Source organism: Acomys minous (genome assembly GCF_964271855.1).
Source record: "Acomys minous genome assembly, chromosome: 16".
Lineage (NCBI taxonomy): Eukaryota > Metazoa > Chordata > Mammalia > Rodentia > Muridae > Acomys > Acomys minous.
Window position 1 is genome coordinate 65,803,807 of NC_140498.1, and position 126,849 is coordinate 65,930,655.

At 51.0% G+C, this 126,849-nt stretch overlaps 5 protein-coding genes and 1 long non-coding RNA gene across 13 annotated transcripts; 5 read left to right on the forward strand and 1 right to left on the reverse strand.

Annotated features, from left to right (window-relative positions):
• Nucleotides 1-6,399: 6,399 nt before the first annotated feature.
• On the forward strand, nucleotides 6,400-14,709 carry ZNF853 (zinc finger protein 853). 5 transcript variants are annotated; one of them, XM_084761373.1, is made up of 4 exons: nucleotides 6,400-6,921; nucleotides 7,445-7,672; nucleotides 8,186-8,308; nucleotides 11,022-14,709. In XM_084761373.1, exons 2-4 carry the CDS (start codon nucleotides 7,597-7,599, stop codon nucleotides 13,085-13,087), a joined length of 2,265 nt encoding a protein of 754 aa, XP_084617499.1. In that variant the 5' UTR covers nucleotides 6,400-6,921; nucleotides 7,445-7,596; the 3' UTR covers nucleotides 13,088-14,709. The 5 variants fall into 5 exon arrangements, 3 of the variants coding, with proteins under 3 accessions (XP_084617499.1, XP_084617498.1, XP_084617500.1); XR_014775360.1 differs by lacking the exon at nucleotides 6,400-6,921 and adding an exon at nucleotides 9,157-9,278 and having other exon boundaries at nucleotides 7,657-7,672; nucleotides 8,191-8,308; nucleotides 11,022-11,160; XR_014775361.1 differs by lacking the exon at nucleotides 6,400-6,921 and adding an exon at nucleotides 9,157-9,278 and having other exon boundaries at nucleotides 7,661-7,672; nucleotides 11,022-11,160.
• A 12,010-nt stretch (nucleotides 14,710-26,719) lies between these two features.
• ZNF316 (zinc finger protein 316) lies at nucleotides 26,720-45,430 on the forward strand. 2 transcript variants are annotated; one of them, XM_084763196.1, is made up of 6 exons: nucleotides 26,720-26,880; nucleotides 32,650-33,032; nucleotides 33,147-33,238; nucleotides 33,885-34,011; nucleotides 34,427-34,540; nucleotides 41,649-45,430. In XM_084763196.1, the coding sequence occupies exons 2-6, from the start codon at nucleotides 32,678-32,680 to the stop codon at nucleotides 43,991-43,993; spliced, it is 3,033 nt and encodes a 1,010-aa protein (XP_084619322.1). In that variant the 5' UTR covers nucleotides 26,720-26,880; nucleotides 32,650-32,677; the 3' UTR covers nucleotides 43,994-45,430. The 2 variants fall into 2 exon arrangements, with proteins under 2 accessions (XP_084619322.1, XP_084619323.1); XM_084763197.1 differs by having other exon boundaries at nucleotides 26,725-26,906.
• Nucleotides 45,431-50,710: 5,280 nt separating this feature from the next.
• On the reverse strand, nucleotides 50,711-64,167 carry ZNF12 (zinc finger protein 12). Of its 2 annotated transcripts, none has more exons than XM_084763198.1 (5): nucleotides 63,854-64,167; nucleotides 62,918-62,991; nucleotides 59,436-59,562; nucleotides 58,362-58,457; nucleotides 50,711-54,418 (listed from the first exon to the last, which is right to left on the reverse strand). In XM_084763198.1, the coding sequence occupies exons 2-5, from the start codon at nucleotides 62,930-62,932 to the stop codon at nucleotides 52,560-52,562; spliced, it is 2,097 nt and encodes a 698-aa protein (XP_084619324.1). In that variant the 5' UTR covers nucleotides 62,933-62,991; nucleotides 63,854-64,167; the 3' UTR covers nucleotides 50,711-52,559. The 2 variants fall into 2 exon arrangements, with proteins under 2 accessions (XP_084619324.1, XP_084619325.1); XM_084763199.1 differs by lacking the exon at nucleotides 63,854-64,167 and adding an exon at nucleotides 63,372-63,645.
• A 5,605-nt stretch (nucleotides 64,168-69,772) lies between these two features.
• On the forward strand, nucleotides 69,773-80,528 carry LOC311586691 (speedy protein E4A-like). The gene is made up of 7 exons (XM_084762821.1): nucleotides 69,773-70,047; nucleotides 71,429-71,647; nucleotides 74,531-74,589; nucleotides 75,111-75,196; nucleotides 77,935-78,103; nucleotides 78,294-78,396; nucleotides 79,701-80,528. The coding sequence occupies exons 1-6, from the start codon at nucleotides 69,945-69,947 to the stop codon at nucleotides 78,351-78,353; spliced, it is 696 nt and encodes a 231-aa protein (XP_084618947.1). The 5' UTR covers nucleotides 69,773-69,944; the 3' UTR covers nucleotides 78,354-78,396; nucleotides 79,701-80,528.
• A 14,399-nt stretch (nucleotides 80,529-94,927) lies between these two features.
• Nucleotides 94,928-110,670, forward strand: RBAK (RB associated KRAB zinc finger). Of its 2 annotated transcripts, XM_084763912.1 has the most exons (6): nucleotides 94,928-95,116; nucleotides 96,436-96,494; nucleotides 97,860-98,136; nucleotides 105,222-105,348; nucleotides 107,429-107,524; nucleotides 107,968-110,670. In XM_084763912.1, exons 4-6 carry the CDS (start codon nucleotides 105,315-105,317, stop codon nucleotides 109,851-109,853), a joined length of 2,016 nt encoding a protein of 671 aa, XP_084620038.1. In that variant the 5' UTR covers nucleotides 94,928-95,116; nucleotides 96,436-96,494; nucleotides 97,860-98,136; nucleotides 105,222-105,314; the 3' UTR covers nucleotides 109,854-110,670. The 2 variants fall into 2 exon arrangements, with proteins under 2 accessions (XP_084620038.1, XP_084620037.1); XM_084763911.1 differs by lacking the exon at nucleotides 97,860-98,136.
• A 6,652-nt stretch (nucleotides 110,671-117,322) lies between these two features.
• Nucleotides 117,323-118,216, forward strand: LOC311587294. Its single transcript, XR_014775811.1, has 3 exons — nucleotides 117,323-117,507; nucleotides 117,629-117,748; nucleotides 118,197-118,216. It is a non-coding gene; the product is annotated as an uncharacterized lncRNA (long non-coding RNA).
• The last annotated feature ends 8,633 nt before the right edge of the window (nucleotides 118,217-126,849 follow it).

The window sequence follows — 126,849 nt, forward strand, 5'->3', positions numbered from 1 at the left end:
TGCTGAGAAAAGAGTATAATTTAAATTTTTTTGGTTTTTTTTTCTTCTTCCAGACAGGTTTTCTCTGTGTAGCCTTGGCTGTCCTGGACTCACTTTGTAGACCAGGCTGGCCTCGAACTCAGTGATCCGCCTGCTTCTGCCTCCCAAGTGCTGGGATTACAGGCATGTGCCACCATATTGTATATGTCTCTGTGGATTTGTGAGTGTGAGTGCAGTGTCTGCAGAGGCCGGAAGAAGATATCAGATTCCCTGGAGCACACACACACACACACACACACACACACACACACACACACACACACACACCCAATTTGGGTACTGAGACCCAAATTATCTATCCTTTGTAAGAGCAGCATATACTCTTAACCACTGAGTCATCTCTCCAGCCCGACTAATTTCTTTTGATGACCGAATCCATTGTGTATAAAATGTGAAATACGAAAACAAAACAAAACAAACAAACAAAACCAACCCTGCCTTTGTGTGTGTTTATTTATGTGTGGCTTCAAGCACATGTGTGTGACAGCAGGCATCTGGAGGTCAGAGGACAAACTTGGCAGTCCTCTGGGGTTTCAAACTCAGGTATTCAGGATCACACAGAAAGCGCCTTCCCCGAAAAGCCATCTTTCTGGCCCATCTACCTTAAAATTTGGAGACAGGACCTCTCACTCAGGCTGGCCAGTGAGTTCTAGAACTGCTCCTCTCTCCTGCTGGGGTTCCAGACACACGCCACTGTGCCTGGCTTTGACGCGGATGCTGGGGATCCAAACGCTGGTCCTCACACCTGTGCGGAAGGCACTTCACTGGCTCCTTCATCTTTTCAGCCCTAACTTGATTGTTTTGAGGCTCATGGATGAGTCCCCATGAGAAACGGAAGCAGGCATCCTGCGGGTGTTCCTTGACGTGTCAGCGGATCCCCCCACCTAACAGGTTTTAAAAAGTTTAAAATTATGTGTATCTATATGCATGTGAGTGCAGTGACCCAGGAGACCAGAAGGGGGCGTCTGATTCCCCTGTAGCTAGAGTGAGGGTGGTTTTAAGTCTCCTGACTTGGGTGCTGGGATCCAAACTTGGGTCTTCTGCAAGAGCAGCTAGGTGTCCTGAGCATGGAATCATTACCCCACATTCCATCTGTGGGTCTGATGAATCTCGTCACCATGGATATTTGTATATAAATTCTTGTGTGCATATATGTCAATTCTCTTGGAATTCACTGCACACGCGCGCACACACACATACACACGCACACGTGTGCGCGCGCGCACACACACACACACAGAGGCTAGGTGCAGAATTATTTTGCTAAGGAAAAAAAATAGCGTGGATAGCTACCCATAGGAGACAGGTGTCTTTGTTTCTTTCCTGTGGCTGTGATAAAAATACCCCGACAAAGGCAACTTAAGGGACAAAGGGCTTCCTTAGCTCATGGCTCCAGGCCACAGCCCATCAGTATGGAGGAGACAGGGCATCAGGAGCTTGAAGGAGCTGGTCACATCACACGTGCAGTCAAGAGCTGAGAATGAATAAATGCCTCTGGTGCTCGGCTCATGAAATGGTGCTGCCTGCATTCAGGGTGGGCCTCTCCACCACAACCCAGTCAAGACCCCAGACAAGTGTCCCCACAGGCTGACCTAGACAGTTCCTGGCCCACCCTCTCTTCTTAGGTGAGCCTAGATCAGAGGTTCTCAACCTGTAGGTTGTGACCCCTGAGCATTGTGTGACCCTGTTACAGGGGTCTCATATGAGATGCCCTGCATATGAGGCATCTCATATGAGGCATACGAGGCATATATTACGATTGATAACTGCAGCAAAATAAAGTAGCAATGGAAATAATTTTACGGTTGGGGGGGGGGTCACTACAACATGAGGGCGCGGCATTAGGGAGGTTAAGAACCACTGATCTAAAAACAGCTCTCACACAGGCCGTCTGTAAACACGTTAAGTCGGTAGAGACTGGCCCAATGTGTCCCCGTGGGCCAGGATCAGACTCCAGGAAGAACCGAAGGTTGTGCTACGCTGGAGAACACAGAGCCGATCGCTGATAAATGTGGCTGTCGGCCGGGTGAGAGTTGCCAAGTGTCACAATCTAAATGTGAAGTGTCCCACAAGCTTGTGTGTCTGAACACTTGGTCTCGGGATGGTGGTGCTGCTTTAGGACCTCGTACAACCTTTGGGAAGTGGGGTCCAGAAGGAGGAAGGCGGGCCTTGAGGCTTGTAGCCACACCCTATTCCCCCCATGTAGCCTCTGTTTCCTGACCCTCCCAGGAAGGCGGGCCTTGAGGCTTGTAGCCACACCCCCATTCCCGTGTAGCCTCTGTTTCCTGACCCTCCCAGATGTTGAGAAAGCATCCCCATCCTGCTGCCACAGTCACGATGTCTTCCGCCATGACACCATGCCTTCTCCTCTGGGAGTGTGAGCCAGGACTCCCCATTCCTCCCTCAAATTGCTTCTTGTGCCGCTCTCTCCATCCCTGTCAGCTTTTTTTTTTTTTACATGTGTGAGGAGGATCTGAACACAGGCCCTCCTGGCACGTACTTTACCTACTTTCCAGTACATCTCCCCAGACTTACCATTTATCTTTATTTTTGTTGCTGTCATTATTATCTTTGGACAAGACCTCATAGCCCAGGCTAGCCTTGAACTTAAACTTAGTGTGTAGCTTAGGATGACCCCCGACCCTCCACTGTGCTGAGATTGCAGGCACGCACCCCAACACCCAGTGCTATATTTTTGATCTTCATGCTCCTCACCTGGCTTCTGAGCTTCCGGTTCTAACTGTTCAAGACATCTCACCAGCATCCCTTTCCACTTGCTTTCTGTGCTTTCCTTGAGCCTGAGAGGCAGAAAACTACAAAGAGAGCCTTGCGTACCAGGCGAGGGGTCATTCTGTCTTCACAGGTTCAGAAAACTAAGACTGGGTTCCTTGGTTCTTTTTCTTTGGGGGGGTGGGGGTTAATTTGGTTTTTTGAGACAGGGTTTCTCTGTGTAGCCCTGGCTGTCCTAGACTCGCTTTGTAGACCAGGCTGGCCTCGAACTCACAGCGATCCGCCTGCCTCTCCCTCCCAAGTGCTGGGATTAAAGGTGTGTGCCACCACCGCCTGGCCCGGTTCCTTGGTTCTTACTTCATCGCCACGCTTCCAGGAGTGGCTGTAACTGCCCCAGTTATACAGAAATTGGCTGCATGACCAGTGGCCCTCTGTCTCTTCATGACAAAATACAGTCCAGAAACTTGGGGTCCTGGGTTTGAGCCCCTAGCACCGCATCAACTAGGCATTGTGGTCCATGCCCTCCATTTGGGATGTAGAAGCAGGAGGCTAGGCAGTTCAAGGTTACCCTGCCTCCACAGGTGAATCTCTGAGTTTGAGGCTGGTCTGACCTACTGAGCGAGTTCCAGGATGGCTAGGGCTACACAGAGAGACCCTGTCTCGAAAAACCAAAAGATAAGAAAGAGAAAGAGAAGTCACCAATAATGCTGTGAGTTGCTCAGCGGATAAAGGTGCTTGCCGCCAAGCCTGAGGACCTGAGTTCAACTCCTTGGATCCACATGGGAGAAGGAGGTAACTTATGTGCTGTCTCACGCAGGAGCGCGCGCGCGCTCGCACACACACACACACACACACACACACACACACACGCCAAGGAATTAAATGTGATTTAAAAATCAAAAAGAGAAAATAGATTTCTAGTCAGGTTAACTGGGTGTGAAGCTGAGACGAGAGTTGTTTGCTAGAGGTCCACCCCCAAGATCAAGATGTGGGAAGAGTTGCCAAGAGAAATCAAGGATGAATCAATACAAATAAAAAGAAAAGAAAACACTGGGGAGGTTAATATTAGAATGGTTAGAACGGACAGAAACTCATGAGAAGCTCCCTGGGCTCAGCCCCAAAGACAGTTCTGTAAGTGTAACTATGGAAACAGTAAACACTGCCTGCATCCAAAAGATGCAATAAAATGGTAACCAACAGAAAGCGCACCGACTACACAGGTTAGGGGCACAGTCCTGATGAACCAGTTCCAGAATCCCCAGCCCACCCAGACGTCTGGCCAACTGGCTACAAAGTCAGGATTTCCCAAGGCCTACTCAGGTTTGCTGTTGACTAGATCATCCCCCCCCAGTGAAGCACTGTTTGGGTCGGGGCCGGGGATCGAACCTGGGCCATTTGCATTGCTTGGCAAGCATGCTCTAAGCTACATCCTGTTTTGTTTTCACACGTATCAAAGCCAGAAGCAGTGGTTGGGAGGCAGAGATGGCTAGTCCCTGGGTTAGTGACCAGCCAGTCCAGATAATCAGTGAGAGATGTATGTCAAAAAAAAATAAATAAATAAGAGCGAGGGGCTGGACAGATGGCTCAGGGATTCAGAGCACTTGCTACTCTTACATAGGACCAGCAGGATCCCAGCATCCCTGTTGACTAAAGCTCCAGGATATCTGATGCCCTCTTGTGGCCGCCACAGGCACCTGCACTCAAATGTCCAAAGACACACATAAGCACAAATACACAGACCTTTTTTTTTTTTTTAAAGGTGAAAAGTGATTTAGGAAGAAAACCCAGTATTGACATATGGCTTCTCCACATATACATGAGTGTGTGTGTGTGTGTGTGTGTGTGTGTGTGTGTGTGTGTGTGTGTGTTTTAAAGGGGGAAAACAGAATAAGGGCTCTGGACATATCTATAGGGAAACATTAGTTTCCCAGGATATCTTTCTTGTACATGGCGATGGTGCAAAAGTAAACTTGGCCCCCAGAAATCCCCAGAAATCCCCAAAGCCTGCAAAAGGGTCAGCATGGGGCAGACCGAGGGTCAGCCAGCAGAGGTGTCCAGCTGGGTGAAGTGATGGAGCTCAGGCCAGGTGGGAGAAGGAAGGACGGATGGGGGAGGGGTGTAACTGCCCATTTTGAGGATGGGAAGGGCCTGTGAGTGTGTAAACACTTCCAGAAAGAGCAAGGGAGGGAGTGGTGAAGGATCTGGGCACGGGAGTAGGAGTTAGTTAGCTTAGTGGGTGAGAAAGGTTGGGGGGCAAGCGTGAGCACTTGAGTTTGGATGTCCAGCACCCACATAAAAAGCCAGACATGGATACTGGTGCGCCTGTAAGCCCAGTGTTGTGCAGGGGCGGGGATAAGAGGACGGCTGGCGGGGGTGGGGGTGGGGAGGTGGAACTAGAGAGATGGCTCAGAGGTTAAGAGCACTGGCTGCTCCTCCAGCGGTCCTGAGTTCAATTCCCAGCAACCACATGGTGGCTCACAACCATCTGCAATGAGATCTGGTGCCCTCTTCTGGCCTGCAGGTGTATATGCAGACATATATCATAAATAAAGCTTAAAAAAAAAAAAGAGGATGGCTGAGGCTTGCTGGCTGCAAGGCTCAGTGAAAGACCCTGTTTCAAGGGAATACATCGGAGAACGCTAAGTAGAGGGCACCCAACAACCTCCTCTGGCCTCTCTAAATAAGCATACGGACACACACACACACACACACACACACACACACACACACGATTCAGGGGAGGGGGTACTGAGGTCTCTGGATGAGGCTCCCATCCACTTATGGGGGTGGGAAGGGCACACCATCCTTTACCTGCATGCTCACTGCTCAGTTGCCTGACAGCCCCTCTCCATTTCCACAGATGGAAGGCTAGATGGTGCTTCAAGCTCTCTGCCCTCGTGATTCCAAATCGCCTTGCCTCCAAAACTGGCTCCCCTACTGTTGTACCTAGAGCTCGGTGCATCGGCGGTGGGCCTTCTGCGCCCATTCCTCTTGTAGGTGGGCCACTGACCTTCACAAGTCCAGCTTCTGGAGGACAGGCTTTTCAAGGCAGGGTGCAAGGGAAATCCTGCCGCGACAGGAAGAGTGGCAGTTGGAGACTACGCTGTACGCAGCACAGAAGAGTGGGCAGTGACCCCAGGAAGGGCACGTCCAGGGGACATCTCCATTTCACTCCAGAGGAGGCTCTGTTTTACAGAAGCGTGGTTGTTGTTTTCTGAACGTTTCCCATGTAGTCCAGGCTAGCCTCAGACTTGCTATGTAGCCAAGGATGATCCTCCTGCTGACTCCTGGGATGACAGGCATGTGGCACCATGTCAGGTTCGCGCCGCTGGGGCCAGCACTCGGCTGAGACACCCCACGCCCCCACCCCCACCCCCCACCCCCCGCAGCCCATTTTTAAGCGAACAGGAGCCATGCTTCTTACGTGAATTCTCCAGATGGGAGAAGCCCGCGGTCTGGCAGCAAAACTGAGGGGATATGCAGATGGTCAGTTTAAGCCTCTTGGGAAGAAAACACCGCCCCCTCCACACCCATACACCCCACCCCCGCCCTTCACCTCTATTCCTACTCCCACCCCCTGGCAAGAAGCAACTTGTTATATCAACAAGCAAACGGGGGAAGCCACTAGGGCTGCTGTGACTCAGAACCTGGAAGAGGGGCCCTGAGGAGGATGGACGCTGAAGGAGCGAGGAGGGCCTCTGCCTACTGGAGAGAGCAAGAGCCCAAAGAGATACCAGAGGCTCCCTCGGTTCCTGAGGGTGGCCGTTGATGGAGCTGGCACAGTCTCTACCTGTCAATCCTCGCCTACCCAAGAGTATGGGTTGGTTATTCTGGACCTGGGGTCAGGAGGGGGCTTCCCCGTTTACTGATTAATTAAGTGCTTATTAGCGCCAATTTGTACCCCTGTCAGAGGAAGGGCGCCCGAAAGCCACGCCTGTGCTTCCGAGGATAGTGGGGGTGTTGGCTGGGAACCCCCTTCCTCTTCCATCCATGCACTCAGTGACAGTCGCCAACCGTGGCGCACGGACACGCGCACCGCACCAGGCGATGCGTTGCAGCGTGCGCTGCGCCCAGCACCGGCGGGCCCAGGGACGCAAGCAGGGCCGAGCATCTAGTCCCCATCCCCACCCACACCTTCCCGGGGGGGCCCTGGTGAGTGGCCGGGCCGGGAAGGGTTAAGCCCACAGAGCTAGTGGCGCGGCCTAGAGAGGCGGCGGCGGCGACGGTGGCGAAGGCGAAGGCAGCGGCCGCGGTAGTGGCGGCGGGGGCCAGGGCGCGGGGGCGCGGCGGGCGGCAGGGGCGGGGGACAGGATGCGGATGCCGGGGGGACTTCCTGTGCCGGCCCCCCCAGAGCCCCCGCCCCGGTCCGGCCGCTTCCCGCACGGACGCACAGCACGGGAGGGCGGGCGAGCGATCCGGGACCTGGCCCGGCCGCGGCGCCCGCCCCCCGCCCCTCGGGCACCTGTGGCCGGTGATCACCCAGGACCCTTGTCACCCGGTTCCCACCGAGCCGACCTAGGGCCCCAGCTTGGGCCCTGCTGCGCGCCATGGGCCACCCGGACCAACCCTGATCCCTGCTCCAGATTTGGAGCCCTGCCTCCCCTCCCTGTCCCTACGTGAGACTCTACACCAACTTCTGCGTGGGAACTCCACTCTGCACCTTGTCTTGGCCCAGGGCGACCTCGGCAGCTCTGACAGTGAAGACCCTGTGGAGTGCCCGTAAAGGGTTCTCCCGGGGGTGGTCAGAGCCTCCGTGGCGCATTCTAGATGGAGACACCTCCGGAAGGAGCTGGCTGAAGGGCCGTGGCCTTCACCTTGTAGCCCCTGATGACCACACCTCCCCTAGCGCAGAGGCTGCTACCGGCAGCGGCGGCGGCGGTGGCGGCGGGAAATGCTGTTCCAGGTGAGGCCTGGCGGGAGAATCTAGCAGGCGCACAGGGACGCTTCTCGAAGGAGGGTTCCTAAAGCCAGAGCGAGATGTATAGTCAACTGGCATGGGGAAGTGGGGGCGCCAGAATGTGGAGACCACTTCTTCAGAGCGGTCTTGGGATAGGGACACAGGCCTGCAGAAGGCTCCTGCTAACAGGCTACAGTGCTCTGGACACCTACTTCCCCAGGGACTTGGGGTGACACCTGAACTATATGGCCTTTAAATCCTGGGGGGCAGGGAATGGTCATGATTTGGAAGGGGACAAGGGGCTGTGCCATGGATACCCTCAGGCGTGCCTCAAACTTCCCAGCCTTGGGAGAGGCTGGTTCCCACGGTTATGTTTCAGTGTAAGCAGCCTCCTGCCACTGGTCAGCTGAGGTGGAACCCTGTGTGTATCCATCAAACAACAGCTCTGGCTGTTCTGCGCAGGAAAGGGGTTCAGCCGCCACCACCTTCCTTTTGAACAGTTTCCTTTATTTCTCTTAGCACAGCCTGCTCCCGGAGACCCTGGTGTGACCACCAGGATGGAGCTGGGCCCAGCAACAGAGACCTTTGTGTTGGAGCTGCGGTGTCTTGAGGATGGGGGTCCAGGGCCTGACACCCTCTCAGGTGAGGGTTGGGGTGTGCTGACTGGGGGCCCCAGCAAGGACTCTTTAGTTGAGTTGCAAGCGGGGAACAGTCCAGACCACAACAGGAGGACCCTCATGCCTGCTAATCTCAGCTACCTTGAAACTTGATTTAGTGAGTTAGGACCTGTCCAGGTGGCAGTCAGGTCAAGGTCTTGCTGCAGAGAAACACCTGGACAGATTCAGTGGCCTCAGCCCTAACCACCCCCCCTCCCCCACATACCTGGGCTGGCTCTAACCTGCTTTTCCCAGGTGGCCTACCATCTCCCACCTGGGACTGGAGAGTTGGCCTCTTTTTCTAATGCCTCGGACACTGGCTGCCTGGCTTCTTTTCTCTAGGTCCCTGGTTCTTGTTTCCTCAGCATCTTTCCCTCCGCCTGCCACACAGAGGCTCCCATGGCGTGGGACTTCCCACTCCTCTTCCCGGGACGCTTGCAGGGGTAGCCTTCAAGGGTGGACCGGACTCAGTTTTCACATCCTGTGGGGGCAGGCTTGACCAGAGCTGAGAGGCAGGAAGAGCTGGGCATTGGGGACACATGCCTGGAACCCCAGAATATGAGAGGCTAGGGTGAAGGGTTGCAGTTTGACAGTATGACCTGTGTAGTGAGTTCCAGGCTAGGACTATATACAATGAGACACGGTTGCAGAGAGAGAAAGAGAGAGAGGGAGAGAGAGAGGGAGAGAGAGAGAGAGAGAGAGAGAGAGAGAGAGAGAGAGAGAGAGAGAGAGAATATATATAAAAATCAGAAAAACTGGAAGAATAAAGTGATAGAAAAAATGGGGAACGTATGAATTGAACAAAGACTCTTTCCATTGTAAATTTAACTCTAGCAGGCACACACTTCAGGTGACATCTAACTACATGCTCAATAAAATGCTTCTGTGGAAACTGCTGTCCCAGGAAGTCAGAGTGACCACGTGACCAAGCTAGAAATGAGGAGATTCACACAGAGGTGAGGTCTGTCCCTGCAGAGGAACCAGAAGAAAGGAGTGTGTGAGAGGTGTTGAGGTTGCTGTAGGGAAATGTCCTCAGAGCTGTCTTCATCTACCCAGGTGGTCTATAGAAATGTCTCTGAAAAATGTGTTCTAGAGGCTCGGGAGGGAGGTGGCTTGGCGGGGAAAGTGCTCACCCTACAAGCTTGAGGATAAGATTCGAGTCCCTCCCTCCCCCCCCAAAAAAGAGTTCCGAGTCCCTAGAAGTCACTTGGAAGCATGCTAATTCGTGTCTGTAATCCCAGCACTTCTATGGTGAGATGGGAGGCAGAGGCATGAGCATCCTCCGAAGTTCTGGGGCCAGCTAGCCTGGCTGGCCTGTGCAGTGGCGGACAAGAGACCCTGCCTCCAAGGGGAAGGTCAAGTCCAACAGCCAAGGTTGTCCTCTGACCTCTCTAGGTGTGCTGTGGCACACATATGTCCCCACATGCACACCCATGGACACACATGCACACCCATGGACACACATGCACATATACACAAGGCACACAGATTTTTTAAAAATGCATTCAATGAAGGTGATTAGAAAGTTTTTTTTTCCTAAAATATAATTACACGCAACTTTTTTTTTTTGGTATGTGTGATGTGCATGTGTGTATTCAGGTTTCTTGTCTGTGTTTGGGTGCTCATGTGTGTGGGTGTGCATGGACGTGCGTGTACCTGAAGCACCAGGTGGATGTCATGAACCATCCTTGATCGTTCTTCCACCTTATTCACTGGGGCAGGGTCTCTGAATCAAACCCAAAGCTTGCCTATATGCTGTTCTTTCCAGCAGCTTCCTCCAGGGATCCCCTCTCTCCACCCATGAGGCTGGAGTTGCAGGTATGCTGCTGTGCCCAGCTTTTCAGTTAACTTCTGAACTGCAGACTCCCACCTGCCCTCCCCAGCTCCCCTCCCCCGCTTCCTTGATACTTCAGGATTTTCTAGAAACAACTTGTATCCTTACAGAAATGGCTCATTATTCACAAACACGGCAAATTTCACTTAAAGTATGACCATTGCCAGGCTGTGGTGGCGCACACCTTTAATCCCAGCACTCGGGAGGCAGAGGCAGGCAGATCTCTGTGAGTTCAAGGCCAGCCTGGTCTACAGAGCTAGTTCCAAGACAGCTAGGACTACACAGAGAAAAACTGCTCCAAAAACTCAAATAGGTCAGGTGTGGTGGCCCACGCCTTTAAAACCAGCACTCTCGAGGCAGAGACAGGCAGATCTCTGTGAGTTTGAGGCCAGCCTGGTCTACAAAGTGAGTCCAGGATAGTCAGGGCTACACAGAGAAACCCTGTCTCAAAAAACCAAACCAAACCAAACAAAAACAATAAACTAAATAGATGATAGATAGACATATGAATGTGGCCATAAATGAGGTCAGAGTCCAGCCATTGGAATAGCTGGTTGCCCCTGAATGAGGAGAAAGTGCTAGCAACCTATCGGGGAATGGGATCAGGAGCCCCAAGCTCCTGTGTTGGTATCAAAACCAAGAGCTACCTGGTGGGCTTGTGTGAAGGAGGCTCAGAGGGAGTCAGAACAAAGTAATCAGGGGGCTCTGGGGGTGTCTGTGCTGTCACCATTGCCACTTGATCCCACATTTTTGCATCCTTGCTCAGAGCCCCTTAGTGTATCCTAAGTGCATTCTTTTTGGGAGTCTGGTCCAGATAGCTGCCTATCAATTCTTCTCTCCTGGCTTCCTGCCATTTCCACTACAGGTGGCAGTGGTGGGAGTGAGAGCCAGGAGGAAGAAGAGGTTCAGGAGAGGAGCAGCAGCAGTCCACAGCCACCAGCATTTGCAGCCCCAGTTGAGGCCAGTAACGGTACTGAGGCAGAGCAGCTGGGACCACAGGACTTGCGAGTGCGACGGTTCAAGCAGCAGCCAGAGCTGGACCAACAGCTGCAACACACACAGTTGCAAGAGCAGCAAGCTCAGCATCAGCTGTTGGGATCTCAGCCAGAATTGCAGCAGCAGCAGCAGCAGCAGCAGCAAGATGGGCAGCAGCAGCTGTCTCCGCTGCAGCAAGAACGTCAGGAAAACCTCCAGTCCGTGCCGCATCAGACACCAATACCACAGCTGCAGGTGGGGCAGCAGCCGGGACTTGTACCACAACAAGGCCAAGAGCAACAATTGTTGCTGCAGCAGCAACAGTTGAGGATGCAGCCCCAAGGGCAAGAGCAACAGCTGTTGCGACAGCAGCAGGAACAGCTGCAACAGCAGCAAGTGCAGCAGCAACAGCTATTGCAGCAACAAGTGAAAGAACAGGCTTTGCTGCTGCTGCAGCCGTCACAGCAGTCAATGCAAGAGCAACAGCAGTCCCAGCAGCAGCTTCTCCAACAGCAGCAACTATTGCAGCCACAGGGACAACAGCTGCAACAGCCGTTGCAGCAGCATGTGCAAGATCAAGCACTGCAGCAGCAGTTACAGCAAGTGCAAGAACATCAGCTGTTGCAACAACAGGAGCAGTTACAGCAGCAGCAACTGCTGCTCCAACAACAGCAACTATTACAGCAGCAGGGACAATTGCAACAGCAACAATTGCAGCATCAGGTGTTGTTGCTGCAGCCACAGGGACAGTTACAAGAGCAGCTGTTGCTTCAGCAGCAACAGGCACAGTTGCAGCAGCAGCTGTTGCAGCAGCAGCAGGCACAGTTACAGCAGCATCTATTGCTACAGCATCAAGAACAATTGCAGCAGCAACAGTTGTTGCTACAGCAGCAGGAACAGCTGCAGCACCAGCAGCAGCTGCAGCCTCGTCCACTGGAGCCAGAGGAGGAGGAAGAGGTGGAACTGGAGCTCATGCCAGTGGACGTGGGGTCTGAGCAGGAGCTGGAGAGGCAACAGGAGCTGGAGAGGCTGCAGGAACAGCGGCAGCTGCAGCTAAAACTGCAGGAACAGCTGCATCAGCTGGAGCAGCACCTGGAGCAGCAGCAGCGGCTGGAGCAGCTACAGCAGCAGCAGCTGGAGCAACAGGAGGTGCAGCTGGAGCTGACCCCCGTGGAGCTGGGGGCCCAGCACCCGGAGCTGCAGCTGGACCTGACCTCTGTGCAGCCAGAGCTTCAGCTAGAGCTGGTACCCGCTCCAGGAGGTGGCGCAGCACCAGCTCCAGCCACCGTCGTGGTGGCTCCTCCAGGTTACGTGGTGCTGCAAGAGCTCATGGTGCTGCCGGCTGTGGCCACATCCACTGTGGTGGCCATCCCAGGTCCCGCGGGGAGTGCTGCTCTGACCCCTGCCAGACAGAGGAGGAAGCGGCGAGTCCGGGACAGGCCAACCATCTGCGGGGAGTGTGGCAAGGGTTTCAGCCGCAGCACGGACCTGGTGCGACACCAAGCTACGCACACTGGGGAAAGACCGCATCTCTGCAGCGAGTGCGGGAAGGGCTTCTCGCAGCACTCCAACCTGGTGACCCACCAGCGCATCCACACAGGCGAGAAGCCCTACGCCTGCACCTACTGCTCCAAGCGCTTCAGCGAGAGCTCGGCGCTGGTGCAGCATCAGCGCACCCACACCGGAGAGCGGCCCTACGCCTGCGGCGACTGCGGCAAGCGCTTCAGCGTCTCCTCCAACCTGCTGCGCCACCGCCGCACCCACTCCGGTGAGCGGCCCTACGTGTGCGAGGACTGTGGCGAGCGCTTCAGGCACAAGGTGCAAATCCGCAGGCATGAACGCCAGCTGCACGGGGCAGGACGTTCCCGAGGCCTGGGCCTCCTGAGGTCCTCCAGGCCTGCACCCTCGGGAGGCTCCACAAGGGCCCAGCAAGCCTCTGCATCCGGGAGGTCTTGAGTGGTGTGAGAGATAGCCACACACACCTGGACCCAAAGTCACGGTCTTAACCCCAGTCTGGGGTCTTTCTGAGTATATTGAATTATCCTTAGAAAAGGAAGACTTCCGTCTTTTCCCAGCCTCCCCTCCCCCTGGCACCAAGTTCGCAGATTCACTCTCCCCCCCCCCCAAAAACCGTGCACAAAAGAACATCTCCGTGTGGGTGAGAGAGACTGCCCAATTTTGTTCCTTCCTTGGAAAATTTGGACTGAGACTCGCCTGGTGGCAAACAACTCGTGAGGTTTGATACAACCAAACAGTAACCAGCAAATGGAATGTGCAGTGTGTGTGTGTGTGTGTGTGTGTGTGTGTGTGTGTGTGTGTGTGTGTGTGTTTTGCAGGGAGCTTAGAAATGAATGGGTGGGTCTGAATACTTAAGGAGGGACTGGGCTGGAGAGATGGCTCAGAGGTTAAGAGCACCACCTGCTCTTCCAAAGGTCCTGAGTTCAATTCCCAGCAACCACATGGTGGCTCACAACCATCTGTAATGAGATCTGGTGTCCTCTTCTGGTGTACATGCAGGCAAAGCACTATATACATAATAAATAAATAAATCTTTAAAAAAAGAAGGACTGAAAAAACCAGAGCTGAGGATGTAGCTCAGCTGGCAAAGAGCTTGCTTAGCAGAAAGGCCTGGGTTTCATCTCCAGCAGCAAAACAACCTGGTGTGTTGGCACCCATAATCCCATGGAGGCAGGGGGAAATAGCCTGGGTTACATGAGACCCTGCCTCCAAAAAAAGAAAAGAAAAAGAAAGTAAACTAGCCTTCACAATACAGTGCACTTGGGCAAGGCGACGAATGGTTGTAAGTGACATAAACCTTGAAAATATTTGTCAGGTTGAAAGGCAGAAGGGTGGACAGAGTTCTGGTGCAAATGTCCGTGTTCATAGACACCGTCACGGTGGCAATCACGTCAGTGTGCAAATAAGAGGCAGGAAGTTCTGCTCTGGGTAAGTCAAACCTTCCTCTCCAGGGATTCCAGATTGCAGACGTTTGAGGAAGGTTCTGGGCCTCTGTTGCAGTGTTCCCATGCCTTCTGTACCTCCCTACTATCCATGCCCTCATAATAAGAGCTCATGTGAAACAGGGATTTCCAAGAAGAGCCTGCTGAGAACTTCCGGGTAGCCCCCTTCCAACCCAAGGCGTCAGCACCATATAACCAAGGGAACCGTAGTCTCCAGGGCCCTGGGCAGTAGGGAGAAGTGACCAGAGGAGACCCCGACCCTACCTCGAGGCTGGGGATGTGGGAGGAATGTTGGGGACAAGCACTGGAGGGGTATCAGAAAGGCTGCAACATGACGTTTGCCAAATCATGTAGGGCAGAGCCTGGGGGAGCCGAGCGTCTGTGGGAAGGTGTGCAGGTGGAAGGAGACCCTCCCTGGCCCTCAGCCACTTCCTGCCCCACCTGCCCTGACTGCCCAGTGTGGCAGTGGCTGCTTGGTCCCTGCCCTTCCTCTGCCCTCCCTGCTTCTCTCTTGCTAACACAGCCCGCCACGTTTTATACCTGTATTGGCAAGTGAGAAACAGACCATGGAAAATAAAGTGAAGAATACCGTGTGTCCTGTCTGTGGCTCGAACTTTGCATTTAATGTCTTGCCTGGAACTCCTAATCTTGTGGGGTTTTTTTTTCTTCCCTCCTTGGAAACAGGCTTGCATAGCCCTGGCCACTTCTTCTCTCGTTTGTTTGAAACAAGGTCTTGTGTAGCCCGGGGCTGGTCTCAACTTCACTATATTGCAGAGGATGACTTAAAACTAGCCTCTGATTCTTCTGCCTCCACCTTCCGAGTACTGGGCTTACAGATGTGCACCACTGTGTTCAGCGTATGCAGTGCTGGGGATTGAACCCAGGGCGTTGTGCTAGACTGGCTGGCTAGTGAGCTCAAGGGATCCACTTGTCTCTGCACACGCAGCACGCGTGCGCGCGCGCACACACACACACACACACACACACACACGCGCTCTAACATTATGTGCTACTACACCTGTGTTCTGTGTGGGCGCTGGGGATCTGAACTGGGGTCCTTAGGCTTGCACAAGCCCTTTGAGGACTGAGCTGTCTCCCTAGCTCAGAACAAACCTTTCCAAAGATGAAAATAATGTGGGTCTAGGCCAGTGGTTTTCAACCTTCCTAATGCTTTGACCCTTTAATATAGTTCCTCATATTGTGACGACCCCAACCATGAACTTATTTCTGTTGCTTCTTCATCACTGTAATTTTGCTACCGTTATGGATGGTAATGGAACTATCTAATGATACGCAGGATGTCTGTTATGTGACCCTTTTGAAAAGCTCATTCCACCCCTAGAGGGGTCGAGACTCACAGGTTGATAACCTTTGATTTAAGCCAACAGTATGAACACGATGCCTCTGAACATATTTTTCTTTCTTTTCTTTTCTTTTTTTTTTCATTTCCGAGACAGGGTTTCTCTGTGTAGCCCTGCATACATTTTAAGATCTATTTTTATAGCTGGGCTTGGCGGCCCATGCCTGTAATCCCAGCACTCAGGAGGCAGACACAGGTGGATCTCTGAGTTCAAGGCCAGCCTGGTCTACAAAGAGAGTCCAGGTCAGCCAAGGCTACAAAGAGAAACCCGGTCTCAAAACAGCAGCAGCAGCAGCAGCAGCAGCAGCAGCAAGATCCATCTTTATTGTTTCTAATTAGGTTTGTGTGCGCTGCATATGGGTCTGTATACATGGAAGCCATAGAGGCCAGAAGCGTCAGATCCCTTGGAGCTGGGGTTGTAGAGGGTTGTGAGCTGTCTGACCTGAGTGCTTGGGCACCCAACTCAGGTCCTCTGGGAGAGCAACAAGTGTTCTTAACCACGCCCGCTGCCTCTGAAGACATTTAAAAAGTGAGTCCCTCTCAGTGGCACGTCCCAGGGTAGGATTCAGGGCTTATGGGGAGAGGGTAGCTAGACACTGTCGGCTCCTACAGCTCCCTGCATCTACAAGGGCTTGGCCTAAGCCCCCCCCCCACCTGCAATTTTAGTTAGTTAGTTAGTTAGTTAGTTAGTTAGTAGTTAGCTGGTTAGTTAGTGTGAGCCATAGCCTGTTTGTGGTGGTAAGAAGACAGTTTTTAGGAGTAGATTCTCTCCTTCCACCAACCGAGCAGATCCCAGAGAGAGCACTCAAGTCATCAGGCTGTACCCACTGAGCTGTCCTGCCAGCCCCTGCTTCTGGTTTTAGCCGAAAGCTTTAGAATTGAGTGATTCTTCAACTTGAGTGAGCTGAGGCTACCCCCGCCCCCTTCATATACCCTTAACCCATATCACTTGTGTTCAGATCCCATTTTCGCCCTTGATGCTAGGCAGCAGAAGAGACCTGCCCAAGACACACTTGTTAGAGAAAATGAAAGCCAAAGAAAGAGAGCAGAGAAAATACATATTAAATAGAAAAGGTGCCAGGTATGGTGGCACTCACGTGTAACCCCAGCACTTGGAAAGCAGATGCAGGAGGATAGTGGGTTCAAGGTCAGCCTGGGCTACAGGAGAGATGGCTCAGAGGTTAAGAGCACTGATTGCTCTTCCAGAGGTCCTGAGTTCAATTCCCAGCAACCACATGGTGACTCACAACATTCTATAATGTAACCTGATGCCCTCTTCTGACCTGCATGTGTACATGTAGAGACTACTGTATAAATAATAAATAAATCTTGAAAGAAAGAAAGAAAGAAAGAAAGAAAGAAAGAGAAGGAGGAAGCAAGCCACTTGGGACGCTGAAGGAGGAGCCAGAGTGGGAGGCTAGCCTGGGCTACATAGTGACACTTTATATCAAAAAGACGATTGAAATGTTGTAACTAAAGAATGGGTGTCTGAGGGAAGCAGCAGTAAAAATAAATACAATGCTGTTCCAAAGTATTGTTACATCATAGCAAGGTCCGGAGCCTTGCGGAAAGTGGTAGCTGCAGGGCCTCCTTTCTCTCTCTTGAAAAGACATCCAGAGATGAGAAGACGGTCACACTCCATACACACACACACACACACACACACACACACACACACACACACACATTCACACACCTTCTCGGTGCTTTAGTTTGGGAGGGATAGAACTAAAAGCATTGTTGGCACTGGACAAGCATCTATTTCTAAGCCGTTCCACTAGCCCCCACTGAGAGATTCCAGGCAGGTGCTCCACCACTGAGCCACACCGCCATCCCCTTACTGGGGGATTCTAATCAGGAGTTCCACCACTGAGCCACACCCCCATCCCCTTACTGGGGGATTCTAATCAGGAGCTCCACCACTGAGCCACACCCCCATCCCCTTACTGGGGGATTCTAACCAGGAGCTCCACCACTGAGCCACACCCCCAGCCCATTACCGGTAGATTCCTGGCAGGGTGGTGAGTTCTGGGCTGTAAGGACCCTCCCACTGAGCCAGACACCCCACCCTCATCTTACTTATTTTGAATGATGATTTTGCGCAGGTTGGCCTGAAACTTTCTCTGTTGCCCAGGTAAGCCCAGGATTTCTGATCCTCCTGCCTCAGCCTCCTGAGCGCTAGAATTACAGGCATGTACCATTTCGCCCAGTCTCCAGTAGCAATTATTGCCCCTTGTTTCTAAAGCATATGGCTGGTAGACTGCTGAGTGACCTGCTTGGCATTAACAGAGTAGAGCTTAAGTTGTCCATGTGTTTAGAAACCGGAGGGCTAGCTCCTGCACCCCTGCCTCAGGGTGTTTCTGCTCTAAGGACAATGACACCCTTGCCCTGCCTGTATTGTGGCTTAGTTGGGCTGTTCTGTTACTGCTGACCTAATCTTGACAGGTTGTCACAAACTCACTAGAAGGGAATCGTTTTATTATTTTTGTAAACATATGTATATGTGTGTGGTGAGACTGTATGGGTAAGTCGCCACACGTGTGCGGGTGACCACAGAGGCCAGAAGAGGGCATTAGAGTCCCTGGAACTGGAATTCCAGGTGGTTGTGAGCTGCCCGGTGTGCCTGCTGGGAGCCAAACCCCTGTTGGAAGAGCAGCCAGTGCTCTTAACTTCTGAGCCATCTCTCCAGCCCATGGGATGGAATTGTTTTAAAGCAGTTTCACCAAAACGATATAGATGGGGCTGGAGAGATGGCTCAGCGGATAAAGAACTCTGGCTGCTCTTCCAGTGGTCCTGAGTTCAATTCCCAGAAGCCACTTGGTGCCTCACAACCATCTATAATGTGATCTGATGCCCTCTTCTGGCCTGCAGGCATACATGCAGGCAGAGCACCACATTCATAATAAGTAAATAAATAAATAAACAAATCTTTAAAAAAAAAAAAACAATAAGGATGGAATCTAATGGACTTCAAAAAGGAAAATATACATTTTTGGCACTAATACAATTTTCATGTCTCTCATACACACACACACACACACACACACACACACACACACACACACACACACACACAGTATGTCCAAGGCAAATGACACAGAAGTCCCCCAAATACATGCATGTTACAGTTAGCTGGCCTGGCGGCACAGCCCCTCATCCAAAGTCTGTGAAACCCAAGGCAGGAGGACTGCAAGTTCAAGGCCAGCCTGGACGATGATGAAGAGACAAGTCATCATCACTGTCGCCTGCTTAATTCCCGCTCTGCCCTCCACAGTGGCCTCTGTCAGTGACAGGACCATCTGCCAACCCAGCACTTTTCAGAACGCTTGCTCTTTGTGTCAGCTTTCCTGCTACTCAGCAATGGGGAGAGGGGGACACACCCAGCATCGCAAAGCACAGGCCATCCCGGCATATTTGAGAGTCTGTGAGTCGGGAGGGGGTTTGCATATCACAGTTCTGGGCTGTCCCCTCTGCAGTCCCCCAGCTGCAGACATGAACTATCTGTCCTTCAGAACATCCTGGCTGAGTAGCAGGACTTTTGTTGTGTGACAAAAGTGTCCTGGGGAGACACAACACACCCCAAATAGGGACCCCAGCACAGACCAAAGTACAGATACCACCAAAGTCCAACCTCAGGAACTGATGAGTTTTATTGGGGTCACTTACAGGAATACAGGCGAGGGGTTACTTACAGGAGCAGAAATGACTCAGAGACAGCTGTGTCACCAAAGCCCACCCCGGCATGGGTGACAGCTCACGAAAGCTGGGGATCTGGAGCTCACTGCGAAGCCTACAAGCAGCTCAACAGGGTGGACAGCGTCCTTTCCAAGTGACTCTAATCTAAACCTCTTCCAGGCGGCTTGGCTGGTTTCTGCATCGTCCAGGCAGCTGATCTGGTCTCAGAATTGTCTTTCCAGCTCAGCTTTCCTGACTTGTCTTCCTGGGTCTATTCAGCTAGTCACAGAGAGGCCGTTCAGCTTTTATCCCTTATTCTCACAGGAAGGGGGCAGGTCTAATGAATCTACTCAGTTTTAGGGACTTCCTGAAGCTATTTTGAGGCGTTTACCCTCCTGCTTAAGGAGCCTTCTTCAGGATAGAATGTTTTAGTTGGGGAGGAGACTGTTACGCACTTTCCTCGGGCTTCTGAAATGATCTATGAACCTTGGAGGGGGCAGCTGTCGATGCCCAGCTATAACTAAGGAATAGGCCACCACGCCACAGTAATGGTCCCTTGTCCTCAGGAGCTCCACAGCGGCCCAGTGAAGCTGACCACAACGGTGATCTCCAGGCTAAATTCACATGCTTAGAAGCCAGTTTGACAGGTGCATCACACCCATCTAGAAAAAAAACAAACAAACATAGAAATTGCTTTCCCATTGGGACCTAGGATTCCCCACCTTACCAAATACTGTCTTGGTTATGGCACTAGATGTGAACTCCCTCCTGTGGCGTGGGCCTTACATCCAACTGGAAGCCTGCCTTACTCGCCATAGTCCAGCCAATATCGTATGAGCGGGCACATCCTGCCGGGCATGATGGTGTTTTGGCTCGCAGGCTCCGGAGCCAGGCAGGAATGCTGGTGACCCTGCCTGCTTCCCTCTGGTACTTTGAAAGCCAAGCAGCAGGGTGGGAGTTTCCAGTTTGGTCCCAGCTTAATGTCTCCACGTCCTGCAGTCACACTGTGCACAACATGTAGGGTCTTCACCGTCTATATCTGGCATAACAGCAGTAGCAGTAGACTTTATGGTTTGTGGGGCCTTGGTGGAAGGGGGAGGGGAGAAGCTTCCCTGGCCAACAAGTCCCGGGGAAGTAGCCCACCCCTGGCCCTGGGGTTTTCACTCAGTAACCTTATGGCTGGTGGGAGTGTCCTTTTGGCTGTTTAGGGTACCTTTTGCCCCCCACCCCGACCCCCATTTCAAGCCCTGGCAGGGTTGTAAGGTAGGTAGCAGTACTTACTTACTTACTTGCCAGGTCAGAAGCTAAGTACCGTGGAGGATGCTGCCGCCATCTCCCTTTCCTGATGCAGCTCATCCTTTATACAAGCACGCTCCTGCCTGGCCCCTGTCTCAGCGGCAGCTGCATTTCTAACCACACACATCAGCGGCCAGGCAACCCTGATGCACCTGCTGCCAAGCCCGACTCCTGGGCACTCATCTCAAATGTCGCAGCATTTCCTGTAACCCTTTAGCTGTCTTTAGGCATTTCCATATTCATATGGTAGACCCTACTCACATAGCAGCGGGTGCTCGGAACAACCGAGCCATCTCTCCAGCCCCTGTGTGCCAGTCAGGAGAAGAAATCAATGTGCTTGTGGCCAGGATGTAGCTCAGTGGGTAGGGGACTTATCTAGGGTGTGAGAAGCCCTGGGTTTGATTCCCCAGGGCCTCATAAGTGAGGCATAGTGACACATACTTGTGGTCCCAGCACCTGGGATGTGGAGGCAGGAGGATGAGGAACAAGGCTTATGTCAGGTTTAGCTACAGGAGTCGGTCTCTCAGTCTCTTCTTTCTCTGTCTCTATCTCTCTGTGTCTCTGTCTCTTTCTCTCTCACACACACAGAGGGGGGAGGGGAGGGAAGGAGCGAGTGAGAAAGCAAGAGTGAAAGCTAGACACACACACACACACACACACACACACACACACACACGGGGGGGGGGGCGGATTAGGGATGGGGGAATGGTTCAGAGGGTAAGGACACTGGCTACGCAAGCATTAGGACCCGAGTTTGAATGGCGAGAAACCCACATGCGAAGCTGAGTATGGCTGCAACGTACCTGTAACCCCAGCCTAGCTATATAGGGCGTGGAGACAGGAGGCTCGCTGGGGCTTGCAGGGGGCCAGGCTAGCTTCAGGGAAAGCTCCTGTCTCAAGGGATTAAGGCTGAGAGTGATAGAGCGAGACATTCTTGAGGCCTCTGAGCGTGGGCACACAGTATGCACATACCACATGGACAGACAGACAGACACACACACACAGTAAAAATGCTAAAATCACATTCAAGTCGGAGGGCAGAGATCTGAGGCTAGAACCAGCTTAATTGGGAACATAACATGCATGGGCTATGCTGCCCAGGAGCTGGGGGTTGGGCAGGTGTCAGTAGATGGAAAAACACTAAGGAGTGGGGGATTCTGGTTAAACAGACCAAGGATGGTGCTTGTGGAGGCAGGTCAGGCTGACAGGCTATCAGTCACTTAGGGGTGGTGGGAGGGTTTCATCAGATACTGAGGGTGGGGCTTCTGGATCAACTGACTGGACGAGATTTTTTTTTTTTTTTGCTACAGCTGGGGTGTGCAGCGATGTCATGGAAGTTCAGAGGTGGAGACAGAGTTGGGGAGTCTCAGAGGGGTCCCTTGGGCATCCTTCTGTCTTCAGGCAAGATGCCCCACCCCAGTCTGTTCCGTTCTGCCTCTTTGCAGGGCCCTGGAATTGGTCCAACCCTGTCTGCTGGACCCTCCAGTCATCTCCATTTGTACCTAGCAAGGAAAGACCTGTCCTCCCCGTGTCCAGACCCCTGACCACTCCCAGGCCCCATGACTGTGCACGTTCAGCATCTGTCGCTGTTGGTCTCAGCTGGGATGTTACAATGGATCTGGATGTTACAATTGCCTGGGCAGGGCAAACGGGAGGGCTGGAGGGGGGGGGCAGATGTGGACATACTAGAGAGGGCCGGACAGGAAGTGGGGGGCTTCATGCAAAGGGAAGATGGCCCTGTTTCTCATGCTGGTGTCAAAAGACCACACCGCAGACCTGGGACATTCGGGATTCTAAAAGGGGAGTCCTGTTCCTGTTGCACACTTTCCATCTTCACAGCGTGCCACTTTGTCCATCAAGGTCGCCTCAACAGCTCTGTGTGTGTGTGTGTGTGTGTGTGTGTGTGTGTGTGTGCGCGCATGCACGCGCGCATACAGGGCACTCACTGGGCAAATGCCCACATGGAAGAAGGAGGCTGCTGTTAAGTGTTTTCCTTGGTCACTGTCCACCTTAGTTTTTGAGGCCGGGTCACTCACTGAACTCGGAGCTCACTCATTCAGCTGGATTGGCTGCCCACTGAGCTCCAGCCATGCTCCTGTCTTTCTCCGTAGTCCTCCTCCTCCTCCTCTTCCTCCTCCTTCTTCTCTCTCTCTCTCTCATTATTATTATTATTTATTTGTTTATTATCAGACAGGGTCTCCTTTTGAGTCCAGAGTTTGTTGGTTTGTCTGGACTGGCTGCCAGCAAGCCCCAGGCATGCTTTCATCTTCATTTCCCCAGTGCTGGAATTACACGTCCCAGCCACCACGCCTGACTAACCTGTGGGTGCTGGAGATCGGAACACAAATCCTCACGCTTGCTTGCGTGCCAGCCCTTTTGCCCACTTGGCCCCTGCATCGCCTCAACAGCGTTTACACTGTCTTCTTGCTGCTTGCTACCCCCACCAGCCTGGCAGACCATGACTTCTCTACTGTCCACTAGGTTGGGGCTCCCTGAATCACCCCAAGCTCCTGCCTCAGGCTGTCACCCAGGGCCACCTAGCAGGCTGGAGGGAAGTACTAATTACCTGGGCCAGGGAGGCACAGGGAGTCACTTGATTCTGCTTTCTCTCAGATGTTAGCATGGGGTTCTTGGGGGGAGGGGTGTGCCTCATAGTCACAGCTTATGGCTTTCCTTGATTCCTTGAGGGTGTGGGCTGTGCCTTCAGTGCTTTGTGACAAGCGCCACCCAACACCGTGGGTCTGCTGGTGACACTGTGTGCAGGAGGGGCTTAAGCCCAGGAAGGAGGGACAGCTGTTTCCCAATACATACACACATACACACACACATACATATATACATACATACATACATACGTGTGCGTGTGCGTGTGCGTGTGTGTGTGTGTGTGTGTGTGTGTGAACCCTGGGTATCTAACTTCAAAAGCCTTAACTTTATTTAATTTAAATGATTTTAGTAGTTTTAGTTGTGTGTGTGCATGCACATGCATGTGCGTGCGTGTGTATGTGACTGCAGTGCCCACAGAGGCCAGCAGTATGGGTCCCCCAGGAGCAAACCACCTGGTGTGGGTGCTGAGAATGAACTCAGGTCTTCCGGAACAAACAGAGCGTGCCCTTAACCACTGATGCCTCTCTCCAGCCCTCCACTCTATTTTTTGAGTCAGGGTCTCTCACCAGAACCTGAGATTCACCAATCAGACTGGGCTGCCTGGCCAATAAGCCCCAGGGATCCTCCCGGCTCTGCGTCTCTGGCACAAGGGGTACAAGCATGCATCACCATGCCTGGCTTTTTACGTGGGCGTTCAGGAAGAAACTCAGGTCCTCACGCTTGCACGACAAGCCTCTTACACACCCAGCCGATCTCCCCAGCCCCACATCTGGTTTTTTCCACTCTCTCGGGTTGCACAGGCCTGGGCAGGCATCGCCCCCCAGGCAGGCTGCCAATCCCCCCTCCCCTCCTCTAGCTCGGTACGCATCTGGTGGCAGTTGGACCAGTCCGTGATACGGGTGGGCTCAATCTCCTTTCTTCTTTCACAGAAACTGATCATCTGCTTTTGGTTTCCCATCGAGTAAGACTGGCTCTTCTTCCCTTCCCTGGTTTCTAGCCTGTCAGGTATCCTGCAGGGAGGCAGGGGGTTGGCAAGCCTTGGGCACTGGACAGGGAGGTGGAGGCACACTTGGAATCCCAGCATTTGGGAGCAGAAGGATCTCTAGGTCAGGGCCAGCCTGGGCTACGTAGTAACACTATCTGCTCTGGCTACTTTTTTCAGCTGCTGTAATAAATCACTCTAGCTAAAAGCATCTTAGAGAGGAAAGACGTGGAGAGATAACTCAGAGTTTACGAGCACTGGCTGTTCTTCCAAAGGTCCTGAGTTCAATTCCCAGCAACCACAAGGTGGCTCACAACCATCTATAATGAGATCTGATGCCCTCTTCTGGCCTGCAGGTGTCCATGCAGGCAGAGTGCTGTATACATAATAAACAAGTTAATAAATCTTAAAAAAAAAAATTTAAAAAAAATTTTAAGGAAAGGGTTTATTTGGACCGATAGGTTAGTTCATCTTCAAGGGAAGGCGAGGCGGGGACTGAAGTAGAAACTGTGGAGGAGTGGGGCTTACTGGCTTGCCTAGCTACCTTTTCTACACAGTTCAGGCCCCTCTGCCTAGAGGTGCCACCGCCCATGGTGGGCTGGGCCTTCCCACGTCAACTGGCAATCAAGAAAATGCAGAGACACACCCACAGGCCAATCTGACCCAGCGATTCCTCAATGGAGAGATCTTTTCCCAAGTACCTCAACTTGACAGCCGAGATGAGCTATCACACTCTCTCGAACAGAACAGAAAAAGTGGTACCAACACACACACACCCCTGCCTGACAGTGTGTGAACAAAATATACCTATTTTTTTTTTTTACTCCTGTCCCCACCCCTCCCAAAAGAAACCCTCAAATTTCCACTTGCATTCCAGACATCCACTGTAGGGGAATCCTAAGGTCTTATTTGCTTTGTTTTTGCTTTTGAGGGAGCTAGGGATGGAATCCAAGACCTCGAGCAAAGCTGGCCAAGCACTCGGCCACTGGATCACAGGTCTGTAGGCAATTGCTCTACCACTGAGTCACACCCCCAGCGCCTCCTCACTGGTGTGAATTCTGGGTAATCTGTCTGCCACCTAGCCACAACTCCAGCCTTCTCACTGTGGGATTTCTAGTCAGACCCAGTATTGTTAAGCTACCTCCCAGCTTTTAATATTTTTGGAGACAGGGTCTTTAAAGTTGCTCAGGCTGGCTTTGAACTCATGATCCTCCGGAGGAGCTGGGATTTTACGCTTGAACATTGTGTTTGGCTGCATGATTCTTATAACACACGACCCCCCCCCCCATTTGAAGCTGTCTCCCTTCACCATGTGACAAAAGGGCGTGAGAAAACAGGGAGTGAGCAAAGCATTAACTATGGCAAGAATATACATACCCATCACCTGCCTTTGGTTTCCCACAGGCTAAGATTGGCTTCTCTTTCCTTCCCTGGGTTTCTAGCTTGTCAGGATCCTGCAAGTAGGCAGGTGGTTTGCTAGGTAATCAGTTTTGTAAAACTCCGGGAGGCAGAGGTGGAGGCAGAGGCAGGCAGATGTCTGCGAGTTTGAGGCCAGCCTGGTCTACAAAGCAAGCCCCAGGACAGCCAAGGCTACACAGAGAAACCCTGTCTAGAAAAAACAACAACAAATCTCAGGGTGTGTAAGAATGTCAACATGGAGATAGTACGTGCACACATGTGAACACACATACTAATGAAAACGAGAGACAAGTAGCTTCCTTCCGTGTGTGCCAGGAAAGAGGGGTGAAGTTTTTGCCTCCTAAACAACCCACAGGAAGAGGCAGCCAGAGAAAGCCGGGGGTTTGGGCTTGCTGAGAAGGACAAGGTTCATGAATTCTAAGCATCCAGGCTCCATGGTCTCTGAAGAAAAGCACAAGTTTCACAAGGACTTCTCAATGCAGGGAGAGGAAGGTAGAGAGGGCAGAGGCTGGGTGGAACCTGTGTCTCCCCACGGTCATGTCCACGGTTGGTCCCTGTAGGTACCTTGGGCATTGAGCTCCAGACATAGGTGGCCATCAGGCTCAGAGTCCAGGAACTCCAGGCTGGCCCCTTTGTGGGGCTACAGAGTCATTGGACTGTCAAGGTTCAACCTGTCTGACGTCATTGCAAAACTACTTCCCAATATTCATGCCACGCCTGGGAGTGACAAATTAGGGACTTGAAGAACACGAGCCCAGTCTGCCCTCGAACTCCAACCCTCCGTGCATGTGACTGCTGTAGGCCCCAGGATCCCCTCACGCCTTGAACGGGCTAACCCCCTCTGTCTGCTGCTACACCCAGAAGGCAGTGTGATGGAACTGTGGATCCTCAAAAAGTGATCAAACTCCTGGCCACACTCTTGTCCGTGTCAGGGTCAGACAGCGCTGCCTGAATATCCACAGGGGGTCACCACCCTTCTCCTCCATCATGAGATCCAGGAAGGGTCAGGTGCACAGGGGGACGGGCTCCACGCACGTCCTGGCACTCACAACGGTGGACTCGGGCTGTCGTCAGGAGGGAAAGGATGCTCGCTGGGGCTGGACTTCTTGCTAGGGTGGGCAGGGGTCTCTTGAAGCAGCAGGCAGTCCAGGGACGCTCACTGTGGAGCCACGAGCATCCTCCACGCATATTGGGGTGAGGCACGGCACTTCCCCATCTGCATCCAGAGCTCCGTGACGCCCCATGACCGGAAGTGTCCCCCCCGTGGGCGCGGACAAGGCGGGGCCGGCGGGCGGCACTTCCGGTGCCCACGCGCCGCCGCCACCGCCTCCTCCTCCGTAGCGCAGCTCGCGGCCGTCACTTTGTGTAGTGCGGGGGGGGTCCCCGGTGGCTACAGTCCCCCCCCAGTCGGTGTCTCGCTCCGGCTCGGCCGGCCTCGGGCGCGCGCGCGGTGAGTGGGGCGCGCGGACGCGGCAGGTGCGCGCGGGCGGGACGCGCGCTCTGGGGGCGGTGGCGGCAGCAAGGCTGGCTGTCCTGGATGCCCGGGCGCTGGAGGCCTCGGGTGTCTAGGGGGTGATCGCGGGGCTCCGGGGCCGGTCCCTGGTGGGGTCGGAGCTGCAGCTGCGTGGGCTGGATCTTCCAGGCCCCTAGGTTACCCCCCACCCCAATACCGGCCTGGGCCTGCGCGGCGCGTCACGGCTGGCTTAACCCCCTAGAGGGGCATAGACTCCAGCGTGGGAGGGGGCGGGCCGGGAACGACAAGCGCTGCACCTTTGGAAAGTGCCAGCCCCGCCTCCTCCAGCACAGGGGCGGGAACTGTGATGGTGCCGCCCCCGCCCCCCGGTGAGACACCTTTCCAAAGAGGGGTGTCACCACTCCTGCTCGAGCCTGAGGTAGATGCTAGCTACATAACCTCCCTAGGAGGAGGGAGAAGGAGAGAAACACCCAGCGCTAGTGCCCTGCAACCGGCTTTGTGACACTGAGGCGCTGTGGCCCAGCCTACCTCATCTGCAAATAGAGGTTGACTGGGCTGCTCTCTGCTAAGTCTGTTGCCCAGCCCCCCTCCCCCCCCCCCCCCCCCGCGCGCCCGAAGTGGGTAGCAGAACTCATGCCTAGGGTTGGCGCAATCTAAGGTGTGAAATGTGGGCACAAGGAGGGAAGGGGCAGGTGCAGGTACCAGCGAGGTCAGCCCACCTGCTCAGCCTGGGTGGGTGGCATTGGCACTTTCTTTTGGTTCAGTAGCTACCAGCCGATTTGGGGAGGGGGAGCTAGTGGTCTGATTGACAAGTCTGATAAGGGGGATGCGGGTGACCTCCAGGAGCAACCCTGGAGAGTAGGGCCTCCAGAAACTCAGCAGATGGTGAGGATTGTACCTGACAGGGAAAGACATTCGTCGGGAAGTCCTGACGTCAGTGGGGGCTACTGAGCAGGGTTGAAGGGAACTAGGTACAAGTGTGCCTGCCTGTGCACGAACACACACAAACATGCCCCTTCATGTGGCTTCCCCTGGATTTGGGGACTTCCGGAGTTCCTAACTTTTCAAACTTTACCACCGTGTCTTTACACACTCCATTCTTATGGGCAATGCCCCGCCCCATTCTGATGTCTGCAACTCTGTGCCCTGAGGCTCAGGACTTTAGTGGAAACTCAGGTTGAAGTGACCCAGGGGTTTTGGCATGAATTTGCCTCTTGCATTCTAATCTAGGAAGGGAGGTCAAGGAGAAGCAAGCAGAGAGTCGATCCGGGGGCTGATGGGCTGAAGGGAAGGTGGTGGGAATATCCAAGGAGGTGGGGAGCCCCCAGGGCCTGAGTTGCAAGAATTGGAACCGGACCTACCCCTGGTCAGACTGGTTTCCAGAACGTTCGTTCTGAATCCTCCTGGGTCAGGGCACCTGGAGCATCCGGGTTTCCTGGCTTCTGCCCTGTCTTCCCACGGACTGTTGCCTTTAGAGGCTTTCAATAGTTTTTTTGTTTGTTTTCTCCTTGCTCTGCCCTGACAACAAGCAAGTTAAGGGAGGAAGCATGCTTTGGCTCACAGTTTAAAGGTACAGACAACCGTGGCGGGAGAGACACTGAGGCCGTTGCTTGAGGTGGCTGCTCACTTTGTATCCGCAGTCAGGAAGCAAAGAGAAATGAGTGTTGCTGGGTAGCTTGCTCGCTCTTTGGTTTGTTTGTATTTTCTTTTTCTTTTATTTATTTATTTGTTTTTGTTTTCTCAAGACAGGGTTTCTCTGTGTAGCCTTGACTGTCCTGGACTCGCTTTGCACACCAGGCTGGCCTCGAACTCACAGCGATCCACCTGCCTCTGCCTCCCGAGTGCTGGGATTATAGGCGTGTGCCACCACCACCCCACTGCTCCATCTTTTTTATTCAGTCAGTGAGATTGTGTCATTCAGAGTGGCTCCTCCCTTCTCAGTTAACCTAATCTAGGAATTCCCCTCACAGACATCCCAGAGGCATCTCTCTTGTCTGATTCCAGTTCCTATTAAGTGTACAACAGTAACCATCTCGGGGCTGGTACAAAGACTTGGTTTTTCTTGTTGTTGTTGTTGTTTTGTCTTGTTTTGAGACAGGGTTTCTCTGTGTAGCCTTGGCTGTCCCAAACTTGTTTTGTTGTAGACCAGGCTGGCCTCGAACTCACAGAGATCCGCCTGCCACTGACTCTCCAAGTGCTGGGATTATAGGCGTGTGCCACCGTGCCTGGCACAGAGACAGAGACTCCCCTCATTGCTTTTGGGCAGGGTTTTAATTTGAGGTGCCCTCCCCTCAGTCTGTGGTTGGCCTATTGTGGCACGTGACAGTTGAGCCCTGACACTGATGAAAACAAACAAAGAAACACACAAACAAAACCAACGTCCATGTCATTAACTATATATCTTTGGGTCATGTCTCCAGTAAGTACTGGAGTGACTGCTGTGTGCTTGGGTCCCTGTGGAGAGATGTAGCCAAGGCGGGCTGCCTCCTCTTTGTGTCTAGTGTATGCGCACGGTCCTGTGTGTGCATATGTGCATGACACACGCGTCATCGGTCTTCTTAGTCACTCTCCTCCGTGTTATTTAGGCAGTGTCTCTCTGAACCTGGGCCTTACCCGTTCAGATTGCCTGGTCAGCGCTGCCCAGAGCTGGGATTGCAGATAGACAGCACTGTGCCCCTTCCCTGCCCCAACCCCCCCATGCTCCCTCCTTTTTCCCCCATTACCACCCCCCCCCCCCCGTGCTCCCCACAGCTGCCGGAGGATTGAACTCAGGTCTCCATGCTGGTGTGAAAAGGACTTGAATTACCTCCCCAGCCCCAGCTTTCATCTGTCCTCGGATCCTTACAGACAGTCTGGCTCAGGGAAGTCTGAAGTTGCTGCCCGAGGTGGTAGGTAACCAGACAGGAGTTAGTTCTGTGGGTGTCTGGGCTCAGCGTGAGTCTACGGCCTCAGGCCTGAGTAAGCAAAGTCCTTCTCTAGGGCTGAGGTGGGTGGTGATTGGGAAATCTCTCCTGAGTGTTCTCAGTGTCCCCGAGTGCCGGCCAGGACAGCACAAGGCATGTGTGTGTTTACCCTTCAGGCATCTTCCAACACTGAAAAGCCCTTGGAGGGCTCAGGTGGTTCTCTTCGGCCTAGTTTTGTGGCCTCTGTCTTTGAGACTGGTGCTTCTGAAGCTGGGCGTGGTGGTGCACATGCCTTTAATCCCGGCAGAGGCAGAGGCAGAGGCAGGCAGATTGCTGTGAGCTCGAGGCCAGCCTGGTCTACAAAGCAAGTCCACAACAGCCAAGGCTACACAGAAAGACCATGTCTCAACAAACAAACAAACAAACAAACAAAAGAGATAGGTGCTTCTGAATCTAGCTGGAGACAAGACAGTCACGACAGAGGGGACTTTCTAGTATCAGGAGTCCCAGACCGTGGATGTGGAGGGCTTGGTGCTGGAAGGAGAGCTCAGGGAATTCTAGCTGCTGAAGTACAGGATTTGTTTCGTTTTGTTCTGATCGCTCACTTCCCTCTGCTTTCTTAGCGTGTGGAGCGCATCTATGATTGTGTGTGCGTGGATGTGTGTGAACGTGTGTGGGGGCCTGAAGTCAGTGTTAGGGGTCTTCAGTCGCTGCCCACCTTAGGGTTTTTTTTGTTTTTTGTTTTTTGTTTTTTGTTTTTTTTTTTTTTTTGGTTTTTCGAGACAGGGTTTCTCTGTGTTGCCTTGGCTGTCCTGGACTCGCTTTGTAGACCAGGCTGGCCTCGAACTCACAGCGATCCGCCTGCCTCTGCCTCCCGAGTGCTGGGATTAAAGGCATGCGCCACCACGCCTGGCTCACCTTAGGGTTTTTTGAGACAGGATTTTATTACCAAACCTAGAACTCACTGAGTCCCATGGGACCTCCTGGCTCTGGCTCCACAGTACTGGGATTATTAGCCTGCATCTCATGTTCAATTTTTTACATTCTGGACAACGAAGTTGGGTTTTAATGTGCGCGAAGTTAAGCACATCACCGACTGAGCCACATCCCCGGTACCGAAACCTAGATTGTAATTCTAAAGCGTTCTTTGGTGGGTTAGGTGTTTTGCCTCCGTGTATGTTTGTGGACTACTTGCGTTCCCTGATGCCTATAGAGTGCAGAAAAGGGAATGGTACCCCTTGGGACTGGAGTTATAGATGCTTGTGAGCTGGGTGCTGGGAGTTGAACCCAGGTTCTCTGGGAGAGCTGCTCATGCTCCTCACTGCTGAGCCGTCTCTCCAGCCCCCAAAGCTTAGGTTTTAAAGATGTCTTCCCAGCCTGAGCAGGCTGCTCATGTGTTTCTGTGGGAATATCAGTCACAGTGGTCTGGCTTCTCACGGCTCCGGGCGTCTTCACCTGCCACAGTCTGGTTTTTAAGCATCCTGAGGCAATACTGGTGTGGTTGGCACTGCAGGATCTTTTTGGAACTCAGCATTCTAGGGAGTGGCGTGGCTTGCCTTGCTTTGAGAAATAGCTCCATTCAGACCTGAGACCCTTCCAGGGCAGGTCCTGGGTAACAGGCTGGTGAAAAGAGCTATAGGAAATGAATTCGTGAAAATCACATTGGGCTGGTGAGATGGCTCGGCAGTTAACAGCCTCTGCTGCCATGCCTCATGTCCTGCGATCCCTGAGACCCTTGGGGTAGAAGCAGAGAACTGACCCCTGCAAGTTATCTCCCAATCTCCACACATTTGCCATGACACACCCCCACTCCACACAACAACAACAATAACAACAACAACAACAACAACAACAACAACCACATAATAAAAAAGAAGACATAGCTGCCCATCCCCGGCAATTTACCGGGGTTGGTTCTTTGTAGGCACGGGACAGATGAGTGGCTACAGGGCCCCTGATCCTATCTTCATAAGCCCATGGCTCTAGGCTCTCGGCCAGGGGTAGCTGGACTGAGTCTGTGACATCATTGGGGGAGGACGGCCCTGTGAACCTCTGAGGTGTTGACATTTCAGCCGCTCTTATTCTCCGATCCTCAAATTCTGAGTGTCACCTTGCACATCACTTGTGCTGGCCCAGTGGTGAGCCAGACTCCATGTCCACGACTAGCTGAGATTTGCATAGCACCCCTGGAGTCAGGGAAAGATTGACACTGGAGTGATGCCTGCTCAAGGCTCTCCCTGTCTCTCCCTTGACTCACAGGAGGGGACCTGAGAGCTTACTGGGTGCTCTTGGCTACCCCACCCCAACTTTTTCAGCCTGCAGCACGCACCTGCCACTTACCTCCCCACCCCACCCCAGCTGCATAGGCACCAGTGGCGTGACAGTACTTGGGCCTGGCCTGGTTCATGTGCGCTGAGGGCTGGAAACGCAGCTCCTCTTTGCTTTCTGTGTGGGGCAAGCTGCCCCTTGTAGGCTACACTCACCTACCAGTAAGCATGGCTCCTCAGGGCTCTGTTGGCCTCTTCTGTGCTTCTGCTGGTCCTTGAGGATAGACGGGATTGAGAAAATGGGTGACTCAGTCAGGAGCAGGGTGCAGCTTACACTAGACACAGAGCTGCTGGAGAGAGAACAGAAGCCATGCCCTAGAGGCTGGTGAGGAGGAGGCCCTTTCGGCGGTCTTTCTGGGCACACCACGTGCCACAGTCTGAGACGGTAGAACCCTGGAAACACCACGTGCCAGTTGCACAGCCTGAGATAGTAGAACTCAGTGCCTTGCTCCCCCAGCAGCCCCCCCCATCCCCAGCCCTCATGGCCTCCCCCGCAAAGTGCCCCTGTGTTTCAGGCCGCACCGAGGCTTTCTCCCGGGGACAATGGCGGCCCTTCACACTACTCCAGACTCCCCAGCTACCCAGCTGGAGCCAGCAGAAGATGGGGCAGAATGTGGTGCTGACCCTGAGGAGGAGGAGGATGAGGAGGAAGAGGAGGAGAAAGAGGAAGCAGAGGTGGAAGAAGAGCAGGAAGAGGTAGTAGAAGAAGAGGAAATGGCCACACAGGTACAGGAGGAGGTGGCAGAGGTGGAGGTGAAGGCCAACTCAGAGCACAGTGGTGGTGATGATGACGATGACGATGATGATGACGACGGTGTGGAGGAGGTGCTGGCAGAGGAGCAGAGGATGAGCGCAGGGACCCAGGAGCGGCTCGAGCCACCAGCTCTTCAAGGAAAAGGTAAGAACAGGGATCCTGCTGCTGCTGGGGTCACGGAAGAGGGGCTGGACCAGGAGCCCCGTCCACCCAGCTGGCCAGTTGGGTACCACTGTGCCTAAGCTGTCTCCCTCTCAGCTCTGCAGGCTTCCCCGGTGTCTCCCACGGCTCAAGATGAAGATCTGGAGGAAGAGGAGGAAGAGGAGGAGGATGAGCATTTCCTGACCCAGGTGAGCTGCCCTCCGCATGTGCGACTCAGGGCTCACTGCTCGGCCTTTTCCCCAGTGGCCTTACACCCGTGGTCTTGAGCCCTCTGGTGGGTAGTGGCTCTTGAGTGAGGACAAGGCTTCAGGTTCCAGGCCCAGGGTTTTTGTGGTTCTGTTTTTCCCCAGGCCGCTGAGCTCTCTGGCTACCACCCACTCAACTGTACAGGGCATGGCTGCCCGCCTCCCCCGAGCCCCCAAGTCAGGTTGGAATCTTCTAGAATGACTAGCCCCTTCCTGGGATCTGTTCTCCTGCTGTTAGGTCAGGCCACCCACACTCAGTTTAATTGGTACCACCTGTCCATCCTTGACCTGCTGACATAGCCACGGTATTTGCTGGGATCAGTCTGTGTGACATAGGAGGGGCCGTGGTAGTGAGGGTCACCATCCTCTCTGAAGCCTGAGGTTTTCCTCTCTGGATAGGAGATGGGTCCCTGTCACAGGGCGAGAGGGGCCCGAGAGACTGCAGTACCATCTGGGCCCATGGAGACCCATCAGGTGCTGGGCTGTGTGCCCCCACTGTGTTTCCTGACCTTCGTTGGCATGGGTGTTGGGAGTCAGGGCATCCCTTCAGCCTCTCTCTCTCTCTCTCTCGGGGCTCTGTGTCCTTCAGGGGTTGGTGACCTTTGAAGACGTGGCTGTGTACTTCTCGTTGGAGGAGTGGGAGAAGCTGGATGTGGGCCAGCGGGACCTCTACCGGGAAGTGATGCAGGAGAATTATGGAATCCTGGTCTCCCTGGGTAAGGAAGGACCCTGGAGCAGTCCTCTGTGAGGGCCGTGAGGCCTCCGCTGTCGAAGGGCGTGCTGCTTTTGGCCTCTGGGTACAGGGGTTCAACACCAGGGAGAGACATCCTACGAAGCTGTTGCCCCACTTTGGCCTCTCAGCCGCACAGCCCCCAGAAGCTTCTAGGCAGGAGGAGAAAGGGTGGGTATGGTATCCTGCTGGTGAAGGCGTCTGGGGGTGGGGGTGGAAGGAGTCATGGAAGGCAAGGCTTCCAGGGATGGACCGTGGGAGGTGTCAGAGCAGAGGCGGTGGGGAGGCCTGGCTCTGCAAGGGTAGAGAGCAGAGGATTTGAGCGTGGACTATCGCGATAGCTTGGGAGCCATCCGGGGCAGCCACCCCTGCAGCTGCCATCTGTCCCCTCTCCTGGGCAGGATACCCAATCCCTAAGCCGGATCTGATCTTCCACCTTGAACGAGGAGAGGAACCGTGGGTCCCAGACAGCCCTCATCCTGAGGACGGCGACATTGTCACTGGTGTCTACACGGGTGAGCATGAGACGAGTCCTGGGGAGGCCTTCTGCTAGCATGATTGCTCAGAGCCGTGTCCGGCTTCGGCCTTTACCAAGGCAAGCTCCCTGCAGCCCGGACCCCTCTGCCTCCCCCATGATGTTAATGCTGATGTTTTGGGGGTATGGCGTGGCTTTGAGGAGACGGGCTGCTGTGTGCTGGTCCTTGCCAAGTCCTTATGGTTCATCTTCACCGAGGTCTGAGGGCTGGGATATGCTTTAGGAGCCCGTGAGTTTCGTTTTTTTGTTTTTCTGCCTTCATAAACGAAGGGCAATTGATAAGCTGGTACAGGAAGCCTCCCAGACTGTCAGTGTGGCGTGGACTAACCAGTGGTCTGGCTTCCACACCCATTTGGCCATTTCTGCATAAAGTACCCCTCAGACAGAGCTCACTGCTATCCAAAGCTTACCAATTGACTATGCTTATGCTGGCTGGCCTGTGAGCTGCAGGGGAATCTGCCCATCTCTGCCCCTCCAGTGGGCATGCCACCATGCTGGGTTTTTCCCCTCCTCTGGGTGCCTTGCATTGGCCCAGGCTTTGCCTGTTCAACTCCCAGAACCCCACTTCGTTCATATGGAGCTAAACCCACACAGTCCAACCTGAGCATGCTGGGATCTTATGTCACATGGAATATGCTGTGAGGTCTCCAAGTCTCACTAGGACTTTGGAGTGATGGGGGCCCCTTGTCTGGAAGGTGTCCCTCTTGGGGCTGGGGTGTCATCAGCTCAGGGTGGGACAGTGAACTAACCTGGAGTTATCATACATGTATATTAAAATGAGAAGACGGGAAACCTCACTCCGGCCACATGCCTGTGAGTCCATCTTCGCAGCGGCTCGCTGAGGGGCAGAAAGGCATCTAGCCTCCTTTCAGATGAGGCCCAAAAGGAGGTTGTGATTCTTGAAGACCCATGTGGGAGGCGTATTCCACTTGTGGACACATTTCAGGAAAACCACAGAGATAGAGCTGGACACGGGCCAACGCTGACTAGCCTCTTGAGTGTAGGTTCAAGATGTGGCCTTGTCTTCCATTTTCTTGAAGGGTCCAGGGGAAAAGTCTGGTCCTTTGCAGTGCAGGTGACACCAGGTGACAGGTGACAGGGAGTTAGACGCTCCTTAAGAGGACTGGTTAGCTGCGCCAGTGGCTCTGTGCCCTCTGTGGCAAGCCATGATGTTGGAGCTGGTGGCCTGACTCTGTCTGCAGAGAATCTGTTGGAAAAGGATCCCTGAATGTCTTTTAAAACAGTGGCTCTCGACCTTCCTAATGCTGCGACCCTTTAATACAGTTCCTCATATTGCGGTGACCCCAACCATAAAATTATTGCAGTTGCTACTTCATAACTGTAATTCTGCTGCTGTTATGAATCGTAATGTAAATATCTGTGTTTTTTGATGGTCTTAGTTCACACCCCCCACCCCCCGGTGAAAGATCATTTAACCCTCAAAGGGTCATGGGCCTACAGGTTGAGAACCGCTGTTTTAAAACATTTTATCTTAAGCCAAGTGTGGATACATGCCTTGGAGCCCAGCACTCTGGAGGCCAAGGCAGTTTGAGTGTGACGCCAGCCAAACTGGCTGTTCCATAGTGACACCCTGTCTCAGGGTTAGGGGTGGGGTGGGGGACAAGAAAGAAGGAAACCATGTGTGAGGTCAGAGGACAACCTTGAGCATCCGTTCTCAACTTCCGCCTTGTTTGAGGCTGTCTTTACTGTTCACCACTGCACAGGTGCTGCCAGGTGGCCTGTGGGCTCAGTCCCGTGCTTCTGTGCCTGGCTTTCCGTTGATGCCAGGGATTTGAACCGGGTTGTCATACTTGCCTGGCAAACACTTTACTCACTGAGCTATCCGCCCCCCCCCCAGCCCTTCAGGGCATGTCTGATGTACCCCATGACTGCCCTGAGTGGATACAGCTGTGATGGCAGGATCAGGGAGCAGCTCTGGCATCGTGAAGCCCTCAGGTCTTCCTTCTTCCCAGGGAGGATGCTCAGTGTTGAGGGACGCCTCCCTCTTTCTCTGCCCAGCAGTAGTGCCAGCTGGGAACTGAGAGTGGCAGGACAGATACTGTCCCTAGGATGGCCATCTGGACTTCTAAATTAGTCTTGTAGTCTAATTTTCTGTCCTCTGCCCCGTGCGCGTTCGGCTGTACATGATGCGTGGGCTCCCGGCCACGTTTCTTCACTCATGTGTTGCTACCTTCTATGTGATACTCAGAGTCCCACTTGCCCACCGGGCTCTGCTCTAGGTATCCTAGCAACCCTGGGTACCACCTTCAGCTCTTCACTCCTGCTCATCCTCCTAACCTAGCTTCCGCCCCAGGGCCCTTTGTCTGTATGAACACCCTATGTGGTCCTGGGGAGATCCCTGTCCCGTCTTAACCCCGTCTCCTGCCTCCAGCTTGTACTGGGGCAGAGAATGTGGCTGGAGAAGGCGTGCCCTGCCTGGCTGCTGCCCTGGTTCCCTGTGTCTGTATGCGCCTGGCCTTTTGCTCTGAGATACACCCTCCGTGCTTCTTCCCCTAGCACTTGACTTTCCACAGCCTCCAGAGCAGAACCTGGCCCTGTAGGGGTGCCGCATGTGTGCAGGTGTGCGCCGAGGTCAGACGTCAGTATAGGAGCTGTGGGCACTTTGTTGAGGCAGTCTCTCTCACTGGGATCTATGGGGCTGACTGGCCAGCGAGCCCCAGGATTCTGTCCATCTCTGCTTTCCCTATTCTGGGATCACAAGTACGCACTTCCTCATCGGGCTTTTCACACACGGGTGCTGGGAATTGAACTTGTGTGGCAACTGCTAGGACTAAGCCACCTCGCAGCCCCCTTTCTGAAAGTGAGGGATAGAAAGGAAACAACATCCCCGGGACTGGACCTGCTTAAACATTAAGATGTAGCTTAAGAGGCATCGAGAATCCAATAACTAGCAAGTGACCGCTAGGGGGCAGTCTGGAGCCCATCACACCATCCCCATCCCCCCAGACAGGGTCTCTCTGTGTAGCCTTGGCTGTCCTAGACTTGTTTTGTAGACCAGGCTGGCCTCGAACTCACAGTGATCTGCCTGCCTCTGCCTCCCCAGTACTGGGATCAGAGATCTTTCTTAAGCAAGACTGACCTCAAAGCGCATACTGCCAGCCTGGAGAGAGTTGGTCTCCAGCTGGGCTGACCCAGCAACTCTCCTTTACCTAGTGATTCAGCTAAGCAGAAATGGTTATGGGAAAGGGAGACAGGGAGAAGTCTCTCAGCCAAGGGCAGCGCATGAAGACCCCCAGCAAGCCGAGTCTGGTACACAGCTAGAATCACCTAGGGACACCTTAGGGCACCAGTTCTCATTCTGTGGGTTGTGACCCCTTTGAGGGTCGAATATCAGGTATTTACATTAAGATTTCTAACAGTAGCAAAGTTAGTTATGAAATAATTTTATCATTGATGTTGGGGGGGTCATTCCTCTACAACAAGAGGAACTGCAGAAAAGGGTCACGGCATTAGCAAGGTTGAGAACTACTGCCTTAGAGGGTGTACTGGCGGAGTTTCACTTAGCCGTGCCCTTGAGGGAACACAGATGGTAGAGTCCTGTAGTCCTAGCCAGGGCACAAGGGGCTTGAGTCCTGCTGTGTTCCCTAGGTCCCTGGGCTTGGTCCAGGGGGAAGGGAAGTGAGGGAACATCTGGCAGAGAGGCTGGCTTACCATCTGGGGCAAAGGGGCTGATGGGAGAACAGGTGCTGGAGGCTCCGATAGGGCGAGGGAATGCTCACTCCTCCCAAAGCCCCGCACCAGCAGGCAGGCCTTGGCGTAGAATCTGCACATCACCCATGAGGACATCAAGGCCTAAGAGTTGCTGGTCTTTTAGAGGCCTCTCAGCAGCAATAGGCGGCATCCCAGTGCCAGTCCCCAGAGCAGGACCACCTGCTTCCAGACCTATTAGCTTGGCCAGAGCCTAGCTTAGAGCGAAGATGCCAGGAGAGGAGCTGGCTGCCTTCCCAGGCTGTAGTTCAGACACCTCCCTGGCAGGCCTTAGTAAGGCTGCCAGCAGCCATAGACTTGGCACATTACTTTGATATGCCTCCTCCCTTGGGGACTATCCCAATAAGGGAAGGAGCTTTCCCTGAGGCATTGGGGGTAGGGTAGAAAGGCAGGTCCAGATCTTACTTGGGGGCAGCAGGAGAACAGGTTGCTAAAGGAAAGAAAATGGTAACTTTATGGGGGCCTGTGTCCCACAATGCCTTGTCAGGATCCCTGGTTCTCTGCCATTGCTGATGACAGGCTGCCTCCATATAGCCAGTGTCCTACCCTGTAGCTTGGAAGGGACTGGCCCACTCAGGGTCCCTGGAGTAAAGGATGTGGGTAAGGGGCCCAGCTTGGCCCATGCGGGAAATTGGGGCATCTGCCATGGGAGATCTGGGGTGGAACATAGTGGAGTAGGCTAGTTTATGGCTTGTAAATTACCAGGATTGTGCTTCAAAGGGACAAACCTGTAAGACCGATACCACCAGCTACTGTGACAAAGAGGCTGTGGTCAGGTGACATTTGCAGGTAAGGGAAACTGGTGACAGCTGTCAGTCCCGAGGGTCTCAACCTGCTACCTTGGTGGCTGGGGCCCTCTTTGTGTTGCCCCTCCCCCCCTTTTCCTTATGGTGAACAGGAAATCTGTTTGACCAGGGCCTGAGTGTCCCCAGCTCAGGACACGGGTTGTAAAGATGTCCTTGTGGCCATGCTGTGTAATCTAGAGTGTGGGCTCTGAGCCCCTGCTGCTTCCTGGAGGCCTTCCTAGTCACCTTTCACCTGCAGTCAGATGGCTGGAGCGGATGTTAGGTGCAAGACAGCCCCCATCCCTACTTTACTACCCTGTGGGTCTGGCTTTGGCCCTCAGGGTCACCTTGCAGCCCTCCCCACTGCCTTCTCACTGTTAAGGCACCCAGGTTTGAGTGTTAAGGCACCCAGGTTTGAGTGTCAAGTCTCATAGCAGGCCTGACGGATCCCCACCTGAGACTGACAGAGACTTCGGTGCTGCGTGAGGTCCGCCAGTGGGGTGGCTGTTACTTGAAATGGCACATTCACGGCTGTGCCCTCCAAACTCAGAAGCAAACACTCTGGAGCGAGAAATGAGGAACCAAAGCTGGTCTCCCTTAGGGTCCTCCTCTCCCGGAAGCCCAGCAACTTCTGGAGGTCTCACCTTGGGGTGGAGCCAAGCCTGACTTCTCTCTAGGGTAGGGTGTGTGTGTGTGGGGGGGGGGCAGGGTTTCCAGTAGTGGCCTCCATCGCATCACGGAGCCTAACACAGGCCTCAGGCTTGTTGAGCAGTGGTCATGCCAACTCCAGAGGTAGGAAGATTCCCTGAGGCCTCTTTCAGGGTTGTCCACCCCACCGAGCTCTGTGACGTGGGGTAGGGTGCGGGGGTGCACCTTCTAAGCCAGCAGACATTCCTGCTGCTCCCAGACTAGAGAAGTCCCAGCCTGTCTTCTCAGCTCTTGGCAGAACTAGGTCCTGGAGAGTTCCCGACTGGCTCAGAAACCCAGCGGATGTATGGGTTCCTCAGCACCTGTGTCCCCTGCCTTCCTGGGCTCCAGTTAACAACTATGTAAGCCTCTCGCCAGAGCCTAGGCGAGTCTTTCTGCTCCCATCGTCAGCCTAGCTTGCCTGTCCCTTGGCCAGCTTCTCCCTGCCCCAGGGCTGTTCCTGCCTTCCCAGGTTTGGAAAGTTGTGGCTGGACAAGGACATCCAGCCAGTAGCAGGGTCTCTGCCACTCACGGGCACTAGGCTACTTCTCATCACTCTGGTGGCCATGTTGGCAGCTGGAGGTAAACTTAACTTAGCAATTTTTTTTCCCCATGTAAATCTTATAAATGATATATTACTATAGCAGTGAGAAAAAATAGTGTTATAGACTAAAAAAAAAAAAAACAAAAACAAAGAGGCAGAGGCAGGAGGATCTCTGTGACTTTGAGGCCAGCCTGGTCTACAAAGTGAGTTCCAGGATAGCCTGGGCTACACAGGTTAACCCTGTCTTAAAAAACAGAAACAACAACAAAACCCATTTTCTTTCCCTTTCCTAAGAAGAGCATGTCTGTTCACATCTGTGGTTAGGTCCTCACAGTTCTCTCTGGCTTCATGTATGTGGCATTGGGCTGTCTTCCCCTGTGGATGACATCTAGTGTACGGAACAAAGACGGATGGGGTGACGTGGGGGTGGGGGTGGGGTGGGGGTGGGGTGGGGGTGGGAGTGGGGGTGGGGGTGGGGTGGGGGTGGGGGTGGGGGTGGGGTGGGGGTGGGGGTGGGGGTGGGGTGGGGGTGGGGGTGGGGGTGGGGTGGGGGTGGGGGGACGTGGGGGTGGGGGTGGGGTGGGGGTGAGGTGGGGGTGGGGGTGGGGGCGGGGGAGGGGGCGGTACTTGAGGCATGTGAAGCCGGCCCTGGTTGAGACTAATTGGCCCCAAACCCTGGCTTCTGTGGTCCAGGCTTACCCAGGCCAGACCTTTGCCCTCAGAATCAAGTGGGTAGGAGCTGAGCCCTTCAGTTGCTGAGACCTGAGGTGGGCCTGATGAGCGAGGCAGTGGCACACGCAGGGCCTCTGAACAACTCAATGCACCGTGGTCCAAGGTCCAAGACCCCTGTGTCTCCTGGGTGTGTCATGGTGGCGTGGTCAGCGTGCTCAGTCCCTGAACAAGGTGTCTCTACAGACCCGATTCTAGAGCCCACAGTCCCCAGGAAGAGTGAGTTAGGAGGGGTGCGTCTCAGGGGGAGGGGGTCAGTGGCGGAAAGTCCCAGAGGTGCTCACAATATACACGCAGTCTCAGCTGCCCTAGAGTTTCCCACCCAGATGCAGGGTTCAGGAAAATGAAGTGGGGGGGGGTGTCGTGTTTGACTTCTCACAGGGAGGAACTCAAGACACCCCTCCCCCTACAGCTCCTGGGGCCTCTTTAAGGTGAGAGCCCACAGCTTCTTCCCCTGGCTGGCCATCCATCCACAGACTGGCAAGCCCTAGGCTTTCCCAGCTGGCCAGGTGTGCAGGTTGGGCCTGTTTTAAGGATTTCAGGGTCCGGCTGCCATGGCAGCTGATTTCCCTGGCAAGCTCCTGTACCACCATCCTTTTCTCTTCCACCTTCAGGAGCCTGGTTCTGGAACGATGACATAGAGGACCACGAGGAGGAGGATGACGAGGACTTCCTTGCTGAGATGGCAGAGGAGGAGAACGAGCCCCCAGGGCTGTGGTCTGCTGCCTACGGCGTGGGGGATGTGCCTGGGACTTGGGGCCCTGACGACTCAGATTTGGCACAGACTCCAGAGGGCTGGGGACCCAACCCGGGCAGTCTCGGTATCCTGGCAGAAGAGTTTGAAGCAAAACATTTCCTGTCCGGCAGAGAGCCTGGGGAAAACTTTCTGGCGCCCTGGGCTTTCCCTGCAGTGGCCGTCCCCATCGGACGTCCGGAGACCACTTGCGATGTGTGCGGCAAGGTGTTCCCGCACCGTTCGCGCCTGGCCAAGCACCAGCGTTACCACGCGGCAGTCAAGCCCTTCGGCTGTGAGGAGTGTGGCAAGGGCTTTGTATACCGCTCGCACCTGGCCATCCACCAGCGCACTCATACCGGCGAGAAGCCTTTTCCGTGCCCGGACTGCGGCAAGCGCTTCGTCTACAAGTCGCACCTGGTCACGCACCGGCGCATCCACACGGGCGAGCGGCCTTACCGCTGCGCCTTCTGCGGCGCGGGCTTCGGGCGACGCTCCTACCTGGTGACCCACCAGCGCACGCACACGGGCGAGAGGCCCTATCCATGCCTCCACTGCGGCCGTAGCTTCAGCCAGAGCTCAGCGCTTGCCCGCCACCAGGCTGTGCACACCGCTGATCGCCCTCACTGCTGCCCGGACTGCGGCCAGGCCTTCCGCCTGCGCGCCGACTTCCAGCGTCACCGGCGGGGCGGTGGCTGCACGGAGCCCAGCGGCGGCGATGGCGCACGGATGGCTCCCCACGAGGTGGAGATGGCAGTCGCAACTGTAGCCACGGCGGAGCCGGAGGAAGTGGAGGCCCGGCCCGCAGAGAGTGAGGAGCCCGAGAGTGGCGTCCCAGATGGAGACACAGAAGCTGAAGCCAGAGAAGATGAGGAGGTGGTGGCAGCTGTGACAGCAGAGGCGACTGTCCCCAACAGCAAGAAGGACCTTGAGCCAGACAGGCGGTTCCGTGAGATGGGCAACGGCCTGGCTGAGGGCCAAGGGCCTTCCTCGCACCCGCTCGGCTTCCACTTTCCCATGCACCCCAAGTCGTGGCTGCATCCGGACGGTTTCCCCATACTGGGGTTCCCCGAATTCTCCGAACGGCTGCAGGCCGATGGGCACCTTCTCTCCCGGCCCCTGGGCGCCCCGCTGTCCCTACAGGGCGCGGGGTTGGCTTGCGACCCGTTCCGCAGCGCCGGCCCAGGAGGCGGGCCGGATGGTGGCCTGCGAGCCTTCGCGCCCGCCGTCGGGTCACTGCTGTCGGAGCCCGCGCCCGCCGCGCTGGCGGAGGAGGAGAGCCCGTGGATCTGCTCGGACTGCGGCAAAACGTTCGGGCGGCGGGCGGCGCTGGCCAAGCACCAGCGCTACCACGCGGGCGAGCGGCCGCACCGCTGCGCCGACTGCGGCAAGAGCTTCGTGTACGGCTCGCACCTGGCGCGCCACCGGCGCACGCACACGGGCGAGCGGCCCTTCCCGTGCCCGGAGTGCGGCGCTCGCTTTGCCCGGGGCTCGCACCTGGCGGCGCACGTGCGCGGCCACACGGGCGAGAAGCCGTTCGTGTGCGGCGTGTGCGGGGCGGGCTTCAGCCGGCGCGCGCACCTCACGGCGCACGGGCGCGCGCACACGGGCGAGCGGCCCTACGCGTGCGGCGAGTGCGGCCGGCGCTTCGGCCAGAGCGCGGCGCTAACGCGGCACCAGTGGGCGCACGCCGAGGAGAAGCCGCACCGCTGCCCTGACTGCGGCAAGGGCTTCGGCCACAGCTCGGACTTTAAGCGGCACCGCCGCACGCACACCGGCGAGAAGCCGTTCCGCTGCGCCGACTGCGGCCGCGGCTTCGCGCAGCGCTCCAACCTCGCCAAGCACCGGCGGGGCCACACGGGCGAGCGGCCCTTCCCCTGCCCCGAGTGCGGCAAGCGCTTCTCTCAGCGCTCGGTGCTCGTGACGCACCAGCGCACGCACACGGGGGAGCGGCCGTACGCGTGTGCCAACTGCGGCCGGCGCTTCTCGCAGAGCTCGCACCTGCTCACGCACATGAAGACGCACCGTGGGCAGGGGGGCGCGCAGGCACAGAACACCTCCGCCAAGGCCCCTGCGCCTGCCAAGGCAACGCCGCCACCCCCACCGCCACCGGGCTCGGGCTCTGGGTCTGGAACGCTGCTCGAGTTCGCGGGAGGAACCAGCTTCGGCTCTGATCCCGCCTCGTTCGCCGGACCCTCGGGCACCTATGAGGAGAGCGTCCTATGAGACCTGTTGAAGCGCGCAGCGCCCCCAGCTCCTTAGCAGGCTGAGGATTCCCAATCTTGGTTGTCCCGGGTCTCTCTCGCCCCGAGCTTCAGATCTCACTTGGGCGCGTGGGCGCCACCGTGATCAAGAACGCCCCATCTCTGGATCTGTGCTACAGGGATGTTGGGCAAGGCCACTAAGTTCATCATGAATTCCGATTCAGGTGGATGGTAGAGCCTGCTGCTTGGGAGTCTGTCATCCGGCTTTCTGACACATCTGGATTTCTTTGGCCTCTTCCCATTCTCTCTGGGAGATTCGAGAAATGTCTTCCGGTCACTTGAGTGTGCCCAATAAGTTTTCAGGACCTAGTTCTTGGCAGGCAGGAGCGTCAATGGGTCTGGGGGAGGAATGGAGGTGCAAATAGTGAACACTTTTGTTCTGTCGACTGTGGGTATTTATTTCCATCTCTTATACGACCTGGAGAGTGTGGGGAGGAGTTGAAAAAGCAAGATACCAAGTGGGTAGCCAAGTCCCCAGGGAATTGGAAGCCTTAGTCTTTGGAAACCCTCATTGCAGCCCCTAAACACAGGTCTGTCAAGCACTGGCTACAAGGTAGGTTTTGGTATTGGTATCCACTCTAAGGTTGTTGGCTGTCTAGTGGCTGCAAGTGGCACACATGGACATCTTTGGAGTGCCTGGTGTGACCTAGTCCCCAGACTTCAGTTTCCTAGCAGAGCCCTCCTCGCTGGAGCAGGTGCCTGCGGATCCCTGTGCTCTGATAGCCTTTCACAGCACTGGGGCGGGGTCCAGGAATCTTCCTCCTCAGCCTATAATAAGGGCCCTACATCCTCTGCAAACCACCTCATTCTGCTTCTGTCGTGACCCTACGCTAGAAGCAGGTAGTGTTTCTGCCACGGGCTGGTCCGTGGCTCACGGTGGGATTGGTAGCTCGCACAGTGAACCTGAGCTCACAGCGCCTTACTACTATGCAAGGCCCTCGCACACAGGGTGGATAGCTAACTCCCCAATGCTAGGCTGTTGGCATCCCAGGTGTGGCTCAGATGAGCCCCTCCCGCCCTCCATGAATTACAGGTCAACGTAACTGGGAGCTAGAGAAGGGAGACTTCCACCCAACTGCATTCCCTTTTAGATCTAGATCCTTTGTAGTAGTGTAGACACGCCCTTGGGGCCAAAGGGCTAACAGGCAGGCCGCAAGGTGCTGGGTGGGTAGTCCATGGGTGGGAGGAAAGCCTGGCCAGGCGAGGTGCAGTGGAAGAGGGAGACATGGGTCCTGACTGGTCAGCAGTGGCCTCTCTGTCCCCCTTTTCTTCTCTTTGTCTTCTGAGACACGACAGACTGAGGGTGCCATCCCCATCCCTCCTGGTCCCCAGCGGTCTCCACCCTGCCCACTCTGCTCTGGGCAGGGGGACCTAGCTTTAATAAAGATGGAGAAAACAAGCTCTGGGACTGGACTCTTCTGCCCTACCTTGCTGTCCATCAGGGATGCTCACTCTGCAAGGCCCTTCCCCGTTCTGACATGTTTTCCCCCTTCTCAGGAACCAGGGTTGATTCTGGCGTGGCGTGTCATGAGTTTGGCCTGCGCCTACAGCGTCTTGCCGGGCCACCTCACACTGCCCTGACTTTCAGGGTATGACCGTATTGGGGATTATTTTGGCTAATATTCCAGCTTTAAAGAGATCCTTGTCTCCTTTCATGGAGTGCCAGGCCCATGCTTGGCCTTCTCTCAGGGACTCCATGCCATGTGGCTTGCCTACTCCAAATCTACGCAGGCATGACCACAACCCAGAGTTCCCAAAACAACTCCCTTCAAGCTGGCTTGTCTTACTCAGTCTCTGCGATCTCATCTTTTCCCAATGGGTTTGAGAAAATACGCAAATACGATTTGAGGGATCAAGATGAAGGAAATTAGTATCTCCATTAAAACAAGCAGGCCAGCGGGGGATGTAGGTTAGTTGGCACAGTGCCTGCCCAGTATTCCCTCTTTTCCCTAGCCCTAACCCTAGACTCCATAAGCCGGGCATGGTTGGTGCACACTTGTCATCCCAGCATTTGGGAAGTAGAGCCAGAAGGATCAGGAGTTCATGGTCATTTTCAGCTCCATGAGCCTGAGGCCAGCCTGGGCTACATAGAGACCCTCACAAAACAACAACAGAGGTAAGACATCAAGATGGATGAGCACTCAGATCTCCCATCTACTGAGAAAGGCCAAACAACCCCCCTTCATAACGCTCACCATTGACTGTGCAGCTGGAGTTTATGTTGTACTGATCCTGTGATTGTAAAAACAACCCTCTTCATTACTAAAGATGGAGGAGCCCCAGTGACCTGTCAAACGGGGCCAACTAACGGAAGGTGACATTTGGAGAATCACTATACCTGGAGATCCACTTCACTTCCTACTTATGTTTTCACTCTTTTTGGTTTTGGGGGATTGTTTGGTCTTTTTGGCTTTTTGTTGGTTGGTTTTGGTTTGGTTTGGTTTAGGTTTGTTTTTTTTTTTTTTTTTTTTTTTTTTTTTTTTTTTTTGTCCGTCTGTCTGTGTTGAGACAGGGTTTCTCTGTGTGTAGCCTTGGCTGTCCTGGAACTCTTATAGACCAGGCTGGCCTGGAACTCAGAGATCCCCTCTTCCTGCCTTTGCCTCCCAAGTGCTGGGACTAAAGCTGTGTGCCACCACACTTGGCCATGTTTTTATTCTTATGTTCCTGTTTTCTCAGCCTTTCTATTTTTTTTTTTATTTGATCTCCTTAGATACTAGCTTCTCGATCTCTCCTCTGCTTATTTTTAGATTTTAGTTGTATCAAATAAAACGTTGATCTTCCTTGTTCATTATGTCCCCCAATATTATAAGTTAGATATGAATTGTAAAAACTCCCAGCAGTATGAAAGTGTCAAGTTTACCTCCATCTCCCTGACAAGATCTGACATCCCATCCAGGATCTGGGCCTCTGCACACGTCTACGTGGAAACGGCTGAGATGCAGAACGTGGTCTAGGTATCGTTCAGCAACTTGCTTCCCCCCCCCACACCTCAGTGTTCCAGGTAGCATTCATGGTGACACGTGCCTATGCCCTAATACTTAGGACGCAGTGGTAGGAAGATCTCAAGTTCTCAGCTCCAGAGCAGAATGGGCTGTGTGGTGGGCAGCAGTCTCAAAAGCAGGAGGCAGTTAAGAGCCCTGGCCGCTCTTCCCGAGGACCTGAGTCGCATTCCAGCACCCACATGGCAGCTCACAGCTGTCTTCGACTCCATTCCCAGGGGATCTGACATCCGCTTTTGGTCCCTGCAGGCACGGGAATTGTATGTGCTGCACAGACCGACAGATGACAAAACACCAATACACATAAATGAAAACAACAGAACAACTGTGCTAAACTTGCTTCATCCATTCCAGACGTTTTTCATCATTTCACCTGTCACAATTAGAACACGTGTCTCTTGGGTGTGTGTTTGTTGCTGCATAGATGGCTCTGTAGTTAAGAGCACCGAGGAACTAACTAGCTTCAGTCCCCAGCAACCACATGGCTCACAATCACCTACAACTCTGGTTTTAGGGGATCTGACCCCTCTTCTGACCTCTGAGGGATCCTACATATATAGTACACAGACATACATAAAAATTTAAAAACTGTACATACATGAACATGTCTGCATGTGTATTCACAGGCTTGAGGCTAATGTTCAGTGTCTTCCTTAATCACTCTCCACCTTAATTTTTAAAAATATTTCTTTATTATTGAACAGTGCTCTGGCTGTGCATACACCTGCAGGCCAGAAGAAGGCATCAGGTCATGTTATAGATGGTTATGAGCCGTCATGTGGTTGCTGGGAACTGAACTCAGGACCTCTGGAGGAGCAGTCAATGCCCTTAACCTCTGAGCCATCTCTCCAGCCCTCCACCTTAGTTTTTGAGGCAGGGTCTCTCATTAGAGCTCACCAATTTGCTGGCAGGCTAGTGGGCTCCGGGGAGCCTCCCGGACCCTCAGGAGGTACAGGGTAGCAAGGTCAGGTTTCATGTTTGCGTGGCAGGTACTGAGCCATCTCCCCAGCACCTTAAATATGTGTCTCTAAAAGGGCCTGTGTTACCGCTTACTCCTCAAAGTTCATCTGTTCTGTAATCCCTGACTGGTCTCTAGTTCCCCGTGTCCATACAGTTCTTGCTTGTATGCCACCTCCAGGCAGTTGCCTGTGCTGGCCCATCATTTTTACAAGCATCATGAACTTTAAAGTCAATGGAGGGAGCTGAAGATACGGCTTAGCTGTTAATAGGACACTGGTTATTCTTGCAGAGGACCCAGGTCCAATTTCTTGAGACCAGGTGGCGGCTCACAACCACGTGTAATTCCAGTTTCAGCCCAATATTCTGACTTCCACAGGCTTCTAGACCCATGTGGTCCACATACACTCAGGCACACACACACGTACAGATAAATTTATTTTTAAAATTTTAATGGAAACCAGGCGTGGTGGTACATACATGCCTGTAACCGCAGCACTCAAGAGGCAGAAGTAGGGAATCTGGGAGTTTGAGACCAGGCTGGTTTACAAAGGGAGTCCAGGAGAGCCAAGGCTACACGGAGAACCTATCTTGGAAAACCAAACAAAAACCCAATGGATGAATTTTTTTCCATTTTCGTACGTGAGCGCATGTATGTTTGCATGTTTGGGGCCCCACGTTTGGGTTTGTGTGCATATGTAAGCCAGAAATTGATGCCTGGAACCTTCTGCAATCACTCTTCCATATTATTAATAGCAGTGTCTCTCAATTGAACCCATGGCTAAAGCTATTCTGGCTAGCTCGCCTGCTCTGTGGATGTCGTCTCTGCCTCCTGAGGCTAAAAAGGTGGGCCACCCACGTTCCCTGCGTTCTGAGGACGTAAACTCAGTCCTGCTAGCACAGCAAGCGCCTTGGCCACTGAGGTATCTCCTCAGCACAATTATTTTCAGTTGTCATCTGTGTGGCAAAAGAAACTTCCTTGTAGGTTTCACTTTAAGTAGAGGCAGTCTATAAAGCTTGGGGTGTGTGTGTGTGTGTGTGTGTGTGTGTGTGTGTGTGTGTGTGTGTGTGAAGTGACTTCCTGGCTAGAGTTGGATCACAACTGGGTGGAGTAAGAGACAACAGGAATGAAGGGCAAAGCTGGGGCTCACATACAATGTGGTCCTGGTGGTAGTGTCATGTCTTTACTTTTTAAATGTGTATTGTGTGTTGAGGAGATGGTGCAGTCAGTAAATTACCTTTTGTACAAGTAGGAGCGGCCTGAGTTCCAATCCTCAAAACCCATGTAAAAACCTGGGCATGGTGATGCTGGCCTGTAACCCTGAGGCCTGAGTGTGGAGACAGGAGCATCCCTGAAGCTTACTGGCCAGCCAACTTAGGCACTTACCTGTAAGCTTCAGGTTGTCCCAAAAAGTAAGAGTGGGGGAGAGACACCTGGTAGCCACCTTGGACCTCCACAAGCACACAACCCATGCACACTGATGTATATTGTGTCAAGTTATGATACAATTGTAGGAGACTGTTGTGTGTGGTCCAGGCTGGTTGGACCTCCTGTTTCACCTCTGATTTGCAAGGACTGCAGGCATACACCACCATGCCTTGCTGCAGATATCACTCCAATGAATATACTATCAACTGTTTGTTTCCATCTCAAACTAAACCATATGCCAGGGTTTTAATTTTTGCTACGTAGCACACACTATTATACAAGGTCATGGGAGGTAGGGAGTGCTGAGCAACATTTCATGAATAACGTGGTATTTTGTATAATGGATAAATTGTTCAAAAGACATGGACTACCAGGATAACTATCTGAATGTAAAGCAACAACAACAAAACAACTAGATCCTTCCCTCACACCACATATTGCCAAATGATGAAAGCAATAATCCAAGTGCAAGTTAAACTATCCCAAACAAAATTTAATGTGTTAGAAAATGGGAGTAAGTTGGTGTAGTGGCGCACACCTGTAATCCCAGCACTTTGGGAGGCAGAGGCAGGTGGATCTCTATGAGTTCAAGGACAGTCTGGTCTACAAAGCGAGTCCAGAACAGATAGGACTACACAGAGAAACCCTGTCTCAAAACCTGCTACCCCACCCCCCACAAAAGAAAAGAAAATGGAAGCAGACCTGATGTTGCCAGTTTTCCAAAGTTATTTTCATAGGTCAAGCTGGGCACGGTGGCTCACATCTGTACTCTCACACTTGAGAGATTAAGGCAGGAGGATTACCATGAGTTCAAGGCCCATCAGGGCTACAAAGCAACACTTGTATCTCAAACAAAACAAGGGCTCAGTTGGTAAGGTGCCTGCCTCGCCGTCATGAAGACCTGAGTCTGATTCCCAGAACCCATGTGGGAAAAGCCAGGTATGGCGGTGGGTGGCTGCCAGCAAAATGCCTGCTGTGTGTGCACAAGGACTTGTGTTCCATCCCCAGAACCCACGTGCAAGAGCTGGCCTCCCTCGAAGCTGGTGACACACAACCATAGAGACCATGCAGAGCTGCAAGTGGCTCTGGAGATGTGCTGGGGCCAGCCTCGCTTACTTGGTGAACCCCAGGGCAGAAAGTGGGATCCTGGCTCAGAAAACACAGGAGACAGCACCCAAAGGGCAACAGTTCACGGTGCCCTTGGGCCTCCACACGCATGCAGGCATATATGCGTACATACAAACACACAGGAAAATAATTTTAAAGGCGAATGACAGGACAGCTCAAGGAAACATACACATTTGTTTCAAGTTCATTTTCAATGCTCAGGATATTTACATACAAATTTGCAGACAATAAATCTATTATTAACACATCAAAATAAATGATTTACCTAAAGCCCACTTTGAGTTGCATAACTCCTACAAAGTGTAATGCTGCACCAGATAGCCTGTCTTGTTCCTAACAGAATGATTCTAAGTCAACTGGCTTAGAAACAAATAGTCTCTTAGAAAAACAAAAACAAAAACAAAAAACCCCAAAAACCCACAGTGCAGACACAGAGTGGCTACAGATCCTGCTGGTTTGACGTCATTCAGGCCCCAGGTTATTCTACCTTCTCTAACAGCCGTGAGTACACTGTTGGGAGTCATCAGGTACATCATCCAGACAAGGTGATGTTCACCAAGGTTCTGCCTCTTTGAGGACACACTTTCAAGACACACGATCTTTGCTGTCCTAACTCTTTAGACGTGGGTCTAAGGTTACGAGAAAGGATTACCCCTACAATTAGAACGCATTAGCAGTTACCGCCCCTCTTTCAGTGAGGAAATGGAAACTCAGGCTACTTGTAAAGGCAAGGTGGGCGTGACAGAGGCAATGGATGGTACGCGCTAACACTTCCTAGTAATGGCAGAGCAGGGAACGTTCGTGAACACTAGCACAGACACAGCGCTGCCCAGCCTTCGTGCTCCCTGCACATGTAAGCCCTCATATAAAAAATAAGCAAACAAAAATAAACATGAGAATATGCTAAGTACAGTTCTTAGCTGTACAGAGCACAGTGAGCGCTAAAGCTATTTCTCACCCTTGCAGACTTCTGGCTTAATTTAAAATTATCTATTCAGAGTTTTCTATTTTATAGATATATCTGTGTCTTCTTTGCTATGGTTAAAAGCAACAACAACAAAAAACTAGCTTCCTTACAGAGGATATACTCCTGTTAGAATGACCAAATGCATTTTAAAGTCCAAGGAAGAACACAAGGAAAAGTGTAGTTCGCAACTTCCACATACTACCTCAGTGACAGTGCATATTAAGATGGCAGCAAGATGGGGAACCTGGTTAGCATGGGTCATACCCTTACCGTGTTACAGACTAAGAACGCAATGCTTCTCCAAGCTTGGTTAAAAGTGAACGTATGGTTTCTGTGATGGCTACTAAAAGAGCGACAAGAAGGCCAGCCCCGTGTTCCTAGGGAACTGTTCACCAGGATAGTGCGGCACCCCCGGCTAACTACATTGACAACTTTACGTCCTGTAGTTAGGTGTTCTTATCTCTAGCAGATTTATCTTAATTTTTACAAAATGTCCGTAAGCATTAGCAGTTTCCAAAGGAGTGTGCTCCCCAGTCACTGAGTCAATTCCCTGATAAGCAGTTTGAAGTCATAGTGAAACGTTTGTATACATTTTTACTCCTGTATAGTCTGCCACGTGGTCTTTCTACAATCATGGTTTCTACCGCGTGAGTTTCTGGTGAATCTCCCTCACACGGGCTTGTCCCTGCTCACGTGTCTGAGCTCTCAGGTGGAGGCATCCTTTGGTACATGGGAGTGTGGTTCTGGGACCACCTGGACACCAAAGTCCGCAGGCTGTTGTGTCCCTGTGTAAAGTAGATTCGCAACTGTGTAGAGCCTACATAACCTCACCTCGGTTATCTTGAATGGTTAATACCACATAAATGCACTGTGAAGAGTTGTTATATTGTATGTACCACTCAGGGAACAAGAAGAAAACCGTACATAGTCGGCACAGATGAAGCCTTTTCCTAAGTGGCTCTGGCTGGGCGGATGCTGGGAGCTGGGACAGACGTATGGATGCTGAGGGCCAACTGTCCGGTCAGCTGGACTCCACCCAGCAGCCCTCTCAATGGCTGTACAGCAGCCTCCCCACGTCGACTACGCTCCCACTCCCCCGTCTGTGGACTCTCTGATGGCTGTTGAACGCTGACTTGTGGTAGAACTTCTTCCCGCACTCTGTGCACTCGTAAGGCTTCTCGCCCGAGTGGGTCCTGTAGTGCACGGTGAGGTAGGACATCCGGGAGAAGGCTTTGCCACATTCGGTACACTCAAAGGGCTTCTCCCCCGAGTGGATCCTGTGGTGGATGGTGAGGTACGACATCTGAGAGAAGCACTTGCCGCACTCGTAGCACTCGTAGGCCTTCTCTCCCGTGTGCGTGCGCTGGTGTCTGTTGAGGGCCGAGTTCTGGCAGAAGGTCTTCCCGCACTCGCTGCACTCGTAGGGCTTCTCCCCCGAGTGGATCCTGTGGTGGATGGTGAGGTACGACATCTGCGAGAAGAACTTGCCGCATATGTAACACTCGTATGGCTTCTCCCCTCTGTGGATCCTCCGGTGCCGACAGAGGGCCGAGTTCTGGTAGAAGGTCTTCCCGCACTCGCTGCACTCGTACGGCTTCACGCCCGAGTGCGTCCTGTGATGCACCGTGAGGTAGGACAGCTGGGAGAACAACTTCCCGCACTCGCTGCACTCGTACGGCTTCTCGCCCGTGTGCACCCGCTGGTGCCGCATGAGGGCCGAGTTCAGATAGAAGGTCTTCCCGCACTCGCCGCACTCGTAGGGCTTCTCGCCCGAGTGCGTCCTGTAGTGCACGGTGAGGTAGGACAGGCGGGAGAAGAACTTGCCGCACTCGTTGCACTCGTACGGCTTCTCCCCGGTGTGCGTCCGCGTGTGCGTGGTGAGCGTGGACTTGCGGCAGAAGCACTTGCCGCACTCGCTGCACTTGTAGAGCTTCACGCCCGTGTGGATCTTCTGGTGGTCGTTGAGCGCCGACTTCTGGGAGAACGTCTTGCCGCAGTCGTGGCACACGTAGGGCCTCTCCCCCGAGTGCGTGCGCTGGTGCTGCGTTAGGTGCGTCTTCTGGCAGAAGGCCTTGCCGCAGTAGCCGCACGCGTACGGCTTCTCGCCCGAGTGCGTCCTCTGGTGCTGGATGAGGTGCAGCTTCTGGTAGAAAGTCTTCCCGCACTCGGCGCACTCGTAGGGCTTCTCCCCGGTGTGCGTCCGCTGGTGCACGGTGAGCGTCCCCTTCTGGCAGAAGGACTTCCCGCACTGGGCACACTTGAAAGGCTTCTCCCCGGTGTGCGTCCTCTGGTGGATGATGAATTTGGACTTCTTACAGAAGGACTTGCCACACGCGCGGCACTCGTAGGGCTTCATCTCCACGTGGGCGCTCTGCTGGGCGCCGAGGTCGGCCACGTGGAGGAAAGCGAGCTCAGATCCAGGCCAGCCGTACGGCTTCTCGTCCCCGCGGCTAACACACCCGGCGCTCTTCGGGAAGGACTTCTGGCACTCAACATACTCAAAGGGCGTCTCCAACATACGCACTTTCTGATAAACATTTCCCTCTCTCAGAGCGTCCTCGTCTTCATTTTGACTAAACTCGTAAGAAGCGTCTCCTGGATGTGTTTTCTCGAGCGTGGCGTGGAGGAGGGACTTCCCACACCCGGCACACACGTCTGCCTTCAGTTCTGCATAGCTCCCGTCGCTGCGAATGAACTCGGAGATGCCGGCCATGCTCTCTTCACAGGCCTCACACCTGGGGATGGCGCTCCGTGAGGGGACACGCCTTGTCTCCTCACTAATGGCTTGACCACAGGCTGCACCTGTCTTTCTGCTCAGGCTTTTGTCTCTGAAAGCAGGTGACCGTGACGCTTTCTGCTTGTCTCCCTGGACGTTCTCCATCGGGTCATTCACTTCCCAGATTTCACCTGCAAAGGGGCAGAAGGGACTGTGAGGTGTGGTCTGAGGCGGAAACACAGCCTGTCGCGCTGAGCCTGGCTGCACAGCCCTGTGGGAACTCACCCTCCACATGCTTTTGGGAATAGCACACACGTCGCTCGGTGGGGAAGGAAGCAAACTCAGGAAACACAACACCTGTGATCTGGGCTACTTTGTGGTATTTTGTTCACAGACCCAGAGCAATGACTTGGTAAAAGGAAATGTTGGCTAAAAGGCCGATGAAAGAAATCAGAGGCAACAGGGAGAGCCCCAGGACAGCCTGGAGCAGCACTGCACAACAAAGAGATAGATACATGGGAACTAGGGCCCAGTGTGGTGGCCAACAAGCACTTTTCTCCACATCACTTGACATGGGGACAGAGGCCAGACTCTGAGGCCCTGCGGACCACACTGACACACCTGTGCCATGTCTCTACTGTGCATTCTTCCATGACACACAGTAGTGTCACGTTAAGTGTTATGCCTACATTTTTCTCATGTTTAGAACCTGGGCATTCTCTGAGTCTCACTTGAATGGAGAGTTCTGGAACACCTATGTGGAACAGGAAGTATCAGATGGCACAGAAAAAGATGTTATCTGCTAAAAGATTCGACTTTTAAAGAAAAATATTCTACCAATGCTGTGGTTTAAGACTGAACTCAGGGGCCGGGCCTGGTGGTCCCTTTAATCCCAGCACTTGGGAGGCAGAGGCAGGTGGATGGCTTTGAGTTCGAGGTCAGCCTAGCCTACAAAGTGAGTCCAGGACTTTGCCTGGACTAACACAGAGAGACCCTGTCTCAAAAAACTGGGGGGAAAAATGCACTACTACTCCTACTTGGATCATGTGAACTGATGGGGTAGCCAGGAAAAGGTATTTAACAGCTTCCAGTGTCCTCACGTGTCAGCAGGAAGTGAGGGGCTTCATGTCACAGGGTTGTTTGGGGCTGTAGGAGTCAACGTGCTCAGAACAGTACATGGCACAAAACACCTATTCAAGATTACCTGAGCGACTGTTTTTCCCACTTTCAATCTACCAACAATGAATTGCCTTAGCCCACTGTGTTGGTTTGAGTGAGATGTCCCTGTATGTCTTGAGCATTTAAATACTTGGTGCCCAATTGGTGGCTGTGTGGGGATGATTAGGAGGTGTGGCCTTCCTGAAGGAATACGTCACAACAGGCAGCTTTTGAGTTTGAAGACTCTGCTTCCTGTCTGTGGACTGAGATGTGAGCTTACAGCTGATGCTCCCAGCTGCCCGCAGCCATGCTCCCTGCTGTGACAGTGATGGGTTTTCTCCTCTAAGTAGTCTTGGTCACTGCGTTTTATCTCAGCAACAGGAACGTAGACACATTAGTACACAACCTGCTGCAGCCTCCTAATTCTGAATGTGAGTTTCACTTAGTGTGCAAACCTTAAGGACTGGGTCCCTTGGCCTGCTCCTCCAATCTGTTTTATCTTAGAAATTATGGGATGGACCTATTTTACACAATGTCATGCGTATTAAGTTACACATTATCAATCTTAATCTTCTAAACTTACAGCCTCCCAGAATCCACCAGTGTCAAAATCAACCCTTCACCACCTGGGCTCACTCAATAGTGACTCGAAGCCAGGATCGGTCATAACTGAAAACATCCTGGTCCAGGAAAAATAGCTATTAACGAACGAAGAGGGTTGTGCGATGCGCTGTACTTGGGATTTGTTCTGGAGATCCACACTGCACACACCACCTCGTCCTGTCAAGCTGGCCAAGGCAGGCCAGCGTCACTGCCTTGCACTAGGGTTTCTGGGACATCCAACACATTTTTTGGCATGCCGGCAGCCACGAGTCTCTGCTCCTGCCTTCCTGCTTGACTTCTTGCCTCTGTCCACTGCAGAGAAGAGTGACACTGAGTAACGGCAGGAGTTGGGAAGGAGAAAACTCCCAGCCTCACTATGTGGGATGCACAAGCCGTCCTAGTGAGACCTAACGCTGCAGAGAGGAAACTCCGTGAGGAGAAGATAGGAAGACCTCAGGCTGAGTGTGGCTCGTGAGTGCTCAGGAAGCTACTTCTTACAGGCAGCACGGAGCCAGGTTTATGTTGTAAGGGACCAACCAGGTACGTCAGGTAAGAGTCTTTCCAAGCCAGTTAGGATATACAGAAACCACGCACATTTCATACGTTAAGACAGAGGGTTAAGCAAGATATCTCCTGAGGGGGAAAAAGGTCACTCTGGAGACTGACAAGCACTGTGAGGCTGTGAGGGCCGTGATGAGAAAAGAGGACAGTGCAACTGAGTCATCAGGAGACAGGATAGGAGCTCAGTGACCATGAACTGGAAGCTCACGACCAATTTTCATACACAGCAAGAGCGAGAGAAACACAGTTATCAGAGAAACGAACAGGCAAACAAACACCTCTGCGGAATCATGACACCAGGGGACGCAGGTGGAACAAAAGTTTTCCTAAATATTTAAGAAGGTGGAAATTAAAAAAAAAAAAAAAAATCAAATGTCATTTATGTGCACAATACAACAGAGCATCATTTAAGGGCCTGGGGATAAATCTGTTAAGTATGAGCTGTAGGACTGGACTTCTAACAATGACTGGCCCTGCCAAACAACAAGAAAAGTGCCAGCAGAGGGAGGGAGGGGCCAGGGCCAAACGGTTTAGGACAGGGATTTTGTAGTTCAAAGACAATAAGGAGGCGGGAGGTGAAATGGCTCACCGGATAAAGGAGCTTGCGGCTCAGACTGAGCAAGCTAGCTTCACCCTCAGCTCCCACATAAAGGCAGGACAGGTTCAACCACAAGTTATTTAATGACCTCAGACGCACGGTGTTGAACCCACTCACACACTCTCTCAATAATAACAATAGATAAAGTTAAAGGGGCCGGAGAGACAGCTCATCGGTTAAGAACACTGGCTGCTCCTCCAGAGGACCTGAGTCAGTTCCTAGCACCAGCTCACAGCCACTTGTAACACCAGTCAGAGGACATCCAGCGCCCTCTAGTGTCCTCCACATGCATGCACCATCGCATGGTGTACATACAAGCAGGCAAAATACACAAATTAGAAAAATAAAGGGTTTTGGTTTTGTTTTTTAAAAGCTGTGATGGTTAATACTGTCACCTTGAGAGAAAGTAGGAGTCACCTCTAAGCACACTGTGGGGGATTGTCCTGATGAGGTGACTTGATGGGAAAGAACCGCCCACTGTGTAGGGCACCAGTCCCTTGGCTAGGGTCCTGGACTGGGCATGCGCCCCAGCACTCATCTCCCTCTGCTTCCTGATGGTGGATATGACGTGAGCAGCCGCCTCACGCTCCTGCTGCCATGACTTCCGGCCTGTGATCAACTGTGCACCCTCAGACTATGAGCCAAATCTACTTTTCTTCCTTAGTGCCTTTTGTGAGGGTTTTTATCACAGCACAGGAAAATGGCTAATACAGAGCCCAAAGCATTTGGTCAGAGAGGATGAAAGCCAAATAAAGCGAGGTTAACATCCCAAGAACTGAAGAAAGCTGGGGTTTGATAATTCACTTATGAGCACCTATTATTGGAAAACTGACAAGGGTTGACTCAAAATGCTAAGATCCAAGGCTTAGAGGAAAAAGGAACTATTTTTCTTCCTCCTCCCCCCCAAAAAAGAACCATGGTCTGTCTGTGTGGTCCTGACTGTTCTGGAACTTGCTTTGTACACCATACCAGCCTCGAACTCAGAGAGCTACCTGCTCTGCCTTGAGTGCTGGCATTAGACATGCACCTCCCACAGCCTGTTAGGAACTTTTGGTTCTGGCAGTGGTAACCAGGGGCAAACTCTGTAAGCACGTGCTTTCACGGCGAGGGAAGAGACCTTTAGGAGTGACTACCGACAGTGACCTCTAAAGCTTGGGGTGATCAGAAGGTTCCTGAAAGAAATTCCCCAGCTGCCATCCCCTCCACTAACACACCTGGACAGCTCTGAGGTGAGAATGCTCCTTCTACTGTCCACGGCTCTTCTCCTCGTTCCAACTTGATGACAACATCCGGTTTGATAATGTGATACCCTGTTAATGAGAAATAAAAACCAGCTCGTGCCTGTCTGCGCGGCTTCCGGGTTTCTACTGTGCTGGGAAAGTGCAACTGCGCCAGCTGCACAGCACAGGGGCCCTGATGCCTCGCAGAGAGGTCCAGACAGACCGCTCCCAGACATCCCACAGGAGTCACAGCTGAGACAGGCTTGCCCACACCTGAGCAGCTGGGAAGGGGGCCTCACCCACACCTGAGCAGCTGGGGAGGGGGCCTCACCCACACCTGAGCAGCTGGGAAGGGGGCCTCACCCACACCTGAGCAGCTGGGGAGGGGTCCTTACCCACACCTGAGCAGCTGGGAAGGGGGCCTCACCCACACCTGAGCAGCTGGGAAGGGGGCCTCACCCACACCTGAGCAGCTGGGGAGGGGGCCTCACCCACACCTGAGCAGCTAGGAAGGGGGCCTCACCCACACATGAGCAGCTGGGAAGGGGGCCTCACCCACACCCACACCTGAGCAGCTGGGAAGGGGGCCTCACCCACACCTGAGCAGCTGGGAAGGGGGCCTCACCCACACCTGAGCAGCTGGGAAGGGGGCCTCACCCACACCTGAGCAGCTGGGGAGGGGTCCTCACCCACACCTAAGCAGCTGGGGAGGGGGCCTCACCCACACCTGAGCAGCTGGGAGGGGGCCTCACCCACACCTGAGCAGCTGGGGAGGGGCCTCACCCACACCTGAGCAGCTGGGGAGGGGGCCTCACCCACACCTGAGCAGCTGGGGAGGGGGCCTCACCCACACCTGAGCAGCTGGGGAGGGGGCCTCACCCACACCTGAGCAGCTGGGGAGGGGGCCTCACCCACACCTGAGCAGCTGGGGAGGGGGCCTCACCCACACCTGAGCAGCTGGGGAGGGGGCCTCACCCACACCTGAGCAGCTGGGGAGGGGGCCTCACCCACACCTGAGCAGCTGGGGAGGGGCCTCACCCACACCTGAGCAGCTGGGAGGGGCCTCACCCACGGAGACGAGGTTGCTGTAGTTCTCCAGCATCACGTCCCTGTACGTCGTCTTCTCCTCAGAGTCCAGCTGCTGCCACTCCTCCCGGGTGAAGGCCACCGCCACATCCTTGAACGACAGCGGGCCCTGCAATGGCACGATCAGAATTAGGTCACGGAGAGCAGGCAGCTGAAGACAAGAGCTTCCCAAGCTTGCTGGAACAGTGAACCGTGACAGCCACCTGTTTTTTTTTTTTTTTACATGACTGACTGAGAAAGGACAGCATGCCTATCAAAAAACACACCGCCTCGGGGGGTAGAGAAAAGTGCTTGCAATACAAGTGTGCACACCAGGGTCTGGGTTTCCAGAAACCCATGCAAATGCCAGGTGCATAGCAGCCCATCTGTAGTTCCATCCAGGAAGCCCAGGTGGGCTCTCCAGGGGAAGCTGGCTAGAGACGAGCCACGCTGGAGAGCTTGGCGCCTCAATAAGAGACCCTTCCTCAATGAATAAGGTAGAAGGGTGACTGGTGATTCCCAGCACCGACCCTGGGCCTCCACATGCACGCGCACACATGCCAACTGTGCATATACACCAATGCATGTAATACACACACACATGAAAATTAGAAAGAAAAAAAAAACCACTGCCTTAGGGCCCTTTATACACATTAAAAAAGCATTGGGCACCGGGCATGGTGGCACACGCCTGTAATTCCAGCACCGGGGAGGCAGAGGCAGGCGGATCTCTGTGAGTTCAAGGCCAGCCTGGTTTACAAAGAGAGCCCAGGACACTCAAGGTTACACAGGGAAACCATCTTGTCTTGAAAAACCAAAGAGAGAGAGAGAGAGAGAGAGAAAAAGAAAGCAGTGGGCTTGAAACTGCAAGCCAGGAACAAGCCTAGCTGTTAGGGATGCAAAAACCACTGGAAGCAGTTCCCATGGCTGGGGAGCTCAGACCGAGGGACACCCATTCGTCCTAGCGATCTCCTGCTCTTTGAAGCTCTCTCCATCTTGTCTGCTGTACACGAACAATGCTGCTCCCGTCCCCGCTCTCCTCCTCCGGCACTTCCTCGTGCTCTCCGCTAGCCTTTCTCCTCCACATACTCAGAGCACTGGCTGCGCTGATGGAGCGCCTGCCTGCATGCGTGGGTAGTTTAACTGCCCTCTGTGTACCAGATTATTGCCTCTCGTCCAAGTCTCTCTGCTGCACTCCAGACATGAAGGCCTGGTGGCTTCAACTCAACATTCTGCATAAATCAATGCCAGAGCCTGGGGACACAGGTAATCGTGCTCTCAGGGTCCCCTTGACTCCTCCTTCCGAGGCTGTCACTCCAGGCAGGCTATCACTCCCACCTGGCATTCCCGTGGGCCTCTAAAAACCTGGAACTGCAGGCCACATACTTGTGGGGCACGTGCTTTAACCACTGAGCAGCGGCCTCAGCTCCCCAAACCTCCTTTCGGTGTTTAACTTTTGAATAACACGTTTCCTTCAGAAACACACACGTCAGGGCGACAGCTGCTCCCTGGGAACACCAGTGGCAGTGGCCATCGTACGGGAAGCACTCAGCACAATGCAGTAGACTGCAGTGGTATCTAAGTTACTGTTGGCTGTCGACTGTATGTTATTACAAATACACATTAACCACATGACAAAGATGCGTCAGGCCAGCGACCTGTGAGCCAGTCTTCAGGAGAGGAAGAAAGAAGTGAAACCACTGCTTCGGGAAAGAAAACATGAAATAGAAGTGTCTGAGAAGGAGAACTATACAGGCCAGCCAGGCGGCTCGGCAGGCGAAGGTGCCTGCCACCAAATCTGGTATAAGCTGAGTTTAAACTCCATGACCCGGCTTCTGAAAAGTTGGCCTCTGACCTCCACACACCCAACATGGCATGTGCACACCCACACAATAATTCAAACAAACAAACAAACAAACAAACAACAGAAAGCAACCCAAACAGGAAGATAAAACAAGACCACAGATCTGTGGTGATGTAGGGGTGAGCCCACAGAATCTGTCTTATCGTAGATGAACTTCTCTTACATTAAACACATGCAGGGACCAGCTCTGCACTGAGAACACACTCACACATTCACACACACACACACACACACACACACACACACACACACGCCCGTCACTCCCCTGTAGAGATTGCTAACTCATGTGTTTCCATTTGAGACTTTCCCACGAAGGGAACCTAAGTGAGCTTCTGAAAAGGAATATTCGATTCTTCGGAGAATACTGGTACCTAGGACAGTACACTCGCCTTTCTGAGCGAATTAATGACTCCTAATTAGTAAGTAGCTCTAGCCAATGGGAAGAAAGGTTATTTGTTGGTGGAAAAGGTCAAATGGGTCTGTCACTTAACTTCTCAGATATTAAAAGTCATCACCAGGGCCAGGGATGGTGGCACATGCCTTTTAACCCTGGCTGAAGAGCTCCAAGCTACATACCTAGCAATGATGCAAAAAACAAAGAAATGAAGCTGGGCGTGGTGGCGCACGCCTTTAATCCCAGCACTCGGGAGGCAGAGGCAGGCGGATCGCTGTGAGTTCGAGGCCAGCCTGGTCTACAAAGCAAGCCGAGGGTAGCCAAGGCTAACACAGAGAAACTCTGTCTCAAAACAAACAAACAAACAAAAACAAACTTGGAGGGGGGTAAAAACCCCACCAAAGAAACCAAAGCAAACAAAGAGAAGCTTCTCGGACCATAAGAGAAAACTGAAGTGGTGACAGAAAATGGAATTGTTCTGAATGGAGTCCATCAGGTGTTGTCGGGACATACTCCACAGAGATGCTCGGCAGGCCGTTGGCTGATCCACAAGTGAAGCAACACAGCACTGGTTAAAGCCAGGAGAGGCAGATCAGAGCAGGGGAAGAAGAGCCACGTGCAGGCAGGAGAAATTCTAAACCCAGGAGGAGGGCAGGAAGCCAGACACCACAGCAACTAACAAGAGGAGTCTACAGAGACAGCTAAAGATAGGCTAGGTCAATAGTGTGTGTGTGTGTGTATACACATCCCTGGAGAGCTGGGGCTATAGTTCAGTTCAAGGGTACCCTCCATCATGAGGACAGTAAGCCACAGCGCCTCCACAAGCAGGACACAGCGAGAGAAGGCGGCACGTTTGCTAGCGCTCCAGACACTTACTTGCTCTATTTCATGCAGCCCAGGATACCTGGGGAACGGCCTTACCCCCAATAAACTGGGTTTCCCCACATGAATGAATGTCACCAAGTCAATCCCTCCCCAGGTCCCCAGGGGCTCATCTCCCCCCCCCCCCATCACTGCACCATCATAAAACTCTTCCCAGGCCATGCTCCCGACAGACAGTGGCACCACAGCCGTTCTTACTACTGTCTACTTCCATTTTGCCTAACCTTTATCTATTCCTACCATATCGACTTTCCCTTTGTAAAGTCTGGGCTGCTCTCTGCCTCTTCGAGTGTGGCAAACCAAATTAGGCGATATAGATGTGAGCAGAAACAAAACAAAACTTACCAAGGGTGTATTCATCTTCCGATTTTCCTAGAGGAAAAACCCGCAGCAGAGGAAAACCTAAAGGAAAGTTGGGTCTGGGGAAGGGGAAAAAACGAAGTCATTATGAGTGGGCGTGGAAAAGGGGGTTCTTCTGCATAAAAACCTACAGGAATATACCAAGAAGGAAACCTTATGGGTGGCGGGGCCTGATTGGCTTTCAAAAGCACTAGAGAACTGTAACCAAGCGTTGCTATGTGGGGAATGAATGAGCGCAACTGTCGTGAACTAACGAGAAACGCTAGTTAAATAATTTGCATTTAGTATGGGATACAAAGGAATACTCACAGGCCGCTCTGAAAACAAAAGAGTCAACCTGGCGGGAACTGTATATTAAAATTAAGCGACAGTGGGACTGTGACTGTAACACTGCGGGAAGGGCCCGCGGCCTGGAAACTTAACTCTCCTACTAACAAACCTCTGCATGACTTCGGTTAAGTCACCGGGCCGTCGCAGACCCACAGTCTTCCCCTAGGGACAGAGGCAAAGAAACAAAACAACTTTTCCCCCGAACTAGATCTTAGGACGCTGCGGTGGCCCGACCCGGGGGAGCCAGTAGACGAGAGCTATGGTGCCCATGGCGCCGAGGGACGTCACGGGAATCCGAAGCCATGAGAGGCAGGGGTGGCTTAGCGAGGTAGGAGGAGTGTGGACTGCGCCTCCGGCTGACCCCCTCCTATGCCTCGTCCTCGAGCCGTCTACGCAGCCCAAAGCCGAGCAGCCTCCGGGCGATCACCCCGACCGAGGCGACCCTCCCGGAGCTGAGGCTTCGCGCAGGCGCCCATCGATCAGGGCGCCCCCACTCTCCCCCACCCCACCCCACCCCCCGCCCCGCGAGCAATCAGCCAGACCCAGCCTCCCTCCCTCCCACGGCCCCCACTCTGCACCCTCAGGCCTCACCTAGGAAACCTCGCCGCCCTGTTAGTCCGGCCCTCGGCTTCCCCTCGGCCTGCAACGCTGCGTCCACCCGCTGCCGACCCGGATGCACCGGCCTGGAGGGGGGGGGCGCCCCCGCAGGCTCCGCGACTCCAGCTCTCGGGAGCCAAATCACCGGGTGCGAGGGTGGAGACCCAGGCCGCAGGAAGCCAGGGCTGCGCGGCGGTCCTGCGCCTGCGCGAGCACGCACACAAACCGAGGGGCGCACGCGCAGCAGCGCCCCAGCAATGGGCTGGTCCCCCCCCAGTGGTCTTTCTCTCACCGCCGGCACCAAGGGGAGGACTCCCAGAAGTCCCCGCGCCCCAGGGATCGTCGCACAAGCTAGCAGCGCGTGGGCTCCAAGCTATGAGCAACAGTAACTGGAGGCCAGTGGTCGCCAGCCAGTTTGTCCTCACTCCCTTTGAGCCTCCAGGGCTGGCCTGAGGGGCTTATTTCCAGCTATGGAGAATTCTCCTGGCCTGACGCTTTTAGGTAGGAAGTAGAGTCTAACCTATGAAAGGAAAGAAAACTGTCCTTCGTTCTCTGTTAGCCGAAGCGCTAGAAGTTTCCATCAAACACTTACGTACAAGAAATGTCCCAGCAACTCTTTTCCAAAGAAAGAAGACAAACGTAGTGGAATTTCTGGATCACACAACAAAATGCATAAAAATTCTGCAAGCAACCAGAATGTACACACAGAAAAGAGGAAACAGGTGCCTGTAAGACGACTTCTCAAACTCGATGTTTGGAGTCAGGCGACAATGACAGTGTTCAAACATGGTACCCTATGCTCAAAGATTTCTCAAATCCCACCTGCCCTCCCTAATAAAGCCACAGTGCTATTGTCCTATCGGTTTCCAAAGCTGATAGACACTAAACAAAAGCCACCAATGGGAAACACACACACACACACACACACACACACACACACACACACACACAAAACAAAAACAAAAACAAAACAAAACAAAAAACCTACATGATTACAGAAAACAAGTTTCAACATGAACGAGGCCCTCAGTCAACCTCTGGTATCCATCACAGGTGAACCATGGTACCACTGCAGAGCCCGCAGGAGACAGAAGCATCACTTACGGCCCGAAGATGCTGCAGGGAGCACGTGGTCTCAGGAGAAAGGGTGACCCTCTCCTCCTTGGAAGCACTGCACTGCAAAGCTGGCTGCACCTTCTCTTCCCGTCCTGACCTCACCTGGTAACCGAGGTGCCCATCGGAGCTGGTTCTTATCTCAAGAAGCAAAAGGTCCCACATCCCTGTGACAAGCAGGTAGTTATGTCTCTGAAGGAGGGGGGCTGGACTAAGCTCCCCAGGTGACAGGGACATCTGAACGCTCTCTTCCTGGAAGCTTACATTGCACGGAGGGGACTCAGGTCCTTCAGAAATGGAATCCCATGCTTGCAAATGAGGACATTTCAAACGTATATAATTTTTGTATTAAGAAAAGATTTTGATGTGGACAGACAGACAGACAGACCAGCAGGCTGAGAGCCTTCTATGATGCTCAGATAGGAACTGAGAAGGCAAGGAGAGACTCAACCGGTCCCTGCCGACCTAGGCTCTATATAGAGCCTTGTGCATGCTACGCACTTCACCACTAAGCTACATAGAGCTGGTGTGTGTGTGTGTGTGTGTGTGTGTGTGTGTGTGTGTGTGTATTCTTTCTTTTTTTGAGGTGTCTCCCTAAGTTACCCAGGTAGTTGTCTAACACACACAGACACCAACTGAGGGAAATGTGCTGGAGTTTGGGAGATTTTCATTTTTCCCGTCTTTAAGACCATGTGACTTTCAGATGTGTTTATATTGGTTTCCACGGTAGCTTTTTTTTTTTTTTTTTTTTTTTGGTTTTTCGAGACAGGGTCTGTCTATGTTAGCCTTGGCTGTCCTAGACTCACTTTGTAGACCAGGCTGGCCTCGAACTCACAGCGATCCGCCTGCCTCTGCCTCCCGAGTGCTGGGACTAAAGGTGTGCGCCCGGCTGGTAGCTTTATTTTTTTAAGTCAATTTATTATTGTTGTTGTTTTATATTGGTGTGTACAGGGCAGACACGGGAGATCAGAGGACAACTTTTGGGAGTTAGTTCTTTCCTTCCACTCTGGGTTCTGGGAATTGAAGTCAAGTTGTTGGGCTTACATGGCACCTTGCTGACCCTCAGTGAGACTTTTTTGAATATTAGGAAAACATGTGTTGTTAGGATTCTGCTTCAGTCTGCCTACCTGTGATGTCATTGCCTACCTTCCATGGGGGCGTGGCCCTGCCCAGGGCTATAGAAAAGAACAGACCCTCTACGAGGTCTCTCTCTCCCCCTCCCTCTTTCCCGCCTCTCTCTGACTCTTACTCCTCTTCCTCTTCCTCTCTCTTCTTCTCACTCTTCCTGTCTCTGTCCCTCTAGCTCTCTGGGGTGCCCCTCCCCTCTTTCCTTCTCCCCCCATGCTTATTTAATAAACTCCTCTACAGCATAATATCTGTTGCCTGTAATCTTATTATTTATTTATTTTTTGCAGCTCATGATCCTTTATTATTAGATTCATGTGTTCTTTCCCATCCCTTTAATAAAAAAAAAAAGCCCCGCATTATTCAGCCAGGTGTTTTTATCTGACATTTCACTAAATACAGTATCCATGTCAACATTATTAAGTCAGTCATTCAAGTGGGCCACAAAGATTTAGCTCTGCTGTGCCAAAACCCACTCAAAAAAAGGAGCCGAATTAACAGACGCCTCCGGGTGTATACAACCGTAGTTTCTTGAAGTGAACGAGTCCTGTTTAACAGGTCAAATTGCTAGTCCACGTAAGTAAACGGGAGAAGACACAACATCAAGTGGCAAGTTCATTTCCGTGAGAACTACAGCTAACTATACACCTGTACAGTTCTCTGCTATCCTTGTAAAAAGCCCCTCAGAACAACACTGTACTTCAGCATTTAAGACAATCTAAAATATTTACCAGGTGGCTTTTCATAGCAGAAGTCAATTATAGCCATTTTTTTCCTCAAGTGATTTTTAAAGATAAGCAGCATTTTATTATCTGATCATCTTATTTTCTTTTTATTAATCATAACATATATGGTGTGTGTGTAAAACAATTATGTCGCTGGGGATGTCCTGCCCAGCATTTGCTGCTGTTCAGCACATCCTATTCTTAAATTCTCAACAGGTGGAGCAAAAGCCGAAGCATCATGACTGGGCTCCAAATGTCAATGGACGTTTGTGTATCATGTATACTGTATGACCACATCAGGCAGAGGGTGGGGACTATGGCTGACTATCCTGTAAACCACCAGTAAAGACAGATAAAGTGGCATCAACTGGGTCCTCTGACTACTAGTTGCACCTTCCAACCGAACAATGACTGTACTTGATCTGTGACTGGGCGTCCTTGGTACTTTGATTCTTTCTGGTCCTTTGTCCTGTTCCCTACACTGGGGTGCCTTCCTGGATTACTCCAGTGGTTGGTTTTGCGTTAATTGTCAACGTGGCACAATCTAGAATCGTTTGGGAAGAGAGTTTCAATGAGTGGATGGTCCTGTGGGCGGGTCTGTGAGAGCACCTTAATTAAGTTAATTGATGTGAGAAGAACCAGCCCACTATGGGTGGTACCATTCCCGAGGAAGGGGATTCAGAACCCAGTACAGGAATCAAGGGCCTGGGGAGATGACTCAGAGGTTAAGAGCACTGTCTGCTCTTCCAATGGCCCTGAGTTCCTCTGAGCATGGTGGCACTCGGGAGGCAGAGGCAGGTGGATCTCTGTGAGTTCGAGGCCAGCCTGGTCTACAAAGCAAGTCTAGGACAGCCAAGGCTACACAGATAAACCCTGTCTTAAAAATACAAAAGAGGGGGCTGGAGAGATGGCTCAGTGGTTTAAAAGCCCTGTCTGCTCTTCCAAAGGTCCTGAGTTCAATTCCCAGCAACCACATGTGGCTCACAACCACCCATACTGAGATCTGGTGCCCTCTTCTGGCCTGGCGTGCAAGTTCACATGCAGGCAGAACATAGTATAAATAAATAAATAAATAAATAAATAAATAAATCTTTAAAAAAAAAAAACAAAAAGGTGTGGTGGCATACACCTGTAATCCCAGCCCTTGGGAGGTAGAAGCAGGTAGATCGCAGTGAGTTCAAGACCAGTCTGACCTACAAGTACAGGATAGCCAAAGTAAGCAGAGAAACCCTGTCTCAAAAAAAGAAAAAAGAAAAAAAGAAAAAGAACAAAACAAACAAACCAAAGGTCCTGAGTTCAATTCCCAGCAACCATGTGGTGGCTCACAACCATCTATAATGGATCTGGTGCCCTCTTCTGGTGTGTGGGTATACATGCAGGCAGAATACTGTATACATAATAAATAAATCTACAAAAGAAAAAAAGAGTAAAGGAAAGCTGAGCACATGGGGATGAGTGAGTAAACGTGCATCTGTTGCTCTCTGCAGATGTGATTTTTGACGCTAGCTGTCTGACCCCGCCTTGACTTCTCCACAAGGATGGACAGCACCCTGGATTTATAAACTGAAATAAATCCCTTTCTTCACTTAGTTGCCTTTGTATCAGGATATTTAATCACAGGAAGTCGGATAGACACTGAACATCAGCTCCTGCTAGGGGGGACCCAGGACCACCCTCTCCTCCATGGCTTGGAAAACACTCGCTTAGTCACTGAGCCTCAGGACTAGCCTCTCACCCAGGGGTCTGAACCCAGAGATTGTTACTTTATATAATTGCACCTCTTTATAAACTTGATCAGCTGAAAGAGTAGGCTTGAATCTCGAGACTCTGTTGTGAGCCCCAGCAGCCAAAAAAAAAAAAAAAAAATCCACTGCTAACGGCAGCGAGGGGCCTCACGAGATTTGTAGGAGTCATAGAACTCGAAGAACTCTTCTAGGGTTAAAGACCGTTATTCACCACAGGACAGATGGAAAGGTTAGAGGGCCAGGCATAGCAAGAGGTGGAGATGCTAGGGGTCAAAGGCCAGCCTCAACTTCCCTCTGAGGTCTTCCTGTTCGTATGGACACTGCAACTCCGGGTAGCCCCAGGCAGGAGCACTGGTTCAGAGGTGCCCTCAGACAAGCCCCTTTAGCCTGATGGTGCCCTGCCGTGTCAGATCTCTACCACGTCCTCACAAGTCCCTCACAAACTCTATCCTGTTGTGTTCCTCCACAGTGCTTTTGCTTTCTTTAGAATTCCCCATTGCATTTGCATTCTTCAGGTGTAGATTTCCAAACCTATAGACAGCTACTTTGTGGGTCCTTCTTTCTTCCACCCATCTTCACCCTCCCTTTCTTCTACCCTTTCAACCTCCTAACACCAGATAGAAGCGGGGGGGGGGGGGGGGGAGGACGGGATAAAAGTGAATGGGGCAACATTATCCTTAAACTACTTCTTGCTGGCTGGGGCTTCGAGCTCCTTGGGGAGTGTTTGATCTTTGCCATCAGGGTATCTGATGTCTTCTTCTCCTGGATTTCTTTGCATGTGACCAATTAGCAAACCACAACCACAAGCATCCAACGTCCAACCAGCAACCCACCTATTGGGGGGTCTAGCATTTACATAGCCTCTGAAATTTTCCCAGAATTCCAAACGTCACACACTCCCAGAAACTATCTGCTGCTGGCCAAATCACGCCTCTGCTAGAGCACGAGGCAAATCATAGTTGCCTACTGTGAACCGGCTCCCCGCACCTGGGGTTAAGACGAAAACAGAGTCTCCTAATGTTGCTGTGTTTATTTAAAGAAACAAAAAAAAATTCCAAAATTCTCACTACGCAAACCTGCACACCCATCCTCAGAACACATCGACCCATCAGTTACACGTGTTGTCTTTCAAACCGGTTGCCAGGTTGGAAGGCTGATGACCTCATAGGCTTCCGCCCCTCCTGATTGGAAGGGCCGAACTCTGTGGAGCTAGGCAGCACAGTGGGCAAACAATTTCTCAGTGCTCTCCTCCACAACAGACTTCTCCCTCGGCTGCGGCCAGGAGAACCAGGAGTGGGTTCATCTAGAGTCCAGGAAGAAGGTAGAATAGACACGCGTCTTGAATTTGAAGGAGGAAAGGAAAGGTCCAAGACAGCTATGGCTTCGGGTGAAGCATCCTCACAGTATGAGGAACAGTGTCCCCAGCTGAGCACCACAGTGGCCTCACCTGTGCTGGATGAAGACATCACAGGACTTTCAGGTGAGGTTATAGGCGGGTGGCAGGAAGGAGGAAGGGCATAAAAGAAGGAAGGAAGGAAGGAAGGAAGGAAGAAAGGAAGGAGGAGCCCTGGATGCCAAAGACTGGAGAAGGAGACAACGGGTGATGGCATGTGGATGTCATGTGGCCTAGAAAACTTAAAGAGCAATGGAATGGGAATAAAGGATAATAAAAAGGGTTTCTCAGGAGGCAGAGACAGGCAGATTTCTTAGTTTGAGGCTAGCCTGGGTATTCAGAGCAAGTGCCAGGACAGTAGAGATAGACAAGAGAAACACTGTCTCAAAAATATAAAAATAAATTACTTAAATTTTTAAAAATTCTTTTTTAAAAAATTCAAATGGAGAAATAGTGTATAATTGGGGAAGAAACTGAGATTTCAAACTGGAGTGCACAGAGGAAAGGAGAATCTGTAAAGAGCATGCAGCCCCTAGTACATACACTGAGAAATGTCCAGACATGCAGGATGGTTCTAGGGATGGGATGAGTGTAGGAGACAGGCTGATCCTGAATCCTTAGAACAGACACATACATCAACCTGTCAGTTACACATGTTTTATTTCAAACTGGTTGCCAGATTGGAAGGCTGATGACATCACAGGTGTCCGCTCCTCCTGATTGGAGGAGACACACTCCATGGTGGCAGGCAGCTGGGTGGACAACAGCGTCTTCTTGGAGCTTTCACCCCCTCCTGACTTCTCCCTAGAATGGGGGAAGGGACATCAGGTGTGGATTCAGCCAGAGTCAAGGAGGAGGGCAGGGTGGATCAGGGTCTGGGGTTTGTAGAAGGGGGGATACAGCTTGAGAGAATTGTGACTGCTGGCCAACTGTCACTGTGTTCTGGGGAGCAGAGAGCCCTCAGCTTGGTATCACCAGGCCCTCACCTGGGGTGGTGGTGGATGGGGAGATCTCAGGATCACCAGGTGAGGGGACTGGGTGAGAAGACACGTGAGAAGGTGACGGTAAGGAGCAAGGGGACTGAAGGAAGGAAGGAGGGCCCGGGTTGCAGGGTTGGAGGCAGGGAGGACGGGAAGTCAAATTCAGATGTCACATGGACTCAAAACCTGCAGAACAAGGAAAGGGGTTGGGCATCAAGACTCAAAGACAGGACAGAGAAGAGGGGACAAAAGAAGAGACTTCCTCTTATGGGGACAATGTGTCTCTAATGAGGAAGAATCTTGAGGAAGAGGGAGAGAGATCAGGGACAAAGGGAGGGGACCGATAGATATCAGAACAGGGGGAAATGGCATGGCAGTCTGGGGAAAGGCAACAACTGAAGAGGTTTGGGGTGTTTGGGGTACTGTGGGGTCAGGGCTGAGATCATCAGAGCCTGAACCTCACACTGGAGTGGGCTTTCTTCATTTAGGACCAAGAGTGGAGGCCAGCCCCCAGCCTCCATCCACCAGCCCACAGAGGAAGAGGGACTTGTCCTCGGATTCTGAGGATGACCTGGCAGAGCTCCTGGACCCTGAACCTGAGCCAGTGTGGTCAGTGGAAATGCTGTGCGGGCTCAAGATGAAGCTGAAGAGGCGGCGCGTGCCTACAGTGAGGCCTGAACACCACAAGGTCTTCACCAAGCTGCTGGGTAAGAGACACCTGCACGGCTCCCGCCTTAAGCAAAAGAGGAAACTTGCAGTCAACCCCCTTCCCTGCGGAAAAGCCACCCTCACAGCCCTACCCTCTGTCAGTCTGGAGGACTTATGTTCCGTGGATTCTTAGGGACACATAGGTGGCAGAGCCTTAGGCTAGAGCTGACGTAGCTCCACATGGAGGTGAGCAAGCTTGGTGCTCCCCGCGCCCCGCTGTAACTTAGCTCTGACTTTGCTGAGCTGGGGTGTCTCACCCACACAAGGGCAACACAGTCATGTTCAAAGCTTCATGTGACATCATGATTCTGAAATAATCCCAGAGCCACATGCAATTATCTATTTCTTTCTTTCTTTTTTTGAGGGAGGGGGATTTCCGAGACAGGGTGTCCCTGTGTAGCCTTGGCTGTCCTGGACTCACTTTGTAGACCAGGCTGGCCTCGAACTCACAGCAATCTGCCTGCCCCTGCCTCCTGAGTGCTGGGATTAAAGGGGTGTGCCACCATGCCCAGCTCCATCTTTCTTTCTTTTTTTTTTTTTGAAACAGGGTTTCTCTGTGTAGCCTTGGCTATCCTGGACTTGCTTTGCAGACCAGGCTGGCCTCGAACTCACAGCGATCCACCTGCCTCTGCCTCCCGAGTGCTGGGATTAAAGGCCTGTGCCACCACGCCCACCCCGTAAATGACATCTTGAGTGTGGCATGCTTGCCACTATATTCTGAAGTTCACTCGGTATCTCCTCTCTAGAGTCTCCCAGATGAGGCCACTACCCCGTTCCTCTCTCCGTTATTCTCCTGCAGCTAACTGTGGTGCCTTCCCAGTTTCCTTTCCGTAATTTCCATAGGGGAGGAGAGGATTTATTTTGGCCTACACTTCCATGTCGCAATCCACCCTTGAGGTCAACTGGGCGGGAGCTCGAGCCGGAAAAGCAGAAGCCCTGGAGGAAAGCTGCTTGCTCCTGGCTTCTGCTCAGCTGGCAAGACCACCTACTCAGGATTGGTACCGCCCACAGTGGGCTGGGGCCTCCTGTGTAAATTGGTGATCATAAAATTTCCCGGAAACACACGCAAGGGTCAATCTGATTGAGATTCCTATAGGTAACTCTCGACTTTCGAACAGAAGCTGACTAGAAGACTCCTTTTATCAACACGGTCTATAAACAAACATCTCACCTTAAGGCTTACCCTTGCCTTGCCTGTTTGACCCCAAGATCTTATGTTAATATAATATAAATAGTGGATAACTTTAAAAGTCTCATGGGTTTATGAAAATTCTAATGCTCTAATGCTTGAAAATAACCAGAGTCTCAGCCGGGGCAGTGGTGGCGCACCGTCTTTAATCCCAGCAGAGGCAGGCGAATCCTCTGTGCATTCGAGGCCACCCTGGCCTACAAAGTGAGTCCAGGACAGTAGCCAGGACTACACAGAGAAACCCTGTCTCAAAAAAAAAAGAAGAAGGAGGAGGAGGAGGAGGAGGAAGAGAGGAGGGGGAGGGGGAGGGGGGAAGGGGAAGAGGAGGAGGGGGAGGGGAAGGAGGAAAGGAAAACAAAACCCAGCAGTATAGATAAAATCCCATAGCTCAGTGTCTGACATCTGGAATTCATTCATAACCTCACAGCCTTACAGGGCTGGAGCAGTCCCACTTTTCCAGCTCTCTCCTCTGTGCCACACACAGCTTGTCTCGTAGGCTCAGGTCCCCACCCCTGCCACTGTCCTCGTTGGTCATGACCTGGTCCTAACATGACCAGTATCCTGGGATCTCTACTGCAATGGGGTCTGCAGCTTCATCATCAATGGCCACCCTTGGCCACTCCTCTGAGTGCAGAGGACGCTGAGCCTGCTTCGTGGCACACAGACTCAGCGTCTCCCCAACGCCCTTCATTTCTGCAGCTTTCACGCCATTGAAATCAGTACAATGTGGGAAATCTTTTTTTTCTCTCTCTCTCTCGTAAAAGACATCCTGACCTCAGTTTCCCCCTCCTTCCCCTCCTCCCAGTCCTGTCCCCCAACTCCCTTATCCACCAGATGGACTCCTCTGTTTTCCTTCAGAAAAAGAGCAGGCTCCCCAGGGATACCAACGGAACGCGGGATAACAAGTTACAATTAGACTAGGCACTTGTCCTCATATCCGCTGGACGAGGCAACCCAGTAGGAGGAAAGCGGTCCAAGGAACAGGCAAAACAATCAGAAACACCCTACTCTCACTATTAAGAGGCCCAGAAAACACCAACCTAACAGCCATAACGTATATGCAGAAGACCTAGCAGAGGCTGACGCGGGCTCCTTCGGTCTCTGTGATCCCCTTTGAGCTCAACTTAGTTGATTCTGTGGGCCGTGTTCTCCTGGTGTCCTCAACCCCGCTACCACGTGGGAGATCTTACACAGTACCATGGTCTGCTGCCAGCTTGAGATACAGCCTTTCTTCTCCCGGGGTCTCGGTTTCTGTGTGCTGACCCTAGGAACAGAAGATTACAACACAGTGACATTGATCTTGTATCAGCTGAAGCTAATTCCTCCAACCCTAGATAACCAGTAACCAGATTCTTACAAATAGATCACATGGGGCTGCAGAGATGGCTCAGCAGAGGTTAAGAGGTTCAGAGGTCCTGAGTTCAACTCCCAGCAAGCAACCACATGGTGGCTCACAACCATCTATAATGAGATCTGCTGCCCCCTTCTGGCAGGCAGACACATATGCATGCGGAACATTGTATACATAATAAATAAATCTTAAAAAAAAAAAAAAAAAAAGACTAGCTTCCAAGGATACAGTGTATCAGTCTCCCACTGGTCCTGGATTGAATCCTTTCCCACCAAGGCGGTTCTCTTGTTCTCTCCCAAGCTGTTCCGGCTCTCACTGTAACAGGTGTGCTTTTGTTCACAGAGGATCCAGCAGTGAAAAAATTCCTGGCCTGGGACAAGACACTGCAAGTGTCTGACAAGGTGAGGAGCCCTGCCCTGAGCTGGCTCCTGCTACTGCTCCTGTCCTGCCTGGGGAGGGACCTCACCGACCCACAGTCCTCTGTTCCTCAATGGATCCACCTGAAGCCACACCATCCTGGCCCTTGATGTCCTGCCAATGTCTCTCTTCAGCGCCTGGCAGCGTCTTACAGAGTGGGCAGGAGGCTCCCGCCTCACTGGGGTCCTTGGGATCTAAGCCCAAGGCCACCATCTTACTCTGGGAATTGCCTCCTCTCCCCACAGCTCTCTGGAACCCTTTGCTCCAGCTGGGCAATGACCTCCTTGTCCCCCGTCGTCATCAACCCTCCCTCAGAACTGACCCACAGCCAGCCATGCTGAGGTGACAAGACCTCCTCCCCCTGCCCTGGCTGACCTGCAAGCACCCTTCCATCCCACCCGCTCTGACCTTTGTACCCATGTCATCACCCTCCCCCCTTTCCTCTGTCCCTTATTCCTCCTCTCCAGGGTGTGACCTCTCCCTTCCTGTCCCCTCTCTCCATCAGTACCTCCTGTCTATGGTCATAGCTTACTTCAGCCGTGCTGGGCTCTTCTCCTGGCAGTATAGGCCAATTCACTTCTTCCTGGCTCTGTGAGTATTTTTGTCTCCTCTTGTTCCTCACTTTGCCCTGCCCTGGGTGTGGGGGGGTAACAAAAAGTGGGCCCCTGGCCTGTCCTTGAAGCATACATGCCTTTGAGCTGTTTTTTTATTAAAGACAACTAGCAGCCGGTTGCAATGGTGCACGCCTATAATCCCAGCACTTGGAGAGGCAGAGGCAGGTGGATCTCTGTGAGTTCGAGGCCAGCCTGGTCTACGAAGAGTCCAGGATAGCCAAGGCTACACAGAGAAACCCTGTCTTGAAAAACAAACAAACAAACAAATAAAAAACCAAAAAAAGAAAAGAAAACTAGATAATATCAGCCAGAGATTTAACAAGAGCTGGAGAGCTAGTAAAATGCTTGCCGCACATGCGTGAAGACTTGGGTTCAGATTCTTAGCATCCACGCGGAGAAGGTGGACCAGGTGCTTGCAGTTCCACAGCTAGGGGGCCAAGGAAAGGATGATCATTTGGGGTTCAGAGCAGACCCCATAGCCTAACTGCTAAGACTGAGGTCCCAGCGAGAGACTGTCACATGAAACAAAGTGGTCTGCTCCTGGGGGAAAAACTCAGGGTTGACTTTTGGCTACTCTCAACGTGCTCAATTGTGTAACATGCTCAGTTGTGTAACATGCTCAATTGTGTAACACGCTCAATTGTACATATACACCCCCCCCCCACACACACACACCACACTCACAGACTCAAGGATGAGCAGAATAAAACCAGGAAAAGCAGTCCTTCGTAGAGACTCAATTCTGTCCCCAAGCACCAAAATGTGGCTGTGTCCCCTCCTTCACGATTTCTGGATCCTTCTGTGGCAACCCTAGGTTGTGGCAAGTCGGCAGGTAAAGCTGGAGTTCCCAGTGGGAACTCAGCCATCTTTTGAGGTCCTCTCCAAGCAAACTGAGCCTCACCTGATAGTCCCTCCCTTCTCGGCTCCTTCCAGTGCTAGGCCCTCCATATTTACCCTGTGTAGGTGTTTCACACGCGTGTGCACGAAGCCAAACACCTCTCCTTAGAATTAGTTCATTCTCTGAAATCTAGCAGGACAAGGTGGAGCCTCTATATAGCCAAAATACTCAAGAAGCTGAGACAGGAGGATTTCTTGAGGCAGGGGTTCTAAGGAACACCGCAGCGACATAGCGAGGTGCTGCAAATCAACCTGAAAATGAGCAAAACTTTTTGTCTGGCCTGTTTGATCCACCAGCTTTTGCCTTCAGCAGAACTGTACTGAAATTCTGTCACAATGGGATGTTTGGGGACTAGAGAGACGGCTCGGGGGCTAAGAGCTCACGGCAACCTTGCAGAGGACTGGAGTTCAGTTCACCAGATCCAGATCGGGCCCTCCCAACACTGCAGCATCCCCACATATGCACAGACCTAATAAAAAATAAAAAAGTGCCAGGCGTGGTGGCACATGCCTTTCATCCCAGCACTCTGAAGGCAGAGGCAGGTGGATCTCTGTGAGTTCAAGGCCAGCCTGGTCTACAAAGTGAGTCCAGGACAGCCAGGGCTACACAGAGAAACCCTGTCTCGAAAACCCAAACAATAAAAAATAAAAATAAGAAAAGTATGTGTAAGGAACTGGCAAGACAGCTCGGGAGTTAACAAAGTACACTGTTCAAGAAAACAGACTCCAATTCATGGGGTGTCTGATGTCATCATCTTCCTACACTTCCACATGTACACACACACACACACACACACACACACACACACACACTCACACACACACACACACAGTGTAAGTGAAATTAGCCTCTGGTCTCTTCTCCCTTCCCCCAGTCCCATGATAGTGGACACTTGAAGGCAGGATCTCGTCAAATACCCGGTTATTCTTGGGAACCTTCCATTCTGTTTTATTTGTCAGGAAGGTCTGCCACAGTACCCAGGCAAGGAAGTAGCCAGCGTCGCATATGCCTTCATCTATCCTTTTCACTCACTTACTAATTCATTCAGTGATTTATTCAACACATCCTCCAAAGCACACCCTTAAGTGTCACAAAATACGAGGTGACTCTGAGAGAGGTCTCAGAAATATTTGCTGAGCATTAAGGAGAGAAGGAGTGGATGCCCTAGGGTCCCACTGCTGTGTAGAGACACCATGGCCACAGCAACTCTTCTCGAGGAAAGCGTTACACTGGGGCTGGCTTACAGGTCAGAGGTTTAGCCCGTTCTCATCATGGCGGGAAGCAGGGCAGCCTGCAGGCGGACACGGTGCAGGAGGGGGTAGCTGAGAGTTCTACACCTGGATTGGTAGACAGCAGAAAGAGACAGTGAGCCACTGGCCTGGCTTGAGCTTCTGAGACCTCAAAGCCCGCCTCTCCCCTCTCCCCTCCCTCCCCCTCCCCCCCATCCCCCATCCCCTGCACCAGTGACACACTACCTCCAACAAGGCCACATCTCCTAATAGTGCCACTCTCTCTGAGTCTATTTGGGACCATTTTCTTTCAAACCACCACAGTAGGGGAGACAAGCGGGGTCAGGCTGGACTTTGGGGTGCTTCTCCCGGAGGCTAGACATGGATGTGTGCACACAGCGCAAGTCCAGGGAAGGGAGAGGATGGAAAAGGTGCAGTCCGCTCACAGTGACAATGGCAGAGGTACCTCTGCCTGTGGCTTGTCCTCATCTGTTTCCAGCTGAGGTGCTCTCAGGCTGAGATGGCTCCATGGCCCTTCTCCTGGGTCCTCCTGGCTTGAGCCACTCACAACCCTGGTTCCTTCCGCAGGTACCTGGCCAGTGACATGGAGGAGGACAACCAGGCCCCTAAACAAGACATGTTTTACTTCCTCTACGGGAAGAGCTACGCCCAGCGCCCCTTGTTCCACAGATTGCGGTTCCAGCTCATTCGCTCCATGCACTGGAGGATCTGGGTGTCCCGGGAGGAGTGTGAAGAGGTGTGTGTGGGCGGGACATGGGGGACAGAGGGACAGGCTGGACAGACAGACAGACAGACAGAGGGATGAGGTTGACTGCGGGAGGTAGGATCGGGGAATGGGAAAGCTTGAGGCTAAACAGCGAGAGTACAGGCTGGCCCCGGGGTGAGGGCGTGCGTGACATCGCTCAGGGAACTGATTCACTCTCCAGATCCAGGCTTACAACCCGGACTTGTGGGTGTGGTCGCGAGATCGAACTAAGCTGACCTAGAACCCTAGAACCACGGAGGCCCGAGGTCATCGGCCTGATGAAGGTAGGGTGGTGTTCTCTGAGGTCTGGGCTCCTGTCTGTAGTCTAATTAGAAAAGCCACTGAGCCCCCAGTTAACTCACCCTCGTCCCATACTCACCTCTATCCTTTGGGACAGCCCGGCCATTGGCATAGCTGGATCAGTCCCATCACTGATACAGACAGACAGACAGACAGATAGGGTGGAGAGGGCGAGGGGCGGGGAGAGAGGAAGGGAGAGAGAGAGAGAGAAGAGAGAGAGAGGGAGAGAGAGAGGGAGAGAGAGGGAGAGAGAGGGAGAGAGAGGGAGAGAGAAGGGCAGGCTGTTACAAGGACTGAAACTGAATAGAAATCTTTCCACCCCAAGCAGGTTACCAGGCATATGCCAAAGCATCTTTTGCCCTCTGAAAGCCATTTTGCTAGCTGCCGGAGGGGGGGGGTGCAGTTTCAATCAACAATTATAGTTACAGAGTTGGGTGGAAGATGAAACAAATATTTGGTTTTCATCCCGTGTTCCTGGCCAAGTTCCAGAGAAAGGATGATAGTGCCTCTTCCGAGGTTAGGCTCAGCACTAGGCACAGAGGCTCATGGGTCAAGCTGTCAACGTGGTGTTGATGTGTACAGCATGCCTGAAAGTTCAGGGTTTAAGCAACTGATGAGGAGGAGCGAGGTGTGAAATAGTTCACAGCCACATTCTGAAAGTGGGGAGTTCGGCTGACCGCTGTAAAGCCGATCTGACCGTAGACAGATGAGATGACTGAGGGGGTCGAGGTGGAGAATCACAGTTGAACAAGACAGCTTCGGGGTTCAGATCAAGAATCAGGGTTACAGGGGTGGGGAGATAGCACGGTGTCTAAGAGCACCTGCTGCCCTTTCAGAGAACAGGACTTGGTTCCTAGTACCCATGATGTGTAGGTAGCTTACAACAGGCTAAAAGCCTTTCCCAGGAGATCTGATGTTCTCTTCTGCCTCTGCAGTCACCTACAAATGCATGCAAGCCTGTGCGTGTGCTTGTGTGACCGTGCACACACACACACACACACACACACACACACACACGCGCGCGCGCGCGCGCGCACACACACAAATTTTTTTTAAAGAATCAAGTGTTAAGAGCTAGGGTTGCTCCGTCGTAAGGTCTCAATGTGTCGGCACCAGAGTGTGACCCCAGCACCACAGAGTAAACAGACAAAGGAAAGGAGGGTCAGAGAGAGGTTTGCACCCATCATGGGCTCCGACCTCCAGCTAGGATTAACTTTGGACATTCCTCTTGTTCACGTTTAGAGGACTACATGTGTGAAGTCTGACACGGCCTCCCTCTTCCTTCCAGATCCCTGCGCCTGAGGGAGACACTCTATGCCAACACTAAGGACTGCCAGGGGGAAAGGAGAGAGGCCTGCCTTCCCCAGGAACCCTAGGATCTGAGCCCACTGTTCCAGAAGGAGTGGGATGGCGTCACCACGCTGTGCTCCTGGGAGCTGGGACTCTTGTAGGAGCTCTGGAGGGGCCCTAGGAAATCAGGGCTCCCCGGGGGGGGCACCATGTAAATGTTCTCCCAAATGTCCTCACTTCCCATCTCCCCCAAGGCAGCAGCTGAAGGCCCCGTGGTTTCCTATAATTGGTCTCCTCCGTGCAGGCTGTTTAAAGGCAGTGCCTCAGGGCTCAGATTGTGGAGGAACCCCCTTCAAAATATAGCACTCGGTTTATATAATTGTAATAACTTTAAGATAGCACAGATTTTATTGTAAAATTGTAATAACAAGTTTTGTTGTAGTATTAATAAACCTTACTATATTATTATATATTGACTACAGAATAATTAGCATATTAAATAATTTTGTGATCGTTCTAATTTTAAGAACATGCCACTTCTATATTTTATGATAACTCTTATAATGTTTATATTATACACAACTATTTTCACTCAATAGAGGATTTTTACCTTTTTAAAAATCTTTTATACTTATGTATCTGTCTTATATCTGGGTATCAGAGCCCTAAGCCATTATGGATATACATTTTTATTTATTTAATATGTAGTTTCCATTGTTGAACGTGAACATTGGCCTGTGATACTTTAACCTGCCTGGATATGTTCGTATATGACTTTAAAGCGAGTATATGTTTGAAAGAAAAGCCAGGTTTCAAGGCCATTGCCCTGGGGACAGATAATAAAGATGAAATGTGTTTCATGTCCTGTATGTGTCTGTTACTATCACTGCTTTGTTTTTTCTTTCTTCCTCTGTGTATGTGTGTGTGTGTGTGTGTGTGTGTGTGTGTGTGTGCGCGCGCGCGCTATGCCTTCATGTTCACCTGCGCACACATCCCTGTGTATGTAAGGATGTAGGTGTGGGGGGGGGATGGGAGCTTGAGGTTGATTTCTGGTATTTTCTTTGATGGCTCTCTACCTTATTCATTAAGGCAGTTTCTCCCTTGAGCCCAGAGCTCCACAATATACTGAATAATTTCAGCTTATTCTGGGGAGGACACACACAGCCCTCATACCTGCTTTCCGGGAGCCAGAATTACAGAAGAGCTGCCATTCCCACCTGGCATTTACAGCGTGTGGGGATTTGAACTCTGGTCCTCAAAGCAGCTTGCTGCTGGCATGGCAAGTGTTCTAACCATTGAGCAATCTCTTGATCCCTGGTACTATGATTCCTCAGATGCCTTCCTCTTGCATACCATTTGCCTGGAGTGATTGTGTGTCACATCAGTGAAATTAAGGAAGAAAAAGGATTGAATTTTCCTACAAGGGCGAAGAGAAGATGTACACAAGTGACCACCAGTCATAACTGTTGTTTGTATGTCTTCATGTAGATGTGTACACAGGTGCATGTGACTGCATTTGTACACATGTGCTTGCTCATGAAGGGGCAGAAGTTGACATCATGTCTTTTCTTCAATTTTTCTACACATTTTTGTTTTTGTTTTTGTTTTTGAAGGCAGAGTTTCTCTGTGTAGCCCTGACTGTCCTGAAACTCACTCTGTAGACCAGACTGGCTTTGAATTCGAAGATCAGCCTGCCTCTGCCTCCTGAGTGCTGAGATTTAAGTTTTGCACCATAACCCAGCTATACTTTACTTTTAAAAGACTTGTTTATCTTTAACTTATGTGTGTGTGAGTGCTTGGCCTACACACATATGTATGTGCACCATGTGTGACCAGTGCTCCCACAAGTCAGAACAAGACATTGGATCACCTGGAGCTGGAATCAAATTCGGGTCCTTTGCAAGGTCAGGAAGTGCTCTTAACTGCTGAGCTGTCTCACCAGTCGGAACCACAGAACCTGTGTGAAGATGAGCACAGTAAAAACACGTTGGTAGCCCTGGTGTTCCTGTTGTGCAACAGAATTCCCAGAAGCTCCCGGGCCTGGAGTCATTGGTGGTAAGGAACAAAGAAAGCCTGTCTTTAGCAAGGTGGGAGGCAAGGACACATCCTGGAGGTTGCCCTCTGACCTGCAGGCATGCCATGGCATGCATGCACCTGACTTTGTACACATTAACCTGCATACACACACACACACACACACACACACACACACACACAGAGACACACAGAATATACACATATATCACATGCACAGATGTTTAAAAATCAACTGGACAGAAGTATAAGTATTATCCATACCAAAACAGCATTCACTTCATTTGGATAATGTTTGGGAAATTTGTGTGACTGTTGTTATGTTTAGCTTTAATTGTCAAATCAACACAACCTAGAATCGGCTGGGAAGAGAGTCTCAATGGGAGACTGTTTGCATTGGATTGGCCTGAGAGTATGCCTGTGGGAGACTGCCTTAGTTAGATTAATTGATGTGGGAAGACCCATCTCTTTCTGAGAGGCAGTATTCCACAGGCAGGGTGTTCTGAGCTATATAAGAATGAAAAAAACAAAAAACAAAACAAAACAAAAACCCAGCTGAGCACAAGCAAGTAAGCAACTGAGCATGCGTGCACTGAGTTCTGTTGTGGACTGTGGATATGATGTGACTGGCCACTTATGGACTGTGGATGAGATGTGGCCGGCCACTTATGGACTGTGGATGAGATGTGGCCGGCCACTTGAATTTCCTATTGCTTCAGCTTCCCTGCTGACAGTATCTGTAAGCTGAAATTGTGGATTAACATAAACCCTTTCTCCTGTGAGCTACTATTTGCCAGGGACGTTCATCACTACAACCATGTAGTTACCACCCTCATCATGGCAGAGAACATTCCTGGGACTTTTCCCAAGCAATCCAACCCAAATCCTGTGGCAAGATATTTCATCACACCATGAACCCTGAGACTGTGTTATTTACTGGAAAAACATGTTCTTGGTTGTGGTGTAGCTCAGCCTTAGCTCATACCTTTAATCTAAGAGCTTCCTGCTTGAATATTATAAACTTCATGATTTATAAACGCAACCAGAGGTCAAGAGGCACAGCAAGCAACCAGTTGACAGGAAGTGAACATAGGATTATTAAGGGAAAAAAAAACATAGAGGGGAGGAGGAAGTCAGAAGGGCCAATAGAGAGATGCACAGGAAGTAGAAGGGAGGGACCTTCAGTTTGAAGGAAGTTGTTTGAGAAGGACTGGAAGAGGGGATTCCTTTGGGGATGTCGGCTGAGGAGGAAGGTCAACTGGGAGTTTTCTCTGCCTCTCTGAGCTAGCAGGCTTCCACCCAAACATCTGCTCCCAAGTCATTGTTGGTAAAAATAGAACAATTGAGATTTTGTTAAGAACAACATTTGGTGCTCCAACATGTGGCATGACCACATGGGCAGAGAAATCACACCAGCTGCGGACAAATGCGAAGCCGTCAGATTTGGTAAGACAGCTGAAAAGTCCTCAAGGAGAGAGTTGAGTAACATACAAAGGGGAAAAAAATCCCATGTTAAGGATGGAAATATCACAACACAGAGTGTTAGGACCCTGTAAGGTGCTACTTTAGATGGCTTCAAAATAGAAGCAGAAAATGAAGAGATAAATGAGTTACCTGAGACTGATATAATATGTGTTATAATTACTACCCATCTGGTTGTTCATATTTTATCCTTAATAGCCAAAGTGGGGTTTGTTCCATTTATGAAAAGTGGATTAAAAAGACACAAACCTTAGGAAGACTTATAAATGAAAAAAAGAAAAATACTTAGACACAGAGGGATTTAGACAAGAGCCAACCAAGCAACCGCACGGCGAAACTGAAGAGGGGTTGCCCAAGGTTGTCAGAAAACCAACCTTAGTTTATCCAGTTACTATACAAGACCCACCAGCAGCCGACAGTCACCCCCAAGGTCATGGGGACGTTAAGTGGATTCCGGTAGAAATATTAGACTTGAGCAGATTTAAAGAAGTGATCATTTTGTATGGTAGGCACCCAGCTATGTGAAGCAGACATTAAATTCACGGGCCACTCAGAACAGAATTATCCCCCAAGGCTGGAAAGTTTTGGCAACAGCAATATTGGAAACTTGTCCTCATTGTCAATGGTTGAACATGGTTGGACAGAGGAAGCGGGGGACCATAGAACGATGAACTAGAGACCGAGGTGCTGATGTGTCCCTGGGTCAATTGCTACGTGAAGGTCGACATGATGGGTTACAAAGCCAGCTTGCCTTTGATGAGCATACCTTGGTACCGTGTCATTTAACAGCTTTAAATGCTTGGGATAAGGTTGAGGGATCAGGAAAGAGGTCTGAGTTACTTACTAAAATTATACAAGGCCCCCAAAAAGCCTTCATTGCTTTTTGGAAATTTTTTTTTCTCTTTTGTAAATATTGACAGGGTTTCTCTGTGCAGCCCCGGCTGTCCTGGTCTCGCTTTGTACACCAGGCTGGCCTTGAACTCACATCAATCTGCCTGTCTCTGCCCCCCCCCAAGTGCTGGGATTGAAGGTGTGCACCACCATGCCTTCTTAAAGCATGTATCTTAATTCCATGTTAGTACGTTAGACTGTAGATTGGCACATGGCCCAGGCTATCTTGGATGTCATTTTTTGAGTTTTCTTCTTAAATAAGAAGGATATTTTTGTTGTTTTGGTATTAAAAACAAAAAAATTAAGAAATTTTAAATGTTTTAAGTAAATTCAAGGTGTTACTACAGTTCAAACTTGTTTTCTGAATCTCTAAGAGTTGGAATGGTTTGAAGCTATGATAAAATATTTGAGCAAAGCAGTAGTATCCCAGGCCTTTAATCACAGCAGAGACAGGTATTTCTCGGTAACCTATTTGCTTCCTAAATTCTAGAAATAAGGTGAACAAAGTGGTGGTGCATGTCTTTAACCCCACCACCCAGGGACAAAACTCATCTATAACTATATTTTTAAAGATTTACTTATTTACTTTTATGGATATGAGTGCTCTATCTGCATATGTACCTGCAGGCCAGAAGAGGGCATCAGATACCAATATAGATGCTTGTGAGCCACCGTGTGGTTGCCGGGAATTGAACCCAGGACCTCTGGAAGAGCAGACAGTGCTCTTAACCTCTGAGCCATCATTCTGGCCCCAGATGCAACTCCTAGTTTCTACGTTTGCACACTAGATAAGTCACATGCCATATTTACAGATTACTATTTAAAAAAAAAAAAAAACCTCTACAGGGTTACTAGAAAGGCAGCTAATTTCCAATAGGGACAGCAACAGACAGCAGCTTTTGCGACTGCTGCCGGTGAGCTCATCTCCATGCACGGAACCCTGACCAACGCTGAACCAGACGAAACCCTAACTGTGGGTATCATGCTTATTGGTGACTTAACAGCTGAGGATTCCTCATAAAGCAAAAAGGCATCCACCAACAATTCACCTGTTGGCTTCTAATGCAAATGCTTTCCACATACAGAGGAGAAATATTCTCTCTTTCAGAAACAAATCTCGACATCTTTTTTGTTTGTTTGTTTGCTTTTGTTGTTTTTTTTGTTTTGTTTTGTTGAGACAGGGTTTCTCTGTGTATCCCTGGCTGTCCTGGACTCGCTTTGTAGACCAGGCTGGCCTCGAACTCACAGTGATCCGCCTGCCTCTGCCTCCCGAGTGCTAGGATTAAAGGCGTGCGCCACCATGCCTGGCCAATCTCGACATCTTACAAGGCATGGAGAACCTTATACTCAGTCATTGTCCGCCACCCCATGGTCACGAGGAGGTCCCACTCTTAGAATGATGGGTTGGATCCCTTCAAAGGCAGAGTCCTTCGCAGGCTTAGCCATGGCATTACAGCGGAGCTGGTACATCTGAATTCCTTCGTGACCAGGATGTGGTAGCCAAGGGGTCTGTGCCCTCTCACACTGAGGAAATAGCCCAGTTTACTAAACTGCTCCCCCCTCCCCCCGAAGAGAGGCACCTACTGAACCAACGGACCAATGGAATGGTCAAGACATTTGGCTAACACGTGGTTTACTGAGGGTTCATCAACCACTGATGGAACCAAAACTAATGGAAAATGGCAGCTTATTGGCCAGGGGATGGAATGGCCAATCCACAGGATTGGAACCACAGGATCAGCGCAGCGTTAGGGACTATAAGACAAACAGCTAAGAAAGCCAAAGGAAAATCTCTGTCTTCTCCAGCTCACGGTGCCTGTGTGCTGGTACAGCTGTGATGTCATCAAAATGGAAAAGCTCTAACTGGCAGATAAATGGCATAAATGGAAGTGACAAAAACCTAGCAAAACTCAGGAAAGACATCAAATTTCATGTAGCTCATACAGGCAAGAGAGACAAAAACGTCTGAAAATAATAAAATTGTGGACAAATTGGCACCCTGTTTAATTAAGACTAGAATATTAAAGTTTGCCAGGGAACAAATTCAGAGTAAATCAGCAAGAATGATAGGTCACACATTCGAAATACTTAAAAGTTTACTCCTAACACTAAAAAATAAGGGGAAATGGAGACCCAAATTAAAACCAGGACAACACTGAGAATAACTGTCATAAGGAATCCACAGCCAGGCGGTGGTGCACACCTTTAATCCCTGCACTTTGGAGGCAGAGGCAGGCACATAAGAATTACAGTGATTTAAACTTAAAAGCAGCTTGAAAAAGGTGGTCTGAAATTCAAAGTAAATGTCCTTTGTGGTCTAAAAATAACTACACTTAAATCTTGAATTTATTTATAAATAGAGAGGGGAATATAGGCATATTTATCCACACACACTAAGGTATATTTAGCTTTAATTTTTCAAAAGTTTTTTTTATATCAATTGAAAGATAGTATTTTTTCTGTTGACAAAACAAAACATTTTGCCCTAGGAAAGATACAACCTGACCAAAAAAACAAAAAACAAAAAAACCCAAAAAACCAGAGTTAAAGTTGGAATAAGGTTTTGTTTTTATCTTTCCAGGAGAATAAAAGCATACAACTAAGGAATCTGGAGGCCACTGGACAAATGAAACATCTGAAGAAAAAGGATGGATCATGAAGAGACAATGTCCCAAGAAAAAGAATAAATTGGCCAAGTGGTGTCGCCCTCGTCCAGCCTGTCTCTGCTGCCCTCTACAGACGTAAGTGGCAAATGATCTTTGCGTGGCTCCAATTCAATTAAACATTAAAGCTGGCTGGCTTTGGGGTCCAGGCGTGGCTCTCTCCTTCTCTAAGCCCCTGCATGCTTGTTAAAGGAAAACCCCAAATCTCTGTCTCAGATCAGAAGAGCCACCTGGCGTGGGACAGAAGAAAACAAAAAGTAAGGGATTGTTCTATTTCCACTAATCTCATTATCTTTCGGTTTTCGTTTGGCTCTTTAAAGTCTTTCTATTCTTTTCTTTCTTTTTTCTTTTTCTTTTTCTTTTTTTCTGAGACAAGGTTTCTCTGTGTAGCCTTGGCTGTCCTAGACTCACTCTGTAGGCCGGGCTGGCCTCGAACTCGCAGCGATCCACCTGCCTCTGCCTCTCGAGGGCTGGGATGAAAGGCGCACACCACCATGCCTGGCATTTAAAACCTTTCTTAAGGTATAAATATTATCTCAAGATCTCTAAGATCATTATGCATATATAAAGTTTCTGGCGTGACAGCAGTTAGACACACAGAGTGCTAACCACGGAAGTGATCTTCACACAGCTTTCTGTACGTGCTTTCAGGTTTGAGCATGAAGCATCCATCTATGAACAAAGTCTGTGTAGCTCAGATGTACTTAACAGACGGCAGTCATCAAACCTTTCGGGCACCTGATGAACACGGCATTTAAACGCTGAAGCGTTCTACCATTCCTGCTGGTGACCTCGTAGGCCTCCAAGAAGACGACGGGGCCCCACAAGGATGAATCCACCTGGGCTGAGGTAATGCTACCACAGGGCAAAACTGCCCCATGCCTCCTCTGCTGCCAGGTTCTGTGCAAACAGTGGGCACCTTTGGGTTGACCGCTATGTTCTACCTTGGCAGGGTTCCCGTTAAGCTGACAACCACCACCCAAAGTTTAGCTTTAGACAACAGATTGCGCAGGACGTTCAAACTCCTGAGTTCGTATGAGACTGACAAAAACATCCTACAGAACGTTGAACTAAAAGTACTTAATTCTAATACTGCCAGATACAACCAACTTCGTTCGACGTTGTAGAAAACTTGGCAGAAATAACTTCATTATTGTAAATATTTTTACTATGACAGGGTTTTTAAATCTTTCCTTTTTGTTTAGATGAAAGGAGGAAATTGTTGCAGGACATTTGATCACACTGTGAACCCTGATGTTGTTTACTGGAAAAACCTGTGTTTAGTTGTGGTGTGGCTCAGTCCTAGCACACCTAATCTGAGAGCTTTCTGCTTATTGTAAGATAAAATATAATCAACCACAGGTCAAGAGGCAGAGCAAGCAACCAGTTGACAGGGAGTGAATATAAGGAAAACCATGGAGCCGGGCGTGGTGGCGCACGCCTTTAATCCTAGCACTTGAGAGGCAAAGGCAGGTGGACCACTGTGAGTTCGAGGCCAGCCTGGTCTATGAAGCAAGGCTAGTATAGCCAAGGCTACACAGAGAAACCCTGTCTCAAAAAACAAAACAAAACAAAACAAAAAAACCCAAAAAATAAAAAAATAGAAAAAGAAAAAAAGAAAAACCATAGAGAGTAAGAGGAAGTCAGGAAGACAGAGAGGAAGACTCACAGGAAGTAGAAGGGAGGGCATGCAGTCTGAGGGTTTTGAGACAGCTTGGGAAAGGAGGTTCCCTTTTGCTTTGGGGACGTTGGCTGAGGAAGAAGGTCAGCTGGGTGCTTTCTCTGCTTTTCTGAGATAGAAGGCTTTCACCCCAGCATCTGACTCCTGAGTCTTTTTGTTTGTTTGGTTGGTTGCTTTGGTTTGGTTTGGTTTTTGAGACAGGATTTCTTTGTGTAGCCCTGGCTGTCCTGGACTCACTTGCAGAGCAGGCTGGCCTAGAACTCACAGAGATCCGCCTGCCTCTGCCTCCTGAGTGCTGGGATTAAAAGGCAGCTCCTGAGTCTTTATCAGTAAAATCAGATGTATGCTGTTTTTCAAACAACAACAGGGCTGGAGTGGTGGGCTCAGCAGTTAAGAGCAGTGGCTGCTCTTTCAGAGGACCTGAGTTTGATTCCCAGCATCCACTTGGTAGCACACAGCTGTCTCTTAACTCTGGTCCCAGGGGAATCTACTGCCCTCTCGTGGCCTATGTGGGAACTGCATGCCTCTCCTACACAAGCACCCATGCAGGCAAAATGCCATACACATTAAAGAAAAAATAAAGAAAATTAATAAATAAACAAACAAACACAGACTCTACAGAAAGATTAAAGAATAGGCTATTGACAAAAGAATATTGATTAAAAACACGTGCTCTTTCAAAATACATAGCACCTTTAAATCAAAGGAAGTTAAATAATTGTCACTTTTTCCCAACTCAGTAAGAGTAAACTTCAAACAAGCATGTATATTTACATTACACTTATATTAAGTATATATAAGAGGAATTTATGTGTGGTTATAATAGATTTTAAAAAAACAACCAGAAGGCGTGGTGGCACATACCCATAATCCCAGCACTGGGGAGGCAGAGGCAGATGGAGCTCTGAGAGTTTGACGCTAACCTGGTCCATGAAGCAAGCGAGAGGGTGGGCAGGGCTACATAGTGAGGATCTGTCTCAAAACAAAAACAAACAAATAGATATTTTTTAAAAATAACCTCTAGGGCTGGAGAGTTGGCTCAGTGGTTAAGAGCACTGTCTGCTCTTCCAAAGGTCCCGGGTTCAATCCCCAGCATCCACATGGCAGCTCACAACTGTCTGTAACCCCAAGATCTGACACCCTCACACCAATGCACATAAGTTAAAAATATTTTATAAAAACAAAAAAAAACTAAAAACAACCTCTAAATCTCCTCTTGAATAAGAATATTTACATATATGAAATTATAACACCCATCATACAAACCTGACAACTATGTTTTCATTCCCAACATATTTCAAAACTACTCAAAATAAAGAGTTCTGATAAATATTTGTAAACTTCAATAGTATTTATAAAGTATATTAATGCTTTCAGTTATAAGTATATGGCTCAAATGCTGTTTTGAAGGGAGTTCCCTCCACAATCTGAGCCCTGAGGCGCTGCCTTCAAACAGCCTGCACCAAGGAGACCAATTATAGGAAACCACGGGGCCTTCAGCTGCTGCCTTGGGGGAGATGGGAAGTGAGGACATTTGGGAGAACATTTACATGGTGCCCCCCCCTCGGGGGGAGCCCTGATTTCCTAGGGCCCCTCCAGAGCTCCTACAAGAGTCCCAGCTCCCAGGAGCACAGCGTGGTGACGCCATCCCACTCCTTCTGGAACAGTGGGCTCAGATCCTAGGGTTCCTGGGGAAGGCAGGCCTCTCTCCTTTCCCCCTGGCAGTCCTTAGTGTTGGCATAGAGTGTCTCCCTCAGGCGCAGGGATCTGCAAGGAAGAGGGAGGCCGTGTCAGACTTCACACATGTAGTCCTCTAAGCGTGAACAAGAGGAATGTCCAAAGTCAATCCTAGCTGGAGGTTGGAGCCCATAATGAGTGCAAACCTCTCTCTGACCCTCCTTTCCTTTGTCTGTTTACTCTGTGGTGCTGTGACCCCAGCACCCTGAGGCTCCTATGTGGCAGGCAAGTGCTCTACCACAGAGCTAACATGGACTAGGGATCCTTCATTTTTGGTTGTCATCAGTGTGTGGGAGATTGTTCTTTTTTAGTGTAGAAGTGGGGTGGAGGGTGTCTATGGGGGTGCAATGCCAGAGAAGGTGAGAAGAGGGTATCAGGTTCCTGGAGCTGGAGTTACAAGCCATTCTGAGCCATTAGGTCCTCTGGAAGAATAGCAAGTGTTCTTACCAGCTGAGCTCTGAGCCCTGTTGTTGTTTTGAGGCAGAGACGCCTATGTAACCCTGGGTGCCCTGGAACACACTATTCCAGTCAGCTGGGCCTGCTGCCTCCGCCTCTCGAGTGCTGGAGTTACCACTTTCCAACCATGCCTAGCTGACCCTTGACTCTTAACCCCAAACCCGAAGCATCATTTTCTTAAAAAAAAAAAAAAAGATTTATTTATTATAATGTCCTGCCAGTATATATATACACCTGCTGGCCAGAAGAGGGCACCAGATCTCATTATAGATGGTTGCGAGCCACCATGTGGTTGCTGGGAACTGAACTCAGGGCCGTTGGAAGAGCAGATAGTGTGCTCTTAACCTCTGAGCTATCTCTCCAGCCTCCTGAAGCATCATTTTCAAGTCTGATTTTCAGACTAGTTGACCTAGACCCCCAGCATCGCCTAAGCTGACTGATGTGGGCACAGCACCTGCTTGGCAGCAAGGACCAGAGCAGACTCTGCTTGTGGTGTGGAACATGGTTGTGGTCCATTCAGACCCTGGTCCATGTCAGTCACTTGTTTTACGTTGTTATTGCCATTGATTTATGAGAGAGCAGGTATGCAGCACAGCATGCTTGTGGAGGTCAGAGGATGCTTGGGAGAGTTGGTTCTTTCCTTTCAACACATGGCCTCAGGGTTGAACTTATAGGGAAGCAAGTGCCTTTACCTGCTGAGCTATCCTGATGGCCCTTGGGTTACTGTGTGTGTGTGTGTGTGTGTGTGTGTGTGTGTGTGTGCGTGCGCGTGTGTGTGTGTGTGTGCGCGCGCGCATGCATGTGAGAAAGAGAGGGGGGAGAGACAGGTGCCATTCACTTTTTAAAAAAAGATAACTCATTTTGTATTTTATGTATACAGGTATTTTGCCTGCGTGTTTGTGCACCACATGCATGCAGTACTCTGAGAAACCACAAGAGGGCGTTGGACTCCCTGGAACTGGAGTTACATACGGTTGTGAGCCATGTGACAGGTGCCGGGAATCAAACCTGAGTCCTCTAGAAGAGCAGCCAGTACTGAGCCATCTCTCCAGCCCTGATCTGATTTTACGAGACTGCCTCTCACTGTCCTGGCCTTCACCAATTCATCTAAGCTGTTTCCCGCTCCCCGGTGCTGGGATTACAAGCACGTGCCACCACGCCAGACTGTTGTTGTTTTTTTGTTTTGCTTGTTTGTTTTACATGGGTTTTGGGCATCAGGTCCTCATGTTTGCAAGGCGGGCACTTTGCTGACTGATCTCTCTACTCAGGGGCCTTTGAAAGCTGTACCCACTTGAGGTTCCATTCTCTTGCTGTGTGTTGAACAACTCTCAAAGGAACAGCCATCACCATGGACAGAGGCGCTGGTCCGTGCCTCAACCCATCATAATGGTCTGAAACCATGGAATAAGATAAGCCTTCTCTCACGTTCTTTCCACAAAGTATGACCAGAGCATCCACAAGCTAGCTAATGCAGGTGGTCGGGCAAGGTTGGGCACACACTTGAGTACAGAGTTGCGATTGGTGGCCGGGGATACAGCTCTGTGGATAACGCTTGCTGCCCCAGCATGGGGACCTACACACAAGCCAGACAGGCCTGACACCCTACCTGTAATCCTGACACCGAGGAGGAGCAGGCAGAGATCTTAGAGAAGACGGGCTAACTAGCCCAGCTGCCCTTGGCGAGCTCTGGGTTCAACAATGCACTGTACCACAGAGAATAAAGTGCCCCGCCATCAGGGAAGACACTCAGCATTAAGTCCTGCCCCCTCACAGATGTGCACCACATGTGTCCTCATACATGAGAACACTCATATCGTATTTTTCGGACTATGAGACGCACTTGACCATAAGACGCATCCAATTTTCAGAGCAGTAAAACAAGAAAAACAGTAAAAAACAGCAATTGGACCATCAGACGCACTCCAATCCCCCCCCCACACTTTTGGGGGGAAAGTATGTTTTCTGGGTCTGAAAAACACGGTACATGCATACATAAATGCATATTCCCACCACACAGATACCCAGATAACATGAAAAACAAATGTAAACTATGGAGAAGTATTATGGGCTAGTAGAGCTACAGAATTATGCATCGTGGGCAGAAATCCATATTTCCTCAAACACATTTGGACCTAGTTGCTTGAAGTAGAAGGCTTTTCTACCCAGTTCGAGTCTGTGACAAAAACGTCGCCTTCCAAGGTCCGTTGGCTGGCCACCAGGTGCATCCCTGGTTGTCACCTCTGTGTATGCAGTGATGGGGAGGGTCCCGCCAGGTTGTGGAGGTACATGTGACTCACAGTGTCAAATGTCGGCGTGGGGGATGGTGGGGGAGGAGGAGTCTATGGCTCTCCTACACAGACACTTTTAAAGTTGTGTCCACTTTAAAAGACACAGGGCATACCTATCTCAGGCAGATGACCTTAGACTCCAAGGCTCTAGGGTTCTAAGTTGGGTCCGTGCGATCTCGTTCCCAGACCCAGGGCTGTGGGTTGTAATCCTGGATCTGGAAAAACAAAACAGTACAATGAGTACTTGCTGGCTCTCCTGGAAGACCCTACCTAGGTCAGGACTTGAAGCTGAAAGCCTCTAGGCCTTGCTGGTCCAGTCAGTTGGCCTTGGGCACACAAGAGCCTTGGAGAGCCTGCACCGGTTGGGTTTCTCCTTGCACATTCAATTCCTACTTGAGCGGAATGGAAAGGTCTCAGCCTACTGACTGGTAACCCTTGATGTGCCTGTCTGTCCACATCCAAACTGTTTCTTTCTTTCTTTCTTTCTTTCTTTTTTTTTTTTTTTTTGGTTTTTCGAGACAGGGTTTCTCTGTATAGCCTTGGCTATCCTGAACTCACTTTGTAGACCAGGCTGGCCTCGAACTCACAGCAATCCACCTGCCTCTGCCTCCCTAGTGCTGGGATTAAAGGCGCGCACCACCATGCCTGGCTCCAAACTGTTTCTTAATACAAAAAGTACGTAAATTTGAAATGTCCTCATTTGCAAGCAAGGAATTCCTTTTCTGAAGGACCTGAGTCCCTTCCGTGCAATGTAAGCCTCAAGGAAGAGAGTGTTCCTATGTCCCTGTCACCTGGGGAGTTTTAGTCCAGCCCGACTCTTTCAGAGACATAACTACCTGCTTGTCAGAGGGACGTGGGACCTTTTGCTTCTTGAGATAAGAACCAGCTCCAATGGGCACCTCGGTTACCAGGTGAGGTCAAGATGGGCCTGAGAGAAGAAGGTACAGGCAGCCTTGCCGCACAGTCCCTCCAAGAAGGAGGGCGTCACCCTTTCTCCTGAGACCCTGTGCTCCCTGCAGCACCGTGATTTATGATGCTTCTGTCTCTTGTTGGTTCCTCAATAGTTCACCTAAGATTGGCACTTCAAGGTGGCTTGGTGCTTCTTCTGTGATGAAACTGCCCTGCTTTCTGCATCGGCACAGAGAACTTTCTGGGTTGACAGATTTTTGTTATGAATTCTGACAGCAGCATCTTTATGAAGAATTAGGACAAGAACACTGTCCTGTTCTCTCAGCAAGAGATGGAATCCTATTGTACCACTTTTGAAAACTGTCACTGTTGCCTGACCCCAAATATCCCTTTTCAGAGGTCACACATTACAGATAGCTGTTTTCTTCTTTCTTTCTTTCTTTCTTTTTTTGGAGACAGGGTTTCTCTGTGTAGCCTTGGCTGTCCTAGACTCGCTTTGTAGAGCAGGCTGGCCTCAAACTCACAGGAATCCACCTGCCTCTGCCTCCCGAGTGCTGGGATTAAAAGGCGTGCGCCACCACCGTCAAGCTTGTTTTCTTCTTTCCGCGTGCGTTTTTCTGGTTCTGTTTTTAGAATTTCTACGCATTGCAGTTTTGATCTAGACACCCACCATTTGTGTTTTCTCTTTCCTTCTAAAGCATTGCTGGGTATTTCTTGTGCCTGGTATTTCAAGGAAGTTTTGCTAACTAAGAATGACACACAATTTCCTTTCCTTCTGATAGAATCTTCCTTCTGTTTTAAGAGTCTCAGGCCTGCAGAAGATTTGGGACTTAGGCCTGCAGCAGGCCGTCGCTGCAGGCTCAGAAGGAGTGAAGACAAACAAGAAAGTGAGAGCAGAGCTGGGGGCAGCCATTGCTCTCAGAGCACCGCCTCCAAGCTTCTGGGAGGAAGCTTATTCTTGCGCGACGCTCCCTACATTCAGAGGCGCCAAGACTTCTGGGACGTAGAGTTTCTGCGCGCGGGAGAAAGGAGAGCCTTGGAACGCCGACTTCCGGAAAGGTGCCGCGCATGCGCGTCTCGGCCTGTGCGCGTGCCCGCGCCCGTGCGTGCGCACGGCCCCAGCGCCGCCCTGACTTCCTGCCGGTCGCGGCTTGAGGCTTCCTTCCCTCCGGCAGCTTTTGGGTCCGCTAAGCTGAAGTCGCAGAGCCCGCGGGGCCGAGGCCGGAGCTTCCGAGGGTCAGCAGCGGACGGAGGCGGCTTGACGTCCTGCTCGGTGAGGCCCGAGGGCACAGATCGGGGCCGCGGGAGGGAGGCTGGGCCTGGCCGGTCACTCGCCAGTCAACCCGGGCTCCCCGCTGTCCCCAGCTCGCGGGGCTCGGGACGGTGTCGGTGGTCGAGCAGCCAGCAGGGTAGCTTGCACCGCCTTGGGCTGCGTGGACCGTCCGAGGACGAAGTGTGCATGCACTGGAGGGGTTAGCCACTGCAGATTCCCGCGGTGTCACTCAGCGGCGGTCAGCGCCGGGACTCTCTCTGCTGGTCCCCCTGAGTCTATCTACCCTGTAGCATCAGAAGGGGCCAGTGCAGGAAGTGGGCTTTTGCCTCTGCTGGTGGAGGAAGGCAGTCTGAGATGGTGTGTGTGACTTGATTAAGGTTGTGCAGGGGTTTGTGGATAGGAGGGCCATTGTTCCTCCCTTTCCCTCTTTTTTTTAAAGTGTGCAACGGTATGGCCTGGCACAGTGGGCGCACGCCTATAATTCTAAGCACTCAGGGAGGCAGAGGCAGGCGGAGCTCTCTGAGTTCGAGGCCAGCCTGGTCTACAAAATGAGACCAGGACAGCCAGGGCTACACAGAGAGACCCTGTCTGGGGGGGGGGGGGCGGGGTTGGGGGAGTGCAGTCATAACAAGTTTAGTTGGATAGTTTGAAAACAAATCACGCTTTATTAATGTTCGTCCGATGTCTGATCATATAGATCGTTTTTCTTTTTTATAGGTTATTTTTTAATTTTTTTGAGACACAAATTCTTTGTGTTGCCCATGTTCTGGTACTCCTGTCTCAGCCTCCAGAGAGAGAGTGTTGGGGTTACATATATGTCACCTCATGGAACATGACTCCTAGGTTCTCCATCATGTGACGTCTTTTCTTTTTCTTTCTTTACTCCTTTTTATATTTATTTATTTATTTATTTTTGCTTTTTGTGGACAGGGTTGCTCTGTGTAGCCTTGACTGTCCTGGACTCACTTTGTAGACCAGGCTGGCCTCAAACTCACAACGATCTCTGCCTCCCGCAGGGCTGGGATTAACATGTGACATGTTTTCAACAATTGGAATAAGAAATAAGAAAATAGGTAACCTTTTTGCACTTTTACACATACTGCCCGTTGATAAAAAGGGAAACCGTGTTGTGTTCATCATGAAGGTGTACCCAGTCCCCAACTGCCACCTGTTGGGGTTAGGTGTGTGATTCCTTCCCGCCGTCCATGTCACCTCTTCCAAGTGTTCCTATGCTGTGATTTTTATTTGGTGGGTCCCAGGCGAGAGGAGCTTTCATCCCTGTGTGGACCCTCGATTTCAATGACCTTCTCCTCCCATAGGTCCGCCTTCAGCCGGGTCTGCGCTTTCCCAAGAGCCACAGAAAATGAGCAGATCAAAGGTGAGTGTCGTGCCCGTCTGTCCGTACACACACACACACACACACACACACACACACACACCCCGCCCGAGTAGATTTCTCACTCCTTTGTCGTGTAGGCTCTGGAAGGTCTGCTCTTTAGGATGGCAGTGGAGGAGGTACTGAGTAAGTAAAGGAGAGAAAGATACATGAAGTGTGGCCTCAGTGGCGGCCGTCATGGTCTGGTGCGGGGGCAGTCTGGTAAATCTAAGCCAGTGACTTGGCAGCGTCGGGAACGTCGCACCCACTGTGTCCCTGCAGCCACTATGGGGGTTGCCATTCCTGTGACTTTACATACGGGTGTTAAAGATTTCCTAGAACTTAGAAATTTTTCTTTTGTTCACGTTAGTATGAAGGTGGATAAGCTATAACAAGCTCTGAGGTCCGTGTGCTCCTTCTCAGGCCTGTAGGCAGCTGCCCAGCTGCCCGAGCACTTGTTGCATAACATTTTTTCCAGAGACCAGAATCTCATAACCCAGTGTGATTCATTTTCATCTTTACCCTTTAAGTCCCAGGAGTAAAAATCCCAGACTATGTGTTGGAGGAGTAACTTGACCCAATTCATTTAGTAATGGGTCCTTAAAAATGCTTCTTATGCTTTTAATTTTTTTTTCTGCTTATCTCCCCTCCCTTCCCCCCTGCCCTCCCCCCCCCAGAATCTAGGTTGTTTATTGTTGTTTCAGGGTTTGGAGTCTGTGGCCATTGTTTCACCTTTAAAAATAGTTTTTAAAATTTTTTGCATGTCTTGTGAAATTTGGTAGTTTTCTCAGAGAAATTAGTCATGTTGTGCCACGTCATCTTGTTGTTGTTATTGTTTTTTGAGACAGGGCCTCATGTGTCTTAGGCTAGCCTCCAAAATGCGGCCATAGCCTGAGATTGACCTTGATTCTGACCTTGGACTTCTGGTCCTCCTGCCTCCACATCGGAAGTGCTGGGATTACAGGGCATGCGCCACCATGCCTGGCTTGACCATTCTTTTGGCAACACTGTTGTCTTGGCTGTTTTTCTGTCTGCCGGTTGAAAATTTACCATGACAAAAGCAACTTAAGGGAGGAAGGGCTTGTTTTGGCTCACAGTTCTAGAGTACCGCCCAGCGCAGCGGGGAAGGCAGCAGGAGCTTAACTTATGGGAGCGGACAGTTCATATCTTTTCTGAAGCTCCCTTGATCTGTTTCAGTAGTCCAGGGTCGCAGCCAGGGAATGGTGCCACCCGCAGCATCTTCCCACCTCAATTAAAGTAACCAAGACAATCCCACTGGGCCCATCTCCCAGGTGACTGTGGATTCTATCAGATTGACAGCACTTACATCATGGTTGTTGTACATGGCCTCTGTGGGTTTCCTTCTAGAAACATCCGGGTGACCCTGTCTTTGCCGTTATGGGATTAGCATCTGTCTGTGGGATGATGGCTGTTGTCACACTCTACAGCCTCCTTAGGGAAGGCGGAACGGCAGCCCGTTCTTTGTGCCACTTCTTCTTCATCGATAAGCCAGAATACTTTCGTGGAAGTAAACTCCCCGCTCTGGCCGCGTGGCTCCTGTAAGAACCACTAGGTGAGCAGCAGAGTTGCCTCAGCGCGTTGCGCAGTTGACCTTGACAGCTACATCTTTGGAGTCTGGAGGCAGGTAATCCCTTTTAGTTGGTTTTTGAATTCTTCGCAAACACATCTTAAATATTTGATAGCATTTGGCTGCGTTGTTGTTGTTGTTTTGTTTGTTTGTTTTTGTTTTTCTGACACAGGGTTTCTCTGTATAGCCCTGGCTGTCTCGGAACTCTCTCTGTAGACTAGGCTGGCCTCGAGCCCACGGAGATCACCTATCTCTGCCTTCTGAGTACTGGCACAGCATTTGTTTCTGTTTGTTTGTTTGGTTTTTTTTTCTTCAACATTTTATTTTGAAGTAATTTCAGATTCATAGACAGGTTGCAGAGAAACAAAAAAATTTATATAAAGAAGTCTCGTGTTCCATTTGCTCTAAGGTACCTTGTTTGTTTGTTTGTTTGTTTTTTTGAGACAGGGTTTCTTCTATGTAGCTTTGGCTGACCTGGACTTGCTTTGTAAACCAGGCTGGCCTCAAACTCACAGAGATCCACCTGCCTCTCTGCCCCAGTTACCCCATCAAAATAACCCCCCATAAGTAACTAGCTAGCAGCCTGTTCCTCTAGTGAATCGGGGTCTCAGCAAGTTGATCACTGAGATTAACCATCACCGCTCATTAAGTGGGCACTTGTGTTATTTTGTGGGCGCAATGAGTTCACTGAGATTAAATTTGCTCAAACTAGGGAAGCAAAAGGCCTGTCCACTGCGGATAAAGTTGAATGTGTGTCCTGGTTTGTCTGGTACAGTCTTGAATTAAAGCTGTACGCCTGATAATCCCGTACCGATGAGCACCTCACGTACACAGAAATGCTCTCTTTAACAGGGCGAGTATAATCATACCACACAGCTATCCAGGGAGTCCTTGCTTACTTCGCAGACAACCAGTTGCTCCTTGGTAGCCGTGAGCACCCCACCCCACCCCACCTTGCAATAGGACTCTGTAGGGGCTTTCTGCAGAGTCTGCTGTTTGCTCTGGCTGCAGACCAGTAGCCCCTGTGTACAGTCGTATGACCCATGGCTCTGGTTTCTCTGTACGTAGACGGTATCACTGAGAAATTCCTATGGCTGTTCTGTGTGCACTGTGTGTTCCTGTGGCTGTTCTGTGTGCACTGTGTGTTCCTGTGGCTGTTCTGTGTGCACTGTGTATTCCTGTGGCTCTTCTGTGTGCACTGTGTGTTCCCCTGGCTGTTCTGTGTGCACTGTGTATTCCTGTGGCTCTTCTGTGTGCACTGCATATTCCTGTGGCTGTTCTGTGTGCACTGTGTGTTCCTGTGGCTGTTCTGTGTGCACTGCGTGTTCCTGTGGCTGTTCTGTGTGCACTGCGTGTTCCTGTGGCTGTTCTGTGTGCACTGTGTGTTCCTGTGGCTCTTCTGTGTGCACTGTGATTTCCTGTGGCTCTTCTGTGTGCACTGCGTATTCCTGTGGCTGTTCTGTGTGCACTGCGTGTTCCTGTGGCTGTTCTGTGTGCACTGTGTGTTCCTGTGGCTGTTCTGTGTGCACTGTGTGTTCCTGTGGCTGTTCTGTGTGCACTGCGTGTTCCTGTGGCTGTTCTGTGTGCACTGCGTGTTCCTGTGGCTGTTCTGTGTGCACTGTGTGTTCCTGTGGCTGTTCTGTGTGCACTGTGTGTTCCTGTGGCTGTTCTGTGTGCACTGTGTGTTCCTGTGGCTGTTCTGTGTGCACTGTGATTTCCTGTGGCTCTTCTGTGTGCACTGCGTATTCCTGTGGCTGTTCTGTGTGCACTGCGTGTTCCTGTGGCTGTTCTGTGTGCACTGTGTGTTCCTGTGGCTGTTCTGTGTGCACTGTGTGTTCCTGTGGCTGTTCTGTGTGCACTGCGTGTTCCTGTGGCTGTTCTGTGTGCACTGCGTGTTCCTGTGGCTGTTCTGTGTGCACTGTGATTTCCTGTGGCTCTTCTGTGTGCACTGCGTATTCCTGTGGCTGTTCTGTGTGCACTGCGTGTTCCTGTGGCTGTTCTGTGTGCACTGTGATTTCCTGTGGCTGTTCTGTGTGCACTGTGTGTTCCTGTGGCTGTTCTGTGTGCACTGTGTGTTCCTGTGGCTGTTCTGTGTGCACTGTGTGTTCCTGTGGCTGTTCTGTGTGCACTGTGTGTTCCTGTGGCTGTTCTGTGTGCACTGTGTGTTCCTGTGGCTGTTCTGTGTGCACTGTGTGTTCCTGTGGCTGTTCTGTGTGCACTGTGTGTTCCTGTGGCTGTTCTGTGTGCACTGTGTGTTCCTGTGGCTGTTCTGTGTGCACTGCGTGTTCCTGTGGCTGTTCTGTGTGCACTGCGTGTTCCTGTGGCTGTTCTGTGTGCACTGCGTGTTCCTGTGGCTGTTCTGTGTGCACTGCGTGTTCCTGTGGCTGTTCTGTGTGCACTGCGTGTTCCTGTGGCTGTTCTGTGTGCACTGCGTGTTCCTGTGGCTGTTCTGTGTGCACTGCGTGTTCCTGTGGCTGTTCTGTGTGCACTGCGTGTTCCTGTGGCTGTTCTGTGTGCACTGCGTGTTCCTGTGGCTGTTCTGTGTGCACTGCGTGTTCCTGTGGCTGTTCTGTGTGCACTGTGTGTTCCTGTGGCTGTTCTGTGTGCACTGCGTGTTCCTGTGGCTGTTCTATGTGCACTGTGATTTCCTGTGGCTCTTCTGTGTGCACTGCGTATTCCTGTGGCTGTTCTGTGTGCACTGCGTGTTCCTGTGGCTGTTCTGTGTGCACTGTGTGTTCCTGTGGCTGTTCTGTGTGCACTGTGTGTTCCTGTGGCTGTTCTGTGTGCACTGTGTGTTCCTGTGGCTGTTCTGTGTGCACTGCGTGTTCCTGTGGCTGTTCTGTGTGCACTGTGATTTCCTGTGGCTCTTCTGTGTGCACTGCGTATTCCTGTGGCTGTTCTGTGTGCACTGCGTGTTCCTGTGGCTGTTCTGTGTGCACTGTGATTTCCTGTGGCTGTTCTGTGTGCACTGTGTGTTCCTGTGGCTGTTCTGTGTGCACTGCGTGTTCCTGTGGCTGTTCTGTGTGCACTGCGTGTTCCTGTGGCTGTTCTGTGTGCACTGCGTGTTCCTGTGGCTGTTCTGTGTGCACTGCGTGTTCCTGTGGCTGTTCTGTGTGCACTGCGTGTTCCTGTGGCTGTTCTGTGTGCACTGCGTGTTCCTGTGGCTGTTCTGTGTGCACTGCGTGTTCCTGTGGCTGTTCTGTGTGCACTGCGTGTTCCTGTGGCTGTTCTGTGTGCACTGCGTGTTCCTGTGGCTGTTCTGTGTGCACTGCGTGTTCCTGTGGCTGTTCTGTGTGCACTGTGTGTTCCTGTGGCTGTTCTGTGTGCACTGTGTGTTCCTGTGGCTGTTCTGTGTGCACTGTGTGTTCCTGTGGCTGTTCTGTGTGCACTGTGATTTCCTGTGGCTCTTCTGTGTGCACTGCGTATTCCTGTGGCTGTTCTGTGTGCACTGCGTGTTCCTGTGGCTGTTCTGTGTGCACTGTGTGTTCCTGTGGCTGTTCTGTGTGCACTGTGTGTTCCTGTGGCTGTTCTGTGTGCACTGCGTGTTCCTGTGGCTGTTCTGTGTGCACTGCGTGTTCCTGTGGCTGTTCTGTGTGCACTGTGTGTTCCTGTGGCTGTTCTGTGTGCACTGTGTGTTCCTGTGGCTGTTCTGTGTGCACTGTGTGTTCCTGTGGCTGTTCTGTGTGCACTGTGATTTCCTGTGGGTCTTCTGTGTGCACTGCGTATTCCTGTGGCTGTTCTGTGTGCACTGCGTGTTCCTGTGGCTGTTCTGTGTGCACTGTGTGTTCCTGTGGCTGTTCTGTGTGCACTGTGTGTTCCTGTGGCTGTTCTGTGTGCACTGCGTGTTCCTGTGGCTGTTCTGTGTGCACTGCGTGTTCCTGTGGCTGTTCTGTGTGCACTGTGATTTCCTGTGGCTCTTCTGTGTGCACTGCGTATTCCTGTGGCTGTTCTGTGTGCACTGCGTGTTCCTGTGGCTGTTCTGTGTGCACTGTGATTTCCTGTGGCTGTTCTGTGTGCACCGTGATTTCCTGTGGCTGTTCTGTGTGCACTGTGTGTTCCTGTGGCTGTTCTGTGTGCACTGTGTGTTCCTGTGGCTGTTCTGTGTGCACTGTGTGTTCCTGTGGCTGTTCTGTGTGCACTGTGTGTTCCTGTGGCTGTTCTGTGTGCACTGTGTGTTCCTGTGGCTGTTCTGTGTGCACTGTGTGTTCCTGTGGCTGTTCTGTGTGCACTGTGTGTTCCTGTGGCTGTTCTGTGTGCACTGTGTGTTCCTGTGGCTGTTCTGTGTGCACTGTGTGTTCCTGTGGCTGTTCTGTGTGCACTGCGTGTTCCTGTGGCTGTTCTGTGTGCACTGCGTGTTCCTGTGGCTGTTCTGTGTGCACTGCGTGTTCCTGTGGCTGTTCTGTGTGCACTGCGTGTTCCTGTGGCTGTTCTGTGTGCACTGCGTGTTCCTGTGGCTGTTCTGTGTGCACTGCGTGTTCCTGTGGCTGTTCTGTGTGCACTGCGTGTTCCTGTGGCTGTTCTGTGTGCACTGCGTGTTCCTGTGGCTGTTCTGTGTGCACTGTGTGTTCCTGTGGCTGTTCTGTGTGCACTGTGTGTTCCTGTGGCTGTTCTGTGTGCACTGCGTGTTCCTGTGGCTGTTCTGTGTGCACTGTGATTTCCTGTGGCTGTTCTGTGTGCACTGTGTGTTCCTGTGGCTGTTCTGTGTGCACTGCGTGTTCCTGTTGCTGTTCTGTGTGCACTGTGATTTCCTGTGGCTCTTCTGTGTGCACTGCGTATTCCTGTGGCTGTTCTGTGTGCACTGTGTGTTCCTGTGGCTGTTCTGTGTGCACTGTGTGTTCCTGTGGCTGTTCTGTGTGCACTGCGTGTTCCTGTGGCTGTTCTGTGTGCACTGCGTGTTCCTGTGGCTGTTCTGTGTGCACTGTGTGTTCCTGTGGCTGTTCTGTGTGCACTGTGTGTTCCTGTGGCTGTTCTGTGTGCACTGTGTGTTCCTGTGGCTGTTCTGTGTGCACTGTGATTTCCTGTGGCTCTTCTGTGTGCACTGCGTATTCCTGTGGCTGTTCTGTGTGCACTGCGTGTTCCTGTGGCTGTTCTGTGTGCACTGTGTGTTCCTGTGGCTGTTCTGTGTGCACTGTGTGTTCCTGTGGCTGTTCTGTGTGCACTGCGTGTTCCTGTGGCTGTTCTGTGTGCACTGCGTGTTCCTGTGGCTGTTCTGTGTGCACTGTGATTTCCTGTGGCTCTTCTGTGTGCACTGCGTATTCCTGTGGCTGTTCTGTGTGCACTGCGTGTTCCTGTGGCTGTTCTGTGTGCACTGTGATTTCCTGTGGCTGTTCTGTGTGCACTGTGTGTTCCTGTGGCTGTTCTGTGTGCACTGTGTGTTCCTGTGGCTGTTCTGTGTGCACTGTGTGTTCCTGTGGCTGTTCTGTGTGCACTGTGTGTTCCTGTGGCTGTTCTGTGTGCACTGTGTGTTCCTGTGGCTGTTCTGTGTGCACTGCGTGTTCCTGTGGCTGTTCTGTGTGCACTGTGTGTTCCTGTGGCTGTTCTGTGTGCACTGTGTGTTCCTGTGGCTGTTCTGTGTGCACTGTGTGTTCCTGTGGCTGTTCTGTGTGCACTGTGTGTTTCTGTGGCTGTTCTGTGTGCACTGTGTGTTCCTGTGGCTGTTCTGTGTGCACTGTGTGTTCCTGTGGCTGTTCTGTGTGCACTGTGTGTTTCTGTGGCTGTTCTGTGTGCACTGTGTGCTTGTAGAAGCTCACAGAGACCAGAAGGTGTCAGATCTCTATAAGTAGAGTTATCAGACCAATCTGTTGTGATTTTTTTTTTTTTAGCAGAGAGCATTTTTTTTCCCTATGTAGCCTTGGCTGACCTAGACTTACTTACTTTGTAGACCAGGCTAGCCGTGAACTCACATCCATCTACCTGCCTTGGCCTCCCGAGCGCTGGGATTAAAGGTGTGCGCCACCACACTTGGCTCTTGAACTTTTCTTAATCCCAACTTTTCCTCATATATCTTACTCTAGGAACACCTCTGGGAGTTGATTTCTTTTTTTTCTTTTTCTTTAATGTTATGAATTGCTGCGCGAAAGAAATGTTTGTAGTGAAACTTGAAATGAGCTCAACAGGTGCAGTTAGCTGTGCAAATGAAACGTGCAAAAATCAGTGAGCTGCAGCCCAGAGCTGGCGCGATGACTCAGCGAGCAAAGGCCCATACCACCAAACCCGACAGCTTGTGTTTGAACCCATGTGATGGGAGGAGAGACCTGCCCTCAGTTTTTCTCTGGTGCCCGCCGCCCCCCACCCCACACACACACATTTGCTGCCACACACATGCTAAAATAAAAAATGTAAATCCCAAAACAGACAAAAACAGCCCGAGAATGAGAGGAAAAGAAACTGGACCCAAGTTGTGAGTATGCCACCCTAAGAGGACTCAGAAGAACTGCCAGCCCGGGAGACAAAAGAATGTGACAGAGTATTATGGGATGCATGTATCTCTTATATGTGCATGTCTCCTCCTTGGACTCCCAGGCTCTTGAGAGCAGAAATAGTGTATTGTACATCTTATAGCCTCTGCACCTCCCATAGTCCAATTGAAAAATGGGAATGCCACTGTCGGAAGTGTCTCGGTTTCATTTCATGCAGCTGTGATAAAATACCCCGAGAGAGGCTACCTAAGGGAGAAGAGTTTATCTGGCTCCCGATTCCAGGTTATGGGCCATAATTCTGGGGACGTCAAGATAGCAGAAATGTTAAGCAGCTGATCATATTACATCCATAGTCAAGAGCAGAGAGCAATGCATGCTTGCTAGCGCTCGGCAGCCTTCACTCTTACATACAGTAGGAAGTCTACCTGTCCCTGGCAGGTCTTCCCACCTCTGTTAACATGATAAAGGTACTCCCCCACAGGCCATCCTGCCCACACAGTCCCTCATTGCACCCCGTTTCCCACCTGAGTCTAGATATGTCAAGTGGAAAGTTAGCTGTCACATGGTTCTGTTTCCCAAGACAACATGGTGTGTTTCCCTTCCAGGCTCTGTAAGGTAAAGTAAGGAATACACTATTCATGGTTCACTGTTGGGGTAGCTTGGGGAAAGTTTGCTCCCCCTGTGCCTTCATTATAGCTTCTAATTCTGATCGTGCCGTTGCAGGGCCCACTGTCGTTCAAGGATGTGGCGGTGGCCTTCACCCAGGAGGAGTGGCAGCAGCTGGACTCTGAGGAGAAGACGACTTACAGGGACGTGATGCTGGAGAACTACAGCAACCTCGTCTCCGTGGGTGAGGCCCCTCCCCAGCTGCTCAGGTGTGGGTGAGGCCCCCTCCCCAGCTGCTCAGGTGTGGGTGAGGCCCCCTCCCCAGCTGCTCAGGTGTGGGTGAGGCCCCCTCCCCAGCTGCTCAGGTGTGGGTGAGGCCCCTTCCCAGCTGCTCAGGTGTGGGTGAGGCCCCTTCCCAGCTGCTCAGGTGTGGGTGAGGCCCCCTCCCCAGCTGCTCAGGTGTGGGTGAGGCCCCCTTCCCAGCTGCTCAGGTGTGGGTGAGGCCCCCTCCCCAGCTGCTCAGGTGTGGGTGAGGCCCCCTCCCCAGCTGCTCAGGTGTGGGTGAGGCCCCCTCCCAGCTGCTCAGGTGTGGGTGAGGCCCCCTCCCCAGCTGCTCAGGTGTGGGTGAGGCCCCCTCCCCAGCTGCTCAGGTGTGGGTGAGGCCCCCTCCCCAGCTGCTCAGGTGTGGGTGAGGACCCCTTCCCAGCTGCTCAGGTGTGGGTGAGGCCCCCTCCCCAGCTGCTCAGGTGTGGGTGAGGCCCCCTCCCCAGCTGCTCAGGTGTGGGTGAGGCCCCTCCCCAGCTGCTCAGATGTGGGTGTGGGTGAGGCCCCCTTCCCAGCTGCTCAGGTGTGGGTGAGGCCCCCTTCCCAGCTGCTCAGGTGTGGGTGAGGCCCCCTCCCCAGCTGCTCAGGTGTGGGTGAGGCCCCCTCCCCAGCTGCTCAGGTGTGGGTGAGGCCCCCTCCCCAGCTGCTCAGGTGTGGGTGAGGCCCCCTCCCCAGCTGCTCAGGTGTGGGTGAGGCCCCTCCCCAGCTGCTCAGATGTGGGTGTGGGTGAGGCCCCCTTCCCAGCTGCTCAGGTGTGGGTGAGGCCCCCTTCCCAGCTGCTCAGGTGTGGGTGAGGCCCCCTCCCCAGCTGCTCAGGTGTGGGTGAGGCCCCCTCCCCAGCTGCTCAGGTGTGGGTGAGGCCCCCTCCCCAGCTGCTCAGGTGTGGGTGAGGCCCCCTCCCCAGCTGCTCAGGTGTGGGTGGGGCCCCCTCCCCAGCTGCTCAGGTGTGGGTGAGGCCCCCTCCCCAGCTGCTCAGGTGTGGGTGAGGCCCCCTTCCCAGCTGCTCAGGTGTGGGTGTGGGTGAGGCCCCCTCCCCAGCTGCTCAGGTGTGGGTGAGGCCCCCTTCCCAGCTGCTCAGGTGTGGGTGAGGCCCCCTTCCCAGCTGCTCAGGTGTGGGTGAGGCCCCCTCCCAGCTGCTCAGGTGTGGGTGAGGCCCCCTCCCAGCTGCTCAGGTGTGGGTGAGGCCCCCTTCCCAGCTGCTCAGGTGTGGGTGAGGCCCCCTCCCCAGCTGCTCAGGTGTGGGTGAGGCCCCCTCCCCAGCTGCTCAGGTGTGGGTGAGGCCCCCTCCCCAGCTGCTCAGGTGTGGGTGAGGCCCCCTCCCCAGCTGCTCAGGTGTGGGTGAGGCCCCCTCCCCAGCTGCTCAGGTGTGGGTGAGGACCCCTTCCCAGCTGCTCAGGTGTGGGTGAGGCCCCCTCCCCAGCTGCTCAGGTGTGGGTGAGGCCCCCTCCCCAGCTGCTCAGGTGTGGGTGAGGCCCCCTCCCCAGCTGCTCAGGTGTGGGTGAGGCCCCCTCCCCAGCTGCTCAGGTGTGGGTGAGGCCCCCTTCCCAGCTGCTCAGGTGTGGGTGTGGGTGAGGACCCCTCCCCAGCTGCTCAGGTGTGGGTGAGGACCCCTTCTAAATACTGTGACTTTATTTCAAGACTCTTTTAAGCCGGGCGATGGTGGCGCACGCTTGTAACCCCAGCACTCGGGAAGCAGAGGCAGGCAGATCTCTGTGAGTTCGAGGCCAGCCTGGTCTACAAAGTGGGTCCAGGACAGCCAGGGCTACACAGAGAAACCCTGTCTCAAAAAACCAAAACCAATCAAGACTCTTTCAGGCCTTTGGGTAGACATCAGGTGTATCTTTACCGCCCCCTTGTGGTACTGGATTTTAAGCCAGAGCCTCCAAATCAGGCACGTCAGCAGCATCCCTATACACAAAAGGCTCTGTGACATATGTGACTTGGGGCAGAGCTTCCTACACCACAGTGACTCCAAGGCCGCCTCCTTTTCCTGTTAACAGGGTACGATGTCACCAAGCCAAATGTGATCATTAAGTTGGAGCAGGGAGAAGAACCGTGGACGGTGGAAGGCGACCGCCATCCTCAGAGCCACGTGGGTGAGTGAGCAGAGAGTGAAGTTTAAACACGGTGGAGGGCATAGCCATATTAAAACATTTCTTGTTCACATGTGCCCACTGACTGTCTCCCCTGCTCCTTTACTGGGAGTCCTCACACTTCTCGCTGGGTTAGACCCTTTCAGCAACGGCGCTTTCTGCTCGCCATTTCTTAGGTCTTTTTCATTTTTTTCTGTCAAAGTTGAAAAGATAATATTTGTAAAGTAAAGTAATGAAGGTGCTTGCATTCAATGTAAATTTACTTCTTCCCACTTCTTACACACACACACACACACACACACACACACACACACCACATACTATAAATAAAAGGGAGAGGAGACCTGTGCATCCATAGTAATTTTCACTCATAGATTGCCCACATCCCCCTTCCGTAGCTTGTGTATTCATGTTGACAAGGCTTGTTCAATCTTACTCCTCTTCAGAAATCAGTAAAGTTGACCCCGCAGAAAGAACCCAAGAAAATGAAGAGAATCATCTGAGGCATGCTGACGGTCTCAACAGCCGAAGAGCGGAGAAGAGGGGTGCGCTGGATAACGCTTACGGCCTAGAGCCAGACCTGAGGTGTTCAGGCGCTCACAGCTGTGTCGGCTGTGGGAAGACTTTGGAATCTGTTTCAGAGTTAATTAGCAGCGACGGGAGCTACGCGCCGGAGCCCAGCAAGTGTGCGGAGTGTGGGGAAGCATACAGAGAGGAACCCGACGGCCTTAGTCAAAGTGGGGACACGTCCCCTCAGCATGAGGAGGGTATTCTGCAGCAAGTCGCCATCTTGGAGAAGCCCTTTGATTATGAGTGCGTGGACGCCTTAGACGGCGAGTGTGTCTTCATGGCTCACGAGAGAGCGTCTCTCGGGGAGAAGCCCTACGGATGGCGTGGCCCCGGAGCCGGCTTCATCCCGATGTCGGACTTCAGTGCGTATCCGAGCTCACAAGTGGAGATGAGGCCCTTCGAGTGTGCGCAGTGTGGGAAGTCCTTCTGCAAAAAGTCCAAGTTCATCATCCACCAGAGAGCGCACACGGGCGAGAAGCCCTACGCGTGCAACGTGTGTGGAAAATCCTTCAGCCAAAAGGGGACCCTCACTGTGCATCGGAGGTCGCACTTGGAGGAGAAGCCCTACAAGTGCAGCGAGTGCGGGAAGACCTTCTGCCAGAAGCTGCACCTCACGCAGCACCTGAGGACGCACTCGGGGGAGAAGCCGTACGCGTGCGGCGAGTGCGGGAAGACCTTCTGCCAGAAGACGCACCTCACGCTGCACCAGAGAAACCACTCGGGCGAGAGGCCCTACCCGTGCAGCGAGTGCGGGAAATCCTTCTCCCGCAGGTCGGCGCTCAGCGACCATCAGCGAACACACTCGGGGGAGAAGCTTTATCAGTGCAGCGAGTGTGGGAAATCCTACTACCGGAAGTCCACCCTCATCACACACCAGAGGACGCACACGGGGGAGAAGCCCTACGAGTGCAGCGAGTGCGGGAAGTTCTTCTCCCGGGTGTCCTACCTCACCATCCACTACAGGAGCCATTTGGAAGAGAAACCATACGAGTGCCCAGACTGCGGGAAGACCTTCAACCTCAACTCCGCTTTCGTTAGGCACCGGAAGGTGCACACGGAAGAGGCGGCCCACGTGTGCAGCGACTGTGGGAAGTCCTGCCGGCCGCAGCGCCTCCCCGAGGGCACAGGTGACGGGGGAGAGCGCCACTACGAGTGTGGCGAGTGTGGGAAACCCTTCCTGGAGAAGTCAGCCTTCGGCAGGCACCAGTCCGCCCCGGAAGGGGAAAAGACGTACGAATGTAACATCTGCGGGAAGTCCTTCTCCGACTTAGCGTGCTACACCGTGCATTACAGAGGGCACTCGGAGGAGAAGCCCTTCGGGTGTGCCGAGTGTGGGAAAACCTTCTCTCACAACTCGTCGCTCTTCAGACATCAGCGGGTGCACACGGGCGAGAAGCCCTACGAGTGCCACGAGTGCGGCAAGTTCTTCTCGCAGAAGTCCTACCTCACCATCCACCACAGGATCCACTCGGGGGAGAAGCCCTACGAGTGCAGCAAGTGCGGGAAAGTCTTCTCGCGGATGTCAAACCTCACCGTGCACTACCGAAGCCACTCGGGGGAGAAGCCGTACGAGTGCAACGAGTGCGGGAAAGTCTTCTCTCAGAAGTCGTACCTCACCGTGCACTACCGCACGCACTCAGGAGAGAAACCCTATGAATGTACCGAATGTGGGAAAAAATTCCATCACAGGTCAGCCTTCAATAGCCATCAGAGAATTCATAAAAGAGGGACCGTAAATGTACTCACCGTGGAAAATCTCTGACGTCGCAATCAAAACACAAAACAAGCCATTGGTTACAGTGAACGTTGGAAGTCCAGTAGGTAGTTTTTATATATGTGGTGCTGGGAATTGAACACAGGGCCTTTGCATGCTGTAGACATTCTACACTGAGCTTCGCCCCAGGAAGTCTCGCGTTGAGCATCCAGGCCCTTGAGTGAGAAGTCCTAAAACGAAATCCATTTTAACCTGAATTTTCAGAGAAGACTCTGTAAAAATTCAGCAAAAAGCAAACCATGACCGTATCATTTATGGGACACTAGATCAGTTTTACATGAGTGAAACTTTTAAAAGTATTTAGTATTTATTTTTTATTTAAATTGTATTTACATATCAGGGAGTCTCGTTAAGAAATGTCAATTAGGTGAATATGCAACACACCGTGGAAACTTACGCTAAAAGCCATATTTCTGATGTTAAAACAGGTGTTTATAGACAAGTTCCAGGAAGCTTATCAGTTCTCAATAAACTTATAAAATGAAATTATAAAACCAGGAGTTGATCATAAGGATGACTAAATATGTGACATCTCTGATGTTCTGGAAATGCAATTTAATAGTAATTCTATGCAGTTTTTTTTGCAATCGTGGCTTTGAGAAGTTTGTGACAACATGATAATGAGGTATTAGAATGACAGTGTTATAGTGGGATCCATTGGTAAAATATATAATAGGAAAGTAAATAATTTTCTATTTAGAACTTACAAGTGGATTTCCTGTCTGTTAATGCATACCAGTAGAGTTGTTTTTGTAAAAAAAAAAAAAAAATCAACTGAAATTGAGCATAAAAAATTTTAAAGTAACTATTTTGGTAAATTACTCTGTCTTAGTCAGTGTTCTGTTGCTGTGAGTCAGTCCATTGTAACGGCAGAAAGCATGGCGGCAAGCACACAGACATAGGGCTGGCAGAGCTGAGAGCTCTACGTCTAGATCCACAGGCAGCAGGAAGAGAGAGAGAAGACGCTGGGCCTGGCTTTTGAGCGTTTGAAACCCCAAAGCCCAACCCTAGCGACACACTTCCTCCCGCAAGGCCACACCTAGTGCCACTCCCTAATGACCAGGTTTCAACTACAGGAGGCTACGGGGGCCATTCCTATTCAAACCACCCCCATATGCACACAGAACTTGGGGTTGCTTGCGTCCACTTCACTAGAAGATGGTGCGTAGTGTAAATATGGTGGTCCCCTATTTCCAGGGCTTTAGAACAAGTGTGCTTCCAGCAGACGTTTCCTGCCTGAGAGGTTTGGCATACTCCCTTGCTGAAAGAGTTTGCCTGCCTCAATAACCATGATCCTCTTCTGGTTCCCGGGCCAGTGGTCTCTCATTGCCCAAAGTAGATCTGTCCCAAGACACCGAGTCAGTACGCTAATAAGCAAGACAGTCAGAAATGCCAATCACTGTGGTTCTGCAGCACTCTAATGTGCCCGCTAAGATAGCTGCTTGGTGATGGGCAGGTGGTGACTGGAGCCACTGGACAAAAGGATGATGGACAGCCCCGGGAGATTTCCTCAACACTCCATAGAGTGATGCCCATCCAAATCTCAGGGACTGAGGGCCGAGGATGGAGTCCAGGAGACAGGCACTTGCCTAGCGTGCGTGAGGCCCTGTGTTTGCTTTCCAAACTCCCCTCCCCAAAGTATTACTGTCATTTGTATCTACTTGGTGTCTTTGCACTGTGACAGCCCACTCCCCAGATAACCATGGCCGCAGAAAGTCAGGCTGCAGGTCAGGAGGAGCTGCTACCGGAACTTGATTTATTATAGGGGTTATTGTCCCGAGCCAGGACAGACCAAATGCAGGTACTTGTTACGTAAATGGTGATCAGACCCGGCCTGGTCCAAGAATTCAGAGAGAGAGTTGAGCGTTCCGAAAGCTAACAGTCACATGAAGAAAACTGATGGGGAAAAAATGTCGCCTTAGTGCAATACAGAGAAGAGTCTCCTTAATTAGACAGAGGGTGACATCAGCTGCTACAAGCACCGCTCGGAATAGCGCTCTGTTGACAGTTTCCCCCAAATGCAATACGGTCTGCTACCAGGAATCTTACACAGCGTGGTACAGAGAGGCCTGGCCAGAGGAAATGAGAGAAAGAAAACAAGAAAGGTAAAAATCAGTGAGGAAGTAGGGACTTTTATCTGGCCTGACCTTCACATAAGCACAATCCAGGAGCTATTCAGACATTAGAGCTATAAATTGGGGATGTAAATAATAAGGAAATTGAACAAAGTTCTTGCATACAAGGTCATTTTGTAACACTGGAGTTTAAAAAACAAAACAAAACAAAGCAGGGCTAGGGAGATGGCTCAGAGGTTAAGAGCACTGACTGTTCTCTCCCAGAGGTCCTGAGTTCAATTCCCAGCAACCACATGGTGGCTCACAACCATCTATAATGTGATCTGATGCCCCGTTCTGGCCTACAGGTGTACATGCAGGCAGAGCACTGTATACATAATAAATACATCTTTTTTAAAAATGTAATTACATTTTTTAAAAAAGCATAGATTATGTTGAAAGCAATGCCTCTTAACAAAAAACCTCCAGTGTATAAGGAAAAACACATTTTCAGGAATGTTATCTAGGGAGGAAATGTGACTACACAGTAGGGTGTCCTGTGGCTGTTAGGAGCTGCTCAAAGGGATGTCATTTCTCCTGTTAGCCCACATGTAGTGGAATCTCAAAACCTTGTTATTTCATGGAAATGAACAGGCTGTATCTAAAACATACAAACAGTCAACACTTTAATAGTTAGCAATGCTAACTTGTAAAATAACCCTGAGTGTAGAGGCGGGAGAATCTGCTCGGCAGTTCCGAGTGGATGCTGTTCTTGCAGATGACCTGAGCTGGGTTCCCTTGGTTCACATAGGGTGGGTCACAACCGCCAAAACTTCCAAGTCTAGGAGATCTGGTGCCCTCTACTGGTGGGCAGGCACACATAGGCGGACCACCGTATACATAATAAATCTTTTTTAAAAATTAAAAAATAAATAAATAAAAGACTTATGGGACAAAAGTGTGTATGTAGTGAAAAACCCTGTATCAAAACAAAATAAAGCCAGGTGTGGTAGCACACGCCTTTAATCCCAGCACTTGGGAGGCAGAGGCAGGCTGATGGCTGTGAGTTCGAGACCAGCCTGGTCTACAAAGTGAGTCCAGGACAGCCAAGGCTACACAGAAAAACCCTGTCTTTAAAACACACACACACACACACACACACACACACACACACACACACACACACACTTTGTGTTACACACATGAATATAGATATCCATGACGGCCAGAAGAGGGCGCCAGATCACTTGGAGGCAGAGTTAAAGGTGGTTCTGAGCCACCCGTCAGGGACCTTAACTCAGGTCTTCTGCAATAGCAGCCAGCCAGGGCTCTTGACTGCTGAGCCACCTCTCCAGTCCATCCTACTCACTTAAAAATGATTTAAAATTGTGTCCGTGTATGTGCAGGTGAGTGTGGAGGCCGGAGCTGTTGGGTCTGGTACTGGAGGCATAGGCGGTTATGAGATGTCCAAATCAAGTCCCCTTCAGGAGCATTAATTACTCTTCAGGAATAAGCAACCACTCCAGTCCTCGCCCGCCCCCCCACACTTTCCTAATAGTGGCTTGCTAAACACAAATTCCATTAAGTATAATCCAAATTAAACTTTTGTGCTTTAATACTGTCGCAATCTTGCTTAGAACATTGCCTGCACTCAAGGTACAAAAATCTCCTAAATTTTGTTTTAAAGATTTGTCTTTATGTGCACATTGGTGTTTTGCCTGCTTGTATGTCTGTGTGAAGGTGCCAGATTCCCCTGGACCTGGAATTACAGGTAGTTGTGGGCTGCCACATGGGTGCTGGGAATTGAACCTGGGTCCTCTGGAAGAGCAGCCAGTGCTCTTAACTGTGGAGCCATCCTTCCAGCCTGAAAATCTCCTACATTTTTAAAGGCAAGGTCTCAGTATGTAGTCGTGGCTGGCCTGGGCCTTGCTTTGTGGATCAAGCTGACCTCCACTTGCCTCTGGGATCCCTCACCAGGAATCACCACCATACATAGCCCTTCTGTTTTCATAAAATTTTCTTTGACATTTCATAAACAAGCCATCTTAATCCTGGACTCACTTTTGTAGACCAGGCTGGCATTGAACTCACAGCAATCTGCCTGCCTCTGCATTCCGAGTGCTGGGATTAAAGGCATGTGCCACCACGCCTGGCTAAGAATAAATATCTTTAATTTATTATAATTTATTCAAGAATAAATATCTTAAGTGATTAGGAAAGAAAGTTTGACTATTCTTCCAGTTCATAATTAAGAAAAAGGTATTGGTAAACTTTTTCTGTAAGAAGCCAGTTAGTAAGTGCTGTGGCTTTTGTACTATCTCAGCTGCCTAGCTTTCCTCTTTTTTCTTTTTTTTTTTTTTTTTTTTTGGTTTTTTTGAGACAGGGTTTCTCTGTGTAGCCCTGGCTATCCTAGGCTTCCTTTGTAGACTAATCTGGCCTGGAAATCACAGTGATCAGTGATCCACCTGCCTCTGCCTCTCCAGTGCTGGGATTAAAGGGCTTTCCTCTTGTTATAGGCAGACGACCCCGTATAATACACAGACAACTGTACATGGATATTTCCCATTGAGCCTTTATTCACAAGCCTGTGGGAAGCCGGAAGCAGGTGTAGAGAGCCTGGTTTTCTGGCACTTTATCTGGAACATAAGAAGAACACCCTCTAATCAATACAAGGAGAATATGAGCTATAGACATGGTCGTCCATATCACTAAAGGGAAAAATGCCTATATAGCAATATATGTGAAAAGATGTGTTAGCTCATTAATAGTCAAGGAAATAAGACTAAAAGCCAAACCACCAAGGGCCGAAAGATGGTTGCATAGTCCCATGACCTGAACCTAAGGCAGAAGGAAAGAAAACTAACTCCTAAGAGGTCCCTCTGAGCTGTGCACATGTGTATGGCACATGCATGTGAACACTCACACATCACATGCAATCATTTCAAAGCCCATTCCTTGGCATAGTTAAAATGGGAGGCACAAAAATCATCAGAAATTTGCAAGAATGTTCTCAACAGGAACTTTTTAAAAAAAGATTTATTTATTTATTTATTTATTTATTTCATATACAGTGTTCTGCCTGCATGTAAGCTTGCATGGCAGAAGAGGGCATTAGATCACATTGTAGATAGTTGTGAGTCACCATGTGGTTGCTGGGAATTGAACTTGGGACCTCTGGAAGAGCAGACCTCTGAGCCATTTCTCCAGCCCTCAATGGGAACTTAAAAAAATTTACTTTTAGTGTGTGTGTGTGTGTGTGTGTGTGTGTGTGTGTGTGTGTGTGCACGCACCTTTGGAGGCCAGAAGGGGTGTTGGATCCCTTGGGTCTGGAGTTATAAGCAGTTATGAGCCTCTTCACATGGGTGCTGAGAACCAGGCTTCATTCCTCATTAAAACTACAAATCAGCTAGCCACCCCTCCAGCCCTCTAACAGGAACTTTCTGCATAGAGGGCAAATGCTAAACTGCTTTGGAAAATTGACACTTTAAGTTAAGCATGTAGCCACTTACATGCTTAGGTGGTAGTGCACGCCTTTAATCCCAGCACTCAGGGAGCCAGAAGCAGGTGGATCATTGTGAGTTCAAGGCCAGCCTGGTCTACAAAGTGAGTCCAGGACAGAGAGAAACCCTGTCTCAAAACAGACAAACAAAGCTAAGCAGGTACATACCCTTTTACTCAAACCAAGCAGAAACACACATAGACATACACAGAGGCACACACTAGTGCTCTAGAAATATGCGTAGTGCGAAACTTCAAAAGAAAAACAAATCCCAGAATGCCCAAGGCTCACATATACAGTAGAATGAACAGACTGATGGGATGTTTCCACTGCGGAATCCCTGTTGCACAGTGGGAGGGGATGATGCTGAAGTCTGAGCATCCCAGACACAGGTAACCACATGACACGATTCTCTGTGAAGGATAAAAAGACAGACACAACATCCACAACATCCATGCAGTCAGTCTGCATCCCATTTAACTTAAGCGGAGGCTTGTAGGGGTTACATGTCTTGTTCCTGTGGGTGCCTTTTTCTGAATCTGGTGCTGAGTACCCCAGTGTGGTCTGCACGGTGTATTGCTCTGCATGGATGTGGCCCTTTGATAAAGAGGATTTTAAATTTCACAGCTGGCTCTCGCACTTGTTCCATGTCCCCCCCCCCCTACGTTTCTGATGTCTAGCAATGCACTGGGTACCAGAGTGGTGAGTTTTTGTACCTCCGTGTGTGACACCCTCTGCATGGTCACTTTAGCTTTGTTGGGATCTGTTATGATTTCTTGCACTGTGCCCTTGAAGCTTACCACCATGGTATATTTTGAGTGAAATAAGGAACTAAGGTGCATTCTTTTTTGTTTTCTGTCAGACTGTCCCCCACCTTGGAGACAGGGTCCCACTATGTAGCCTTAGCAGGCTGGGAACCCCACTATGAAGACCGAGCCGGTCTTGGCGGTGCATGCTTTAATTCCAGCACTTGTCGGGCAAAGGCAGGCAGATCGCTGTGAGTTTGAGGCCAGCCTGGTCATCAAAGCGAGTCCAGGTCTATAAGAGACAACCCTGTCTTGAACCCATGCCCCCAACCCACCCCCCAAAAGAAATGTTCAGGAATGGGCAGGTGGTGGCGGCGCATGCTTTTAATCCCAGCACTCGGGAGCTGAAGGCCAGCCTGGTCTACAAAGTGAGTCCAGGACAGGCAAGGCTACACAAAGAGACTCTGTCTCGAAAACCAAGGCGGGAGGGAGAAGAAAGAGAGAGAAATGGGGGGGGGGGGAGAGAGAGAGAGAGAGAGAGAGAGAGAGAGAGAGAGAGAGAGAGCGCCACACTGGTGCCATGACACATGCATGTCCCCATACGTATGTATACAACATAAATTAAAACCTATCTAAAGGGTCCCCAGGCAGCCAGTGAGGTCCCACGCCTGCCTGTAATGCTAGCACTGAAGTGTGTGGAGACAGGAGAACAGCCGAGGCTTGCTGCCTGCTGAAGAGCATGAGCTCCAAGGTTCAGAGATAGAGACTCTGCCCAAAGGAATAAGGTGGAGCGAGACAGAGGAGGAGATCTGACTCTGCCCTCTGGTCACTTCATGAACACATAGGAGAAGCCGGAAGGAAGAGAGGACAGACTCTGTAGATGCAAAAGAGGCAAAACAAGGGACCATGGACCACCAGAGTTCTGGCAGTAGTGCTAGCGGGGTCTGGTCTGCCAAGGACCAAAGAGCAAAGCCAAGCCCTTCTGCAAGACCAAGCTCAGCAAAAAGCTGAGCAACACTGCCAAGATTGGAATTTCTCAGCGGGAGGGTGTGGCCACCGGGTGATGAAGGCGCTAGACATAAGGAGTGGGTGTGGCTATGCCTTAAGGGCGTGGTCATCGTATATAAAGAAGCAGTTCTGTGGTGGATGTGGTCAGAGTGGGCGGCTCAGCTCAGGCGGGGGGGCGTGGCTCTGAGCGAGGGGCGTGGCCAGGACTTCCGAGGTGGCTCGAGGGAAACCGTAGTTCCAGAGCCACTCAGGGCCACAACTGTCCGCATCTGACAGTTCTTGGGGGAGCTGGAGACCGTTGACCAGGCTGACGACTGACACAGGGCACCTCGGAAGTAAGAAGGCGGGCCTCCCAGGATCAGAGATAGGATGGGGGTGGTATGCAGGAGGGGGAGGGGTGGAATAGAGGCCACCAGGGTAGGGAAGGCCTCTAACCAACAGCCCACTCTTTTGCAGCGCCCCGTCCCAGGGTCATGTGGCCACCGCTGGTACTGCTGTTTCTGCTGCTTCCTCCTGCCCATGGCGCCCCCCACCCGGCTGCTGACCTCCAGAAAAGCTTTCCAAGCTTACTCGAAGGTTTCCACTGCCTTGTACAGGGTGGGTGGGTGGAGCAAGAGAGGAGTCTGGGGACCTACAGAAAGGGAAAGAGGCAGTGGTAGACGGAGACTAATACAAGGACAAAATAATGACAAAGATGCAGAGAACTGGATGGGTGGTAGAGAGAAAGCCAGTTCGATGGGCGTGGTCTAATACTGGATAGCCAACAATTTTGGTGGGGGGTGGGGGGGCTCCCAGGAGACCCGCTATGAAACGGGGACAGTTGATGATGGGCGTGGTCTAATACTGAATATCCAACAATTTTTTGGAGGGCGGGGGGCTCCCAGGAGACCCGCTATGAAACGGGGACAGTTGATGTCTACTCCCGTGGACTTTAACGCCTCCCTAGGCATGGCCACAGCCCAGGGATCCTGGCTAGGGTACTACCCCCATTCCATGAAACTAAACGTGTCATACTCTTCGTTAGAAATACAAACTCAAGGAGACAGAGGCATCTGGAGGGAAGACAACCCGCTCAATGGCCCCCGCTGTCCTCCTGGCTCATGAGGTGGTTGCTGTGTGGTCTAGGAGCTGGGGGCAAGGACCTGTGGCCTCATGAGGGCCCGCCAGGCACAGGATCGGGAGTTCCCCACTCCTCCTCCCAATACGCACTTCTTGTCCCCTCCCGGGCCCCATCAACTGCTGAAGGGGCTATCCTAGCAGGACATAGATGTGGACCTCACAAGACCCACCTGCAGCATCATTTAAAAATAAAAGTTATTTCTTCAAGCTAATAGTGCGCTTTCCTTTTGTTTTTGTTTTTTATTTATTTTTTAAAAATATATTTTATTAATTTATTCATATTACATCTCAATTGTTATCCCATCCCTTGTTTTTGTTTTTTCAAGACAGGGTTTCTCTGTTTAGCCTTGGCTGTCCTGGACTCACTTTGTAGACCAGGCTGGCCTCAAACTCTTAAGATCCACCAGCCTCTGCCTCCTAAGTGCTGGCATTGAAGACCTGTGCCACCACACCCGACTTTTTTGTTTTTGTTTGTTTGTTTTGTTTCCTTTTGATATCAGTCCCCAGCTCCAGGCTAACCAGTTCCTCCCAGCTTTGGACCTGACAGCTCCAATCCCCAGCCGCTAACATCCCCAGGGCCACTTGTGCATTTACTATCTCTGACCCCTGGAGCTGGTGACTGGTCCTCTCTCCCCCTCAGAGGGAGGGTCAGCTTTTAACTGAGACCTAGGAAGAGAGTGCTGTTAGATAAGGAAGGAATTTCTAGCATTTTTTTTTTCAAGACAGGATTTATCTGTTTATCCCTGGCTGTCTTGGAACTCACTCTGTAGACCAGGCTGGCCTTGAACTCAGAGATCTGCCTGCCTCTGCCTCCCGAGTGCCACCATCGCCCGGCCTGCATTTTGGGGTTTTGAGACAGTAGCCAAGGTTGGACTGGAACTCTCAGTTCTCCTGCCTCTGCCTCCTGCGTGTTGAGATTGCAGGTGTGCTCCACCTGCTTTGGAAATGATGTTTTATTGAAGCAACAGAAAAGTAACCAACACAACTTCTAACACAAACAAACAAGAAATGTACAAATGGGAATGCTAACTTGTCTGGTTTTGGTCATTACAGACTGGGGATGCACAATAAAAGATCAGTTTCTATAAGTATGTGTATATGTCAATTATTTTTAATTTTTACATGTATTTATTTTGGATGTGGATAGATGGGCATGCACATGACACAGAGCGTGTGTGGAGGTCAGGGGACAATTTGTAGGAATGAATTCTCTTCTTCCGCCATGTGGGTTTCAGGGATCAGACTCAAGTCTTTAGTCTTGGTGACGCGACCCCTTACCTGCCAAGCTGTCTCATAAGCCTCTAGTGTGTGGTCATAGAGTCGCCTACAAATAGTTTGGGATGTTCTCTTCTGCTTACTGGACCCTGGCTGATTCATTTCTATTATCCACTTGATTTGGGATGACCCAGAAGACAACTCTGGCAGTGTCTCTGCATTAGTCAGGGTTCTCTAGAATAAACGCACATATTAGTTAATATCTCTATATAGTTATATAATTTAATATATATTAATTTCCTTTCTTTTTCTTTTTCTTTCTTTCTTTTTTTTGGGGGGGAGGTTGTTTTGTTTTTTGAGACAGGGCTTCTCTGTGGATCCCTATCTGTCCTGGACTCTAATTTGTAGAGTCCAGGCTGGCTTCGAACTCACAGAAATCCTCCTGCCTCTGCCTCCTGAGGGCTGGGATTGAAAGCATGCACCACCACACCAGGCCTCATTTCTTGCATTTTTATTCAGGGCAGAAATATAACCCTTTGGACAGTGCCACCCACCTTAAGAATGGGCCCTGACTCTTCCTTTAAGTTTCTCTGAAAACTCCCTTAGGGACTGTGATGGTGGTCAAGTTGATTACATCTGAAATGAACTATAATCCACAAATTGAGGGCATGCCTATGAAAGACTTTGCTAGACTTGAGTATTATATATACCTCATACATGTAATAAGATATATAATTATATAATTTAATATATGTATATATAAAAGGGAGCTTATTAGAACGGCTTTACAGGCTGTGACCCAGCTATTGGAACAATGGCTGACTATGAACAGAAAGTCCAGGTATCCAGTCTTTATTCAGCCCACAAGGCTGGATGTCTCCGCTGGTCTTCAGTAGACACTGGAATCCCGAACAAGTAGGCTAACGCCAATGGAGGAATGGACTAGCTAGCAAGGTGAGAGCAAGCAGGCAAAGAGCGGAAACTTCCTTCTTCCTTGTCCTGACATAGGCTTCCAGCAGAAGGTGTGCCCAGGTTAAAGGTGTCTTCCTGCCTCAAGACCCAGATCAAAGCCCTGTGTCGTCTTACATCAAAAGATCCAGAGAGACGTGGATTCACCCACTTCAAACCAATCGGAAAAAAAACCTCTCACAGGTGTGCCCTCCATTTCTGGACTATACTTCATTCCAGACGTAGTCAAGTTGACAACCAAGAATAACCATCAGGTTTTAGAGAAGGTTAACTGAGGAGGGACGGTCCTTTTTTTAAAGATGTGTTTATTATGTATACAGTGCACATCAGATCACATTATAGATGGCTGTGAGCCACCATGTGGTTGCTGGGAATTGAACTCAGGACCTCTGGAAGAGCAGTCAGTGTTCTTAACCTCTGAGCCATCTCTCTCCAGCCTGGGACGGTCCTTTTTTAAAGTGGGTGGCACCATCTAAAGGGCTGTACTCAAGCCCCAAATCCAAATGCAAGAAAGGAGAAAACAAGCTGAGTACCAGTGTTCAATTCTGTCTGCTCCCTGACCCCAAGTGCAATGTGAGCAGCTGCTGGGCATCTCCGTACTACAGTGGGCCGCATCTTCAAACAATGCGCCCAAATAAGCCCTCATTTGCTTTGTCAGCTGATTCGTTACAGCAATGGAAAAAAAATAATACAGTGTGTGTGTCCTAGGGCTTCTGCTGCTGTGATAAAAACACCATGACCAAAAGCAACACAGGAAAGGGTTTGTCTTATCTACACATCTCTCTCACAGTCTATCATCAAAAGAAGTCAGCGCAGGAACGGAAGTGGAAGCCATGGAAGAACACTGCCTACAGGCTTGCTCAATCAGCTTCTCATATGCCCCAGGGCCACCTTCCCAGCTGTGGCAGAATCCACACTAGGCTAGCCATCCCATATTAGTTGCTAATTAAACAAATATCCTACAGGCTGGCCTACAGGCCAATCTTATGAAAGCATTTTCATTTTCCCCCATTAATTAATTATTTACCTTACATTCAGACCACAGCTTTCCCTCCCTCCCAGGCCCTCCCTCTTACTCGCCTCCCCCTCCCCCCTCCCTTTCTCCTCAGAGAAGTAGAGGCCATGAAGGCATTTTGTAATCATGGGTCTTTCTTCTCAGAGAACCCTTGCTTCTGTCAAGTTGATAAAAATACCAAACACGGCAATTGACCCTTTGTCAACTTGACACATATAAACAGAGTTATTACTAAGCCGTGATATTTCCTTTCTCACTTATCATCAAGATATAACATCCATTATTAATAATATTAATGTCACAACATAAAATATTTCAGCTTTTAAAATCCCACAGTGTTTTAAAAATTCAAGCACTTTTAAAATGCGTTCTCTTCCTTGGGTGGTGGTGGTGGTGACTCATGCCTCTGGCGCCACCCAGAGGACAGAGGGAGATTTTCCTCTAAGGCACAAGGGAGAGGCTGAGCCTTTGGCACCAGCAGGGAAAGGAGCCTTCCTGGTTGGGAGACAGTGGGCTCTGGAGACAGCTTTCCTGAGAGAGAGATGCTGTGTGGGGCTATTCCTCTTTCCCCTGGCCTTCAGTGCCAGGAGGGATGGAGGCGCACAGTGAAGGGAGCAGTCCACCTGGGTGACACTGCTGTGCCTCTTGAGAACATGGAAGCTATCGGGGAGGTTGGGGGGAAGCCCATGATGCCAGGCACAGGGTCCAGCCAAGGAAAAGGGGAAGAGACAGGAAGTGCGGTCGGAGTTCCTGCAGCCCTGTGGCTGAAGCCACCTTGAGGTTTGAGTGGCGCTGTGTGGCCTGGCGGGGAAGCCCAGAGGACTGGTCATTCCCTGACTAGTCCCAGGGAGGGTTCTTTTGAGAGCAAAGGACATGCCAAGCTCCAGGTGATGATTTTGTGGCGTTTTTAGCCTACTAAATATTTGAGCATTAGGTTACGGTGGCCGTGACACTCTGAAAAAGACTTTGAAAATGTATAATGAAATCTTAAGACTTTACTCAGGGGGATGGAGAGATGGCTCAGTGGTTAAGAGCGCCTCCTCCTCTTCCAAAGCCCAGCAACCATACGGTGGCTCAGAACCATCTGTAATGTGATCTGGTGCCCTCTTCTGGCCTGCAGGTGTATATGCAGGCAGAGCACTATACATAATAAAAAAAATTTAAAAAAATTTAAAAAGACTTTACTCAGCGGCGCTTGGAAAGTTATGAAGAACCAATAATTTATGAATGAATGGAGAGAGAAATAAAGACAGGCGGGAGAGACGATGGGGTACACAGGACATGCAAGAGAGAAACAGACACACACAGAGAGAATAGGAGAGGGTGAGTGTGACTATGAACGCGCTCAGTGGGTGTATAGCACCACCTCAATTAAAAAATAGGTTGATCTAGGTGTAGAGCTGCGCGCCTTTAATTCTAGCATTCAGGAGGCAGAAGCAGGCAGATCTCTGGGAGAACTCTACATACTGAGTTCAAGGCCAGCCAGGAGTGCATACTGAGACAAACAAACAAAATTTGCTTTCACAGCCCAAAGGTATTTTAGACACCAGTAACCTAGTCAATCTCAAACATTTGAAAGCTTCACTAACGAAGCCAGTGTCCGGGAATAGAGGTCCACTGATTGAGACACGTCAGACCACGTGAACTAAATTATTTGTTCACTCCTTTATTTGGGTGCTGGGGATGGAACTCAGAGCGCCACGCAAGCCAGGGAAGCCGTGTATCATTGAGCCACGCCCCATCCCTGCCTGTGTGGGACTCTACAGAAGGGATTGGTGGGCTGGGAAGAGCAGCTGAGCTCACCCACTCGGGGAAGAGCGAAGAGCTGCAGGGGAGGATGGGTCAGAGATTCTCCCAGGATCTCAGAGTGCTGGGAACAGGGACCCTGGGGACCAACGAGGTGGTTGGAGCTGGAGCAGAGCGCCCCCAAGCGGTTCGCATGACTAGGGGGAGCACAGACGCTCGGTGAGCAGGGCAGGGTGCCGAGGGCTGCTCACAGATCCAGAAGGTGTTTGCGGTGCATTTTTTGTCATTCCATTTATCTTCTGTCAGTTCCACACAGTCCTCATCCCCTGCATTGTCGGGCTGCTCCTCTTTCCAGAAGCTGAAAACATTACTAGTTATCAGAGACAGCCATCCTAGCCAGCACCACTCCCTCGCCATTCCCTGCACAGGCAGCGGGCCTTGGGCTTTCCTGGACAATGCCTGAGTACCAAGGCGGTGGAGAGGAGTCCTGGGCAGGGCTTAGCAAAATGTGGGTTCTCATTTGCTCATTTGTAAAATTATAAAATGTAAGGTGCTTGCTTGCCCTGCCCAGAGGCTTCTCCCAGTTCTCGTTACTACTAGCCTCAGAGTTCCACCCTAGTTCCCAGAATAGCTACATGCGAGTTCCCTGTATCAGAGGTCCCATATGGTTTCTAGTAACCGCCCTAGGGACCCACACCCAAGTCCCCACAAGAAGTCTCCCACTGCCAATGTCCATATGGTTTAAGCTTGATAAGGAACCCCACGTGCTTTGTGGTTTTAACCTTTAAAAACTAGTCTGTAACAGCTACTCGGGGTCCTTCAACTCCCGAGGGCTGAGGGACCCTGACGCGTCAGCAATAACAATAAACCTTTGCTTTTGCATCAGTGTGTTGTGCCTCGCGTGGTCTCTCACGGCGACCCCCCTTCCTGAGTTGGGCGTGAGAGTCCAACACTCACCTCCTCATTTCCATGAGAATCATGCCAACAAAGTGACAATGCAAATTCTGGGGACTTTGGCTTAGACTCAAAGGACAGAATACCCAGGGCTGTGGGGTCCTGCACTTGAAATGTCTCTGATGCTTTCCAACACCAAAGGCTGTGTTTACAGGGAGGATGTGGAGGAGGTGTAGTCAAAGGTCTCGGCTCTCAGGGAAAGCTATTTCAGGACTCCAGAGAGAAAACTGTTGATCACTCATGATGAATGGAAACGGCAGATCCTTCATCCACTTCTGTTTCTGTTGTTGTGCAAGATCGCATTCATACAAGGCGCTGTTTGATTCGGCTACCACACTAACACTATATATCATATTAAGAAGGAAAATGAAGCAATGATGCCTTTAAATTCTTGTTTAAGGTACAAAAATTGAAAACACAGAACATCCTATTACCAATGAGACTTTGCTTCCTAGGATAGAAAAGACTGATGTATAAAACCTCCACATAACATATCACTTTTGGGGTTTTTTGTTGTTGTTGTTTTGTTTGTTTGTTTGGTTGGTTTTTCGAGACAGGATTTCTCTGTGTAGCTTTGACTGCCCTGGACTCACTTTGTAGACCAGGCTGGCCTCGAACTCACAGCGATCTGCCTGCCTCTGCCTCCCGAGTGCTGGGATTAAAGGCGTGCACCACCACCACCCGGCTCAACATATCACTTAAAAAAAAAAAATCTCCTTACTTTTCAAAAAAAAAAAAATCTCAATTAGACTTGCTTTGTGGGCTTCCAGTTCAGATGTCATAATTACTGAAAATATTTCATAAGAATCTGTGGTTTGAAGATGATTCTGTTGTCTATTATTACAAACACACCAGCCATTTTGTTGCGTGATCTGTTGCTGGCTTATAGTCAGTGAAGAATTAGTGCCAAATGCTTTAATTTGTTTCCACAAATGCCATGTTGTCAGAGCTTCTAAACTGATGCTAGTCTTTGGGTTGCATTGAATACAGCATATTTATATCTGAACTTTTGCCTGTGTGTTTCTTTTCTATTTTCATGTTCACCATTTTTATTTATGAAATAAAATTATGGTCGTCATATTCTTTGTTATGTGAAATTGTTCTGTTTGTGCTTCTGTTATCATATTGGGTATGGGTCTGTAAATGAAAGAATTTTAGTAAGATGTCTATCTCTCTGTAATCCACTGCCAATACATTCTTACTTTTCCAATAATGCATATTTACTTCTTTTCAACATTTTCCTTTGCTCTCCTTTCTCTTATGCAATCAGGCTTAAGATGTTCAAAATCCTGGTCATGTGTCCTTAGTAGTTTAACAGATTAAGCTGTCATAAACTCAGCAAACCCAGATATGATGCGTTTTATGAAGAAGAACCACAGATGTTGGTAATAGTATGTGACGTTCTCTCTTAAAACCAACCTCACAGATTACTTCAAAGTTAAGAGCAAGCGGGAACAGAAGTGATATCCAAGCAAGGCATGGAATTAGGGATACCCACAGTGATCTCTGGTCTGCTGGATGAAGCTTTATTCTAAAGAAATAATATGAGAAGTAATTTTCAATGTTCAATACTAAAAGAACTGAATTGTATATCATCATCATATTTTATAATTACGAAGCTTAAGACAGCTATGTATTTTAATTTAGAGAGTATAAATGTTATTAATTATTGATGAAGTTTATTGAACTCCAAGGTGTTTATAGTTTTCAAGAGCACTATTATAAAGGTATCCTTTGTTAAGTTGGGAATATAGGTAGAGAAGAAATAGAAACTTTTTGGACTGGAGAGATGGCTCAGTGGTTAAGAGCATTGCCTGCTCTTCCAAAGGTGCCGAGTTCAATTCCCAGCAACCACATGATGGCTCACAACCATCTGGTTCCCTCTTGGATACATTAAAGAGAACAAACCAAGCTGTGTATGACATTGATATGAACTGTGTTTAAGGGATAGTTTGTATGAAATTTACATAATTATATATATACATATATATGTATATATAAAAAATCACATACACACACACATTCACACACACACATTCACACACACACAAACACAAAGGGCTTGTTCCTTTACAGAAACTATTCTATTAGAAACAGGTTTTTAAGAGTCTTTTAAATTGGTGCTGATATGTTTTAAGTGTCAAATCCCTCAGAGTCTTGGTACTGAGTACTTCAGACACATGTCTCTGCCTTATTTGCCTAGAAAACCCAGTGAAAATAGCCACTAGTGCTGAGCAATGGAAGAGCTACTGAAAGTTACTGCTCTTGGTTTCAAGAGTAAATAACTTAGCTAACATGTATTACTCTTAATTTCTAGGAAATACACCTAGACCTAGTATTGTCATTTTTAAAAGCTATAGCATTAGTTTTTGTTTGGTTTTCTTTAGCTCAAAGGGGAAAAAAAATCAACTTTCCCTCTTCTCATTTAATACAAGAAGTAACCTTTTGTATTTTATAAAAGCATTTGTTTTTGCTTGTCTTTTTTTCCCTCAAAGGAACATTTTCAATTTTCCCTCCTTTCACCTAATGGAATATGTGACTCTTTGTACTATAAACAGATGAGCACACAGTGTGACTCTTTGTACTATAAAGAGATGAGCACACAGTATGTTCTCTTCTTTGCACACCAGGGCAAGAAGGTCATTCTATAGGATTAAGT

Bases quoted from the DNA above. Each gene is read 5' to 3' on its own strand.
- ZNF853 (XM_084761373.1), top strand. From the start codon at position 7,597: ATGACCACACCTCCCCTAGCGCAGAGGCTGCTACCGGCAGCGGCGGCG. The intron at 7,673-8,185 runs GTGAGGCCTGGC...TATTTCTCTTAG, and splicing joins GGCGGGAAATGCTGTTCCAG to CACAGCCTGCTCCCGGAGAC. The intron at 8,309-11,021 runs GTGAGGGTTGGG...TTTCCACTACAG, and splicing joins AGGGCCTGACACCCTCTCAG to GTGGCAGTGGTGGGAGTGAG.
- ZNF316 (XM_084763196.1), top strand. From the start codon at position 32,678: ATGGCGGCCCTTCACACTACTCCAGACTCCCCAGCTACCCAGCTGGAG. The intron at 33,033-33,146 runs GTAAGAACAGGG...TCTCCCTCTCAG, and splicing joins ACCAGCTCTTCAAGGAAAAG to CTCTGCAGGCTTCCCCGGTG. The intron at 33,239-33,884 runs GTGAGCTGCCCT...TGTGTCCTTCAG, and splicing joins ATGAGCATTTCCTGACCCAG to GGGTTGGTGACCTTTGAAGA.
- ZNF12 (XM_084763198.1), bottom strand. The intron at 58,458-59,435 runs GTGAGGCCCCTC...TCTCATTAACAG, and splicing joins CAGCAACCTCGTCTCCGTGG to GGTATCACATTATCAAACCG. The intron at 54,419-58,361 runs GTGTGTTAGTGG...GCCCCTTTGCAG, and splicing joins CTCACCTCAGAGCTGTCCAG to GTGAAATCTGGGAAGTGAAT.
- LOC311586691 (XM_084762821.1), top strand. From the start codon at position 69,945: ATGGCTTCGGGTGAAGCATCCTCACAGTATGAGGAACAGTGTCCCCAG. The intron at 70,048-71,428 runs GTGAGGTTATAG...TTCTTCATTTAG, and splicing joins AGACATCACAGGACTTTCAG to GACCAAGAGTGGAGGCCAGC. The intron at 74,590-75,110 runs GTGAGGAGCCCT...TCTCTCCATCAG, and splicing joins CACTGCAAGTGTCTGACAAG to TACCTCCTGTCTATGGTCAT.
- RBAK (XM_084763911.1), top strand. The intron at 105,349-107,428 runs GTGAGGCCCCTC...TCCTGTTAACAG, and splicing joins CAGCAACCTCGTCTCCGTGG to GGTACGATGTCACCAAGCCA. The intron at 107,525-107,967 runs GTGAGTGAGCAG...ACTCCTCTTCAG, and splicing joins CCATCCTCAGAGCCACGTGG to AAATCAGTAAAGTTGACCCC.